The sequence below is a fragment of the Homalodisca vitripennis genome, chromosome 6, assembly GCF_021130785.1.
Source record: "Homalodisca vitripennis isolate AUS2020 chromosome 6, UT_GWSS_2.1, whole genome shotgun sequence".
NCBI lineage: Eukaryota > Metazoa > Arthropoda > Insecta > Hemiptera > Cicadellidae > Homalodisca > Homalodisca vitripennis.
Genome location: NC_060212.1, coordinates 123,601,331 through 123,723,226, shown reverse-complemented (window position 1 = coordinate 123,723,226; position 121,896 = coordinate 123,601,331). Strand labels below are relative to the sequence as shown.

Sequence of the window (121,896 nt, the reverse complement as noted above, 5' to 3'; positions counted from 1 at the left end):
GACTGTAAATCTCACAATGTAGTGTTGCTAATTTTTTGCATCACAGCGATGCCAATCCTGTGAACTTCACAAACCTTTCACCATCAAAAACAAACTTTAAAAAATTCCATTCTTATACAGCTATGCACCATTTTTGGTTCAAGCAGTTGTGAAACTGATTTGATAACCAACAAATTATTTTAAAGGGATGGTATGCTGTAATTAATAAATTATACCTGTTTGTTTTATCAGATATTACATTACTAATATTAACAAAAAAGATTGTCATATGGAATCAAGTTTAAACAGAGTATAAATATATAATGATCATTACAATGTTCATAGAATCGTATAAAAAATCAGTATTACATAGTAACATAAATTATTCGTTTGCTAACATGTATAATTTTGTAGAACAATAAAATGTAATACTTGATCGAAATAAATTTTTAATATTGTTTTGTAGTAGGTAATTATGGCAACAAAACTGACATGGTTGACCTGGTTTTCTTCTTTAGGGGGGGGGGGGGGTGGTGGTATTGCAGAACCAATTCACAACTAATTCTTGAATTAAACTATGTAATTATGATGGGACGGAGGCTATCTATAATCAATTGACTACATACAGTAAATAGACTTGTATATTTAGTAAAAACATACAGATGTAGCATATCATTCAACAATGTAGTCCAACTCAGATAAAGAGAAATAAAATAATTGTATAATGTGTCTCATTTGTCTTCCTCACCATCCTCTTGCACCTCATTCTATTGTAAACAAATTTACAAAGAAAGCCTGTACCCCCATAACAAACACCAATTCCCATATTATTCATTTAACTTTATTATATCGTTACTTAGGAAAAACAGTTACACTAAAAGCACCTGTATATTAAAATTCAATTTCAGTACCGGTACATTTTGGACATAAAGTGGTAGTGTTAAAATGGAATAGAATTTGTGTACAAGATAATTTTCCAGTTTTACAGCTGATAAGTAAGATGGTACTGATACACCATTCACAAACTGAATTGAAATGTGCTACTCACATCTTCCTGATTTTATTGACTTCGTCAAACCAAAACACACAGTATTTTCCCACAACCGCAATTATATATTTTAGAAACAACACTTTAGATATTTATGTCATATACTTAATAGTAAATAAACAGAATCAATCATATTAGATCCATGTTTACTTTCCTCCAGTTCAGTTCAGAATGGCACCATGCTTGATATGCTAGAAGTTGAGGTGAGGGGAATATTCATTCACATGCAGCATTATTTTCAACTTTTCACCTGGTAACTATGCGGCAAGATTCAATGTTGGAAAATCTAATGCCCTCCTAGATATGGTACATAGATTATGATCATCGCTAACTGCAGCTAAAGTAACTTCTTGACAATATAGATACGAACTACAGTCGTATTTAATAATTTGTAGTTATTTTATATGAACACTTAATTTAATTAATAAAATCTGTACACTTGCAATTACTAACGTCTGCTTGCACTATGCACTTAATCATGATTTTTTGTATTTGATTATTTATAATATTAAGTTTACATAACAAGGAGATACTATATTCAGTTAGAATGACTTGATAAGACACTGAAATTGGATATACTAGGTCTATTTAAAATACTATCAAATATTTACACCAATCGACAAATCCACAAATATGAATAGCAGGCAACCGAAATCAAGCCTGATCTAGCAATAATTCAGTAATATTTGGAGATTAAATTACTATTGCAATTTACCTGAAAACAGAATATAATTTTAGTCTACACAGTTTTAGGTAGATTTTGTGTACAAAATTGGCCTATTGCAAATGACTTCATGGCAGCACTTTTTCTAAATAATTTTTGTAAACATAACCCCCAAGGCCCAAAACCATTCCTAGTTCCAAAGTGTATATATTATATAGCATATCCATTTAACACAGCTTGTGGAAATGATAACTACCCACCAAAAAGTCCAACAAGTTGATACAGTAAAAAAACTGATCTTATAAATACAGTATCTTGGCTACGTTTGTTGACATCTGGCACTCCATTTTGTATCAATATAGTGATCATTCAATTTAAAACAAAATCACAACTCCATTATTTTTTGACATAGAAACAAAATAAAATTCTTTTGGAATGCATATTACAATTCCTAAATTTATTTATAAACATTATTTCTTTATCACACACTTTTTTTGGATATTAATTAGTTGTTAATCCCACTCCATTTTTTGATCAAGAACTGAAAAAAGAAATACTGAAAGCAGTTGATGATCAACTCAGTACAAAATTGATCATATAAATAACATCTCGGTCAATTCACTGACCAGGTTTTACACAATTTTGTTTCAACATGTCAGCCACAACTTAGTTCTTTATGGACCTAGAGCAAAATTATATCTTTACAAACGTAGTCAGAATCCTGTAATTATAAATTTAACTATAGTAATATTTTACCTGTCACAAAATCTACCTAATTCTTCAGATTGAGCTGGAATGTTTATTTCAATGGCTAACACGATGTTTGGTACAAAATATTTTCAAATTCAAGAGTATAGCTTTATTAAAATCGAATATGATTCAGAAAATAACAACACTCACATTCAACCTATTTATGTAGGCCTTTTTATTATTGTGTGATACACCATACACCTAGAAACTTCAATTACTATAAAACAGTATTCTTATTGATGTGGTAACTTCAGTATAAGAGAGAAGATATTCTCAACTACCAACATTATACACTAAATAAAGAGTGCAGTTAAAATTATTATTGCTAATTATTTTAATAGTTATTGGCGACAATTGCTCATTAAGACACTTGATAAATGTTATCAATAATAATGAACCTTATCCCTAAAATAATATCACTAGAAGAGTCAATAGTTAAAATGCTTAAAAATTTTGAGTATATAATATATTCTTTAGAGATCTAGTAAACTAGTTAGCCTATACAGAGTAATCTTATGCTTGAGAAATATTCACACACATTAATATTAATATTACTACAATAATATTGTAATATAAATTTGACAGAGCTGTTCTTTGCTAATACACAAGGAGCTTGGTGAAAGCAATGGCACTACCCCTCGGCTAAAAAGTTTGTATTTATGTACAAAAGTTTATATTTGTGTTTCTCTCTAGGAATTAATTTTCTGTTATGCAATATAAAATTTAGAAAATTCTTAAAAATGTGCTTTTTATTATATACTAGAGAATTGTAAAATTTGGATTTGAAACAACAAGACTAAAAGATTTATCAACCAACACAAATATAGCAACAGTGGATTAATATAAACAAATTAGAAATGTAACTTTCAAATGGAATCTTGACCTGTTTAGTAGTAGAAGTTTTAGTTTCAAAATTTTCCTTTGTTCAGCGGATCAATATTTTGAAGAGGAAGAGGGATAAGTGAGGTATGTTATCCTTTCTGTTCCCAGGAAATGTGATCAAATCAATGTTAATGAGTCACTCAAAAGTTATAAAATTTCCTCCATTCACTATGACTTTTTTAAACTCAATGAAAAATAACCATATTTTAGAAAGAAACATTGTTCAACTTTTTATATTCATATTTAATGTGTCAATAAGGAAACAGTCTGATTTGTAATATTTTCATCCAATATCATTTAGTTATTATACTTCAATTCTCCTTACTACCCACAAAAATGTTAAATTTGAAAATTTTTGTTTGAGTGTAGATGTTTACAAATTACACGAGAACCATCAAAATAGGTTTGCCAGTATTCTCTATTTACTAACAGCTGAAAGAGTAGTGGTGGTAGAGCAAGTCACAGTAGATAATGTTACTGCTTAAAGCATCTTGAGAAGTCCTAAATTAGGAAAGTCACAAACTGATTCCTCATAACCTGTCAATTTCCCCCTTTCCAAGAAAAAACAAATTATTTAATACTTATGTTAATAATATAATTTTTATTGATCACACTCAGTTTTACTTACAATATACAACTTACAATTAAACCTAGTTCCTTAAGAGCAATGCCAGAGAAGGTAATTTTACTGCTTAAAGAAATTTGCATCTTGAGAGTTTCTTAAGTCTTAAGTCTTTTTCCAAGAACAAGAGGATTTATCTGACTAATTGAAAAAGATAAGTTTGCTCTTCCATCTACTGAAATATTGCTCTGACTTCTTTAGTCAACAAATTTAATTCACTAAAGTACTTCACTAATAAATTACTTTACTTTTTGAGAAAGTTTTTCAACTCCTCTAGACATACTGTGGCTTCTTTCAGGCCCTCTTCGTTTTTGTGCCTCTTGGCATTTTTCAATCCCTCTTTGCAGCTCTTCTGAGCTTCCTCGTACATCTCCTTCTGCATGTAGATACTGCCCAGATTGACGTACACGGAGGAGAAGTCTTCCATGTTCGGCAAGTGCCTACCTGTCTCTACCGCTTTGGTCATATAGTAGATGGCACTGTCGTTGTCTCCTCTAAGAAAGCTGATGGTGCCCAAGTCGTTGAGCAGAATCACAGTCTGTTCGTGCACCTCACCGTTTAACCTAACACACATCTCATATGCCTTTTTGTAATTGGTGAATGCCTCCTCCAGTCGGTTCTGCTCGTGGAGGAATCTCGCGTACCAATCTAATGTCATGCCCCATAACATCAGCACGTCTTCATCCTCTGATCCCTGCACCTGCTTGTCCAAATGCTTCATGCAGAACTTGTAACCCTCCTCAGCCTTTCTGCAACAGAAGTGTAACAAAATCAAGATAAATATAGCTTGTTTTTCCATGCCATTCAATAGTATAAAGAATAACTTTTACATCATATGTGTGCTTAAATCCTCCCTTTTACTGATGAATGAGGTTGCAATGTTTCATTGCTGTGCAACCTCTGTTACTTAAATGTATGGATCACGATTATCTTCTGAGAAAAGTTGGTATTTATATAAAAACTCCTGGAATAGCCCCACTCAAAATTGACTGCACTCTTTGTGGGCAGCAGATGGATTCTTTTACAAACCCCACGGGTTGCTAAAAATATATTTAAATCAAAATTTTATGCTAGAGATTATTTACTTTGCATTAACAAAACAGACCAAACTGTGTTCTCATTTTTAAGGATATACCTATTGGAATTTTTAGGTGCCTGACTTTGGATCAGAGTTAGAGATAGCGCAGGTTCATATCTTGCCGTCGATTGTAGTACTTTTTATCAGTACTATCAATCTTGCACTGTATTGACTCTCCTCCTTATTCTGTTTGATAATAACCTTGCACAGGCCAGTGGCTCATGATTAAGTCTTAAAAGCAGAAAATAAAGTGGCAATTTGGGGGAAAATAGCCATACATTTCTAAAGAAAAAATATTTTAGAAATTTAATTCAATATACATATAAAATATTTAATTCTACTCCTATATAATTTTTCTGTTACATACTCATATGATTTTTTCAAAATACCATTACATTTTTGTCCAATAACCATAATTTGTAGAGAATCTTCATATTAACTGTAATATGTTATTTTATAGCTTAGTTATAGGCTTTTTTTTAGATATAAGTTCAATAATTGTTACATTAAGAGTGTGGGTATTTAAATCTACATATCACTATTTCTATTTATACTCAAACATACTGATTGCCATAGGACAATGAATTACAAAGCTACTGTCCATATGCTACCTAGGCATAATCCAAAATCATGCAATTTTTTACATGAACATAACATTTTAACAAACAATAAATAAGATACATCTATCTATATATCTATATATATATATATATATATATATATATATATATATATATATATATATATATATATATATATAATTTCAATAAACATTGAATCAAAAAAAGTACTTGCTCCGCCGGGACTCGAACCCAGATCTCTCACTTGCCGGGTGAATGTGCTACCATTACAACACAGAGCCCTCACTTTTTACGATTCAATTATTTTGTATTTGGCTGTTTCTTTCACATATGCGTTTTTAAATAACGAAACTAACATATGATCGGAAGACCAAATACCTGTCAAATTAACATTTATTAAATTTGTATAAGTGGCAATAGCCTAATTTAATTTCAATAAACATTGAATCACAAAAAGTACTTGCTCCGCCGGGACTCGAACCCGGATCTCTCACTTGCCGGGTGAATGTGCTACCATTACACCACAGAGCCTAATGTTTTCTGTATATCCTTTTTAGAATTATAAAATATATTTGACCGATCATTATGAAAATTTGTATGTATATGTATTTTTTCTCGGAGAAGGTTTATATGCTATGCCCATTGAAGTAACTCGCCAACAGGCGGCGTTGCAAAAGATAACAGTTTTAAAAGCACCTGCACATTATAAACTGCAATTACGAGACGGTTATATATATAGCCAAACAGTATAAGAAGGCACTAAGTTACAATTGTCTTTAAGACAAATTTCTAGTTGAACTTAAAGCTTGAGTTTAGACCACTTTATAATAAAGTACATGTACGTGTAAAATGGATATAAACATACACTTTTGATAGATTTTCTTGATCGTGGCAACAAGACAAACTCTACATCGGCAATGGAAATATAATTCACTTCAACCAGAAGTGCTCATATACGGGCAAGCTTACGAAAAGTGTGCGAAACCATGGAAAACAGCTTGATGCGTATAAAACTCTGTTTTCCAGAAAAATCAAGGGTGTTTCAGTTAACATTAAATTATTCTCTGATGAAAACCCAACAGAAAATAAGTCAGTTGATTTTGGACAACTAAACAGTCAAAACCATTCAATGTAGATTGTAGATTTTTAGCAACATCATGCCAGTGCTATTTCAGAAGAAAAAAATAACTACGCTGACAATAACAACAAACTAAATCAAGCTACGCTCTTGACAGTATTTCTGTTAAAGCAAATCAAGCTTTTACCTATAAGTCCACCCCATCTCATCGTAACTCTACCCCATTGCATCCCTTAAATATATTACACTGTTGATTTTCTAATTGACTATAATAGATAACAAGGGAGATCACACAGTGAAGTCTACAGGCTCTATCTTAGGAGTTGGGCAGTTTAAATGGCTTTTACTATGGAAGTATTGGAGTGGGGATAAAGATTACTTGTCACTTCACTCCTTACATAAGGCCATTTAAGTACCTTGGAGCAAAGCAGTGTAAAAACATTGAAAAAATCAAATGTTATACCAGCTTAATTTTACAAATAATGTACAATACGAAAATAAATAAATTATAGTTTGTATGGGTTGACTGTTTCAAAATATCCATCTTCATGTTTATTAAAACAGTCCAAAAATTAATAATGGAGATAGTGAAAGTTTAGTGAAGCAAAATTACAAACTGCAATACTTACGGCCAGTCATGTTTCTGTTCGTATATCTTAGCAAGTTTGAGACTCATGTGAATTATTTTGAGATCGTCCTGAGGAGTGCCCTGCGACAGGACTCGCTGCATCACGTCCTTGAACAAGACCTCAGCCTTGTCCAATTCTCCCTGTGCGAATGCCACGTTGGCCAGCAGGTCGTGTATATATGTGATTCCGTCACTGTTCTGAGTCTGCTGCGCCAGCCGGAGCGCAACGTGCAACATCTGCTCAGCACCCTTTGAACTCATCATGCTGGACACACAATCAGGTTAGTTCTATGGCATGTATTAATTGTTATGAATTTACCAAATAGTAATAAATTTGTCATGATCTCATGCAGAAGTTATAGTAAAAGACATATTATTTCAAACCTGGCTGTTTGGGCAGTTACTGCACCACATTTCCCCTCCCCCCTCACCTTGTTAAGTCGCCAAAGCTGATTCTCAGTAAAAGGCAACATCTCGCATCTTTCCAGCTGTTTACATCCGTTTTGTTCTTTGGTGTTAAATTATTCAGCATCTTTTTACTAGATTTCTATTTTGTTCACGTCCTGTGTTGTAGTATAAACACTTGTTAATTTAAATCTTGAAAGTAAATGATTCAGGAAGAAGCAGATAACAAGATACCCAGCAGGGATCACTTCTGGCTGGTTTATACCTTCCAGTTGAACCCACCACTGGGCACAGCAAAAAACCGATGTGGCACTTCAATTTAAGCAACCTAATGGATGTCCAGGAGCAGCACATCACTAACTGAAAATGTTAAGATTCTGGGGTTCATGGGCAATTCGATAGGTCTAGTCTACTGTGGGAGATGACTGTGGGGTTTGTTCCCTAACCTCAGAGGTTCTTGCTAGCCTCAACAAGGGTGTGACACCCCCTGCCTACTTTGACTGAAGAGGCTGGTTCAGAGCTGGCTTCCCCTTCTTTCGGGGAGACATGACTTTGAGATGTAGTGCCCTAATTCTTCCTCATGGACCTCGATAGGAGGTGGCCCCTACTCCCTAACCTTACCCATCCTGAAGATACTGTCACTCCGGAAGCAGCGCAAAGGTTCTTACAAGGGACTAAGCATAATTTATAAGCTTCTTGTCCTAAGAGAACAAAAAAAAGCAGATAATCAGTATATTTGGAAAACAATCCAATGATCGCTTGGTTGTTGTATTCAGTCGATTATCCCATCAGAAGTTATTCTTCCATTGCAGCTGGTAACACCATGCCACAGCCCAGGCTTGCATTAATATGTCTCATACTATAAAATTAATTAAATATTTACCTATTGCGTTGGTTCAATGGTTAAAATGTCAGATGGTAAACAGTTTGGTCCTGCTGCTATTTTGTTCTAACACATGCATGACTGGGATAGAAGGAGGGGAAGTTTACAAAAATAAATAGTACTATGGCACCAGATTTCTTCATCTACTAAGTAGGTATTTACTTTACAATTTACATACGGTACTACTAGTGGAGACTTCTAAAAAATCTATATTGGCTGAATACGTCATTTGTATAGTTTCAATTACATACATTTATATCAAATCAAAATTCAATATCTTGAGAAACAAGCTAAATATGTACAAAGATGTGATTTGGACCTTTTCTTCTTTGATTGTGTGACATTTATAGATTACCCAGAGCCAGGATAATGTATCTAAATGGATACATGGTAACTAAAGGGTCAAGAGTCACCTACTAACACAACCACAAACTAATTAATTTTTACCTGACACATATTCTCTTCCTTGGCTTATAACACCACAATGGCTGCTGTATATTAATTGAACCCTTATTAACTTAGGTAACAAATGATAACCATAAGGAGTTTTGTAGTAATGATTTAATATTAACAAGAACTTTTGTCTCAAGTGAACTTGAACGCTCATTTAATTCAAGGCTTTTAAGTTGATTCCTAATATTTTGGTATAGATATTAGGGTCATTCTGAAATTTATCCAAAATTATATCGGATTATTTCCAATTTGTATTTATTTAAAGTTAAGAAAAGAAGAAAGAATATAAAAAAATATTCTAGTAACTAACATTAGTTACACTTACAACTATAAACACTTACTTTTATTCTCAAATATTATGTCTTAATAAGCATTCAAAAATTAAGAAAAGAGGAAAGAGTAAAAAAGCAATCCTAATGGCTACTAGCTACACCACTAAACGCTTACCTGTATCATCAAAACCGCTCTCTTGATAGTCATGATAAGTTCAGATTCTTCTTCATCTTCTTTTGTTTGGAAAAAGCTGAATATCCCAGCAAGTGTCACAAATGTTAACTTTGAATTGATTGGATCACAGTGCTTTCTACTTTGGCCATAACTCCTATTATTATACTGATGCTGTTGTTCACAATTGAAACAAACTTTCTGACTGTGAAAACCATTGTTCAAGTTGGCACTGGCAGCCCTAAACCTCGTGTTGTACTTAAGAAAATTTATACTTTTAGAAGATGGTGTAAACTGTCTTTGGAAACCAGGAATAAAACATCTGAGGTACTGTGATACTCTTCTCAAGTTGGATGACATTCTGTAGCCAACAACAACCAAGTCAGTATCATATATATGATGGAAATAATTTACTTAATTACTGTCAACATTAATTTTATTCCGACACTACTAATCCTCAGCTTTAATTTCTTGATCAAGCAGAGGTGGTTCAACCTGCAAAAATTAAATTTATAGTTCAGAATATTGTTATATTATACACCAGAGTACTCAATATTGTAATTTCTAGGTTTTTAAGAATTTCACTAAAAGTTTTACAGGAAAGACTTATTGTAGACCATAAATAACATGTATTATAAAACTATATCTTGGCATTAACTAATCAGTTTTAAATCTGCAGTTAAAAAAAAATAATAATTTGGTAAAAAAAGTGTAGTAAGAATTAAACCAAGTGAATCATTAAAAAAAGTTGGAAGCTACAATAAAGTGATATAAACAGATTTCCTAGTTCATCCCTTTTCAATTTTCTTGTTTAAAAAAAGAAGTCTTTATGTGCATATAAAAAAGTAGAGTTTAAAATGGTTTTTAAACATCATTTAATTATTAGCAAAATAATATATAGAATAGGTGTTACTAACACCATCTTCCAAGCCACAAAAGATTTTCTGTCAATGAACTTCACCTGAACAAAGAAACAATGACACAAGACATAACTTTAATGATATTGTCAGGAGTACATCAATTCCATAAGTGAGAGAATTAAGGTTAGGTTTATTGTAGCCTTGACAACTTCAACTTAAATCTATATTTCACAACTTAGCATATCCAGATATGTTTACCATCTCAGTTCCCTTATATAACTGCTTATCAATGAAAAATTAATAGCGAAGTAGTCTTCAAACTTTGTGGTATTTTGGGGAAGTTCGGATCATTTTTACATTTTCTGCACTTATTCCCCTCAAGGTTAAATCTGGACAGATATAAAAATATATAATAAATACTATTGGATGGGCTATTAACATTCTATCAGAGAGAAGTATACAGTTAATTTAATCTTAATATAATGTATCTTTACCAATACCTTATCCCTCATTTTATTTTTAATTGTATTTACTTTTCATCGTGTATTTTATTTAATTTTTACCTTTACTCATTAAATATTCTCTTACAAGTATTATTTTATTTGTGGTCAAATGTATGTTGAAAGGAAAATTTAATTAGCTTATTTTAGAAATTATCAGATATTTGACCAAATACTATTTTTTATGGTATAACTTCTGTTGATTTGGGTCAAATCGACACAGGAGTTGGTAAATAACTGGGTTATAACTCAGCAAGATGGGTTGCCAACTTTCTGAAGCGCTCAGTAGCTGCTGGAATAGCCATGTACTACCCCCACGCCACACCGTTAGTCAGTTCGCGCATTGACCTTGAAACACTGTACCACTTGTGTTACCCGTAGGTTTTTGTATTGGTAAGTAGATCTGAACTCCGCGTGCCCACTCTGTTACTTGTTATTTATGCATTGTTGAGTCTACATGGCCTACATGCACTCTAGTGGGACTGTTTTATTTTTAGTGGGACGTTTTATTCTGAGCATTAGACCATTGTAAGTAGTGAATATGAAGGGTGAGGAACAGCAAGCACAGAGAATATGGCAATATTTATTGGAAGCTGAGGAAGACGAGGACATTTTCTTATGACAGTGGTGATGAGGACTAAATTAATCGTGTAAGTGAATCAAAAATATTGATAACATCATTGAACTTACTGCCATTAATCAAATACCAAACACATGATTTTACTTCAAATTCATTTGGAGCTATAATGTCGAACTGAATAACGTTTTAGGCTTTTAAAATTGTATTATAGTGAAGCTATACTTTTATATGTAAAAAAAAATATATTTTTTCAGATATATTTGCTTATGATTAGTTTTATTTGTTGTATAAAATAACAAAACTTTATTTCAACTATGTTTTCAGCAGTATAGTAGGCTACTTATAATTACTTTAGCCAATCTGAAATGATAGTTCTGCAGGTACTGATGTCATCAAAAATATAATTGTTAATTAAAAAGTCTTACATTGTTTATTCCAACTAATACAGTACATGATTTGCAATATATTCATAATACCAAAATCTGAATCTTCAAAAAAACTTTTCTCTAGGGTGTTTTTTTTTATGTTTGTTATGCCTTTCCTTGCATCGAAACATTATTTGATTTCCACCTTTAATTCTAGTTTTCATCTCTTGGGGGGGGGGGGTGGGGGGGGGGGGGGGTGGGGGGGGGGGGGGGTGGGGGGGGGGGGGGGTGGGGGGGGGGGGGGGTGGGGGGGGGGGGGGGTGGGGGGGGCATATTACATATATAGTTTTGACTTTTATCTGTTAATGATTTTGCTATTTTTATTTCAAAATCAAAAACAAAATCACTGAAGTGAACTGTAATTTATCCTATAAGATCAGTTCATTTTCTTCAAAACGCACTATCTGAAATAAAATAAAGACCATATTTTCGTGGTGTTAAAAAATATCTAACAAATTCAGCACTATTGTAATTTTGCCATTGTTTTTATGGTGATTCTGATTATATCATACCTCTGAGATTCTAACATACTGTAATTGATTTACACATTTCATAAACAACTTTCTCCGAGATTCTAAATACAGTCTAAAAAGAAGTAATAAATTATCTTAAAACATATGTCTAAAAAACTATAGTTAATACTTCAGAAGCTGCCATTATCTGACGAATTTTGATGTATAAATTAATTATTTATTATTTATGGTAATGAGTTTTTCAGGTAATGAGAGATAATAAGATAACTACTCCACTAAGGAACATTAATTTATCATAATTATAATAATGAATGACATTTTTTAAATTCCTATAAAAAAGTAAATGAGTTTACACATAAGTATAATTTACACATTTGCAATCGCATTGTTACTGAAATACTTTCAACATAACCGTAATACTATATGGCGAACAAAAGATGTTATTTTGGATAAACAACAATGATATATTTTGATATTTTATATTTTAAATAGGGCTGAGCAGGTACCAAAATCACTTATTATTATAGTTATCACAAATGCTGCATTGAGACAAGATTGGTTTTGAATTGAACGGTTCAGTACAGCATAAATGTGAAATACACAAATGGCGGCAATTATTGGTCTTGTCCAGTGAGGATAATCAGTCTCTCTAAAAAATATAATAATTTATCTGACAGGCTATGTGAGTTTAGTTTTCCTCCTGACCTTGACATTTTTCACCTAGAAGTCTGGTTTAAACTTATCATTTACTTTGAAGTATACATTATCTAGTTTTATTACACATTCTGTGAGAACAATAATTTATTGGTGCGTTTTCTATTGATAAATAAAAGTAAATATGTAAAATACTCTTGGAATGGGACATGGCAACAATAGAAAGAAGGTAATGTAAATTTTTATCCTTTCAAGCTGAAAATTGTATCCCATGTCAAATATGAAACTGTATTTATAATTTTGATTTATAAATATAATAATGCATATTTTTAAAGTTAAAGTTGTTTGGAATATAGTTTTGTTACCAGTTTTTATAAGTTTTCATCTTGATAAAATGTTCACTTTGATCACACTGCTAGTTAGCTGAAAAGATGTTTAACAGGATATTTAAATAACATTTACAGATAAAGATAAAACACATAGAAAATCTTTAAAACACAAAACGTTTTGACATGGCAACAATAAAACTTATGGAAAATTAATTTTTGGCATATCCAAACCCGATTTGACAAAATACCGGGACCCACCCAGCCCTTATACTGCACTGTACAAGACCTATTCTAGCATTTGCCACTTCTCAACAGTAGATATATAAATAACATGTGATTTGTATACAATATAAAAAATATATTCCTAACATAAATACTAAATGTATATAAGTTATCCAAAAGTATGTATACCAGAGCTGTGTTTTGAGTGTGAAGGCACAATAATCACTAGCAACAACCATAGTTATCAAGGCACAAGTTGAAAGAGAGAGAACTGCCACCGAGTTAGTAGTCCCAGTCCCCAACACAGTGAGTGAGTAGACCCGAGCCAAGCTGAGTGAGAGACTACTGACAAAGAGGTTAGCTCGGTACGCACGTGAGGCACAACCACTTTTAACACTCATCCCAATGTGTACAACAAAGGGAACAAAATAATCAAAAGAATTTGGTAGAGTGTTTGCAATGATAGAAGGCAACCCTCAATACTCCAAAACAGAATTTTGACATAAATTATTGATAGATGGCAGAAGCTGGGTGAAAATAAAAGATAAGAAATGCACAATATAAAATATTTAAAGTTTTTTTTTGATGGAGTAAAGGACTGTGAATGTAACAGGGGTTTTTTCTCAGCCATTTGACACCATTCAGTGATACTAAAACTTATCAACACTATGTTTCGAGACATACAATCTTATCTCTTTCTGAGGTGGATGACTAAACTAACCACTATAAGATCGTAGTCGTGTGTTAAGTTCATGATCAACATTCATTTATCTTTTAGTAAACAAGTTTCAATCGACATAGTCAAAAAAATTGCATTAGTTAGTTATCCACCTGAAGAAGAGATCAGATTGCAGATCTCAAATCGTAGTGTTACTGATTCATTCTATCACTGAACGATGGGAAAGGTCCGAAAAAACCATGTTACTTTCAAAAGTCTAAGTTATTATAAATTTGTTACCTCTATTGACATTTACAAAGAAAGATAGAGTAAAACTCTTAATATCAACTGCCAGTATTTTTTAACACCTCCAATTGTACGGTAGGTAACCTCTTTGAGAGTGTTTTACTGAAATGGAAAATCAGGAAGGCAACAGATTTGTTGACACGACAACTTGCCTCTTGGCTTGTACTTGAGGTGTTCCTCTATGAACTGACAACGGGCAGCGGGCGGAGATGCAGTGACGGGGGGGAGGGGAGGGGAGCCGTGCGATTGGTCGACACACAGGTCTAGCCGCTGGCGCACCAACAACTTCACCCAGCGCGTAGCTGAGGAGTAGCGCAAGAGAAGCAGGAGGGGCACGTTCCTACAACCCACCACCACCAACAGGCTGTTAGTCGTACAACACACCAACAGTACAGACATCAATTGTTTCAATTCCCGTCAATGTAACTTCATATAAATGTCCGGATTTCAATTCAGTTGATATTCACATTTAATCATGGATTATTGCCTACTTAATATAAATCTAGTTGAACGATTTAGTAAAGTTGGGATTTAAAATATTTCCAAGTTAATTTCAAAATATAAAAAATACAAATTTTGTAAACAGTTAAATTTATGTAGCATACAGAACCATATTTTCAATTTTGAAAATTTATTATTTTGTAGTTGAAGATTTGAAATACATCTTTAGAGATGGATCCAAAATAGTTTACATCTACAATAAAATGGACAATCATTGAGCCTTAGAATCACTCACAAAAGAAGCCTGAGACAAGACTAGACAGCTAAAGCTGAAGCAATCAAGGGGAAAGTAATTAGTGTACCGAGCCGAGGTCACGCAGCCATACAACAACCCATATGTGTACTCAGGCACTTCTGAGTTGGTACAAACAAATTACATTAACTGAGTGAAAATAAAAACAGTAATCAAGGCTTAACACTTGAAAATATTCATCAAATTGTATTGGTGAGATACAAACTGATGGATATGGAGAAATCTGAAACAGGGTGAAGCTTATATTCAAACTTCAACTACTCATGTTATTCTTTAATTCATTTATCGTTTTTGAATATGTTTTGATTGTTGACTGAATCCATGTCCCGCTGACAATATATAGTGATTTGAAATAGAAACAAACATAGGATATTGTTGGTGAGCAAACAGTTGAAACTCGTCTGACATTTTATACTGACAGAAGAAATCATTGAGGAGAGTTTTGTAAAACAGCTGTAACATCAAGATTACCTCAACCTATATTTGTGTGAGATCTGGAGATATAGAAATCTGTATGTATATAAATATATATTCAGAGTTTTGAAAAAACTTCAGTCTTTTACTGCTTGATTTTTGCTTTTCTTTGTTCTCGAGGCTGATCTCCTGTTTGGCCTTATTCTACCCAACGAGAAGGCCAATGACCTCTACAAAAACCTTGTAAAACATAATAAGGAAGAGAGTCAATATAGTTAAGAGGTGAACAATACTGATTAAGTGTGTTACAGAATTTGAATCCTGCACTATTTCTAACTTGAACAAGAAGTTCCACTGCCACAGACTATGCAAACACAGTACCTCCTCCTTGAGAAAAGTGATATTTAATAATTCTTGTTCACTACTATTTATTAGATGTAACAAAATCTCAAGAACTAATTAATTTCAAGTGTTAAATGTTAATTACTTGCGTGTTTAATTCTAAACAATTGTTTGTGGTCGTTGGCCATCCACTAACCCTTATAAACCTACTGATCATACTACTGCCTAACCAATTGAACTCTTGATGATTCAAGATCCCACAACAGCACTGTGCTCAAAAACACACATCTCTCTGAAGAAGTGGAAGTCTTAACCTTTTGGGGCCAATAGTCACATTAATTTTACAGAAGTTCTTTTGTGTCAGCAATAGATGGACAAGACATTGTTTCTAGGTGATTAATTTTTTTTTAGTAATAAACTGCAAAATAACAATGAGCAAATAAATACAACTTTGGAGCCAGTTTCAATGATTCCTCAAGGGATAAAACAAGTCAAGCATGATTTTAGTAGTAACAAATACTTCAATAAAACTTGCTAAAGCTTGCCAAAGTGGGTTCCTTAAAAGTTAATTCAAGAATTTAAGCAGCATTAGTATGTATGATGTTATTTAAATTAAATCTTATATTTTATATTGTTAGCAATGATAACCTTTTTGAGGATGAAAAAATAGTTATTTTGCTTAATAATGGATTTTTCAAAATACTGTAGAATGTTTTTGACATTTAGAATGAATCCCAGACGCTCACATGCAGCATTAATAGCATATTTATTCAAAGTATAGTAAAATTATCCAACTTTACTTGAATTTTCAATTTTATAAATATCCCAAAACAAGCAGACACCCACATCACATGCAACCAATACTACTTCAAGCAGAGATGACAGACAGGTTAAAATAAGCAACACTTACTAGCAAACACAATTTCTATAGCTATGAAATAAGATGTGACCAAATTTAAACACCAGCTTGGACTAAAACTAAACATGACAATTCCAAATACTCTCCAAGCAATGCTGTTTTTCTTGACAAATGCTGTATCACATTTTTTGTGATGTATTCACCCTGTATTGCTTGTAATTTTGTGTGATTCAATACAAAACATTTGTTGGATCTAAGTTTAAAAATACAACAATAAGGATTAATAAAAAGCCAGAGCAACTAATGTACACTTCATTTGATTTTAACCCTGTTTGGAGGTTTTGTTCATAACGTATGCCTGTCATGGCTGTAAAACTATGGTGTATGTGTTCTCCTGAAGTGAAACGTTCCTTAAACAAGAGTCACATGAATACCTATTTTGATCTGGTATATTTATAGAAGTTCCAACAATTACTTACAACTCAAGCCTCTTAATAATTAAACCCTCTTATTGCTTCCTATCCCATGTGATCTGACCAAAAAAAATATTTTTTACACAAGGGTGTATAATATCTCAAGTTTGAATGGAAGACAGAGTTAAAAGAGCCCTAACTCCACCTCAAAATAGTCATTTTTCATGTAATTTCAAAAACACATTTTTACTGCTCAGATTGGGATTTGAACACACTCTCTAACAAAACTTCTTAGCCAAAGAAGACAACACTTGGACCTCCAACAACCAAGCCACAAAATAAAATCTTGTTTAATTGAAATTTTAGACAATTACCAGGGTGATAAACTGATCCGAGTTCTTTGTATTCCTCAACTTGAGAGGAAGGCTAGGTAAACACAAAGTACTAAGTTGTCCACACCTAGCCTTCACTGACAGGATGTAGTGTCACAATGGACTGAACATGATGTCACACCTCTCTACAAGGTTATTTTTATAATCATACTAAATTATTACTTCAGAATAGTCATACTTCTCAAAGTCTAAGTCAGAACTGGGTGGATCTAAAAACAATAATACATTTTCATCATTATTTTATATCAGTCCCTGCTATAACAACCAGACCAAGAACACTAAATAAAACATCACCATAGACAATATGTCATGGATAGATTGGAGTGAATGGTCACAAACTAACATAGATGATGATCTCATCCTAATAAAACACGTGCATTTTATCAATTGTGGCACGATAACGGTCGATAGTTGGTTATAATATATATTGACATAAATAAAATATATTACTAGTCAATAAAAATGTCAATGCCTGTTAGATGCTTTTGTTCGTAAAGATGGCTAATTAATATCATTGTATTGAATTGTAGTGAATACGTATTGTAAATGTCAATTTGACACAATAACTACTAAATGATCTTAACACTAGTAATCTATGAGTGTTTTAACTAGGGCCAGGCAAAGATGGTGGTGGTGGACAGTCAATCGATGCCTCGTTCCTTTAGAAAGGCACTGAAAGAAGGACAACAAGCCCTGGGGTCCCGCCTAGGCTTATTCCTCAGGTGCTCCTCGATGTACTGACAGGGGCAGAGGGCAGAGGGTAGATGACGAGGGTTGGGAGGGTTACCACCCTCCTCGTCTATAGTCCAGTCGAGGCGCCGTCGCAGATAGTCTTTGCACCATCGTTGGAGATAACGACTCAATACTTGTTCTCCTCGCCCCTTCAACAATTCTATTTTAATGGTCTGCCCAAAAAGATCTGCCCCACTAAAAGATATTCTGAAAGTGTGGTTCTTGCAATTTGAAACAAAACACGATTTATTTTTTCAACTTACAAAAAAAACTATACGAGGGGGTACCAAAAAAAAACCGGAATTATTTTATAAAAATTATATGTTATCAAATATTTTACAATACGACCTTATCTCCTTCAAAATAATCTCCATTACAAACTAATACACTTGTCCCAACGGTATTTTCCATCGATCATAACATTTTTTTGTAGTCATCTTTAGAAATGGCTGCAAGCTCGAGCTTTGTTTTTTTCTTTTAAACCTCTTCAACGCTGTCAAATCGTTGACCTTTCAAGCCTCTTTTCATGTGTGGAAATAAAAAAAAGTCGCATGGAGCGAGGTCAGGCGAGTAAGGTGCGTGGGGCAGCGGAACCATGCCGTTTTTGGCTAAAAACTGCCTAACTGAGATGGCTGTGTGTGCTGGTGCGTTGTCGTGGTGGAAGAACCAGTCTCTAGTCTGCCACAAATCGGGTCTTTTCTTCTGGCGAACACTGTTGCGCAATCTTCTTAAAATCTCCAAATAAAATGTTTGGTTGACAGTCTGACCTGGAGGAACAAACTCAGAATGAACAATGCCTTTAGCATCCAAAAAAAGCAAATCAACATAGTTTTGATGTTTGATTTGACTTGCCGACATTTTTTTTGGACGAGGTGAAGATGGCGACTTCCATTGGCTTGACTGTTGCTTCGTTCGTTCTGGGTCATAACCATAGCACCATGACTCATCACCAGTAATTACCTTTTTCCAGAAAATCGGGATCATTTTCGAGATGTTTCTTTCAGAAGGCGGCAAGTTTCAACTCGATGCCTTTTGATGGTCAGTCAGAAGTCGAGGAACAAATTTTGGCAGCAACCCTTTTCAGTCCTAAATCTCCTGTTTAAAATTCGCTGAACCGAGCTCCAAGTTAACCCACTACTCTCTGATAGTTCCTCAATTGTCTGTCGACGGTCGGTGAGCACAAGTTCACAAATTTTCTCAACATTTTCGTCCGTTCGAGAGGTTGATGGGCGTCCAGAACGAGGTTTGTCTTCAATCGACATGTCGCCATTTTTAAATCGAGCGAACCACTCGTAGACCTGAGTTTTCCCCATAGCATCATCTTTGTAAGCTGTATTCAACATTAAAATAGTTTTCTGCAGCATTTTTACCAAGTAAAAAAACAAAATTTCACAGCTGCACGTTGTTCACTTAAAACTTGCCATGACAAAAAACTAAACAAGAACAAAACAGGGTTAGCGAAAAACAGTCACTACGAACGAACAGAATGCACTAGGACAACGGAACTGGGGTCACTGAGCTCACAATGGGTTGCGTGACACACGCCTAGCGGCAGGAATGTGTACTACACGCTGCCGGCTGCCAGCAATACAATTTCCAGTTTTTTTTGGGTACCCCTCGTAAATATATCAGAACTCAGACTTAAATTAAGAGTTTGAAACATCTAGTCACCTGTTTTTTCCTGGAGAGCCGTTTAGGGTTGCTGCCTTGTATGATGATGTCTTGATCTTCTATGTCCATCCTCTGAGCCGAACTGCCGCCTGTTTACGCTTCTCATCCGAGGTCTCCTCGCGGCCGATGGGCCTTCCTTCTGCCTCCTCTCTGTCTATCACTTCTTGCAATTTTTTCTAATTCAAAAAGAAACAAAAATCTTCAAGTAATACAGCTCAGTTACTGTGTGTAATTATATTCATAATGTAGTCAGTCCATAACAAATTGGTGTTGTGTAAATAAATTAGATTTACATGGTGACGAGGAGATCCAAGATCTAGGATTAAATGAGGATAATGCTTTGCTTTAATTCAGAGGAATCACACTACAACCTAATATTAAGTGGAATAATCATATTAACAGTGTTGCTGCTTGTTTAGCCAAGGGACTTTTTATCCTAAAAGATAATTATACTGCCTGATGTTATGTTGACAACGTACTATGATAATATTCGTACTGATTTGACTTATGGCGTTTCCTTGTGAGGTAATGTTGGATTACTGAGTAAAGTGTTTGTCCTACAGAAAAGAGCTGCAAATTTAACTTCTGGGGTTCCAGTAGATGCACATTGTAGGACAATTTTAATTAGTCTTAGGATTGTAAATCTGCAATCCTTATGTGTACTGTATACTGTTCTATACATCAAATGTAAGCTTCCTATATACACAAGGTCAGTTGATGCTCGTTATGATAAAACCAGTCACAGGCACAAGTTAGTACACTCAGGTGCATGTACAGTAACACCCAGTGTTATTTAATTCATAAACACAGAATAATACATTTATGACCTTAAATACGTTAAGATCAGTACTTAAAATTGTGTTAATATTCACGTGTCCCTACAATATTATTTGTAGTGTTTGTTTTAGTCAATTGTAATTATTTACTGATTTCTTAACCCTTTGCACTCGAAAGGCCAGCAGCACTGGCCACACCAAGGTTGTAGACAGTTCGCGTTAGTTAGGTGTAGTTTGTCCTCGCAACTCGTATGGACATATTTGTTGTTTGCCTTCCCAGATCAAAATTATTTTCCAATTTCCTCCGTGTTATTTGCATAGTAATTTAAAAAGTTAAAACAAGAAATGAAAACTAATTTAAAACTTATTTTTAATGAATATTCCTAATACAAAGATAAACATACATTTGGGAAATTTAACTTTTATACGTATATTGTTCAAATGATATGAAAATAAAATACTATAAAGTAGGCATTTACAGTTATATTATACTCAGACATGAACTATTTTACGTTTTTCTCAGTCTTTACATTATTTTAAGGAATAAAACTTTAAAAATACACAACTATGAGTAGTCAAGAATAGTTGGCACTTCTAGTAAAATTCTCTAGGTTTCTATTCCTTCAGTGTATAGGCCCACTACATGTCATTCGTCTTATTTGCACAGTTAATGTTTAGAGGATAATTATAGGCTAATTTAAAATTTACTGCTTTGCCTAAAAATTACTTTAAAGAACAGCTGCTCGATAGGTTTCAGCAATCACCATTCATTATAAAACAAAAAGAATATTAGAAAAAATTAATCCGCGCTACCGACAAAATGGCGGCAGCCAGAAGAGCTGTAGAGACTTTGAGACAACTACGTTTGTTGACACAGAACAAATCGTGCGTAGAACAATGCTAAAGCTGAATTAAAATTACTGAGGAATGATACTCACAATACAGTCAGTGGCATTGAAATAGATGAAGCACAAGTTGACTTTGTGACAGCTGATCTTTCCTCTGTCATCTAGCCCCAAGATAATATTATGTCTTAACAGATGTTTGTTCACATTTGCCATACATCTTTCCAAATTGTGATTGAGCTGAAACACAAATTTGTATTGTCCATTGACAACAATAGCAGGGAACAATGCCAGAGTACTACAATACACATACGCCAGTGCTTAAATTAAAATTAAGTTGTTGTTACCTGAAAAATATGATTAAAAAAAGCAGTAAATAAGCAAAACATTGTTTTAGGAACTAATATATTAAATCTCAAACAATTTAGCATTAGACACAATACATAACTAAATCACCATTAATACACAGAAGGAGGAGCTCTTCTTATTGGAAAAAACTATTTTATAAAAGAAAACTCACAATTATCCAATAATTTTTATATTTTCACAAGAGGCCTTTCGACACCAAAGATGCCATCATCAGGTGAATCTGTTAAAGTTATGAATTGTATTAACCTTTGGTAGACCTATCAAAAAATAAAACATTAACAAAATCCTTTACCCGTTTCAAAATAGCGTCTGTTTAAAATGTTTTAAGTCTAATAACAATTTAAATTAAAGTTATAAATTAACCCTTGGTAGACCTTTCTGAAAATAAAATATTAACATTTTTTTAAACTTCCATGGTCTGTATATATCAATTAGTTTACTAATATTTTGATGTTGTGACAACCGTTATATCCTAAAATATTGTTTGTATAAGAGAAAAATAAATAAACAATTATACATTGGAGTATTAAATTATTCTATATCCTCTATAAATATGTTTTGATTAACATGTCTTTTTACACTGCATTTAAACCTACTGTACAATAAATATTCAAAATGAGTTCTGCAGTAGGATCACAAAGACTGTGAAAATCCACACCACTAACACACGTTTGCAGCAAACACTTTATACAAACCTTAATCTTGATCCACATGCAGAGGAAGATGGCCGCAGCATTAAACACGAGCCACATAACTCCGAGCCCAAACAATGTGAGACCAGTGAGCCCTGAGAATAGCAGACCCAGCAGGATCACAAAGGCTGTGAAGATCCACACCACTAACACCCGCTTGTAGCAAACGTTGTATATGCTGAAGCGGACGTCATTGGTCAGAAGGTCCATGATATTCACATAGTCTTCCACTGTCAGCTGCAATTTCAGATAACTATTATAATACTTATGACATTTTATGACATCATAATACCGAAGGCCACTTTTTGGAAGTTATTCTTACTGCACACTATACAGGGTGGAAAAAAAAGTTATGGAAACGCTTTCACTAATTTTGTATGGCTTCACTTATACAAATTAATTTTGTACATCACCACTTGTATTAAGAACCTAGTTTTTGAGACCAGTGGGGACATTTTTTATCTTTTCAGGGGGGACGGCCCGTGAGGAGTCGGACGAAAAATCTTAAATGTAAGCATAGGCCGAGTTTGATATCAAATTAAAGGTCTAGTAAAGAGAAAACTCATTACCGCAAAACGCACTTAAAATGGTTGACCCTATCCAGAGTACGGGCTGTTTTGAATTTCAGAAGTAACGTTTGATTAATTATTATTTTTCCGCAATTTCACAGTCTCAAGTGAACTGTTCTGACTGAAAATGACACTTTATGGAACACAATTATCCAAAAGAATTAAATTAAAAAACAAAAAAATTATCTATGTATTACAAAAAATAACCATAACCTTTTAAATGAGGTGCTCAAAACTGCTCTCCCGAACACTTGTTGGCAATGAGCTAGTCTATTATAAAAACCTACTGTAGTCACATTTTTGAAGCATCTCGGGTGTAATTCTTCTTGCTTCTTCTAATAAACGAATTTGTCAGTTCCTCAATGTTGGCTGGTTTAGTTTTATACACATTATCTTTTAAGAAGCCCCACAAAAAGAAATCTAGTGGATTAAGATCCGGTGACCTAGCCGGCCACTCAACGGTATCCCCTCTATCGACCAATCCAACGGTTAGGTTAAAACACTTCATCTAACCAGATTGCGCACCCCGCAAATAGTAATGGGGCGGTGCTCCATCTTGCTGAAAACCATACTGCATTAAAATTTGCCCCCAAGAAGAGCACGCACTGCTGGCAAAATGTTATTTGTCAACATATTGAAATAATTTTCGCCTGTTAGATTTCCATCTATCACAAACGGTCCTACAATGTTATTGTTTATTATTCCAGCCACATATTCACTTTCTGAGGCCCTTTGTGTGTGGCCTTCTATCATCCAGTGTGGATTATGGTCGGCCAGTAACGGCAATTATGCCTATTAACTTGTCCATTAACAAAGAATGTAGCTTCATCTGAAAACAATATCGAACTTAAAAAATTTTTGAATTTTCGTCACACTTTCTCATCATTATTTCGCAAAATTCAGTCCTTCGATCAAAATCATCCTCTGCAAGTTCTTGGGTTAGGGTTACTTTAAAAGGGTGATACGTTGTTTTTGTGTAAAACATTCAACACTTGAGCTATGGCTCATATCAAGATCTTCTGCAGCCACTCTGGCCGAGGTGCTGGGATTTTCAATAAATGTTTGGAGTACATCCAAAAGATTTTTCTTCATTTGTTGCCGATTTAGGCCTGCCACTTTTTTCGCGATCTTTGACTGTTTCTAGTTTCTTCAAATCTTTTTACTGTCTTAAACACTGTTGACTTAATAATTGGGGGTCTATCAAGAAAAGTGTCATTAAACAAATGCGCTGTTTCTTCATAGGGACGAACTACGATTTCCATACCCACGCATCATAAGCAGCGTGATTCTCTCAAACTCACTAAGTGACATTGCTTTTAAAACTAGTAGAATAAAATGTAAATACTTAAGTAAAAAAATTTATAACTTATCGCAGTACCTTCTAGTGAAGAACTTTAAAACTTTAACTTACGTGGACGAAATTATAACGTAGACTAAAAACCAAGTTGATATTAAATAATACAAAACTGTGGAGTTTTGATGTGACAGTACTGTTTGTATTGCCTAAACCAGTTTATGTTTGCCTGACACAATAAGATAAAAGGGCTGGAGGGGACTGGACCTTGACCTCATTTTGATAAGGAGTTACGATGGTATTATTGAATACTCTCAGTTTCTTGAAGACAAGACAGGAAAACCCCTATTTAGTGCTATCCAACAAATGTAGAGGTAAAAAAAAATTATTTTTTGTTGGAAATTGTTTTTTTCAAATTTACATAATCGACATAAAACAGAATACTACTGAAAAGTAAATTAGTTACTTCACAAGACAAAATTACTCAATTTCTTTGTCATGAAATTCATACGGTCCGTAATCTGGATAGGGTCAACCATTTTAAGTGCGGTTTGCGGTAATGAGTTTCTCTTTACTAGACCTTTAATTTGATACCAAACTCGGCCTATGCTTACATTTAAGATTTTCGTCCGACTCCTCACGGGCCGTCCCCCTGAAAAGATAAAAATGTCCCCACTGGTCTCAAAAACTAGGTTCTTAATACAAGTGGTGATGTACAAAATTTAATTTGTATAAGTGAAGCCATACAAAATTAGTGAAAGCGTTGTTTCCATACTTTTTTTCCACCCTGTATATTATTTATATTCTTACCGCACTAGTTATATTAGACCTAACACACTACATTATTAAAAAGAACAGACTTTATTTGACTTACATTCTTGAAGCTCTTTTCTTATTGGAAATTAGATATTAATTTAAAACAAACACTCCAATAATATAGGTTTTTATTTTTTTGAGGCCTTTCGTACTCAATGAGCACATCATCAGACCCCCAATAAAAAATAATTATAGTGGTTATACAATGGGTCTGATGATGTGCTCATTGAGTACAAAAGGCCTCAAAAAAATAAAAACCTATATTATTGGAGTGTTTGTTTTAAATTAATATTTATTTGACTTACTGTGAGAATTACATGTTATTATGACGGTTTGATTTTGTTATCTGAACTTAACTTTACTTAATTTCAAAGTGCTGACATCGTGGCATTCAATGTCAAACAAGCCGTCCAGTAGTGCCAACATAACTAAGCGAGGTTAGGTCAACATTTACCACTATCAACTTAACATCCATAATTGATGATATTTTTCAATGTACCTTATATAGTAATAAACAATAAAAATGGCACTATTAGTTATTCACAAGCCGAATTTTTTATTTTCCTTTTGTGTTTTAGTTCGGATTTGTAGCTTCTTTAATCATAACACAAGTCAGAAATATGTAAAATACCAAAAAGGACTCACAGAATATTATTTCTTACAGGAATCACACTTTATACGAGTTGTTTTGTTAATGTTGATGACAAAAGTAGTTTTTACTTACGTGTTTTAGCACATTTTTGTTTCTGTGCATTTTTTCTAAAAAGTAAATGTCTAAGTTGTATACATTTCTTATTTTTTATTTTGTACATTTTGGATGTTTATTTGAGTGAGTTTAGTAAGGGCTATGCTATGCTAAATGTGATAAAAAAAAAATCTCAAAAACGATAATTAATCATTTTTTAATATATAATGGTAAGTAATTATAACTATTATTATCTTAGTTTGATCTAATTTTGTTTTACTGAAAAATATATAATATGTTGCACTTTGTTCATTTTTATGTAGAAGTGAATATAGTCAGCACTTGGAGAGATAACCAAGTGTTAACTGTGCTAAGTATATCATTGCTATATCAGTGATAAACCATTTTCAAGCATGACATGGGTTTTTTACATTTTACAAGTTTTACAAATACAAAAATCTGTTAAAGTACTGTATCATAAATGATTTTTTTTACAAGAATATGCCTAAAAGGTAATGAAAAACAAAAACAGATGTTTTACACTTTAAAAAATGCCCCTGTTGACTGGCAGATCAGAGTTTTTTTTCCTACTCTTTAAGGTATAAATATATTTTAAAATATATAACAAATATTAGAAAATAAACAAAATGTTTCAAATGTTGGACGTAAGCTTTTTTTAACCAAAATTACACAAACCAACTTAAAAAACAACAACTATGTTCAATAACTATGTAAACAATAATGTTAACTAAACCATAAGTACTTGGACAATGAATATGTATTCAAAACAAATATCAACTATTTGTAAGTTTGCTTCCACTTTCATTGTAGAGGAATCTTTCCTACGTTTTACTTTAAGAAGAACTAAAATATTGAATAAACCGTTTGTATGTAATACAACGAAACAAAAACATAACACAGTCAAAGTTCCAATTGACCCTTAACCATCAAAGTCATCACTTTGAGGGTTAAGGATTAAATTTGAAAAATACTTTTTTCAGGGTTCCCACTCAATCTAAATACTCAAATTCACGGTTTTCACGGTTAAAAAAATTAAAATTCAAGGTCGGAAAGTTTTCATAAACAACGTTACCGGTACAAACAAAATCGTGTTGGAGAGGGGGCGAAGTTGGGACGTAAACACTACAGACGCGGCGGAGCGGTAAAATACAATATAAAACTTCTTCCCATTTGACTAACGATGTCATTGGTCGTGCAGGAATTGACGGAAACGTCTAAAAGAACGAAATAACAATAGGCTTCGGTTACGATGCAAGCATATGAGCGGCGGCGAGCGCCCGATTTTATGTGCGATTTGCTACATAATGAATATAACAAGGCATATTATTTTTACAAAACATCATCATAACAGTCATCAAAGCAATGACAAAGACAAATTTCAATATAATTAGCATGCACATAGCTCATAATTTTCTTTAACTTACAAGTTTGTTGAAATCTGAAGAGAACTTTGTTGACACAGGTTAGACAAGATGCAGGGTGACAGGATTCGTACGTTGGCTAAGGCTAACTCGTTTGAGTCCATGAAGTACACTTGCGTGATTATTAAATTATTTTCTTGTTTAACACATTATTATTATTATTTCGATCGATTTCTTCCACAGGAAAATTTTCACATAATCACAGGTTCACATTTTAATTAGTACATAAGAAAAGGCAATTTTATTGAAATTAAAATAACATATAAACGTTAAATGTATAAAAATTATATACAACTTGTTATAAGAAAAGTTATTTGGTACCAGTTTATACAAAAAAAAATTATATTTGTACACATAAATAAAGAAATTGATAAAAATGTCTAGAATAAAAGTGAATTACGATTTGCACTTTTTGCTAAGTTCCTGTATCTTATCGTCTAACTCAGCTGCCCTTTTCCTGGCGTCGGACAAAACCTGGAATTTTTGTGCTTCCAATTCTTTTTTTCTATTGCAGCTTGCTTCCTCTCTTTCTCAGAATTAATTTTGTCTTTCATTTCTTCTCGTTGTTTTGCCAAGTGCTCCGAGTAGTGGGCGTGGGAATTTTTGGCAGCATGAACTAATTTATTAGTGATTTCCATTACCTCCAATCCTCCTGCTGCTGATACGCCGTCACAAACTGCGTTAATTGATATGTGTCGTGTAGGTTCTGCTCCGTCACATTATTATACTATTTATTTACGCAAGACCCTAAATTAATTCAATTTATTTTCCACCATAAATTAAAATTTTTTATAATTATTACATTGTGTTAACAGTCATTACACACAACGATATAGATATCGTACTGAATAGCATTTTTCTCATTAATATTTAAATAAAATAAGGGATTTAATAGAATGAAATTAAGTTAAAATGTAATTTAAATTCCTTACATTAGATTAAGGATTTGTATACTTTTTTTATTTTATGAAAACAATAATAGACTATATCTGATACAATAAAACTCCAATAAGAAAAGTGTTTACATTAAACGACAATCTATCAAGTAATTAAATTGTGTTATTAATCTCGCGTTCAATCAGAGAATGCCTTGTTTACAGCCGCGTAGCGTAGCCAAGGCCCGGAACCTGGCGACAGACAAAGACAGGCCTCACGTGATTTGAGCCGGAAGCGTCATCTCCCACCGGCCCTTCCTTTTCCTCATTTGTTTTATAAACCATATTATCAGTAAAATCGCTCAGATAGCAGCACCTGTCAAACTTCGCGGTCTATCCCCTACATTGCGTGCTACTTTTTACTTTGCAATAGCGAAGGTCAACTTTCCCATATGATCGTCTGACGACGACCCGTGTTGATTTTATTTATTCAAAAGTTGTAGAGATTTTCACGGTATGTAAACAAAATTCACGGCTTATTTAAGGTTTTTTCACGGTGAACGAAATTCACGGCTTATTCCCGGTTTCACGGTTTTCACGGTCGGGTGGGGACCCTGTTTTTTACAACTATGGAAAACATGCAAAGTTTTATTTAACCAATCTCACAGAGTATAAATAATGATAATTTAATTAAAATAGACATGAATGTAAAATTTATGAATATATTATACTATTTACGAGCTAAAAAAATGTAGTATTTGGAGTTTTATTCAATTCTTACATTTGATGAATCAAGACTGAAAATTAATTAAAGTTTGTGCAAAAAGAAAGAAAATTGACATATAATGACTAAATTGTAAACACAGTAAACTAAGGTTTCAGGAATGTTTGATGCACAGAACCTACCGTTAATCCTTGTGCCATAAGCTCTTCAGGCACCAACTCGGGGCGGAACTTGGCTGGTGTGATCCAAGGTAAACTGGAGTTAATAGGCAGAAGTGTGACTATAATGTCCCCATTAGCTGAAAAAGATCAAACCACCGTTATGTTGCGTAACAAGAAGATATATTGTGGCAAAACATTTCAAGGGTTAGGCACAGGTATATTGTTTCAGTTTATGCTTCCATTCTACTGTAAACTTTGAGACTCCCTTAATCATAGACAGATTCATGTTTATGTTCTGCAATTGTTTATACAAGGTGCTACTAGGTAACAATTAACTTCAGATATCACAACTACCATCAAACCTGAGTTCATGTCAAGGCAATACTTACAAGCCCTACTGTTTGTCAGCAAACCTGAGTTCATGTCAAGGCAATACTTACAAGCCCTACTGTTTGTCAGCAAACCTGAGTTCATGTCAAGGCAATACTTACAAGCCCTACTGTTTGTCAGCAAACCTGAGTTCATATCAAGGCAATACTTACAAGCCCTACTGTTTGTCAGCAGATTTCAATGTCCCCCTCTGATGTACAGGAAAAACAAGTATGTATTCCATCTATCCCCAGAGGCCAATATTAAGTCTTCTCTCTGCATTTCATTTGCAGGGGCAACCAAATCATTACATTACTAGAAATCCACTATCAGAGGGAACTGTCTGTTCCCTATGCCACTAGTCTTCCTCTGAAGAATTCCAAACCCCCTAAAAGAGATTCCTGTACATTCTGACTTGGCTGCCCCACATAAACTGTGCTATGGATACTGGATTTTTAACCTTTGTTAGCTGAAAAAACATCCTGTAAGCAAGACTAATCTACTATTGCCCATTTCAACCGAAACAGAGGGATTTCGCCTCATCCAGAATCTTGTTTGAATAAGGGGAAGCAAAATTAAAAACCTGTAGTTGACTAACCTTGTTTGGAAAGTTCAGAACTATCAAATACCTCATGTACAAATGGAAAGTGAGTGTCAGAATCATAAAAAATTATGGTATCAAAACAAAAAATGTGAATATTATACTGACCGAAGCCCTGTCGAATGATGCCAGTGGCGGGTGAGGCTGTGTCACCATTCTGTAAGTTGACGGTGCACATGTTGATGGTAGTATCGGGGGTATCAGTGGACGTATCGTGTGCAGATACGGACCGGTTCAAGTTCCCACGATCCAGGTTGATATGTACCGACTCAGTTGCTATCACTGCGCCACTGTACTGGGCAGCAGACATGGTGGGCACTGACAATGGCGTCTCTGCTGACTTCAATCCACTGCCATTACTGTCTGTTACAACTGCGACACAAGCATGACATGGAACAATAGGTTGTCAATCTGATATTAACTCTGTCAATGAAATTAGATTATCACCCTTATAAAGTGTATTTGGGTAAAAACCTGCAAACACCACTAGTTTTTTTTTTATTCTATTATAAAATTGAGGTTCAGCTTCAACTTTAAATTACACCAAAAAAATATCAATAATACTAAAAAAATAAAAGTAACGTAAAAATGCTGTTATTAACAAAAATGCAATAAAGTAAACTGTAACTGTTACTGTAAATATATAGCCCTACTATCCGCTTTTACTGAAAACATTTCTCAAACCTATTGATGAACATAAGTTCACATCCATGCGTACAATTTACAGTGTACTTACATCTGCTAACAATAGGAAATTGTGATGCTATTTACGACAATCTTGTGTACCATTATCTCTTGCAATGTCCTTGACGTATATGCTTGTTGCCTTTATTGTGTATGATTCATTACCACAGAGGAAAACCTCTAGCCATTCAAATATCAAACACACAAGGTCATTTAAAATTACCAAAATGTATTTATTTACTAGTAACAATATTGTAGAAGGTTGATTATGCTAGGTGAATAGCCCTAGTTCAAATTCTCAAAGCTATGACAATATTATTTTTAATATTTTACAATACATGACGATGATGTGTAATATCAATAGCATTGATTCATGAAATAAAAATTCCTAAAACAACTAGTCTCAGGAGTAAATGAGCATAACAAAAGGACCTCAAAAATAAAAAATAAATTACAAAATTGTGTGCTTTTATGATTTGAAATTAATAAAGCAGTATAATCCAATAGCCTAAAATGTAGTAATATTAGGTCTAACATAGAGATGTTAGAAGTGACATAATTCATTTTCTTTTAGTTATTTTCCCCAATAAAATTAGAAATTTTCGGTTAAATTTGCATGTTTTATTAATTTTTTTACTTTATTTATTCATTTTATTAGTTTAAAATTTTATTTTAACTGCGTTATCATATTTTTTCTTTATCTCTGATATGTTGCATGTTTATATTAACTAATGATGCCACTACTGGCAAAAGCATTTTTGAAATAAAATGTTGAAGCAATAAAAATGTCTTCATTACTAAAATAAACATTCAACTTAGTCTAAATGTTTTTATGCACAAACAGGTAGACTTGTTTGCTATCAGTTCCAAGTGTCCCATGTTCTGATATGGCTCTAAATGCCTTATCCCCTTCGAAGCCTAATTCTGCCTGCCCCATGGGTCACTGGACTGTGCAAGGATCTTATCAACAGAATAAGGGGAAGAGCCTATATAATACAAGGTTGATGTTAATAAAAAGTCTAACGGTCACATATAGAATTCACAAATGTAGTGACACAATTTAAAAAAATAATAGTGACTTAGCTGAAATAGGAGAATCAAGAATTATATTACCATTGATATTTTACAAGAAATAGACACTTTCAACTAATAAAATACTACAATTATACAACTAAGTAATTCAACAGTTAAATATTTTCATTACTTAAAACATGAACTAAACTAAACACAAAACCATTAACAAGAATACATCACATAATTGGAATATATTAATTTATTATAATTAAAATACAATACAGATATTGGCTTCTAGATACTCATTTATTGAATAATTAACCAGTCAACAATATTTTGTTTAAAATTATTGAAAGACATGAGCAGTATCAGGAGGTTTATTGAACAATTTGGAGATATTTATTTTGAAAGAAGTCCTAGTTCAGCTAGGTAGTGTTGCAGAATGTCACTCTTAGTATCAGGAGGTTTATTGAACAATTTGGAGATATTTATTTTGAAAGAAGTCCTAGTTCAGCTAGGTAGTGTTGCAGAATGTCACTCTTAGTATCAGGAGGTTTATTGAACAATTTGGAGATATTTATTTTGAAAGAAGTCCTAGTTCAGCTAGGTAGTGTTGCAGAATGTCACTCTTAGTATCAGGAGGTTTATTGAACAATTTGGAGATATTTATTTTGAAAGAAGTCCTAGTTCAGCTAGGTAGTGTTGCAGAATGTCACTCTTAGTATCAGGAGGTTTATTGAACAATTTGGAGATATTTATTTTGAAAGAAGTCCTAGTTCAGCTAGGTAGCGTTGCAGAATGTCACTCTTAGTATCAGGAGGTTTATTGAACAATTTGGAGATATTTATTTTGAAAGAAGTCCTAGTTCAGCTAGGTAGTGTTGCAGAATGTCACTCTTAGTATCAGGAGGTTTATTGAACAATTTGGAGATATTTATTTTTGAAAGAAGTCCTAGTTCAGCTAGGTAGTGTTGCAGAATGTCACTCTTAGTATCAGGAGGTTTATTGAACAATTTGGAGATATTTATTTTGAAAGAAGTCCTAGTTCAGCTAGGTAGTGTTGCAGAATGTCACTCTTAGTTTTTAAATCTGGTGTTGAGGGAATAAATATCCTGCCTGGTAAACAATTTGTGTATATTAGTTGTTATCACACTTAATACTCAACATTCAACTTTTTTCATAATTTAGATATAATATTTTAGTATTTAATATGTAATATTTAATTGCTAATTGTATGCTGTACTGTGTAAAACAAAATTGAGTATATTACTGATGATTGTCTGGGAACACTCAAATAACATACATAATACAATTTACATATATCTTTAATTATTTTTAAATAATTACAAAGAAGCTGAACCTAAGATCATAGCTATGTATGTATGTGTCAAGAAAAGCAGATACGTTTGTAAACAAGTCCAAAATATTCATTGGCCCGCTGTTAGCAGATCCTGTCAGATCCTGTCAGATTCCTGTCTGTCTGCAGGAACAAACTGAACTATAGACTTGAAAGTTTGCATGCATCTGAATCCGTGGTTCTACTAGGCAAGATCAATTTTGATGAGGTGCAGTTAACCTTGAAACTTAATTCAGCTATAAACTTGAAATTTTTCATATAACATCATTTCTAAATAGGCAAGATCGAATTGGATGATGATTCATGTTCCTCCATTGGTTGTCTCTCATTCTACAAGTAAACAAACCCGACTTCATAATTTTCTATTTTTTTAAGGGGAGTCGGAACGCCCATCTTCCCCATGTTAACAAAGGTACATTTTTCTCAGAAAGTACTTAGGCTACAGTCATAATTTTTTCAACATTTGTTTATTACCTTATTTTGTGTAATCAGACCCAACTTGGATAATTTTCAAAAAGTTTTTCCTAGTGAAAAAATTTTTTTTTCCAAATCAATTTAAAAAATCACGTAATCGTTTAGTAAAAGTTTTATAGCAGCAAAAACTAAGATTGCAAATTGCATGAAATTGGGTCTGATTGTTGGCAATAGCCTATAAATTATGTCCGAAAAATATCAGTACTGTATCTTGAATACTTCCTGAGAAAAATGTACCTTTATGAGAAAAAGGCTAACTTTCCGGAAATCGCATTTATTGTGAAAACAAGACAAAAATGAGGCTCTAGGTCTACGTTTGAAAAGTCCTGGGCCATACTGGGGGTCCATCTGCTTAATCATCCTTTTCATTTTGAACCATTCTTCTTTTTCTTCTTTCTTGTCTGGCTTCTTTCATTATTCCTTCCGCAGCTTTCTCACTTTTCCTCTGTCGCAATTCATCAATTCCGCGCAAAGCACTCACTGACCTATCACATAAACTTAGTCCAAGCTTCTGGAAAACTTCAAGTTTGCCACTATTTCCATCATTGAACGAAATAACAGCATCATATACACTAAGTTTCAACGTATCCAGCCTTACGAAGACCCGTTTTGGAATTTTGGCCCATACCACATTGTTGAAGCTCTCGTTTGGATTCTGCGTATGTCCGTGTAAACATTATTTTAACAACTCAGAATTTGTTAGTGCCCTGTAGATGTATTTTATTTCTAACATTATCTCTTGAGGTAGGCTATCTTTGTGGTCATAAAACTGTACCCTGAGCCTTAGCCTTCTCATAACCACACCACGAGTCTACGCCTTTCGGACACAAACAGTGTTGAGGATTTTCATTAGTGGAGAGTTTATGAAAGTAGGTGGCCCGAATATTTTTCTTCATTTCTTCTACATTCTTTACACCTCTTCTTATTGCAAGGCCATAATATGTTTGTAATTTTTCTATTTGGGCGTCTGTTAATCTTTTCTTTCCCCCAAGCACCTTACCGTCACCTAATTTTATTTTTATTTATTTATTTCACAACAAACATAGGCTAATAGGAAAATCAGATGTCAAGTAACATCAGAGGTAACACAGAGTAAGAATCAAGTCATAGAGGTCCAAACTTCTCTGTGTATAGAGAAGTGTGCACTATACAATGTGCTGAAAGAAGTGGTCAGCTTTCTCAACGCGTTTACCGACCAAAAACAGCTGACATACCTCTAGTTTTTATTTAATTTTGAAACTTAGGAATAAGATACAACTGTGAGAGTTATATTTTTTTAAAGGGAATAAAATAACAAATCAAAATAACAAATAAAAAAAAATTGTATAAATTTTATTTTTTTTGCGTTCCGACTCCCCTTAACGGTTAGTAGAGTACAAAGATAATGTAAGTGCCTTTACATAATCAAAACATTTGTTCTAAAACTTCCAAACTTAAACTTAAAATTGACTTAAATGTTAAAAATAAAAACAAATCAATTATATTAGTTTACTGTCTAGTTCACTTTCATATGATAAAAAAGGAAAAATCTAAAGTGCTAAAATCCAAACATAAGGTTTTTAGCTCCATGTGTTTAATAATTATTACACCAATAATGTATTAAAATTAACTGATTCTACATTTTAGCACTCATAGTTTACAGTAGTTAATAATTATGTTGTTAACAAGGATGTAACACAGACCTAATATCAAACACTTGATATGGTACCAACAACAGTTTATGTATTTAGGTGAGAAGATGGCCTTGGTGAGAGCAGAGCACCTGGGCGGAACAACATAATCAATCAGTTGTGTAAGTTTCATATTTTATAATAATATAACAATCCAACTGTAGAATATAACACTTGTCAATCTATTAACTTTAAAAGATTAGTTAAATACGTCCTTTTAATCTTTCAAGAAACAACAATTATGTTTAGAAGAATATTTTGAAATTACATGATTATAAAAAAAAATTATTTTTCAATTTATCCGTTTACATTTAATTTTTTTTTTATTGCCATGAAATGACTTTAATAATAAACAGATAGTAATATTTGTGGTCATATATTAAAAAATAAATGCTGTGCAAACAATAAAATATTTTGGAATTTTTGGACATTTAAAAAATAATACTTGTTTTTGTGCACAAATAACATAAAAGACCATGTACAATGTTGTTGCTTTTATTTTATTTCAACTTTATTTCTCTATATAGAAATACAATATAACATGTATATATATATATATATATATATATATATATATATATATATATGTACATGTATATGAGCAAGATTTCTCAGAATAAATATTCTTTCCAAAACATTAAACATTTGAAACATATTTTTTTCTCTTGTAATACACTATGATTGTTTTGGTAATTTATTAATTATTTATATTTAAATTAATTGCAGAATTGAATTTTTGCTTAAGTGTTATAACAATATTAGTCCAACCACTATAAACAAACTCCCACTTGAATAACGAATGTATAAAATCAGGGAGTGTTTGTTTGTATAAAAGTACGTAAAAACTTTGTTCTTACGTACTTTTTAATAATTGTAATTTTTAATTTATTTATTTATGGATAGCTGCCTTTGTCCCCCATACGATATATATAGGGAGTGTTTGTTTACAAACACAAATCAGAAGACAACAGTTGTGCGAAAGCTATAAGTCAGGCATTATAGATTATCTGGTGGCCAGACATTGCAATATAAAGCAAGGCTGTACAAAGCAACCATATTAGCAAGTTACAAAAATTCAACCTAAGAACAATAGAAAATATTAAAACATAAAAAGTTAGACCAAAATTGACATAATATTTTGGTATAATGCATTTTACTTTAACAGCTTGAAATATTTTTCCACATTTATTTCATAGTTTTCTCATTGATTTGATCAATATTTCAAAACATTCTGATGAAAATCGAGTTAACAAAAAACATTTAGATAGCACTGTACTTGTCTTGGAACAGATCTATAATAAAACTTTTAGGTCCAGACTAGCATTCACGGAACCATTACATGATACAAGGCTAATGGGTTAAATAATTCATACCCACAACTGTGCTTGCTACTTGCAAAATATATATATATATATATATATATATATATATATATATATATATATATATATATTATAGTAGCCCTATAAAGTGAATTTATAACTTGAATATATAATATATTCATTTACTCTTTAGTTTTTTGATTATGCGTGTGATCCTTCCATAAATTTTATTGATGTTTAAAATATACATAATGTAAATCACAATATCATTAGAAATTATTTTTTTAAAGATTGGGCTGATTTTATTACAATTTCTATTAATGACAGTACTGTGTAGATTGAAATTGTAATATTTGTAAGCAGTGAAGCTTTTAAGAACGTTTTACAGACTATTCAGTTTAATAATTTATTGTTTTACAGTATTAGTCAAAACCGAAAGAGTCCATGTTAATTTCTTCAATACATGACACGATTATATTCAGTACTGGATTTACCACCATACTGACTATGGCTCGGCTTAGGGCTGTGGGTTTAGAGAGACCGCACAAGGTATCATACATATACATGGAATTTGAATACATAGTCTATCAGGTGGTGACATATAGGTTCTCCCACAACTCTCTTCATGTCATCCTGTAACATGGCTTTAAAATTTTTAACAAGAAATTTTTGACAGTGAAAATACTATGGTCTCAAGTGCAAGAGCATTCAACCGGAAATTGAGAGATGTGAATTTAAACCCCACCTTGCACCATACTTTTCATTGCATATAATTTGTTTTCGATTCAATTTACAAATCCAAGGTTATCACAAGATATTTTTCCATATATAAGTCAATAAATCGTTAACAATCAAATGGACACAACACAGCTGAGGAATTTGATTATCATTGATTATTGTGCAGTACTAAAGAGATTATCCCATGGCAACACCACCCTAAGCAGTCCGCAGGGTCAAACATGCAGGTTCTGGTCTCAGTAAATGAATGAAACAAGTTCAATGAAATCTGTGCTAAAAATTAAATAGGGTTTTACAAAATTAGGTGCCTAAAAATATGATTTTAAGAGCTCCAAAACCGATACTGAAGCCAAATAAAGGTTAATTTGGCAATTTAATAGCAACTTTATTTCATACAATTTTAAAATAACATACTGAAAAACAGTACAATTAAAACTATCTTATATAAAAATTTGGTCTTTATCGGATCGCATTTGCTTCCAATGAATGTTAAAGACGTAGTTTGGTTGTAAAGCGCCAAAACCCGTACTCTTTCTCGTTGTTATCGATATAAAAAACTGGACGTTAATGTTTGTAAGTTATTTGCCTTATTTATTTATACTTCTAAAAATAAATAAATAAGCTAAATTTAATGTCCTATTAACTCCCGTTATTGTAGATCTACTAGTTAGCTTGTGGTTAACATTCAAACTTCAGGTATCTAAACTTAGGAGTGGTGTGAGGAAGTAACAAAATTGTAGCTTCGTCATACCACCACCCAATAAAAAATTACAAATAGAATTTGTTAGTTACACGTGCCCAATTGTCAGTTTTTTTTCACAGTTATAAGGCTCTAAGTAACATCACAAAGTCACATACAACCCTACTATTTTCATCAAATTAATTATAATGCATTGTGTTTTAACCCAAAGGGTTATAGGCTATGTAGGACACCTATTATATTTATTCTTCAGAATGATTAATGCTAAATATCTATGACTACTGTTTAATATATAGATACTCTACAAAACTATTTATTAAACCAAAGCAGTACAAAGAATTAGAGGTGTAAAATTTTAAACTTTGAATATCTCATTACAACAGAAAAGTCACTTGCTACATACTCTTTATTAACGTGAAACAGATAGAAGATATACTTATAGTTTTAGGTTCAAAATATATTTCAAAGACCTTACAAAATCACGCTGTTCATTCTATGAACTTTATATGAGAAATTAATCTAATAATATGTCATCACAAGTAAATTAACTTAACTAATCACAATTTAAAATTCATATAACACAAAGGGGAGAGCGGGCTACACAAAACACTTTGTTAGGGCATCATAATAATTATGTAAATCCCGCACTGCTTATGTTTCATAAACTTACTTATCTTTGTTTTATCGTTCTGTTCAGATAGCAGTGTTGTGTTAACATCAATTTTACACTTGATAATTGTGTGATAAAAGTCAAAACGCCTTACTGCACATAATACACATTCCAAACTGTCAATTAGGCAAGCATAAAAAATACAAGGTTACAAGTACTGTTTCATTCATTGTAGTAGTAAATTTTACTAAAGTTGAGATTCCAATGTTTGTTAATGATCTCAAAACAGATGAATATTATGCCATTAATTCGGCTTTTATCAAACAAAGTATAAAATCGGCGTAAACATTAAAAACATTTTTTAAGAGAAATGTAAGCCTATATAGAGGAATTTTTCTACACAGAAGACATATAGATTGTACAACAGGCAAACAAAAATATCATTCCATATACAAATTCTCCTAAATGCCAAAGTAAAATATTTAAAACTGCACAATATATTTTATTTATTTTATATTATATTTAGCCAGAACCAAGCAATTTTGTGAAGTGGAGTGTGGATTCTTCAGGCATATGTCATCATTACTTTGTGGACCACGCAACAATGCTTCACAATTTAGTTCACTGTCCAAAAGCTTTGGTTGAAAGTTAAGGATCGCGACACAACAAAACAATTTTTAATTCCTAGAAAAGCTTAAGTCTTAGAATTGCCAAAAGGAATCAAGAATCCACAGACAGTCCAGTAGGTGGTGTTTGTTAGACTAGATGACTTCATTCCAAACTTGCCTCTATATACATAAAATGTTCATTAGTGCCGTTTATTCTAAAACATAATTCAATACCTCACTATCATCATAATATATGTCGTACATGAACAAAAATGTTTAACCTTTTTATAAAAACCCATTTCATTTAATCCAAAACTTGTAACCAATGAATGTCATCTCTAGGCATGTCCTTCACTGTGCCATATCACGGTACACATGCAAAGTATGTGACATACAGCAATGGATGGCCAAACACGTACTTCTTGTAACTGCGGTACACACGCAGTTATTCAAGTTAAATCAATGGCGGCTCACCTATGCCACACTTGAGCTCACAATATACTCAAGGTCACTGAGATACTACAATGCTGGTTCATCGTGCAAGTCTTCAAAATACTGTAATTCCGGCCACCTCGACCGTACCATACTTAGTCTAACAGAACAAGAGTGGGTTTTCAGTGTTTAGCCATGTCGTCCCACACGTGACTCACTAGAAAGTGCTGATTGAGATCAGCGCCGGTTGGTTTGTACCGTGAGCGGTACAAGAGTTTTTAGAATTCAGTCATGGCTTCCCGACGTGCTAAACATATTTGATCCCATGATACAACCATGGGTCTGGAGATATCAGTCCCTGCACGTAATCCAATACGGTATTCACACTTTTTTCAAAGACTAACGGGGATTCAAATTCACATCCTATAATTGTGGAAATATTCCAATTTATTTGCATTTCCGAACCCGCCTTACCTTTCAAACGTCATCTTTTTTAGATACATTATTTAGATTTTATATGTGATATTTTTTTATTGTTTAAATTGTTTTTATATATCTCTAAAATTTTATTTACAGAACTTAAATGGTTTATATATATATAAAATATTGTGAAAAATTCAATACTTTAAGTTTTTCTGGTAAATCATATATATTTTTAGGGTAAATTGTTTAAACTCAATTTTAAGTTTTTTCACTAAAAATAAGATATTTTTCTTGTATTCTGATTCAATAACTTTAAATCAGAATATTAATGAATTAAGTCTATTTTAATCATCTAACTTGAGCCAACTTTAATTCAAATAAGTTTCACGATAAAGCAAATAAGTTCATTTCTATTGCACCTACATTTCCATCACAATAATTTTATAGATCACTTAATCTTGTTATAAATTTCATATTTTTATTGTAAAATATTGTATTAATTTATTACTTTTTTATTGTTATGAAATATAAGTAAACCGTTTAGCCCAAGGTAAATGGGATAGAGCACCTTCACTTATAAGATGGCAATACTATTGAAAGAATCTGCTCTGTATCTGTTGCAGTCCAACCGTGCCAGCTGACACACATTACCACGTTTGATAGCTCACATACAGATAACAGCTTGTGCTACTCACCAGAGTGGCATGTAATGACTACGAACACGACACTTCCACTTCGTCCACTGCCTATTACTGCTACATTATGTGTCCGGGAGTTCAAGTACAAAATCTTACAAAATTTCATATAACCGAGTTTAAATAAACATTTAATTTCTGTTGGTTTAGTTATTGACGAAGTATAAGTAAACATTAGATATTGATTTGTTACAAATCAATAACTCTTTGTTTGAAGTTTATTTTTTATGTGATTTTGATTTGTTTGAAATCAATAATATTTAGCTTGATTAGATTTTCTTTATGAAGCAGCTGTAAACTTTTTAAACAAACCGTTTAAACAATATTTTAGAAAGTATCATAATTATTACCCATTGAAACGAATAATAATATTAACAATTAAAAATTGTGTACTTGGTTATTTTAATGAAGCTGTTAGTAAGCATGTTAAAAGTTACCCGAGCAAAAGAAAGTTAATGGAATTTTCTTTCCTTCTTAAAACTGGAATATTTTTTTGTTTTGTTTTTTTTTTAATAAACCTTCTATGTTCAGTGCATTTATATTAAAAAACAATACAAATTATGTTATATGTATAAGAAAACGTTACTATAAGTAATGTGAATTTTTTATTTAATAAATTGCAATATGTAAACCACATCCACTTAGGCACAATTGAATTATAATAACTATAAAAATGAACTTGTTTTGTAAGAAAATATATTTAAGGTTGTAAGTACACATTGAAAATTGTTATTTTTATATAATTTTCACGTTGAAAGTTTTATTTCTGTACCATTATAAAAATTATACTGTATGTTTATTCTTCATGTTATAGTAAATAAATTGTATCTTCAAATTTGAATCTAAGAATTTGAAAAGAATATTTTACGCAGCTAAAGTGTACTCGTTAACATTTGTAAACCCAACAACAGCCACTACAAAACAACACTGCTACAGGCAATGAAACCAATGGCTGCTGGGTAGAAAGTTCCTGCTGCATTCCCTCCATGCCCAGCACAGGTCTATCCTCCTATCAGTTGATAAGAAGTATTACTATTATCTATCTTTTGCTCCGGCTAGATGGAATATTATTACAAAAGACAAGGGAGGGATATATAAAGACTGGCACAGTTGACATTCTGTCTCCATCCATAATGGAGGTAAAAAATTAAATGAGTTCAGCAGACACTAGGAGAATTTAACTTAATCTACAATAATCGGAAACCTTGGTCCTTACTTAGAAAGCACTTTTCTGATAAACCTTTGAAAGAGTGTAGCATAAATCGCTCAGATCCCTGTGACATACATACAGTTATCCAAGTCTGTCTGACAAAGTTAAAAACAACCAAGGGAGTAAAAATTACTATAAACAATCATTGAAGTCTTCAGACATCTTACAGCTGAGGAACTTGATGTGGCTACTTCCGCTTCACCAACCAGGAAAGTAGCCAGCTTGGATATCTTTCCTGAGCTAAATCGGTAGTAAAGTACAAAGATGACATCTTTCCTGAACTAAACTCATAGTAAAGTACAAAGATGACATCTTTCCTGAACTAAACTGGTAGTAAAGTACAAAGATGACATCTTTCCTGGACTAAACTGGTAGTAAAGTACAAAGATGACATCTTTCCTGAACTAAACTCATAGTAAAGTACAAAGATGACATCTTTCCTGAACTAAACTGGTAGTAAAGTACAAAGATGACATCTTTCCTGGACTAAACTGGTAGTAAAGTACAAAGATGACATCTTTCCTGGACTAAACTGGTAGTAAAGTACAAAGATGACATCTTTCCTGGACTAAACTGGTAGTAAAGTACAAAGATGACATCTTTCCTGGACTAAACTGGTAGTAAAGTACAAAGACGACATCTTTCCTGGACTAAACTGGTAGTAAAGTACAAAGACGACATCTTTCCTGAACTAAACTGGTAGTAAAGTACAAAGACGACATCTTTCCTGAACTAAACTGGTAGTAAAGTACAAAGACGACATCTTTCCTGAACTAAACTGGTAGTAAAGTACAAAAGACGACATCTTTCCTGAACTAAACTGGTAGTAAAGTACAAAGATGACATCTTTCCTGGACTAAACTGGTAGTAAAGTACAAAGATGACATCTTTCCTGGACTAAACTGGTATTAATGTACGAAGATGGCTACTCACCGTCTTTAATTCCGTACTGTCAAGTAGTGAATTACTTGCAGCTTTAAAAACGTCTCTCTAACAATTGTTGCAGTACCAGAGGCAGGAAAGAAACCAGTTCGTCAACAATATTTTTATTTAAATTACTCCAAAAAGCTTAGTCACAATAGCTACATAGTGCAGTCAGTACAGAGTCTGTAAAGAGAGCAGTGCTTAGAAGTTAGTCTTATGCGTGGAGTTTTACAAGAATATTTTAGTTGTTGAAATTTACCAGTAAAATCTAGAAGTGTTTAGATAAAAGAGCAATAACACATAATGATAGACAAAAATATAAATTTGATGGTGGACTAAATACCACTATTTCAGAATAAACCAGAACTAGTAATATAAAATATTTTTATTCTGCACAGCCATTGGTTGTCCTGTAAGACAGGCCACATGTACATGCTCAGCCTCTGTCATGCATTGAGCCCTAAGTACTGTGAGAAAGGCCATACAGAAATATCATGTCCTGATCCAGTTTGCAAGTTTAGTCCATCATAAAAAATCTCCTAATTGTGAATTACCAGACCTTAACTAGTTATATTTCGCTCACTACGCAATGGATTAAATTCTTTCACAATTGAGCTTTTAAAAATGTATTTCAATGGAAATAAAATAAATAAACAATGTCTTTTTTTAAGTTACAACAATAAAATTCAGTTACTGATTTCAAATACAATAATCAGTTGAATGGAATTATTCATCAGTATTGCAAATTGCAAACAACTAAGAAAGGGTCTCTAAAAATTGTATAATTAAATAGTAGAATTGTAATTTTCCAACAGTATGTACATAACTTAATCAGGGGTAAAAATGTTTATTCTCTCAAGAATCGGTTGATAATATTGATAAAATAAATACTAAAGGATCCTTATGTCAATGTATTAAAATTTAAAATCCAATTGGTCAAAAATTTACAGTAATATAAATAAATTAGTAATATTAAATATCAAAGGCTATTTTAATGAAAAACGTCTTTATTAGAGAGCCGAGATAGGACTTTCTATCCTCTTTGCCACTAAACCTATAAAAAAAATGTCACTGGTTAAAAAGGTTAATTGTAAGAACATCAGTACAACTGCACTTAAAATTTTAAACGGTGATACCAAGTTATTACCGTGGTTTTTTTGTCAAAAAATTTAAAATAGATTGTCGATTTTTAAATACATTTATGGAAAAATTTTTTTTATTTGGTGCCAACAAAAATTGTTGTCGCTGACCAAAAATGTGTAGTATTCTCTATTATTAGTCAAAAATGTATTATATTTGAATCTGTAGTAATTTTAGCATATTGAAAATTCAGTTTTTTTGGCGTGCTAAAACACTAATAAAACCAAAACCAAAACTTTATTTCTTAAAACAGGCCATGTTTATTGTAGATGAAAGATTATGGAGGAAGCACATTTTTAATACAAAAATAACAATACCAAATCCACTGTCACTGGCACTTGATAATATGAAAGAATCCACTTCACTAACCCAAGGAAGTGAAATCAATTTTACTTTTTGAAACAGTAATGCATAAAATGACTTCCTAATTAGAATTATGAATTTGACAATAAAATATTGGTAACTGTATTGTGATAAGAAAGTACATAAAATTAAACAGAAAATATTGTTTTCTGAGGAGTGTCAAATAAAAATATTTTTCTGATGTATAATAGTGATTTTTACTAGTCTTTTATAAAGGTGTACTTTAACTTCCTCAGATGAACCTCTATCCAGATTTTACAAATAAACTGAGGAAACAATTTTGGAACTTATAGTATACCAAGTATTGTGATACTATCCAGTTTCTTAGTAAAATATGAGATAGGAAATAAAAGATTATTACTTCCCGTACTTAATGCTTTGTATAACCCATGGTCTGGTTACAAATTATAATAAAATATTGCGATATTTGCCCCCAAGTATAAAAGTGGTAAATTTTAAATGATAAGCGCATTTTAAATAAAATTTAAGAACAAGGTTCTCACAATTTATGCATATTTTTATTTGTGTGCAATTATACTGAATATCTTATATGGCTACTCTAATTATTATAATGAAGGTGTTATTAATCAAAGATTTTTCAGACTTGAATGGATACCACCTTTACATTTTAAGATACTCTGCATTGATACAGAGATTGTCTGTTATTTGTGAATTCTAAGACAGTATTTACTTATAATCAGAAATATGTAAGTGGTTCACCTTTTAGAACGTTTTACACAGTTCGGCTCATGAACTTGTAAAAAGCATTAATGTGAGCATCATGTCCACTTTGGGTAGAATTAGTTAATCAATTAGCTTACTTGTTTATAAAACCTCTGAGCTTCACAGTAAACCTATCTTATTTTTGAGGCCAAAGAAAAATTTCAATTTGTCTGTCTGTCTGTCTCTGCATGATATCTAGAGAACAAACTGACCTATAAACAATTTTGCATTTAGGTCATTTTTATACAGGCAACTGACCTATAGACTTCAAATGTTCAATGAAGCTTCATTTAAGGAACATCAAGTTTGATAATGGTGCATATCACTTCATGGGATTAGGCTGAGCATTAGTTAACTTTTTCACATTGGTCTTATGGGTAAGCACGGTGGCAATGAGAAAATCAAGAAATCAAGAATCTTTATTGTTGTCCCACTTAAAAGTATTAACAATGTCAGAGCTGGTATGAGTTAGACCACATCAATTGTCACATTTCTTATAACTAATTAAAATTCCTTAAAACTAGTTTAAAATTCAACATTCAATGTTATTAAAATCACTTAAATAAACTTCCTCAACTGAATAAAAGGCTTTCACTTTTAGCCACTTAATTAACATATTCTTAAAGTTCTTAGTGCTCATTGTTTTGGCGTTGAGAGGTAACTTATTAAATAGTTTTGTACCAATGTAGATATAGCTATGTTGGGATTTGCTCAGCCTAGTATATTTCACATCAATTAAGTTTACAGATCTGGTATTATAAGAATGTACAGAGTTTCTTAGGCTAAACGAAGTCAGATTTTCTTTGATAAAAACCAGGCTTTGCAAAATGTAAATACTTGGCAGCGTTAGTATGCCTAGCTCTATAAAAAAAAGTTTACAAGAATCTGTTTCACTTATGTTCACAAGGCATCGAATAGCTTTTTTTTGACATTTAAATACTTCCTTTGCACCAGCAGAGCTGCCCCAAAGAATAGTGCCATACAAAAGGTGAGAGTGAAAAAGTGAAATGTAGAAATCGTAGAATATATGAATTTGCAAACAGACAGTACAATCATATGACAGGTGGATTAGTTGATAAGACTTTTGTTACATTCTATAAGGTCATTTGATATCCCAATGTATCAGTTTATTCGATATATAAGATAAAGTTCGATGATGGTGTATGACCCTCAATGGGATTTGGCTTGAACATTGATGAAGATAATATCTCAAGAATGAAGCTTTATGATATTTAAATATGTTTTGCCAGATTGTGTGTCGTCTGTGGGACATCTTAGGTATGAAATGAGCTGCACTGTAGATTTGAAACTTCGAAATGCAACTTCAGCGAAACCTGTTCATATGGTCTTGCGTACCTTGTTCATATGAAGAAGAAGCCAGATTTCAAGTTTGAAAAGTAGAGTGTATGTTTTTGTGTAAAACAATGATAACAAATGTCCATGAAAATTCTGGTTGTCACACATCCTCCAGTCTTCTCTAAAGACCAACACAATTAAATATAAATTTTAAATAAAGAATCCAAATGCTGTGTTATCCTAAAATATACAATTTGCTTAACTGATGACTAACTAATCAAAATATTCAGATGAGCATTTGATTATGCTGAGGTGAGAAAGCCACTAGACACGTCCCTGTGATTTCCATGCCATTAGATGACTGTGTGCACCATTGCTTTGGATTCAGTCAGGAACTGAAGGTCACTTGTGAATGAGACACGTGCAAAGTGTGCTAATTGGACAACTGCCATATACTTCGGTGTCCTAACCTTCTCTTCACGCATAAATATTCTTTTTAGACACCATAAAAACGGTATATAAAGTCCTAGACAGTATTTTACTAATCTTTGCTCTAGTGATGACTGATCATTAGTTGACATGTTTTATAATGTTTTGATGAGCTTCTTCCTTTTTCTACATGAACAATGTAGAATGAAAAGGATCTTAAGTTTAGTTTCCAAATTTTACCAACTTTAGCCTCTTATAAACAGAAATTGGAACACTTTTTTGTAAATGACATTTTACATCTTACGATATAATTAACAATTCCTGCACACCAAAAGTGAAATGTCTAGAACATCATCTTCTAATTCACTCCAAAATAGTAGTGACGTTACAAAATATCTTCTGTTTAGTATTTCCGTAATTATTTTTATAGTTCCATTTTAGTCCCATTTAAATAACAAGATTTTTATAAGAAAATTATTAGCATGAAACAAAACTGTATATTTTTTCATTATGAATAAAATAGAAAGAGAATAACCGAAACATGAAATCATTCTAACACTAGCACTTGTAATGTTCAGATACAGGTAGCATACAGGTTAAGACAACTATGCAGTTACCAATGTAAACTATCAGCTGATTCTAATCTTTAACAAACATGAAGTCTCTTACCCATGTAAACCATTGGTCAACCGAAACTGGCCAAAATAGCCTACTGTCTGTGTTCTGTAGTCACATTACTTTACTATGCTAGTCCTATAGTGTGCCATGGTCATGGTAAGGACAGAACTTATCTGTTTGAATAACTCTTTAACTCTACCTCAACTGTGTTTGCAAGTGTAATGCCCAGCATGCAGCATTATTCATGAAATTGTTTAGAGAATGATATCTGTACATTCAATCTTTTATTTTAATAAGAAAAATAACTATGCAACACTTAAACCAATAACAAACTTTTACCTGAAATATAACAATTCTAATTAAGTACTATTAAACAAAAATTAATTTTTAAGAAACTACGTTCGCAATTTTTTTTAAATACAGTCGACTCTCGATAACTCGAACCTCGATAAGTCGAATTCTTTGATAACTCGAATTTTTTTCCGTTCCCTTGAGAAAACCTGCCTAAGTCGAAAAAAAAAACCATGCGTAACTCGAATTAATTTTGCACCCGAATTTTACCTCAATAACTTGAAGTGATAGAAAATTTACCTCTATAACTCGAAGTTCAGTAGATAAGTCTAAGTCTTTAAATACACTACCTCTACAACTCGAAATTTTCAGATCAACCCTCGCTAACTCGAAGCTGAACTAGAACTAACCCATGAACTAGAACCAAGACTTCCTAACGCTGAAGCTGAGTGGATCGTCATGATAAATAACGAGCTCCCGAATTTAGACTTTGATGATTTTGCAAATGTCGACGAGGGTGTTTCAGTCTACAGATCATTATCGGACCAAGACATCATCGCAACTGTAACAAGTGAAGACGTCCTCTCTGATGATGACAATGACGACGGCATGGAGCAACCACCAGACATCACAACCAAGGAAAGCCAAGGCCGCAGTGAACACTTTACGTAGCTACTTAGAACAATCAAGTGATGTACCAGACAACGTGTTCTCTGCTGTTGTTGTTATTGAGAACATTATATACTTAAATTTTGAAAAAAGCCTTAGACAGACGAAGATTACGGATTATTTTCAAATTTGAATTTTAAGTACGTATGAATTGTAGGCATACATTGCAGTGTGACAGTAAGTCCAAATGCTGTATGTAGTTACAGTACATACATTAGTTTTGTAAAGGATGTAGGGAATAAAAAACATAGTTTATTTGTACCTCTATAACTCGAATTTTATTTTGTTTACCTCTGTAAGTCGAATTACCTCTGTAAGTCGAATTTAGTGAAATATTACCTCTATAACTCGAACTATTCTTAAGTCGAACTATACGTAACTCGAAGAAAGAAAACAGCCGTTCCCTTGAAATTCGAGTTATCGAGAGTCGACTGTATGTATATAACACTTTTATGAATAAAAATATTCTTATTTTTACTCTTATTTCTTAATTCTTTTAAACCCAAATATGCTACTTGGTTAGAAGAAAATGATGTATTACTAGAAAATCACTTACCAGGAGATTTTGGAGGGGGCATTGTAATTTCAGGAAGATTTTTCCGCTTTTCATCGTCCTCAAACTGAACCCACTTTTTTGTCGGTGATTTTCACACCTAAATCTCCGCTATTTTCTTTTTCTGAATTTGCAGAACTCATACCAATTCTATTAAATCTGAAAACAAACAAATAATATGAAACTTAAATGGTTTACAGATAAGAAAAAGTTTGAAATTGATAGCAAGCACTGGTGAGACATCATCTACATACAGTCAAATAACTTTCCTCACATATACATCTTCTCTTACTGCTATGTCTATTTCGGAAGTAGTATCATAATCAAGACTTTTCCATGAGTCAATGCTTAAAGTACCAGACCTTTATACTATAGGTGTATAGTATTATTAGTTATCGCCATAACTGAAACTGCTATTTATATATATATATAAATAAAGAGATATATAGTTTTAATTAATTGTATACTTAACTATTCGACCTGGTTCCAATTTGTTGGTAATGAGTCTGGAAGACTAACAGGCCTAATTGACTTGTTGAAATTAAACATTTTTTAACCAGCACTAAATTATTTTACATTTTTTACATAATTTAATTTTTGATCCAAAGTACTTACTAGAAATACACTTTCCTTTGGCCATAAATATTATATATTTTTTTATTAAATTAGTAATACAATTTTAATGAAACTGCCCAACACTTGCTCTTTGATTGCCCTTCAATAGCAAGGGAGGGGTTATGCCATCTTTGGTAGTTTGGACAAGGGTGGTGAATTTCCCCAGGAGGACCTGATAATTTTTTTCGGTGGTTTGTGGAACTGCTAAAATCATAGACTGGTAGGCTTTATGGTGTGGTTCTGGGGTGCGAAAAAGGCCCTTGAGGCTTAAGTGTATGGCAATTGGCCGCCCCATAGAAGAAGAAGAAGACTTGTGACGTTAATTGATAGAAATTAAACTAAATATTTTTGTATCCCAAGAAATAAACAAGTTATATTGTAAAAAAATGTAATATCCTTTTTTTAATTTATAAAACTTATTCATTACTTCATCAGTGTGTAAATAATCCCCTTAACTAATATTTTTACTTGTCCTCAATCAAGTTTATAAAAAATAATTCAGTAATACTTAAGTTCAAAAATGTATTAATTTGTTTTCAATTAAACTATTTTTAAAATGTTATAATTTTCTAAATGATTTTAAACTATTTTACCATTTAGATCCTCCTACACCATTAATAACTGACTCACAAATACACACTCAATACTTCTTATTAACAATGATTATACTATAAATAAAACATGCATACACATACATAATAAAATACATTAACATAGCAGGTATTTATTCTTTCTTTCTTTACAACATTGTGATGTTAGTCATGTAGGCTGCAGGATACAAACACATAAATATAGAAATACAATAAACATTGAGTTAAAATTTAAATAAATCATTATCAATCTTTCTTTCTATTCTAATATAATTTGATCAGGCTATTAATTTTGATTGAACTTCAAAATAATTTCTAAACTAATTGTTAGAGGGTGTACTGGGAACTTCACTATAATGTGTTTTGAGTTTAGCTCCAGTTCACCTTCCTCTTGATAAAGCGTGTGGAATCTGATGCTGTTACAGACTTGATTCCTGGAATCTGAAGATTCCATATTGATTTCCTGGAATCTGATCATCTGAAGAGATCGAAAAAAGTCAATCTCTTCAAACGAACATGGCTCCAGATTCCAGGAGTTAAATCTGTAACAGCATCAGATTCCAGACGCTTTATCAAGAGGAAGGTGAACTGGAGCTAAACTCAAAACTCACATTAAAGCAACCCTGTCCACCACGGCTACATTGTGTTCATAATAGTATTGTTTCTTAGATTAAAGCAAATAGAAAATAAAAATTTCTTCAAAACATAGTTAGTACACAAGTTTTTTTATTGTAATTTTAAAAGCAAATCAATTGACTTAATTTTTTTTCAAATAGTGGTTATTGAAAAAAAATCAAATAACTAAAAAAATTTAGTCTTTTTACAAAAAAAACTTTCTAACACAGTATCCAGTGTACTTAAAATTATGAAAATGATCAAAAACGAAGGAAGTTTTTTTAACAGTTTTTATCTAGAACTGGGCATATCCTATTATGCATGTTTTACAGGATAAGCTAACAATACAAAATTTTACAAATATCATAAGCTGTATTTTAAATTTCGTTATAATTTTTTAATAGATAAACTTATTACTTTGAGGGACAGTGATAAATATGCAGCAATACTAATAGCAACCACAATCAGAAACAAAATCAACACCACACTTGTCTAGTTTGAAAATGTCACATTCCAGCCAAATAACAACCTGGAACTTGTAATCATTGATTTTTCTAAAACTTGGAACACATGGGACTTATCTTTTATGGCAGTAACTGAGAAAGCAATCCTAACAATAGGATCTTAATCGTCCACTGTAGAACAACTCTTTCGAATCCAACTCCAAAAGAAAAAATCCAATAAAGTGATTAGAAGAGCAGTGTCTCACGAGTAAACCAACAAACTTCTCAAGTGGTTTTCTCTCATCAAAATAATGGAAAAAAAGTCATATAAACGTATCTCTGGAAACGCTTTGTTAGTGAGCTACGGCTAGCAAAAGATTTCGACCAATTTTATAGGAAAGGGATTGAAATAAAGCGAAACATGTTTTTTATGGCGTAAAAATAGTAGTTAAATTTATTGGATTTTAAGTCGAATGAACTGGAAAATTGAATAAAATACATCCCAGACCTGTAAGACCACCCATTTCTGAGATATTAAACAAAATATGCAAAATTCTGTCTCTAAAATTTATTCTAATTTCCATACCTTATAAATGGTGCTCAAAATTATTTCCTTGATAATTTGTGCACAATCTAGTGCCTTTAACAAAACCATGTGTAGCTTTTCTGATAGCATTCCTTTATAGACTGTAATTTGAAATACAACTTATAATTACAATATAAAGTAATTTTCTTTAAGTAGTTGTAGCAAGAATTCTTTACTCAACAATATCGACGATTCGATAATAAAGATCATTCGAGTGCTGGACACTTACTGCAGCCTCGCATAATAACATTGCATAGTGTAATAACAAGGCGTGTTCAGGAAGTGTAAGTACCGTTATAAAAAAAAACAACAAGTAAAACAATTTTTTCCAACTCAATTTTATTTCTACGTGAAAGTCCAAACCTTAAACTATTTTTCGAAATAGTTTTCCACACCGATGTTCAAACACTTGTCATAGCGGGTGATCAATTTGTCTATACCCTCTTCTTAGAAAATTTCTGCCAACGAATATAGCCACAACTCCACGGCAGTTTTCACTTCATTGTCGGGTTCAAAGCATTGGCCGCCTAGCTCGTGCTTCATGTGCTGCTCCCAATGAAATTGTCGAACCAATGTTTTGAATGACACCAGCCAGCGGTTATGGTGCCGAGCATTGTCACGGAGCAACTCAATTCTATTACTGAGCATTCCTCTCTGTTCGTTTTGAATTGCCGCCTTAGTTTTCTTTAGTTTTTCGCAATACCTTGCCGCATTATTAATGGTTTTCACTTCTTGGTAGAAAATCAATCAGCAAAACATCTTTTCGATCCCAAAAGACAGAGCAAACCCCTCCCCATCCTCAGACAGAAGTCAAAGTCGAGTGGTCTAGTAGATAACGTGATTGCAGAGTCTCGCCGCCCGTTCGCTTTGTTGTACTTTCGTATTTTACCCCTACATTTCTCCAAACACAAAAATTCAACAAAAACAAACATTACCAAACAAAAACTAAACTCTTTATTGAAAAAAAAACACACAAAACTTGTTATTATTCTTGATCAAACTCCGCCACCCAAAATGCGAGTGCCTCCGGCCAAAGGTGCTTCCGAAGCTCGCGCTGATGTCAACGAAAGAAAAAACATCCATCGAGATAGTATCTATCAGTAAATATTATTTTAGAGGGGCTGATCAGAAATATAAATTGAATTGTAATGGAAAGGCAATTATGTACCGTGCAAAAAACTTAAATAATCATGTGATGCCGCGCGGCCTGCCGTAATCGGGATTCTCGAGAAAGATAAGATAACAGCGACCACAATACCGATCACAATACCTGGAAATGCTTGTTGATTGATGGAATGTTAGTTCTGTTACTCAAATACATCGTTTTTATAACGTTCTAAGTTCATTGAAAAAAGTTTAAGCGAATCTAACCTCATCAACAATTGATAATCTTTGTAAGTTTGTAATTTTGTAATTAAACAGTTGTTTTTTCGTTCTATCATGTTTGCTTCTATAAATTTATATTTTTGTGTTCTTCATACTGGTGTGGTTGGTATAATCCCAAAGTACCGATTTGTATAGTCTCAAATATTGATTTGTGAATATAGTGTAACATTACATACAACGTCCACGCAAAATTACAAAAACTGTGCCCGTGTCACATTTAGTGAAAAAAATCATAACTGGACTTCTATATAAGGTAGGCTTTTGAAATTTTGTAATTAGGTTAAGGGTTAGATATAGTTTACTAGGATATAACAGGAAATCAGCATATATTTTTTTTTAAACCACTTATTTGTGCTAAAAAAATGTTTTTTTGGAAATTTTAAATTTTTTTTTTTAATTTTTAACTTTTTTATAAGTTTAAATTACATTTATGCAACTAAAATTTACCAACAGAACAAGGGCATTTTATAAGCACAATAATGGTAAAAAAATCATCAATATCTGTTAAAAAATAAAAAAGTTATGATACATTTAGTGAAAGCTTGCAAAACTGCTGAAAATGCCCTTGGCGTTTCTGGGTAGTACTTTTGGAAAATGGGCTGGCATGCAAAGGGTTAAATTATTTTGAGATAAAAAAAGACCATTTCTGAAAGTTTTTATAGATATATGTAAATCTACTTATAATTTTAATTTTAACCCTTTAAACCACAAGCAGTGATCAAATGGTTCGCTTTACAAAAAATAAAAACATTAGCTTTTAGAATTTATGAATATGAAAATTACAATATATTTATTCAGTTTTAGTTGCTCTTTTAAGAGGTGGTAATTGTTTTGAGTAATCATATTTTTTTTTCGTGCAATTTATATATCAGTGCCGAAAATGTTGTAACATATTTCTTTAAGTACCATTTTGTTTGTATAACAGTACATGTTTCATGTGTTTATAATTGATACTTTATACACAGTATAAAACCATCAAATGTATAGATTTAGTAAAAAGTTAATTGCTTAATTTTGTGATGTCTATGTAGCTACAAGCAAGCGCCATAGTGGGGAAACCCGAGCGACGACCAAACGTCGGACTTCCACCCGCTCTGTCTACCAGAGTACAGCTGCCCGCCAGGGCACCACTCAGACAGAGGTGCAGGTTTCTATGATGCCAGATCTTTCAGGTAAGTTTTGTTAACACTTGAACAATTTGATCTATTGTATAGGTTGTTTTAACACAGTTTAACAATATTTAAATACATAATGGCATAAATGAAGTTATAACATAAAAAAGGTATCTAGCATAACCAAAAGAGTTTTGTAATAGCAAAAAGACCTATTAGAAAATACAGTACAGTAGGATCTTGTTTATCCAGCCCTACATAGGTAGTTTTTAATGCATTTCTGTTTCTTTCAAAAACAAAGGAAAGTTTTTAAACAATTTCCTGGAGTCTCCTCAGTGTTAGAATGTCGGAAGTGGAAGCCCCGTTTTCCTCCACTCAAGTAACTAATAGAACTGGTGGAACTATTTCAACCGAGGCGTGTTAGCCATTGTAATTTGTGATGGGGCATTTAGAAAATGGCGGACCTGACACAAATTGTGACAGCCGACATTCGAAAAATTAAACCATTGTACAATAACTGTCTAGCTACAATACATGTAGTCAACACCTTCACTGCTGGCGTACCCTGTGTGGGACCTGCTATTTCTGGCTTTGTGCTGCAAGGCATCCGCCTCATTCAACATTTTAAGTGGTGGATACTAGAAATTAATAATTAAATTTGAGCTATTTGTATGTTGATTAATTCATTCAATGCTTAATGACAGTAAAATATTCTTCCTTCTTTTTTTTTTTTTTTTTTTTTTTTTTTTTTTTTTTTTTTCACTTATTAATTTGTTACTGTTTTCAGAAAACCTGTCAAATGAGGAAAGGACTTGGGAAGAAATGATGCTTATCAAAGCCATGCCTGTCAGTATGTCACAGAAAAAGGAGTTAAAAGCCAAACTTCAGGTAACAATGTAATATAGGTTTCAGCCGTTCTAATGGTTATAGTTATTTGTATGTTTATTAAAATTAAGTGTTACTGGAAGCAATGATAAATCAGTATTCTGTCCATCATTAGTTTTTGCAAAAACATGTTGCTTTTACTTAGTGTACTCAAAAGAGCCATCTAATTTACTAGTTTACTGTAAAGTCGATCAACCATATTATTGTTATAAGACTTTAATAAGTATTATTAACAATGTCAGTATTGTAGCACCACGCCTTATGCCTTATAATTAAACACTATGGCATAAAAACAGCTAAACTGTTTCATAATTTCACACATTTGAGTAAAATTTATGTTTTATTTTTAATTGATAAGTATACTGGAAACCAAATTCAATAAAAAGAAACCTTTAAATGTAATCACTCTAAAAAATAAAGCACATTTTATTTTATTTTAAGGAGGTAAAATGAATTCAAAACCATGCTTATTTATTTTATTTGCATAAACTTAAACAGTGACAGCCAGATATGTTTTTAACAGAGTTTTAAGTTTAGTCAGAAGTACACCAATGCTTGTAACCTTTTTGAAATGTTCAACTTTCCGAACACAAATATTTAACCTTACATAAGAAACGCATGGAATCACTTGAAATATATTTACATTATATCAAACAATGGTCTAGGACTAATGTGACTTTCATTATTATTGTCAACAATTGAATATTCAATAAATTAAACTTTACTGTCGCTAAGATATTATTTATTAATATAATCTCTTTAACGTCTTTTCCATTATAAGTTGTAATAATAAGGCAAAGCACAAATTACTAAATATTGACAACTAACCACTTGAACATAAATTACTAAAAGAATGTAAGCATTGAGTCTTAGAAAATGATTAAAAGTTCAAACTAAATTTGTGACAAAATCACAGTGATTTTCAAATACTAGGAATAAGACCCATTTGCAGTCATGGATCACTACATGACAGATCAACATGTAGTGATAACTAAAGTGCATTACAAATAATATGAAGAATGTTTTGCTGAATCAGTGCGTAAGCTCCATATGATTGTCGGCCGAGACAGGACATAAATCATGTCAGATGTCCAAAGATTGATTTTAAAATTCTGTCGAGGACAATCCAAACATTGATTTGTCAGTGTAGTCAGGTGTAGGCTACTTAAAGCAATTTTTAAAGAATTTTGTCAAAAAACATCCACTTGTTCCCTTACGAAATTCAATCTAAACAAGAGATCAAACCAAAGGTCATTTAAAACATCTTGATTTTGTAAATTGAATGCTTAAAAATCAGGGTGGAAATGATGTTTGAAAAAAACATTACTTTTTAATGTTGAAGCCCATTTTCACCTCAGTGGTTACGTAAATAAGCAAAACTGTAAAATTTGGGGAAATGTAAATCTTAGTCCCATTAAAGAAAACGGTTTTATCCAAAGCGAGTTACAGTTTGGTGTGGTTTTTGGGCCAATTGAGTCATTCTCTGTGAAACAATATGCCTTAACTGTAAATGATCAACATTAACGGCAAACGATAAGGGTTTCTTTGACCCCAACTTAAGGCATGGGAGCGGAAAACATCTGGTTTCAGCAGGAGGATGCGACCTGCCATACTGCTGGAGGCAATTATTTGCTTCACCAACAGTTCCCAGGACGTGTAGTAAAAAACAAATTATGATCGGAACTGGCCTGTGCAAGATCATGCGATTTAACACCTGGAGACTACTTTCTCTGGAGCTATTTGATTGATATATGTCTACAAACTTTTAAAGCCCTCCAGAAGGAGGTTCATCATGTTGTTAATGGTATTCAGCTGTAAATGCATGAGAATGTGACATAAAACTTTTTCAGGAGAGTTTGAACCTGCCAACAGGCTTATGAAAGAAATTGCTGTAACTAAGCAGAAATACAATACTTTATGATTCGTATTTTATTTTGCAAATTTGGCCTTGGAAGTATATGGTTTGTAAAATAAAAACATAAAGTAAAATAAATAAATAAAACATAAAACTGTAAAAAGTTTTATTCATGTAAAATCCAATATAGGTCTACAAAAAATGGACAAATTAAAAATGATTTAAATGTAAAATATTTTTAAAATAACCGAGAGTAGACATTAATTTTAATTAATTGCTGGCTTATTATTGGCATAATTACATATTGTTAAAACTAAATATTGTAAGATATGTAATAGTATTATTAAACATTATATGAGAAGTCTCCTTTTTGTCGATAACCAGTAAACAAATGTTGCAAATCAATGTCTCAATTAGGAATTTGACAGCATTCTCTGAAAATTGGCCAGTTGAACTCTGCTGTTTCGTGCACAACTTACATTTGATTCCAACTGTGTTCAGAACCTGACATCAGCAATTCTTACTTGATGCAGATAGTTGATATGGTTCATCTGTATGGTCTATATGCATGATGCATTCTTCATCTCTTGGACTATTTGAGTGAAGCATTGACTCTCACCACTGTTTACCTCACTTTATTTCCAAAGCCATCTATACCAGACCTGATATGTATCCACAGGAACAAGTCTCCTCCTAATTCTCCCTACTTCTAATTATATCCATATCAGATTTTACTTGGCTCTACCAACTCTGTCTGTGGATAAGCCAATTCAGGTTTTCTTTTTATTAGCTGTTTTATTCTATATTTCTCTCCTCTGAGTGTGTGTGTCCAACCCACCTGATTCTTCTGCACTCACTATGCCACTGATCTGGTAAGGACTCCAGCACTTTTGACCTGTTCTAGATAATTGGGGTGGCCTATTTAAGTTGTCAGGGAGACACTTACATTACTAGCATTTCTAACATTGACTAGAGAAGATTTTGTCGTTCATACATGGCAGGCCATTGGAGCTCCAAAGCACATTTGTGAACATTTTACCACAAAATGTTCAGATGACTGTTATTAATAAATGAACAACTGAAATAAGTTATATTTAGGAATAGCCTTCAAAGCAATCAGCTAGTAATTATAAAAAACGTATCTAGAAATATTTAATTTTATTTAAGTTAAAAATATCAATCTCAATAATTTAAAATTGAAATCTTTCTTATTTATTCTTGTTGATCAAATTGTATTGTTTTATAATCTTTTACTTTAGCAGAATTATACTCCTAGATTTACTTAGTTTGATGAAGTGTTTTATTCCTTAGAGTGCCGATACTTTCCGTCTCCAAGGACTAAAGCAGTTCAAATGGCAGAGGAGGAAAATGTGGGAACAGTTTAAAATCAAATGGAAAGAGAACTACTCCAAACTAGAACTTTGGAAGTATAGTTTGAAAAAGATAGAAGGTAATTTCGGAACTGGAGTTGTGGCATTTTTCCTGTTTGTAAAGTGGTTGATGTTTTTGAATTTAACGATAACATTGATGATAATGAGTTTTATCTTCTTACCTGCGATTGTGATGGAAGTGCCAGAACTGGGCCCTTGTTTGCCGGGCAATGTGACTACTATAGTGGAGTGCTGTGCGGAGGAGTACATCAAGAACAGAAGTATCAGCATCGCCTCCCTTCTGGATTTTGTACAGGGAACAGGATGGATGGAGAACACTTACCTGTTTTTCGGGATGTATCCAAGCATGGTATTCAGAGGTAGTTTTCAGTACAATCTAGCTCTCGCTTACATTTCTACAGCGGTTGGCTATTTTTTGTTGAGTTTTGTAGCAATTTTAAAGAGTGCCGCGCACGGGTTTAAGGAACGTCTGATTGAAGGAGAAGGACAATTCTACCACTATTGCAATATGGTGTTTGCCGGCTGGGATTTCTGTATTCACAATCAGCAGTCGGCAAGTATCAAACACAAGGCCCTGTATCATGAAATCAAAGCTTCATTGGAAGCAGAACGGCGTGAGGAAGAAAAACGTAACAGATCCAAAGAAGAACGAATAAAACTAGTCATGGTCCGTACTGTAGTGAACCTAACAGTATTGTTGATATTAATTTTAGCAGGGATAGTTATATATGTCACGTTTCAAATATCAGCAAACACTCAAAGGACCGGAGGCATTCAGACATTTATTGTGGAATTTGCTCCCTCAATGTGCATTGTAAGTTTGAACTTAGTCGTGCCGGTCGTCTTCAACTATCTTGTCACATTTGAACATTACAGTCCAATATTTGTCATCAGGTTTACCTTATTCCGTACCATCCTGCTGCGACTCTCATCGTTGAGTGTGTTGTTCGCTTCAATCCATGTACTCATCAAGTGTAAAGTTCAGCAGGACGAGTGTGTGAGCCCGGAGTGTCAAACCCCTCCTTGTTGGGAATCCTATGTTGGCCAGCAGCTGTACAAACTCTTGATCCTCGATCATTTCTCCAACATAATGGTGACACTCTTTGTCAATTTTCCGAGGATGCTAATCGGCAAACACATAAGGTGCCGTCTGGCTCGTTGGTTGGGGAATCAAGAATTTGATTTGCCTAAACACGTCTTGGATGTCGTCTATTGCCAAACTCTTTGCTGGTTCGGTAGTTTTTACGCTCCTCTGTTGCCTGCGATTGCTACTGTACTTTTCTTGAGCACTTTTTACATCAAAAAGTTTGCGTGCCTAGTAAATTGCTCCCCGTCTACTACCATCTATCGGGCATCTCGCTCCAACTCTATGTTCATGTCAGTCCTTCTCATTTCATTCACTGTTGCTGTCATACCTTGGGCGTACACAGTTGCAGAAACCACGCCTTCAAAATCTTGTGGGCCATTTAAGGGGATGGCAACGGTTTGGTCAGTAATGGAACACACCTTCAGCAACCTTCCAGGCTGGATCCGCAGTCTGGCAGACTTCTGCACGACTGCAGGTTTCGCCATTCCTGCATTTGTAATTCTGACTCTCTGCTTGTACTACTACTATGCGGTCGCAGCAGCTAACAAACACATGGTGGTTGTACTGAAAAAACAGCTGGTACTAGAAGGCCATGACAAACAATTTCTCTTGAACAGATTAAGCGCTTTCATAAAACAGCAGCAAGAACGTCACAAAGCAGTGCGTTCTATAGAGCCGACCAATTGAGTGCCAATTTAATGTAAATGTATTAAAGTGTCCATTATTAACTCTTTTTTTTAATTTAGTAAAAGCTGTATTGTATTTTGCTTGGATAGTGTGACATAAGCAGAGCTCAAAGAAGGCCAAAGACACAATGATATGGATAGTTAGCCAGTTTTCTAATGTGATATACATTTTATATCGTGTGTTGTTAGTCATTTAATGATCATTGTAAAATACTCTATAGATTTTGATATTTACAGAGGATTTTTATTTTACTTATGTATAAACGCACACTGCCAAAGAAAATTTCAAAAATGTGAATTTCATTTGGATCACATAACCATTTACCTTATATTATTAAGTGGACTTTATCTCTTTAATATATGTATGATTAGTAAATATAACTTAGTGCTTTTTATTACTATCTCAAAACAGTAAAGAACTTGTTAGTTTTAGGTGTGATAAAGTATCGGCTTAGAACATTAACATTATATAGTGTACAGACTAATAGAGCTTTAATTATATGTCTTAATTTTTCTATTTCTATCTGACAAGTTTGTGAGTGTGATGTTTGTAAGTTATTCTTTCCTATCCTGATTTAATTTGCAGCTACATTAGTATTATTGTTAGATTTAATTGTTCAATTTACCTTCATATCCATGAACCTTAGGTCTATATTAAAAATATTGTTTGTACCAGCATTGTATATTTTTACAGATTTTATGGAATTCATAATCAAATCAAGGCAGGTGCCCTACTTTAAATTTATCAAATGGTAAATTGTAATTATGACAAGTTTAGTTGTAACATAAAAAGGACTTTGAAGTCAGACCACTGTGCACTCTCTACATGACGCAAATAAAACAACCCACCCCTGTCACAACTCTAAATAATAAAGGTAACATTCAAAGCTTTTAAGGATATTAATTAGACTTTTTTGTTTTTACCTTTTGGACTATTGATTTTCGTTGGCCAGATAAAAACGTTTTGAATCAAAACTTTTTCAGTAACATTATTTAGGTCAAACATGGTAAGAAAAGTTATTTTTCAAAACTTCAAACAACCAAGTAACCTTCAGCGCTTTTTTTTAAAATGTGAGGACTATATTTATAATTTTTAATTAACTTTCTAAAAACCCTTATTTTTTTAGAGAAATTTGATATTTTCATAAAAGAATCAAATTCTGTTAAATATACATTTACTACTTCCAGTTAATAAGATTCAAAGTAGGTGTTGCAAACCACTTTGTTAAAAATATTACCAGTAATGTCATACAATAATTTTATAATTCTGATTTGGAGTGAAATTGCGTAACATTTTAATATAAATTAATTTAAAGAATCAGTTCTTTTATATCATTAATTTTAATACAGTAGAGTCCCGATAGTTCGAGTCTCGATAGTCCGAGGTTCCGTTAAATCCGAGCCAACACATGTACAAAAATAAAATGTGATATTGACATATTTGTACAACACACTCGAACGCATGTCTGTAAAACTGAGTGCTATAGGTAAACCGCTAACAAAAAAACCTTGGTTGATTTGAGTTCACGCAGGGTGGGGTAAATATCCCTCCGCCGCCCCTCCAAGCATCCCCACCACTGCTCGGCGCTCAACTCCATTTCAATCTAATTAAAGTCAACTGACTAATCCGGCTCAGTCGGTATCGTTCACTGCTGCGACCCGTTCAGTTGAACCGGTCAGTACAGAGTTACTAAGCCTTCCCGCTAGAGCGTGTTTTACCGGTCATCGTGTTGACTGAACAAAATGAACGAATGAACGACTGGATGTAATGACCCAAGTGAACGAAAGGATCTGCTTGCAAAAAATGTGTTCGGATTAGAGGAAGAAACAACATATTTTAGAGTGAATGGTTAGATATAACAATAAATGTATTGTTTCAGGAATCTAGTAAATGTAAATATATATTATTAATAGAAATGATTAACAAAAATTAACTGTATATTACTATATGCATTACTAAATATTTTAAACGTTAATATTTAAGAACAATGGACTTGGTTGATTAATATGCCTTTGATTTACAATAAGATTATTTCACATTTTAAACATTTAATCTATTAAGTTTACCATCACTTTTCATAATACCCAGGTTGAGTCATTAAAATAATATTACGCACACTACTACACAGAACGCTTCCTCTCAGATCGACCCTGCACATCGCACCTATATCGACCATGTGTTACCACATGATAACCTTTTAAATGCTAATTGGCAATCAATTTTTAACAGCACTAATGTTAATGTTTTTACGTTACAACTACAATTTCAATAGACAATCGAATAAATTTAAAACGAGGTCAAAAAAAGCTAAAACCATGGATTACTTCAGATTTAGTCCATGCTATAAGACAAAGAGATAAATTACGTAAATTAGTGAAAAAGCAACCATTTAATGTGGAGCTTAAAACCCGCTATGTCAATTGCAGGAACATTTTAAAGCAGAAATTTAAAGCAACTAAAAAATATTATTTTTGTGATAAATTCGACCAAGCTAATGGGGATTTAAATATGTTTTGGGGGGGGTTTAATTAAATTGGAGTGGTAGAGGGGTTAACAAAGTTTCTTCCCTAAATAAATATTTGCCAAATACCAAATTATTCAATGACAAAATTAAGCTTGAAGTAGCTAACGAATTTAATAAATTCTTTACTAATGTGGGTCAGAACTTGGCGAACTCTAATGGCTCAAATGTAACAATTTTTTTCAAAGACAGATCTTATAGGCTTCATTCGATCTTTAACTTACGGACTGTTACAAGAGGTTATACGTTACGTATCCAGTTTGAGAGGAAATTTCGCTCTTGGGCAATATTCAATACCTGCAAGTATATTAAAAAAAAATCACAACACATTCATTTTTTGACAAATAAAATCCGCAAGTACATTTTTGCCTTCAGACAATTACGAGAAGTACTCACAGATAAGGAAATTAAAGTGGTCTATTTTGCTTTCGTTCAATCCCAACTTTCATTTGGTATTATAGTCCATGGTGCTGCTTTCAAAACTATTCTTGAGCCCATTAATTTTTTGAACAAAACACAATACTAAAAATAATGTTCTTTTAGAGTACCTACAACATATTCTTTAGAATTAATTTTCTTCGAGGAAGAACTAATGACTATAAGAAATTTTGGTCATCAAAACCATTCTTATTTACTTATACATTAATTTTCATACTATTTTAGCGTTGAGAACTTATACTCATAATACACGGGTACTCGCAACAAGTCGTCATTACAGTTTCTATATTTAAAAAAAACATTCAGTGTAAAACAAATTTGTATTACATTTCTCAAGTTTGTACTGTAACGTGTGTTTGAGTTACAACTTCGCTTCTGTGTTGCAATTACCTAATCTTTACTGGTTTAAAAACGCGTGTGAAGGATGGGTTACTATTGTTAGATGGCGAAGAAGTATATATACTTATAGTCCCTTGTTATCGCTGAACTTCTAACCCTTCCTCGCTATTTATTGTATTCGGTCTGTCCTTTATTATAATTACCATAACTAATACTTCATACGACAGTGCAGCAAAACTAGATTTATACTCGGTTACGTATCATTATCAATGTGACTCATCAATTGCCTGCGTGGTCACTGTTGTCATTGCCATCCAGCCGGATTAAAAATAAATTCTAAAAACCATTAATAATATAAAAAATTACTAAACTACTATTTTTTACTTATATTATTTGTTCTATATTATTAGTTTTGAGTTCCAATATTCATGACCAGAGCCTACGCACAGGTCCTAGGCCCATATAGGCTCATCCCGGTTATACTACTCTTCTTATTTCAAATTTAATTGAATTAAATAGAATTAATGCAAGGTTTATTATAATAAGAAATAATTAACTACGTATAAGTACCGTATTGTTACACTCTGATACATGATTTCAGACATTGTATATATTTGCTTACGTTTGTTGCAAAACTTGTATAGGCTATGTGTTTTACTGTACTATTTTTAAGAAAATAAACCATTTTCATTTCATTTTTTCATTTCACCTGATTTGGAACAAGTATCAAATTTATTCAGTTGCCAGGCCAAATTGAACAAAACTTTCAAAGTGAACGGGTCTTTTGAAACACTCCGACCCGGATCACTCGTTCACCTGACTGACTCGTTCGAATTGAACGGTCCAAGTAAGTAACTGCAGTATAAACAATATGGCGCGAGCAAGACAAGATTTAAACAGCTGACAAGAAGATGCTCCGCCCACTCACCACTCCCCCCCCCCGCCGGAGGGGGGCCCCTTCTGCGCTGTGCTGCTCAAATATTTGCTTCTGCGCAGGTTTCTTTATTAGCGGTTCACCTATAGGCTACTTGGAGAAGCCGGCAGTCTGACTCATCAGTGCCACTTCATTTGCAGTGCCCCACCCCCACCCTATTGTCAAGGGCCACGGAACATCGCGCCCCGTATTGTCTAAAAATAAATCAGTCCGTTGCTCATCACGTTCGACTGCGGTACGGTTGTTTTAGATTACGATCGCAGTGCGCTTACCGTCTGTTATTTACAACGTACAGTACTTGTTGTCTAAATATTAAGTTTTAGTAAAAAAAAGTATTTTCTGAAGTGTTTATGTGTTCATTGTACAGTAAACTATGAGTTCAAAAAGTAAAAGAAAGTTTGTACCGATAAAAACAAAACTAGAAGCTCTTAAAAGACTTGATAAAGGTGAAACGTTTAAAAAATTAGCTGCCGAGTATGGAGTTGGTGAAGTGACAGTTGGTGACTGGCGAAGGAATCGCGATAAAATTGAAAAGTTTGCATCAGAAAAGTGCTCGGAAAAGTGTACTAATGAGCGGAAAGTCTATGAAGAAAGCAGAGTATGAAAAAAAATAGCGAAGCCCTATTTTTATGGTTTTGTCAACAAAGAAAAACAAAGGTGGTCCTATTCCGGACCTATTTTACAGGAAAAGGCATTGTACTTTCGCAATGAAATCATTGAAGGTGAGGAAGATTTTACGGCAAGTGTAGGATGGCTTGCCGTTGGAAAAAAACGTTATGGCGTGAGGCAGTTAGAAATTTGTGGGGAGAAGAAACTTTCGGCGGATTCCGAGGCAGTTGTTCAGTTCTGTGAAAAGTTAAAACATCATTTTAAAAGTGAAAAATTTAACACCTGATCAGATTTACAACTGTGATGAAACTGGTTTGAATTTTAAAACTTTGCCATAAAAAACTCTACCTTCACGGGAGGAAAAAGCTGCTACGGGTCAAAAAAAAAGCAAAGAGAGACTAACTGTGCTAGCCGCTTCAAACGCGTCGGGAAGCCATAAATTAAAACTAACTGTCATTGGCAAGTCTGCTAAGCCTCGTGCGTTTAAAAACGTCTATTTCAACGCTTTCCAGCAACTTATACAAACCAAAAAAACGCATGGATGGACAAACAAATTTTTAAAAACTGGTTTTTTTAGTGAATTTGTTCCTGAAACCAAAAAGTTTTTGAAGAAAAGCAAACCTACCCTCTAAAGCCATCTTAACACTTCATAACGCAGGATCACACCCAGATGAAGGGGAACTGCAATGCGATGGCATACGCACGATGTTTTTGCCACCGAACGTGACCAGCCTCATTCAGCCTATGGACCAAGGGCGTACTTGAAACTTTGAAAAAAAGTACAGACGCCGTTTATTGCAATCAATGTTTCAAACAATTGAAGGAGAGGGCAACCATAAAAGATTTTCCTGAAAAAAAGTCACAATCAAGGATGTAATTTATTGGTTGCTGAAGCTTGGAGCGAAATTAAACCAGAAAAACAATCCAGAAATCATGGAAGAAAATCGGAGTGTGTAAAATTGAAAATGATGATGAAGATGACGATCTACCGTTAATAAATGTAATAAACAGACTTCCTGGTTGCAATGGGACAAATCAAACTGATATTGGAGAGGGGACGAACAGTTAGAGACAACAGACGACACCATAGTTGAGATGGTCACAGACATGACAGCTGACGGGAGTGAGGAAGAAGAAAGTGTGCAGGAGACAGACCCGGAAATGACTCACAGCGACGGCTACGCGGCACTTGATGCGGCCCTGCGCTACGTACGTAGAGCAGCAAGCAGAGGCGACAGCGGCAGACACGTTATTGCTTCGGCGGTGGAGAGACATGGCTGCCCGCAAACGCTACAGTGTGGTGAAACAAAAAACTCAGTTTTTTTAAGTAAACATTGCATCTTTGGACCTCTGTAAGTAATTTCTTAATGCTGGTATTTGTAATAAAAGCATATTTCTTTTGTTTGCCTTCAGTTCTAATTATAACCCAATTTTTCTCAAAGTGTTCCGTATAATTCGAGAGTTCTTCACAATTCGAGGTACATTCGGTCCCATTCACCTCGGATTACCGGGACTCTACTGTACTACCATTTATTTAATTTGTCATTGTTGAAAATTAGGATTGGACAATGGTAATAAAAATATTTATATTTTTCAGTAAAAATGAATAGGCTCAACTAAAGAAATGTTTTATTTGAACAATAACACTCCTCGGTGGTCGATATCCTTCTTGAAACAGCTGGACTTTCACTTTCCTTAATAGTATTCCACTGTAGTTTTTGGGGCTGTAGTAACTTTTTTATTTCATTGAGATTGTCCTTCTCAAACAAAATTGCCATGCAGCAGAACTCCAATTGAGATATAATTTACAAATTTGGTCCAAAATATGGAACTGCTGGCAGATATACCAACCAATCAATGTTTATGAAAAACATTTGTTGTAATTCTCAAGTAACACTGTAGTACGAGAATACTTATCACATACCTCATTTTAAGGAATATTTTTAAATAAAGCATACAAAATAATATTGAAGTGATGTCAAAAACAATTTCCAGGAAAATTAGATCTTAGGTACCAGGTAGGTATATTATATATATATAATATATATATATATATATATATATATATATATATATATATATATATATATATACCATATATAAAAGCCTTGTAAAAAGGAGTTAAAGTATTTGTTTATATGAATATTATTTGTCTTGGCCCTTCCTTCCTGATATAGGAGGTAAACATATAAGAAAGGTGTTAAATATAACTAGATGTCACAGTGGGATGACTTTCACGTGGCCTAAATAATTCAGAAATGTGTAGCTTAATGTTTGTATATTACAAGAAATTGGTATGTATGGAAATGTATAGTAACTTGATTGAAATGTGATGAAGAAAGCTCTGGTACTGTTGTTCAATATATCAATCATTTAGATATAGCTCATGCTGAGTTCATCATGTTGTATTAAAGTTTTGGCAAATTTAAGTTACAATTCCCTGTCAAAAAAGATCAAAGCAACACACTGCAAGTTTTGTTTGGTTTGGATGTTAAGAAACGTTTTCATTACATATAAATTCTAATATTTTTTTAATTAGTTCTGTAAGTAATTTTATAGCCATTACAATAACAAAATTATTCAATTTAAAATAATTTTGAAACTACAAATGGAATCTCATTAAGATAGTAGTACATGTCAAATTAATTACACTAGTATAAAATCATATTTTGGATCTACTATATTGTAACTCTATGAGATCATCCAGAAAACAACAGATAATTGTAGTATTATACTGCTTAAAGTTCCTGCATTACCATGGCAGCGTGCTTGTGTCATCCTATTCTACTATTAGTTGAGAGTTATCACAGCAAAATCAGGTCTTGTCTTTCTATTCTTTCTTTATCACTAAATACAGAATTTCTAGGTCATGATATTAATTTTATTGGCAAATCAAAAAAGTTTAAACCAATTATAAGCCTTTGAAAAAAAGGTCTTGAAAAAATGCACAAAAGTATACCTCTGAAGATCACAAAGGTACAAGGGCTATCCAGAAAGTAGATTACGTTTCACTCTGTAGCCTCTAGGGGCAGGACTATTGCGGCCATTTTGATGTCAGGGCGTTTCTCCGTTCAATAGCTACACAGTCGTATTAGTGAGAAAGTACTGTCGTACAGCAGTTTAGAATGTGTGACACAATTTAAAATCCTGCAAGTTGTGAATTGCAGTCGGTAATACGTTTTTTTTTGGCTAAACATAATAAACCAATTGAGATTTATCTGTTAAGTTTATGAGAACAATGTGATTACTGAAGATAGAGTGCGTCAGTAGTGCATTAAGTTTTAAAATGGCCGAATTAATGTGCATGATGACAAACAGTTCCTTATTATAGTTAGTTTAGGATTTTCAAGACTAGAACATTGTTTTCACCATTATTTACAGACCTGCCTGCCTTGGAATCTGATTCTTTCATCTTATTCAGAACTAGAACTGACAATTCACTATACTTTCATTATTCAGAACTAGAACTGACAATTCACTATACTTTCATGTTTAGTTTCGAACTAACTTGGTGTGTGTCAGCATATTTCGCTAAAGAAATAAATATTAACCCTATTTATTTAGATAGTAGTTATTAAAATAGGAAAGACAAAAATGAAAACAGTTATTACATTTATTTAAATAAGAATACCAAATGAATCACTGTAATACAAACAATGAATACATTACAAATTGCTGTAATAACTTCATATATACAGTTTGCACTTAGGAATATTATACTGTTTTATGTTATATTCCAACTTCTTTTGGTAGGCTTATTAAAAATTTAAAAGCATATAAATAAGGAATAACGTCTGTTGTCAATTAGAAGTAAATTGAAATTGTTTAGGTTAATTAAAATTTACATTTTGTACAGATCACAATTTATCTTACCCCAAATTTCTTATTCACACTATCGATTTTCTACCTTGAAATTGGTAATATCTGTTATGCAAAGTTTAAGTCAGAATATTTGATCATAAAACATCAGAATATATAATTCAAGTTTTATTGTAATTAATATAAGTTTAAATTTGCCACATTTCATGTGAGTAGTGGCTATTGCTATCCATTCATATTTTCTATTATCATCAAAATATATAAACTGCTACCGTCCAAAAACTTTTTCAGTTAATAATTAAGCTTAAACATGGTTAATAAGAAACATTTGTAAATACTATGAGAAGTGAAATACAAATAAAACCAGTAAGAATTCATCAGTCCTGTTAGTGTTTGTAAAATACTGTAGATTAGCCAAACATTTATTTCTATTAACATATTCAAGTATTCCAGACCCTTTCAACTCCAAAAAATCAGGACTTGCAGACTTTTTTCCAGGAGTTGAAAAGCAAGTCCCTGTATATTCTGTAGATGTAGTATTTTATTTATTGGGAATGTTGAAAATGTGGAAAGGTCTGGCATCAAAATCATGATAAGACAGTCAAAGCTTTGAAATGGTTTACTTGTTCTAATGAGTACCTCATTTGAATTGTTGATTATTAAGATAACTAAGAGTTAATACGAAGAAAATTTTGTTTTAATTTAGTACATCAGGTCTAGCTTTCTGGATGATCTTGTACTAGAAATCGTAAGATACTGTAACATGTTACCTTTATAGTTATATCACTGCATTAGTTATTACCATTGTTAAAAGTAAATTCATTTGTAACATCATAAGTATAATTTGATCAGTATTTTAATGAAATTTAGCAAGGAGACCAGATTTATTAAAATTATTAACACATTTTATCCAAGTCAAATTCAAATCAATTCACACTTGTGCCAGTGTTTGTAACAGAAATTATCGACTATTGTTATTGGTTAGGAAAGTGCGGAATAATGGCCACCATAGCCGACGACCAAGTCAGGTTATATTAAAGGACTATTAAGAGAACACAATATCACAATTCCAAAATCAAATGATTCATACAAAATTTCAGCGATTTAAAACTAAAAATAGTAAAACCCTGACAATATACACTGAATATAAAGAACAATATAGGCTGCCATTTTGTTTAGTTTGAACTAGTGATGGGCAAATCCAGAATTTTTGAATCTCCAATCCAATTGCAAATCTGTCGATTCTCAAATTTAGAATCCAAATAGCTTATTTTTAACCTATGATCTAAACAAAATCACTACCAATCCAATTTTTGTCCTTCTGTCAAATTTTTGTTATTTAGGTTATTTATCTACGATTTTAGCGATCGGTAATTTGTGTAGAACAGATCAGCGGTCATCCGCAAATACTCGCAGCAGTTTTGCATCAATGCACAAAAATGAATACAAAGAATACTAACTCCAAGTAAAATATTATTATAATACAATAATTTGCTAATTAGATTATCAATTTATGGGTTTTTGAACACAAAGTAAGATTCAGCTTCACCGGTTTGAACCATTCAAGGTCTGCCACCATTTCCGGCCTCTGTGGCAAACACTAACTCATACACCAATTGTAACATAAACATGACTTTTGCCCTGTTCTCCAAGAATATGTGCAATAAAGAATATTCTATTCTATTCTATTTCTAAGCTTGTAGCAGTAAGCAGAATTAGTAACAGACTTACTGACTGTTGTTGACGAAAGGGACAAAACAATAGTTGCTAACTGAACTTAATAATTGCCTGCAGTAATTGTAGCACAGGTTGGATGATAATATTATTCTTCACAATAAAATATATTCTATTTGCTAAGCGCCTGTGGGTGTGTTGTCTCGAAATGTTTCAAATCTAGAAGTGGGAGATACGTGTGAATCCCATATATTGAAAATGTAAATGTGCTTACTTTTTTGTCTTGTTACACTTTGTGTATTGTTTGTCATATGGTCTGTAAGAGGATTCTACGTTTGTATAGCCATCTGACATTATTGAAAAATGAGTATCAGTTTTTACCAAGGGCATTGACAACCAAAATGATTTTCACAAAGAAAAATAATACTTTATGCACAAGCAAAAATAATTTAAAGCCTTGTTAACTTTTACTGGTTTAAGTCTTATCGGTCTTGGATAATGACATCATAAGAGAACCTTACTTATATCATTATTGAGAGAAATCAGCTATGGTGGCTTCTGAATGCATACTTAATCAATTGATTTTAGTTAACCTAGGAGAGAGAACAGTGTATGTAAATTAAGTATCATATATCACTTAGATACATACATTTTACAATGTAACATAGATTTTACAATAAATATGGAAACGCATCATCTAAATCATTAAAATGTGTTAATATAATAACCCTGGTGTAATGTTGGATTTAATCTGTGTGTCTGGTAATCACTAAATATTTCTCCATCTATAGCAACTTTAATGACTGAAATTGTTTCCAATGGTCTCCTTTTGTTATAAGTATTTACCTCATCTCATCTCTGCATTTGCACAGTATTTATTTTATAAGATTAGTTTATTTGTTTGGGTTTTACCAGCATTTTAGTTTATATAGCAATTTATCAGCTATTTGTATTGGACACTGATATTATAATTTACCGTTCTCTAACATGCTTTATTGAAGTGTCAGTTGTGTGAATTCTCTGAACTACAATAATGTACAGATTATAAAACGTAGCAAGGTTTATGAAACATACAGAGCCCATAGAAGGTTAACTTGACGGATTGTAATTATAATGTGTGGTTAGACATACAATGCTTGTACCATCAGTTCAATGAAGTACTTAAAATAGTTGAAATTATTTTTTATCCCAAAATGAATAGAGATAAATTGTCAGTTTCTGATATAATGGCATCATATATTGTGTATGCATTGTATTTGTGTATACAAGATGTTTGTGCTACAATATGCAAAACCTGATCCTATTATGTGGAATTTTATAGAGTATAAAATTGGTCAAAAACTTCTATTTGATTTTGTCTGCTTAGTGATAATCAACCATTTTGGCTAGGTAAACCCAGCCTTACCAAGTTTATCTCTGTTCTGTACTCTACTTTTAATTAAACATTTATATTTCAAAACTGCTTTAAGATAGTCTTTTTAATCTTGGCCAAAGGCCTTATATATACTTACACTTTTAAAATTTATACAATATTCAAAATTGCATTCATAAAACATCTTGTACTTTCAAAACATACAAAGTCTAGAAAAATAATAAATTGCCTCTAATAAAAAAAAGGTTTGTGCTATAACTCTTGATGAGAAGGTCCTAGAGACTTTAGGTCTCTCTTTGTCCATTGGAAAACTCCATTTATTTTGGGGTCATAAGGCAGCAAATTTGTCCTTGTAGTCATTATTTCGTTACATTCTTTGGTACTCCACTGTATCAGTTTATTTATTAAAATTGGGAAAAAATAACCAAGAAACAAAATTGCCTGTATAGGAGCAATAAATATTCAGTTCCTGTACTATATTTTATAAGAGTGATAACCATCTGGATACGTTTTGTGTCACAACATTTGTTAATTTTGTCTCAGGGTCGTGAAAAAAGTCATTGGATACTTGTTGTATGAGTTAATCTTTTATGGAACTCAATTATCATAAACTGCAAGAATGTTAAGATAAATATCTACTATGTTTAATGTTTTTTAGTTATAACTCAACAGCAGCTCATTTGTCTTTTGGCAGATAAAATTTAGTTTAAATCTTTATTTTTGAACTAACCATATACTAATAAGATATACATCAGAACCTTTCAATTGAGGTACGTTGTGCAGCTGGTATAATACAGAAATCTGCTATAGAATATTTGCTAAATAAGATGTACTGTATATACAGTTTTGTTAATACTCATGGTTCTTACATGTATAGCATGCTCAAAGTATTATTAGATTATTTATCTCAATATATTGGATCATACACTATGTGTGTTGTATGAGTTTGTCTTTTTTCTAGTCAGATTGTAAACCAGTTTCTAATCGTTTGTTTTATTATGATAAAGGTTGTGATTTATTATTTGTGATGAGTTCAGTGATAGTATGAAGAAATTATGTGTACCAAATTTTCGTTATGTATTTTTATACTTGTTTGCTTATTTTATTGTATGTTATTATTTGTGCCAAATAAATTTTCTAATGAAATTCACACTTGTATCTTAATACCTTTCTCAATACTCAAAAAGTATGATATATATGGCATGGTTGAGAAAACCAAGTATTATATTACATATGAAATTTTTCGTTTGTAGTAATATTCTTTGAAGTATATGACTGATGATGAATGAATTGAAAGAATAATTTGACTCAAGAGATTTTCTATAGTTATGTTATAAAGAAAATGATTCAATTACTATTATCTGCTCTCTTCTTTGTTATCTGTCAAACCCTAAAGGATACGGTTAAACATGTCTGATATTTAACAAATTAATTGTTATGCGATCGTCAAACTTATGAACAGAAATGTTGACTGCCAAAAAGTATAAACCTTTGATTGTATTAGTTACACAGGAAATAAATCGTTCATATGGACATGGTGTGCTGTGATCCAGGGGATTGTTGCAGTTAATTCCGAGGACTGACGCTATATCTGGGCCATGTAACTTTGATTGTTACAGTTCAAATATTTGCTACCTGACCTCTCACTCGACATATGGCAGTCTGGACACTCATTTTTGCCATAACTCAGTTTATAACATTAGGCGAGTTATCTCTTGTGTAACTAATGCAATCAAAGATAGAATTGATTATGAAGGAGAGTCATAAACGGAATACCACTTCACAGAACCAAGCATGTACTACTACAGCAAGTACATGGATGTAAGAGCTCAGTCTCCAGTTAATGAGATTTGACTTACAAATATTCTGTGGTTAAGTTTAATTCTAACTGTTGATGCAACTGATAATTTTTTTGATTTTTTTTTTTTTTTGAAAACGTAAGTTAAAATTACTTTTTATCACTATTTATCAATTAATCATAATATGAACTAATTTTATGTCATTGTACCAATTTTACTGACCATCACAATATTTTCTCTTAAACTATTAATGTGAAATAAATCCAAATTTGGTTGTTTCTTGCTTTTATCTAAGATCTATTCTGACGTATGAGGAGTGTGAACTCAAAATAAAAACATAGAAAACCTACAACCAACAAATTAACACTTCAAAAGATGATATTATGGAGATGCATATATTAAAGGCTATAATGACTAGCTATGACAGCCACATGAAGTTAGACATGAGAGACCGAGAGATGTTTATGATCTTGTGTTTAAGAATGCTAATACTCACATTAATGGGTTGTAATAACAGTAGACAACAGCTTTATACCACACAAACTTTAACAGTAGCAGTAAAATTTTAATGCTGAAAAGGGGTTTTTCGACAGAAGGAATCTTATTAAATTCAGACAAATCTAATTCTATTTCTTTTCCTACAAATCAATCTAGACCAAATTTAAACCTTGACATTTTTCTAGACAATGGCAGACTTAAACGAATAGACCACACAGTTTTGAGGACTTCTAATAGATAAGGATTTAGCTTAGAATAAACATGTAGATCATGTTACAAATCAAATGTCTACTGGTCTTGTGACAAATGGTAAAAAGTAGTAATTTAAATTCACTTAAATTGCTATATTTCTCATTGATACACTCACATTTAGCTCACGGAATAATCATTTATGGAGTAAATGATCATTAATAAGCAATTTAAATAGGTTATTGGTCCTAAATAAAAAATATTTGAGAATCAAACCTTTAAGGTGTACAGATTCTCAGATTCTGTTACACTTATATTTTTTCTGAACTTGGAATTCTGACAATATATGGATCACATATATTTGAATCAATAATTCATGTAAAAATATCTTTTTTATCCTATGCTAAAAAAAACATACTCGTACAGAGGTATGACATATTTATATAATTTACAAACAAAATTCATAAAGGAAACAGATCTGTTTATCTAAAAGAAGGTAATTTATCTATGTTGATTTAAAATTATTTTCATGGAATTAATTAATTTAAAGAATAACTTAAGACAAATTGTTAATATCTATCTAAGTTATTATAGTACATTGAAATAAAACTAATGTAACATTTTTTTCTATTTATATATTTAAATTAATATCAGTATTTAGTTTTGTTGAAGTGACGCTATTCTTTGTAACTTGTGCATATTAAGGAACATAGTGGTTTGACAATTAAAACATTATTTTGTATTAAAAATGTACTTTATTTACAAACATTTGGTATAATCTTGTCTAAAACAAGTGTGTTGAAGGTAATAACATCTTCAGATTATAATGAAATGAATATTTGAACTTCGGTTGACAGTTTTTGATCCAATGAATCTTTGATGTTCTAAAACTGTTATACTTCATCTACAGGTGAGTGTAACTGAAACAAGAAAAAAAAAACAAAATTAAAGCATAATCTGTTACAATCCATATAATAATATATCCAAATATCACATTTTTTTAATCTATTATTTTTTAAAATATTAATATTTGTTATAAAATACATATATAGACAGATATATAGGAAACTATGCTCTGGAGACCCATGTTCACTGAAACGTGTTTGTCTTGACCTGGGTAATAATGTGATATAGGCTACCTTTGTCCAGAGAGTTACAGGACACCCTGAATATGGTTTAGGTTGAATGTTTATTTTATTTCCTCATTAAAAGTATTAGGAATAAAAGAAAACATTTTAACTAACTATAGCCATTTGGCCACATTAAAATAATAAAATTGAACAGTGATGTTGAATATATACTTTTATGCTTTGTTCTGATTTTGTCACGTAAAAAAAAAAATATTAAAAACTGGTTTCGATTTATAATTATAAAACTAATTTTAGATAAGAAAGTTTAAAAAATACCAGATTTAGATTAGGCTGGATATTTTATAATCGTTTATTTATAATGTCATTATAAAAGATGTTTTAAAGATTGTTTAAAACTGAAAACAAGCGATCACATCTCATGTATACTGTATAATCGTTTATTTATAATGTCATTATAAAAGATGTTTTAAAGATTGTTTAAAACTGAAAACAAGCGATCACACCTCATGTATACTGCATAATCGTTTATTTATAATGTCATTATAAAAGATGTTAGACAATAGACAAACATCTTTATTTGTAATTTCATTAAGAAATACAATGGCGTCACAGTAGTAGAAAAGAATTTCTTGCTTTACAAACTTTTCAGATTTTGTTTCAGGTAGTGTTGCGTCCCAGTTGATCTAAAAAATTCCTGATTGAGTACACTGGTCGTTCCACTAGGAAGTCCCAGAGTGTTTTCTTTAGTTTGTTCACTGGTGTAGTCTTCAGGTAAAATGGAAGCGAGTTGATAATTTTGCGACCAATATATGAGGGTTTCTTGCTGTATTGGGTTGTGTGATGGGCAGGAAGACTGCAGTCGTTTGTTCTTCTAGTATAATAGGAGTGAAAATCCTCATTCCTAGGAAGGTCTAGTTCCTTTGCATACATGACTACGGCATGGATGTAGAGTGCTGTTTTCTGCTAAAATTTTATCTGTGTTGTTTTTAAGGGATTGATGGCCAAATCATTTTGAAGACAGTATTGAAGTGCTTTATCTGTTGATGATAGGATATCTGAGTGTAATCCTTGTGGAGTGTTATGTGTAAAACAGAAGAGTTGTATCATCTGCATACATTATAGGTTCCACATTTTCCTTACTGATGAAGCTGGAAAAGTCATTTGTAAAGAGAATGAATAAGAAGAGTCCCAGCACTGAGCCTTGGGGCACTCCTCTGGTGACTGGGAGCTGTTTGGATCGATATGTACATCTTTTTCCATTTATGTTTTGTTGAATTTCAACTAATTGACTGCGGCCTTTTCAAGTAACTGACCACCCACTCTTTAGCCATTCCCTCTACTCCCAGAGTTGACAGTTTTTTTCAGAAATAAGGTCATGACCTAGGCAGTCAAAAGCTTTGCTATAATCCAGCAGTACTGCTGAAACGTACCTGTGAGCCTCCAGATGGTCAATAGTGTGCTCAATTAAGGTGGATAGAGCTGTGTTCTGTTCGTAGAGCTGCCTTTGAGAAATCCATGCTGGTTTTTTCGCAATTAGATCATATCTTTCCAGGTGGGGCCATCATTCTTGAAAGTGTGATCTTCTCTATTATTTTTGAAAAGGTTGAGATTAATGAAATAGGTAGGTAGTTTTCCTGTTTAGTGTAAGAGCCTTTTTTGTGTTTTGGGTATATTTTAGCTATCTTTAGAGCAGAAGGAAAACTGACCTAAATTGAAAGATTTGTTTATTATACTGACCAGAGGAGCTGCTAGTTGTTTGGCACAGTGCTTTACAGCTTTTGATGGAATCTCATCCACTCCACTTGAGAACTTGGATTTTAATGAGGCTATTTGTTTTTAAAACTTCTTCAGTTGTTGTAGGTGTTAGAATTAAATGGCTGGATATTGCTAGGTGGTAGGATCATTGGATGTGTTATTGTTTTATTTTTAAATTGGTTTCTATTTCTTTCTAAAGTTGCATCTGCTATTTCAACAAAATATTTGTTTCAATTGTTCAACGATGTCCGTAGGGCTTTTGAACTACGAGGTTTCCGTCTATCTCTAGTTGCAGATTTGGTTCCTCCCTCTGTTTACATTGTTTTTCTGTATTAATTACTTCCCAGATAGCCTTAGACTTATTATCAGCACTTGTAATGTACTCTGCAACAGTGTTTCTCTTTAGATTTCTTAGCTTCAGATCATAGTTTTTCTTTCTGTCTACCATTGATATTTTGTCGTTTTCACTTCCAGTGATGTGGTATCTGTGTAGAGCGGCGAGAAAATCTTGTTTTAGTGTTTTGGCTTCTTCATCATATTGAATGGTTTTTCTGTCCTTTCCGTTTTGCTCTTACCTTTTTACAGGGGCATGTATGGTCCAATTTTAATCTTACAGTTGTAAGAAAGGCATTGTATGCTTCTTCAGCATCGGGAGCACTATGAACTCTGTTCCAGTTTTTTTTGGAGAGTTCATCTTTTTAGGCTGTCTAGGTTTTTTCTGGAAAAAAAATTCTTTTTTGTGTAGTTTCTTTTTATAAAAGGTACATCTTTTTCTATTGTGACAGTGCATGTTTTAAAGATTGTTTAAAACTGAAAACAAGCGATCACATCTCATGTATACTGTATAATCGTTTATTTATAATGTCATTATAAAAGATGTTTTAAAGATTGTTTAAAACTGAAAACAAGTGATCACACCTCATGTATACTGTATAATCGTTTATTTATAATGTCATTATAAAAGATGTTTTAAAGATTGTTTAAAACTGAAAACAAGCGATCACATCTCATGTATACTGTATAATCGTTTATTTATAATGTCATTATAAAAATGTTTTAAAGATTGTTTAAAACTGAAAACAAGCGATCACATCTCATGTATACTGTATGTACCACATAAGTTGTACCATTCACCTCAAATTTCAGTTTACAGAATTTTTGTCAAGTATTTTCGATTAGAACTTTTGTGTTTTATCAAGTACAGTATCTAAAAACTCACATAATTCTGCCACACTAAAGGCTCTTTACAGGATTTTCAAATTATTCATGTACTACAAGAAGCTTGCACAAATTTGATCTATAGGATTCTGAAATCTTTTTCCCTCTTTTTGTCTTATATCATATTTATAATATACCACTTTGTAACTGTTGTAATTCTGATTTAGAATGCCTTTTGATTTTGAAAAAAATTCCACCTATTATGATTGGAACCATGACATAACTTCTAAAAAACTTGATATCTTGATTTTTTAAGATGAACAAAATTGAAAAAGAAAAACCCTCTCACGTGAAATAGTATCTAAATTCAAGCTCAGATCACTTGAGCGCTTGTAAAGCGCCTCACATTATCTTTAACTTTGGTAATACTAGCAACATATTTATCACAACATAATCTAAACCTACTTATATAGTCTAATAGGAAATAGGGACGGAGTGGCCTCTTTCTCGCCTCATTTTGGGAGGCAGAAAACAAGAACCAATCATCATAATGACACGTAATTTTCACAGTAAGTCAAATAAAGTATGTTCTATATAATAATGCAGTTTCTTTAGGTCCCCGGTAAGAAAGTCTTTAAAAATTAGTGGCCTCCAGATAATACCAAATAGTTATAAGGAAGTACTTACAGCATCAGCTATATCTATCCAGTCCATTGCAGCTAAAAACATATCATTTTTTGTAGGCACTTTATCCCAATTCCAGTAGGTAAGTTCACTGAAAGTTTTTGTCACATGAAGTGTTCTTTCTTGATCCTCACTACGCTGTATTGTTTCTTCTAATATTAAGCCTTTATATCCTTTTGGAAGTTCTACAATTTTACCTTTTAATGGATGACCTCGAAATGATGCCTCAAGTTCACCTTTAACAGTCAATCAGAATAAATGGTGTAGTGTTAAAATAATGGGAAGAAGTAGAATTTCTTTTTGTAATAAAAGAAGTAAAGGCAGAGAGATCTTGGAAATAGAGACCTTTCTAGAGATCCTAGAAAATGTAATTATGCTGAGGCAATTGTGTTTTAAATTCTATCAAATTGAAAAAATTATTAACTCTGATAAAAATCAAGCACAATTTTTACAGAATGCTGAGTGAGAGGGATAATTGTAAATAAAACAAAAAATAGTCTTGGTTATTAGGTTTACATGGCCAGTGTCAATAATCCAAGTTTTCCGGTTCAAAATGTTGAAACATTACTTACACAATTTCTTTGTTTCAGGAATATTTTAGCCTCGCTTTGAAGAGTCATCTTTAGTTTAACAGATGTTAAACCAAAACTGCTAATAATAAGCATTCATCTGCAATTTTCACAAAACGTTATGTTTCATTTAAAAAACTTGATATAACTTCATGTGAAGGATTACTGGAAGCTACAGGAATTATAACCAAAATTAACAACTTGAATTACATAATTATTTGTACCTACAGGCCGCCCAATTCTGATATTGACAGTTTTATATGTAAATTATCCAGAATAGTTGACTTACTTGATTCTAGTTATAATTGTATTCTGATGGGAGATTTTAATATTGATATTTTAGTGCACTCTAACAATAAGTTTAAACTAATGACTTTTCTTAATGAATTCAATTTTAGATACAGTAGAGTCCCGTTAATCCGACCTAATTGGGACCGAGCCCTATTCGGATTATGTGATTGTTCGGATTAGCCAGAATTAGAGAAAAATACTGTTTTAAACTTGAGAATGGGACTATTTTGTTATAGAATTATCAACATTGTTTATTAAAACATATTTTATGACTGTTGCATTGTATTTCTTGACAAATAAACGTGTTTGCGAATACTAAGCACATTTAGCGTATTTAGTGTGAGATTTCTATTGTTAAGCAATGTGAGTCATCCAATAAACTCTCTTCAATGCGACAGAAGACAATAACTGAATTTATGTCTTTTAACAATTAATATTATACTCAATAATAATATCAGTACTGTACATCCAATTTTTGTTTGATTTCACTTCTTAATACAGTAATATAACTCATACTTAACCTATAAGTTTCAATTTGGTACTGTATTTAACTTCATTATTTATGCACTGTACCGTACACAATTTGTCTTAATAAAATACTGTATGTCTATTTAATTAAAGTTTTCTTTGTTTATGTACGAAATGATGCACCCATTTTCATTTTTTAAGTCATTAGTTCCTATAACTGTTCATTATCGTTATAAATAATTCCTCCTAGACCTGTTCGGATTAACCGATGTTCGGATTACACGTGTTCGGATTAGCGGGACTCCACTGTATCTGATAAACCAACAAACCAGAGTAACTCAGAATACACAGTCTGCTTTGGATAACATAGTAATCAATAAAGTTGGGCTTAAAAAAAGTAACTTCAAAAGTTATAATTACAGGATTATCAAATCACTTTGGTATCACACTTAATATTCCTATTAATAATGCAACAGAATATTTCTTAATACGAATACCAACAAAAGCAAGGTCTTTCAATGCAGAAAATTTACGCACACTAAATTATTTTCTTCAAAAAGAAAACTGGGATATAGTGACATCAAGTTGTGATGTTAATAAGCAATATTCTAGTTTTGTTGAAATATTAAATTATAATCTTGATATTTGTTGCCCAATAAAAAATAAAAATATTAAGAAACAGATTAAAGATAAAACTCCACGGATAACTAAAGAAATTACTGAGACAAAAAATGTTTTAATTTTCCTTTAATCACTCTGGGTTCGAAATCGTAATAAATTTGCAATTAAAAATCTTTTAAAAATGCAAAAGCAAAAATATGAAAAACAAAACAAGAATATATGATAAATAAAATTTTGAATTCAAAAAACTTAAATGCTGATACATGGAAAATCATAAACAGAGATTTAGGAAGAAATACAAAAAAAATAGAGTAGCTTGTTAATTGTTCACTAAGAAACAATGTTAATTTTATAACTGATCCCAATGTTATTGCCAATCAGTTTAATGAATATTTTAAGGGCATCCCTGAACAATTGGCTATTAATTTTAATAATCTGAATTACTCTTTCAAGGGTAAAAGAATTGAAAGCAGCATGTTTCTTCACCCAACCTCTGAAAAAGAGATTCTCAAAATAATAAAGAACTTGAGGAATAGTTTTGCAGTTGGTTGGGACTGCATAAGTACTAATTTATTAAATAATATTTCAGATGCTATAGCAGGACCTTTGTCATCTATAATTAGTACAAGTTTTGAATCAGGGATTTTCCCAGATAGTCTAAAAATTTTATAAAATTGTACCTATTTTTAAAAACAAGGAAAACTGCTAAGAAATTATTAACTATAGACCAGTTGCACTTCTGCCTGTTATTTCTAAAGTTTTTGAGAAAGCTATTTGTAATAGGTTAATTGATTTTTTTAGAAGCTAAAAGCATACTTTTTGTAAATCAGCATGAATTCACAAGGGGAAAATCCACTTTGTTAGCCATCAAATTTCTTAATGAAATGAATAATAAATGGTGATTTTATTTGTAGTGTGTTTTTGGATTTACAAAAAGCTTCTGACTGTGTAAATATAAATATTTTGCTTGATAAATTAGAAAACTATGGAATAAGAGGGACACCTCATGATTTACTGAAATCTTACTTGGTCTGTCGGAAACAGTTTGTCACTATAAAAAATGATCAGGCTGAAGTCACATCTAAAAGAGCAGACATTAAGTGGGGTGTTCCTCAGGGTTCCGTTCTTGGTCCATTGCTATTTTTAATATACTGTATATTAATGACATTGGAAATGTAAGTAATCCTAACCAGACAATTTTATTTGCAGATGACACATCTATACTATATAAACAAAAAAATTTGGAGGATTCAGAAATCATAGCAAATATACAAATTAATAATATAGTGCAATACTTTTTAACAGTAAATGCAAATAAATCAACAGCTGTAAATTTTGCTTCAAATAAAAAATCTTCCTTTGAAATTCAAATAACAGTTGACAATTTAGTAATACCAATGTATGATTCTACAAAATTTCTCGTATTGATTATCGACAAAAGTTTAAATTGGAATGACCATATAACTACTCTCTGTTTAAAGTTATCTAAAGCAATATTTATGATGAGAAAACTGTCTGAATTTTGCAACGAAAAAGCCCTTAAAATGGTATATTATGCATTTTTTTTACTCTCAATTGGTTTACGGTATTGAAATATGGGGAAATACATTTAAAAAGAACATTAATAAAATTTTATTAATACAAAAAAAGCAGTACGTTATATTTCTGGTATTGGCTATAAGGAATCATGTAAACAAAAATCTCAAGAACTTCATAATTATTATGACGGTCCCTTGTTTAGTTGTGTATAAATTGTTGCTTTATATGGCCAGAGGCATTTTTGATCAGTATTTTCCCGACTTCAGATCACATCCCAGACCGTCTAACTTCTCCGATGTCAGATCACGTTGTAAGATTTAGGACGTGATGTAAGACTGGGAAAATACTGATTAGAAATGTTTCTTCTGACCATCAGTGCGGGCTTTAGTGGTACTTTCCACTTCGCAGTGCTGGCAAAAAAAAGAAAAACATTTCTCGAGAAAGTACCCAAATTCAAGCATAATAAGAAATTATGTTATATTCTTGAAGCAAATTCAGTTTTGCATAAATAAATATTAATTGTATTGATATTCGTCAATAAATGGATGTATATATACTGTATGAAAATGTTTAGAGCCTAAATAAAGGCGCTTGAAGTCTGACATTGCCCAAGATGATAGGCTCTTAGGGTTTCACTACCAACCTAGCTTGAGCCTAAATACTGGCACTTGGCATTTTAAGACTTCACAGGTTGGGCCTATATAAAGGCTATTAGCGGTAAAAGGATTAAAGCGGCTACAGTATAATAAGCGGCCACCAACACAATCTGATTGATTATCGATACTACCGAATATGACATTTGACCTACAGATATTCATAAATAATCATTGCCAGCTTTCTTTATTTAGACTAGTGACATCATTACGAGCTGTTGTTATTTTGTTTATGTAGAGCTGAGAAGGTTGGTGATAACAAGAACAATAGCAATGAATATGCAGGCATTGACTCAAAATGTTTTTATATTCACTGAGCAATGTTTTAAATGGTTACAAGATCCTATCAATCAATGGATCAATGATCAATGGTCCTTGCTCCTTTAAATCCGAATTGTCTTGCGTTTTATTGATGAGATGAAAACTATAATTAAAGGTGAAAATCAAACAGTTTCACTGCAAGAAAAGTAAGAACAAACGTTTCTAAAAACAATCTTGAAAAGACTTATTTTGAACATTCTAAATTTGGTATTAAGAATATAATTAAGAATCTTGTACTATTTTAGTTGAAATAAAAAAAACTACTACTTAAAGCCTGAAACTTAATTCAGTTCGACATTATCACTCAAAATTAGTTCAAAGTAATATTGTGTTTGGAAATAAATTCTAAATTAAAATCATGCGTTTCATTATTGACTAATGGTGGCTAGAACAGTGACATACGTGCCTTCTTTGTTTTACATTATCGTTGAAAATACATAAAGTAAGTAAGTAAATGTTATGTTTTGTTGTGATTATAATATATTTTGTAAATTATATTAATATTTATACACTAATTTGTAAGATTGAAAACTAAAAAATACCATATTGTTCTTTGAAATATCTATTATGTTATTTGTTCCGACATTTTATTTTCAGTCTTTTGGATAGTCATGAATATCGATGATTCAAATCATTCGATAATCATAATCCGATTGTTTTGGTGGTCACTTATTATACTACAGCCAACAAGACTCTATGAAACACCTTTCTGTGAATGAAAGATTCCTACCATTTATATTTTAAATACAATAGAAGTATTGAAGTTTGTAACAAAAAACTCAAATGAATTCCTACGTTCTACACTTTTACAATAGGTAAAAAAATCACAACTGACAGGCACAATCTAAAATGAAAACAAGCTTTATTTAATTAGCTACCTAAAGAAATAAAAGTGACAAAGAAATAGTGTGTGTGTGTGTGTGTGCATATATACTAGTGTAGTAATGACACTATTCATATGCATTTTTGTATCCTTAATGGTGTGTATTAATAGGATAAAGATATTATCTCTCTCTAGTCTACACTGCTTCATTTAAACATTCAAATGTAAATATTTCGAAAAGAGGCCCTATACGTACCATCTTTATTTGTTGAAGACAAAAAATACTGGGAAACTTTAGCACTTCCATCCACGTGAATTTTACAAGGAATATAGTGAACTGATTTCTCAGAAATCTCCTGTATAGATTCAGAATTTTGTATATGGACTACCCCATTCATTTTTATACAATACACGATATAATGATATGGTTTTCTATTAATCAGATGAAACAACCAAGTGTCATAAAATAACTTTAATTTTTATGTAAAAAGGTTAGGATTTTAAGCTTGCTAGAAAATATTTAAAACGGAAGGAGGGAACTTGTGAAGAAAAAAGAAGCATTCCGATAAGTCAGTAAGTTTTTTTCTGTTTACTTTTAATCAGAGGTTTTTGAACACGAAGTGAAGCTTCTTGGTACACTGCCAAGTAATTGCTATTTTATATTTTTAACCATATGCATTCAAGGATTTAAGTTTCAAATTTTATATTCGTTCTTTACATTTGAAATGGTTACTAATTTAGTATAAAAAAGACGCTCGCTATTTTACTTAATTAAGGCAACTTATGCTAGAACGATATTTACAATTCAAAGCTGAAAATGCTAAAGGTACTAAGTGTCAAAACATAAATTTTCGGATAACAAAAGAAAACAGAAGTATTTTAAAAGTGCAGCATATATTTAAAAAAATGTCTGAACACATCTTTTTAGTATACAATGATTGAAAAAGTTTTATTGGTGTATTGTAGCTTAGCCTAAATGAATGCGATCATATTGCAGAAAGTCCAACAAATGTTTCAAGCTAATATACGAGGCACGTCCAGAAAGTAAGTGTACTGGCACTCTCACAGCTGTAGGGAATACTTTTTCCACATGTTGGCAACACTGCCGCGTAGCCTAAATCCTCCTCTTCAAAACGAGACCAATCTGAGGTTAGTGTGTTGAAAACTTTTGTAAGCTTGGCTCGTGTATGAGCACTTCTGGTTCAAGTGAATTATATTGTCAACGCCGATGTAGAGTTTACCTTGTTGACACTATCAAGAAAATCTACCGAAAGTGTATGTTTATAGCCATTGTACACGTACATGTACTTAATAATAATATAGTGGTCTAACATTCAAGCTGTAAGGCCAAACAGAAATTAATTAGAAAGACAAATATCCATAAAAACTTAGCGCCTTCACATAGTGTGTGGTTATTATACACAACTATCTCGTAATTGTAGTTTACAATGTGCAAGCGCTTTGATAACATATATTTTGCAGCGCCTCCTGGTGGTGAGTTACATCAATGGGCATAGCATATAAACCTTCTACGTGGAAAAATACATATACATACAAATTTTCATAATGATCGGTCAAATAGTTTCTGAGTCTATAAAGTGCAAACATTAATTTATATATATATATATATATATAGAGAGAGAGAGAGAGAGAGAGAGAGAGAGAGATTTAAAACTGTTAACGGTATTGGAGCTATGGATCGTACGAGCGTGTACAAGTGGTGACACGAGTATAAAAATGGCCGTACTTCCGTGCATGACGATCAGAGGAGCGGAAGATTTTCAATTGTGACTGACGAACTTGTGGAAAACATTGAGAATGCGGTCCGTGACGATCGCAGATTGACATTAGATGAACTTTCTGCGATGTTTCCGCAAATCTCCAGATCCTGATACACGAAACAATCAAAGAAACTCTCGAATATCGGAAATTGTCTGCGAGGTGGGTCCCAAAACAGCTGACAGAACAGCACAAGTTGAATTGAGTGCAGAGCTCCTATGAGTTTTCGGAACGCAACGAATTCGAAGACGATAATTTTCTCTACTCTATTGTTACTGGAGACGAAACTTGGGTTGCCCACTAGACGCCTGAAACTAAGAGGCAGTCTAAACGGTTTTCACCTAAAACTTTAACCGGAGCTTTTCCCTACACAACGAGATAGCGAAAGACGGCGCGAATTTTGCACTTGGCGGGAGATACGATCTACATTTTTCGCGAAAGATGCTACTGCGTCAATAGTTTTCAACACACTAACCTTAAACCTAACCTCGGATTGGTCTCGTTTTGAAGGGGAGGATTCAGGCTACGCGGCAGTGTTGCCAACATGTGGAAAAAGTGTTCCCTACAGCTGTGAGAGTTCCAGTACACTTACTTTCGGGACGTACCTCGTACCTAAATGTCATAAGACATGTTGCTTAAATGAAAGAGTTCATATAGAATACTTGCTTTTAGTTATTGGTACAGTTCACGATAAAAGTCTTTGTTGTTTTTATTGGCATAGTTAAGCATTTTACAGAGATCAGCCATCAATGTAACCGTCTCTTGTGATTTTTCTAGTTCCACCTTTGTAATATCCTCTATTGCCCTTTCTAAGAACATTGCACTTTTCCAAACTGCATATGTTGTTAAAATTCCTTTTGTACAACACTCTCTAGTCGAAGTCTAAGAACTGGTGTGACATGTTTAGCACAAGAAAAGGTTTGATAGGTCTTGTTTTAATAACCATCTTTTGAACACCTTCAATGAATTGCAATGAATCAACAATTTTAGTAAACACTAAATTTGAAAAACAACAGTTGAAGCAACTGTGACTAGTTACGTTAGCACTGTCAGACCCTCCGAAGATACAACCAGCGCATTCCGTTAGAAATTGTAGAGAACTAATTGGAACAATTTTGGCACATAGTTCGTTTAGCACTGCATTTGCACTGGGACTTAGAATATTTAGCAGAGAAAATTGTACAAAATGGCACTTAAGACCTTTAGATTCTCTAGCCATCAATTTAATAACAAGTCTTACGCATGTGAGAGTATAAACAAAAATAAAAATAACTTCCTTATTAACATAAATAATAATACTTACATATAACAGTATTTAAAAGATCGCTGGTTCTAAAACATTTATTTACATGCTGTTCTAGAGCATAAACAAAATATTATACATAAATAAAAAATAAAATCTATCCATTATATATTTGCTCTGTTATCAGAAACTATTCTTGTCCTATTATGTGAACATTTCAGAGCTATTGCGACTTATGGATATATTCCGCAATCTTGGAGTGTATGTAAAGAGGTCTTCATTCCGAAGAGGGGTCGTACTGATTACTCTAATCCAAATCTTTTCGCACCTTCAGTTTATCATCGTTTCTCTTGAAGTTTCTAGAAACACTGGTGTAGGGATATTTCAGAAAAGGTGTCTTTTAGCCACTCCTCTTCATCAAAACCAACATGCGTATCAGCCCGGCAAGATCTGTGATACTGCATTGGACCAGCTGCTGACCAGGATTGCGGACAATCTTGCTGCTGAAGAAATCGTACTATGCATATTATTTCTCGATATTGAAGGGGCATTTGACAATACGTCGTATAGAACAATGGTTCGTGGGGTAAATAGGCATAGTGTTGATTCAAGCGTTTGTAAAAGTTTAGCCAACGTGTAGCACATTCCAGACGTGTTGTAGGTCAAATACGCGAGTAATCTGTGTTTATGGAGCAATAAAAGTTAAGGGCTGTATACAAGGAGGTGCCTTGTCACCTTTACTCTGGAACTTTGTGGTCCATGGTCTCTTAGAAGACTTAACGCGAGCGAATATCTATGCCCAGCACTATGACGATGGCTCAGATAAGGTAGTACGAGGAAAATACCAGGAATTCTGGAGAAGGAAGAAGGGAATAAAATAAGATAAAAGTTATGTAGTTTGGTACTCAGATGGATCCTTGATGGAGAGTAGATCTGACTAAGAGGTGTGGAGTTCATCTCCCAGAAAAGCTCTCAAGGAAGTCTGGGAGAGCATTGCACAGTCTTTCAGGCTGAAATATAAGATATCCCAGCTTGCGCAAATATAGGATTAGGTTCTCTAAGAGTTTTATTTTATCATTAGCATACTTTATGATAGAAAATAAATTATTTTGGTTATTTTTAAGACTTAATGTATGATAGAAGTAAGATAGAAATTCAAAAGTGAGATGAGAAAGCCAGAACAAAAGGCTACAACGGAACGTTCTAATGGGGGCTCTTTCAAGCTTTTTCATAATGCGAGCTCCTTTATTACAAAAATGATCTAGAATAGAATAATCGTGATCCAGGATATGATTGTGTCTTAAATCTAGGTCTTAATATCAGGGTGATCATACTAAACTGCTTGAATACATAACCAAGCAACTAATATATCCCAGGCAAAATCTCAATATCGCAACGTAAATATATAATTTAAATTTTAAAATTCTGCCCACCCAGTTAACAATAGAAGAACGTTACAAAAACAAAACACGTCGTTAAAAGCATTAAAATATTAGTTCCAAGAACCATAACAGTAAACCTTAAAGGCTTGACACTTCCAATCTTAATGTACAAGAAAATTACAATAAAATAAACACTTTTCAGCCTGTCTAGATAGCAAGGAAAGGTTCTGTCTCTTGGCGGGTGACAGGTCCGACACAGAATGCCCGATTTTCAACACGCTCCACAGCGATTCACTGCAGTGTACAATTTTATGTTGGATCGCTCATGCTTTAGGTTTAATAATCTTTAAACTTTCGATGTAATAACTTTTCCGTTTAGTTCAAATAATAGATTCTACCGGTCAGAGCGGTCCAGGTCAGGTGACACAAACGATCTGAGTATCCAACTTTATTACTAAGCCCATTTAGGATTCGAAACAGAACAATTCAGGCTATCGGATACACCAGTACAGAGCGCTCGTTTGTGTGAATGTTTTACCTGTGTATACATTTACTGATTATATTAGGGTGGTCAACTAAATCGTAATTTAAAATACTAATACAATTAATTTTTTAATCCCGCACACACATAAACTCATCCTATTGTATAAACAACTCAGTGCTTTGTTGAGTGCTGAGCGCTTTGTGGGACTATGGAAGTGAAAATTCAACAAAGAGAAAAACCAAGGAAGAGCTGTAAATTATTGAAGAACAGGAACATATTTACCAATATTGAAACACACAGCAATCGTTTAGACAACACGGAGTGCTCTGTGAAACATAAAAATGAAAATAAACCAAAATGTCATAAGGGCATTCTAACTGATATCAGATTAAACTATTAAGAAGTTTATATAATTCTTACAACTTAAAGATGGGCGGCCGAGGCTCTACTAGTCATCCACGAAACATTGAAACACTTCTACTCGCTGTCATTCTTTGATTGATTTAAAAGAACCGAACTATCGGAAACACTTTTTATTTTAATTTAACCACGAGACAACTCAGTAAAAATTCCAGTTCTTGACTCTTGGGTCACGAGGATACCAAAGAATGGGCTGTAAGGGATAGCTCAATGTTCTTGGGAAAGACGAAGTTCCCTCCGCCCGGCCACCAGGTGGCAGCCAGATAGCGAACGCAGAACTCTTGGCCTATCTCTACTGTAGACTATCCTTCTTCGACGTGGCGGCTTCTGGACACGAGACTTCCGGACGGTAGGTGGGGCGAGAAAGTACGTGGTACGAAAGACGGTAACAGGATGGGAACTGATCGTCTTTATAAATAATTTTTGATTTTGACAATGTCTCATGTAATTTTATATTGTTAATGAACAATAAATATTTTATTTCATTTGAGATGACTGAAAGTTACGAAGCTCCAAGTTGTTAAGTATGGCTGGGGTGTACCTTAAATGTCAGGATAGCAAATAAAGGGCAACTTAAGTGCTTGAGTATTTGAATATAAGTTTATTGATCCAAAGCATCTTAGTAATAATTATACATTGAGCACAAGTTGTTCTTACAAGGCTGATTAATACCGGAGACTACCAGACATACTAAAGAGCTGAGGGCTAGCGTGACTTACCCAGCACCATGGACAATAGGGCCAACAAAGACATGGCAGCATGGAGAATGACACCGGGCAGAACTCGTACAGGACTGGGCCCCGACTTGACTGAGATGGCGATACAAGGGATGAGCAGACAAGAGCTGGGAGAACTAACCTACCAATTTTGGCTAAGTTTGGGTTTATATACTGAGGTGGTGGTTCCCTCTCCAGAGGAGGCGGAGCCTCCCCTACCGTGCCGCACCAAGGGGGTTCTGAGCCCTGATTGGCCAGTGGATATTTTGGGTCTACACGTGTGACCTCCAAGAGCGGAACTGGTTTCCCACAGCCGGGCCATTAGTGGTGAGCCGACATCCCGGACACTGGTTTTTCGAATGTTATTTTAAGCTGCATGTGGCCTTTCCTCATGTGGTGTCGTCCTCCCTGGGAATCTTGACTACATGAGTGTTTTTTTAAGTTGATGCCTAATCTAAAATAATCCCGTCTGCATTCCCAGACGCTCGTTAATACCCTGGGAAGAAATGTTAAGAGGGCCACTGTCCTAAAAGCCTCAGATATCTGTCTACTTTCCAAACTGACTTCCAATTTGGAGTAGAATGATTCATAACAAAGTCTACTAAATAAGTATTCTTAGATGGGGAAAAAGTTATAGCACAAAACATGAAAGGTCTTATTCGGGGATGTTCAATTGAACTGCTAAAGTAAACACGGTACAGTACGAGTGTCGTGCATCCCGCGCATACGAATACTTGCTCTCATGACATATATACAGTACTTAGATTCGTGCAATGTACTAGTTTTTACAAATTTTACAATTTCACTGTTGTTGAGTAAACTCTCCGAAGTAAAAATGTCTCATGCCGAATGAATATGCGTGTAGGAGCAAGCGGGTGAGAAGGAACATCTGAAATAGCTTTTGATTATTGGAGCAGAGTAGTCTCGCCTGTTTTCTAATCGGGCTGAAGTTTTCTGGAAAGGGACAGGACTTTAATGACAGAGATCACGTTGATTTTGTGACCTTTCAGATACAAGCGAAGTAGCTGAGTTTGAGCGCTGTATAAAGACAGGATAAATATCTTTCTGGGACTTACATATAAAGCCCTTCTCTTCTTTAATTCGTATAGGCACTTTATGATTAAAATTGCAAGTCTAACGTTCAAATGCATTCTTGTTATATCTTGCGGAAGAAAGACTGTTATACAGACAAGAGAAATTTTGCCAACACTTTGAGTGAAAGCAAAATTTCAAATCTATATAAACAGTGAGTTCATTATTGAGGAACATGCATCATATCGTCTCTTGTATATATAGAAATAAAGTATCATGAAAATCTTAACTACACAGAAAATAATTTTCTTCAGGTATCCTGTGCAAAGTTAGGCACCACTGTTAGGTAGAGCCAAATTTCACCGAGGGGTATAATCCATCGTCTAAAACAGAACTACACTATCTTGTAAAAATGGTGTTTGAAACAAAGTTTGATGTTCATAGTTCACTTCATTCTCGAGATATCCTTAGATCCATCTAATTAGTGGGATTTCTATTCTAATGAATAACTACACTGTGAACTGACCGTAATTAAAGTTTAGCAATGGTTACCACCAATGCCAACATACACTTTATGCTCCAACTAAAAAAGATGTAGAACTGCAAACATTTCGTATTGTAAGACATACGTAATTATTAGTAAAATAAAATTCATAGAATCGATGTACAGATAGTTACTGGAAAGGAAGTCGAGGACGGGAATTCGAAAAGCGACGTTCGGGAGTGCCAGTGCTTGTGTTTGTGTGCGGGAAAAATATCTTTCTACGAACATATCTTTCCACGGCTATATTTGGAAAACATGAAATCGTGCATTATTTTGCCGGATTTCAACCGACCTACATTTTCCAAGTAGTTTTAAGGCATTCCGGCAACCTCAGTAACCAAAATATTATTTTTTTAAATAAAATATTACCTAAGCTTTGTTGGGGTGTAAAGATAGGTACCCCTACTTGGCAGAGCCAAATAACACTGAGGGATCATTGTTGTTAATGATGTTGGTTTTGGAAAGCAAATAAGTTACTTGATGGACAGGTACATAAATATTATATCCCCGAGCTCTTATTTCGTGGCATTCATCCATTGCAGGATAAGATTGTCTGGCATCATGGTGTAAGGAGACAAGGGTGTGCTCATACGGTGGACGAAACTGTGTCGGCGGCGCGCATGACGTCACTCAGTCCGCAACGACGCGCTGGCTTCCTGCTCTATACCGTGCTCCGCAGTGTTTCTCACAGCTGTCAGTTAATACAAGATTGTATTCTTTTGTTATATTGAAATTTGTTTTTAATATTAAAATTTTGTTGAAGTTAGTCTTAGATAGAAAAGTTATGACATTTATTAATTAAACATTAAATCTACAATAAGTTAAGTTTAAACAATCCGATTCTTTAAAGGCCCCAAATAGTTCTTTATTTTAAATGTTTTGGTACTGTTCACTTAATTATAAAATAATTATATCCTCAAATTATCGTTATTTATTATTATTTCATAGTACAAATATTCGTATTATTACTAAAAACAGTTTGCTACGTAAGTGAAACGTTAAAATACAGCTATGAAAAAATGTGTAAATAATTTGTTTATACAATTTTTTAACATAATTAAGATTCTTAACATGTTAAGCTTTATTTTCATTATTCCTAATAAAATGTTCACAATATCTGTGTTCAAAAGCTGTTACACTTATCCCTATTTTCTATGAACTCAGATATTAAATCTTATAGTTTCAAATCAATGATGAAAATTTCGCTTTATATTGTTCTGATAGCTGACAGGTCTTTGAATGAACAATCCTTTTTACAGATACATAAATGTAATTGTTTTATTTTTATAAATTACATACTGAATATAAAAATACTTATGAAAAATAAGTGTTTATTGCAATAGAAAAACATGATACACGACAGAAAATATAACTGTCTAAAATGTTTGAATAATAAATCTCAGACTTTCAATTTTCATATTATCAGAGTCTTCATCCAATTTTATGGCGCTCTCGGACTCTACTTGGTCTGTAACGTATAAATCCCATGAGCCTTCTTTCTCTTCGTCATTTCGTTGTTGGATAAGCGGAGCAAGTAGTTTAGCTGATACACATTCTTCATCTGTCGCATATGTTGTGATGTCACTGCTGGCCAAACACTCTTCATTGTCGGGTTCAGTGTTATGTTTCACTGACATCACTGTTGTAGAATGCTTTCCCATAATAAACCACCGCATTCTATACATAAACTGAATAGCGTCAGGATGGTCATGTGTACGGCCCATACTTCGGATGAGTGAAAAGAAGTTTTCTAATACATCTTGATTAAGTTTCGAAGTCAACAAGTATTGAAAGTTGTGTGACTCACTTAAATAGCTCTACAAATCTATCAGGGATTTATTCGTTACTAAAATTCCTGTCTGAAAAGGTAGTTTCTTTTTATGACCGAACACAAGAGACTGCTCAATAAAATTGGACATGTCATCTAGAATCTTCTTTTGGTAAGGTAAATGTACACCAAAAGCGCACTTTTCTTTTAGCGATGTATATGGGATACTAGAGTTCATTACATCGAACCAATCATTGAACATCTGTAAAATATCGGCCGTATCCTTCCAGTTGCCGTTTAGTAGGCCTTTACAACCATAAAATCGTAAGACATTTGCATTTGCATTCGATAACAGTTGAGCAGCTAGTTCGACATTTTGTTTGTTCTTAGGAAATAAATGTTCACTTGTTAGTTTAAATGCTATTTTTAAATCGGTTTGTTGTTTATGTAGTAATTGTTCAAGACATGACTTAGTTATGTGTTCATTGCCACAAACTACAAAGCCCTTTTCCAATAAGTGATTCCTTGCCAATTTTAATAAATGTGGTACATCTGCAAAAACAAACACTTGACGCGAACCGTCGTATGGGTTTGAAAATGAGTTGCTTGTTGGGGATATTTGTAAATCTTTCCATAGAGATCGATTTTCACCGCCCAAATCAGACGTTACTGCAATGACTTTAAATCCAATCCTTTCAACGGATTCTATTATTTCGAACAAGACTGGTTTGGTCATGGGTTTGTCGAAATCGTAGTAAACAGGTAGTTTCCATTTTCCAGTCAACCCCCTCGCCATTACGACTTGAACGTGATTATAAGGTCCAAAAACACATTCGGTTTTCCGATCAAAACATACTTGTTTACTAATACTCATTTCATCATACGATAAAACAACAAACTGCTGTAGTTCACTTAAATTGCTTTTATTGTGTTCCATAACCAATAAAACTTCTTTCAAAATTCCTGGTTTACACTCAAATGACGAAACACATCTTCGTAAAGAACTCAGACCCGGCAAGGGATACTTTAATTTGTTCCTTAAGTACCGGTAGGCCTTTCCGCTAACGCTCCTTAATGCTATCGCACAACAAATATCTTCGTGGCTCCATTTTATTTTACTTTTTTTACTCGTTAAAACCTTTATTTGACCAGGCGAAAATACTTTACTCAAAATTTCTTTGGCACTGACATCAAAATTGTTGGATTTTTGAACATCCTTTAGTTGACAGTAGACAGAAGCCTTTTCAACTTCAAGCTCCTCGGTTTTAGTTTTTAATTTTAGAATTTCATCTTTAAGTTTACAGTTTTCTTCTTCAAGGATTTTAAATTTTTTTCAATATCAATACAGTTATGTGTGATCTCAACGGGACTATCAGGATCGACATCGACAGAACTACTCGTACCAAACGAATTTTTACTATTTTCGCATGGAGACTGATCATTTACATTAGAAACATTTTCCAAAACTTCATTGATTATTTGTTTCCTCTCTTTAACCTTGTATAGCTGCTGCCGAGCGGAAGTATCCTGAATTGTGTCAGTACTCGGCAGATGTAGTGTTGGTATGGCATCACTTCTCAAATTTCGAAAGTATTTAGGAGAATATTGCAACAACTTGTGTTGCAATGGTTGAAAAAACAGTCACCTCTAAAATGAACTGAACAAATTCTGGCTCATTCAATATTTACCTTATCTTTCCTCCGACAAGCCTGCATCCACTGCCTTGCCAAATCCTCATCTTTAGGGAACGTGTAATACTTCAAATCGGTTCCTTTTGTAGAGCGGTAGTAGTTATTGCAACCAAACACTGCACACCGAGGCATTATAAAGTTAATGTTTTAAAATTAAAATAACATAAACATTGAAGAACGAACCACTAAAACAATACACAAACACCAGTAAAGAACAACCACGTGGAACGGAGTAGGCCGGCGCGTGGCGGCTAGTGAGATCTGCGGACTGGCTGACGTCACCACGCCGCCCGTGGCTCCGCCCACATGCGCATGAGCACACCCTTGTCTTCTTACACCATGGTCTGGCGTGAATTATGCAAAAACATACGTTCCAGCATGGACATATTTAAGATTTCAGCCAAGCTATATTTTCAAAGTAGTATTAAGGTAGTTCAGCAACAGACATATTTAAAAATTAAATAACTTTTCTTTAAACAGTATGTAAGGTTTTATTATTATAAAAATAATAATAGTTAGTATTTGACGCAAGTATACTAGAAGAGACTACAAATTAGCGGTTTAATAATACTTATAACACAATAGTCTACATTTTTACTGTGTGTAATCTAAGTACTGTATTAAAACTTGAAATGTTGAAACAGTAATAAAGAACTAGGATATCTTGGTTATTATTTTAGCTTGCCTTATGCAACATATTTGTCTTTAAGTCTGTGAGGTCTTTATCCGTTATTTTCTATTTCCTAATTTTTTTCTTGACTTGTCACCTCACTATCTGAACGAGCTCCTCATGCAGCGGCTAAATGGGGTGATCGCAACCGGCGGAGAGAAAGAGTGGGGATGGAGGGGCCCCTCCTGCCAACTACAGATAGCCCGTGTATTGGAATAGTGGAATGAGCAGTCCGCGCGTTCTCGCTCCGTACTCCTCTGAATTTAATTTAGTTCGGTACCTGGCACAAACCTATTAAAATGTATCACTGTATTTTCAAACCGCTTTCCGTAGTTTAGTACAGCATACATATATTTAAATTACATTTTCAAAGCTGGATGTTGTAGAATGCAGCACAATTAAATTGCAAGCAATTAATCCGACAAACCTGTGTACCAATTAAAACAGGGTGAAGACTTCGGTGATCATCCCACACTAAGGTAACAAAATGTTTCTTTTTGTAATTATAAAATTGTTTGTCTGTTTAAATGATTGTGAGATGTAGCGTACGCTAACAACAAAAACCGTACTGTTCAACATAAGAATATTTCTTCTTTATATTAGGATTCATGTAGAAGGATTCGGAAAACCAGAACCGGCTACCGAAAGAAATCACAATATGTTGAAGAAGTCATTTCTCGAAAACTAGAACTGGTTTAATTGATATATAAAAAGGTCATTACCCCAACATAAAATTACAGCGATGAAAAAATACTACACTTACACACTAACAATATCATAATGAACATTAGGTGCACTCAAGTTAGCATAAAGCCATAGATCACATTTAACACTATGATACACTGCGTCGTTCCTGTCACCTGCGCTGCGATGTTGTCCTCTCCAGGTTGTACACTCAGCCTGGTCACCATTGCCTTGTGTCACTGCTGACTGCTAGATCTCCTGCTCCAAGCTTGGAACTGCTTCCTCTGTCTCCACTGCTTCGTCTGGCTCGTCCACCCGTAGTCTGGTCAACCTTACTGGAGGGGTATTCCTTTCCTTTGGCCTGCAACATCTGACTAGCAAACAGAATAATGCACACACACGGTGCCTCTGCCAAACTCCCACTACTAACAGGAGTAAGGCAATTAGTCCAAGCACTGACTGAATCCTGGCGAAAGTGTCCATTTCACCACGTCTTACTCGCACAACTTCAAGGTCAATTGTCTGCAATACCTTTTTCAAGTTTGCAAAGCTGTCCCCTGTTGTTGAACTATTTCTAATAATTTGATGTAATGTCACTAAATCACTACTCACAACAGATGTATTATGATATCGTTCCAACACTAGCTTCTCACTTGACGACAACAATGAAGGCACTTCCGGTATTAGTAAATTGTCCGTTAAGCTCCCATATGACATGGAACCTCTGTAATAAGGAAACACCACTACTTTACTAGAGTATATATAACAGTTCGATGTACCTGGCAAAATACCAGCACCAGAAATTGTGATTGTCGTTTTCCTTACTTCATTAACACAGTCTAATGTAATAAGCAACTCGCTTGGCACTGAATAAACCCAAAACCCTCCATTAAGAACTCGGTGGAATTCCGTTGGTATAGGTCCAGACAGCAGACGACGTTGACACACTTCCGGCACAGTGAGTCCCCTCTCCTGGAACAGCAAGGCTTCGCAGCTTTCCTCCCGCCGTACTCGAATAGGGAAGACTGGATCACACACTGCCAACCTCCCTTTGGTGCAGCTCTTCAAATCCCTCTCAGTTAGCGTTGCATACCTCTGTTGGTCATTGGCCACCGCCAAGTAATCACTCACACCCTCAAGGCTCACATACTTATCAATAGTCTCCATGTAAACGGGAAATGTTAAAATTTTGTACAACACAAAATGACGGTGTACTGACTGAATTGGAACTTGAAAAATGATTCGTATACCGTCACTATATGCAAATGCATAGCCTTTGCATATAGAATAGAATATATGTACCATGCTGATGTCAATAGGTGCTAAAAGTGAATAACCTTCAGGTAACCTACGTACCAATTCTGTTAGCAATTCCGTTAATTTAAAAGGTGATATCAGTACTGAACTAATATGACCTTGCGATACCTCATCTAATGCCCCTTGAATTTTGATCAATTCTGTATGTACATTTTGAATAATAAACTCCATACTCCTTATTACCGAATATAACATATGCTGATATACAATTGTTCGCTTTAAATCCACAATATTATTCCGAACTTCTCCCATAACTTTTGCAATTTTTTCGAAATTGTTATTCATTAATTTAGCAATGGTTTGAACATCCCCTTGTGTAACTCTCAACCCATCTTGTAATTCCTTCACGTAGGTTAGCTGATTTTTATTCATGTGAACTATGTCCTCGTCCACTTTGGCTAGAATACCAATCTTTGTATTTAATTCGTTAAAATCATCTACATCTAATGTTCCAAACAAATACTTTAATCCTGTTCCAACTGAATCTATTAACCCTCTTTTCTTACGAGCTCCGTTATCCGTGGTACTGACTGGCTCCCTAAATTCCAAAAGAACACTTATTTGATTTAACATGCTCCTTAATTGAGCTATTCCCTGTCTTACTCTAAGAATTTCACCTTTTGGTATTTCAAGTTTATGCTGCAATAAATTAATATCCAGATCCTGAACAAGTTTCGAGAGAGCTATGACCAAGTTATTGTAAGACTCAATGTCCAACGAGCTAGCTACTGTCCAATAATCCCCTGAAATCGTTATGTCCTTTTCCTTAACAAATAAAACACCCGTAGGTAGCAGACTACAATGCCTCTCTTTGCACTCCAACACATGGCCCCCATCTGCACACACTGCTCCTCCGGTTAATCCTGCAATATAGAAATAGTCCCTATTAACACGACGACAACGTAAAGCTCAACCCTACACCATGCGAATGTTAATTCCAATGTTAGTTTTTTTCAAGAAAAATACACTCTAAACTTCGCTGCTCAATGATACTCATTATAGTTTAACGACTTGTTATGGTAAACTATTAACACTTAAGTATATGACGTTTTATCCTACACGCTTACCCAGTTTTACAATTATGTACATATTTTTCCTCAATAATTCATTATTCCTATTCACACTTGAGAACCCTTAATCCTTAATAATACAAGTAATTTTTTTTTTCAACACACAGATTTACCTCTACAGTCAATAAAATATTTTCATCTTTACACTCTCCTACCAAGGACTGCTGAATACACAAGGAATTGTCATCATGAATTTATTTACCTTAATCGAATTAACTTTTACTTTTTGACCTGGTATTATAACCATGCTTTCCCGTTTGTCCTACATTCAATTGATCCTCCTCGGTCCCATCCATCTCTGGAATAACCGGTAACCTAACGGAAACATCTGGCCTCCAATCTAAATCTCGGGGATCATCAATCATTGTTAAATTACCTGAACTATCACTTGAAGGACTAGGTACTGACTCTGAGCACACGCTCATAGGTGACATTACCTCCTCCATGTCAGACACACTGGTCCCAGATTCATCTATGTCACTAAATGTAGGTTTCTTAATATTCAATCCATCTAACCTATCTTTTGCAAATATAGGCCTAGATCTCCACAATAATGCATTTGCGGCTTCCCGCTCAGATTGCGGTTCACCACAAACCACAGATTCACTAACCACGTCTCCTCTCTCCTCGTCCTCTGCGAGGAACTGTTCCTCTACCCACTTTGCCACTTGATCGTAATTCTTTATAATTTCATCCCTTAATTCATCCCTAGCTGGCTTCAACTTATTAACATTAATAATAATCTTCCTCGTAACCAATTGAACCTCATACACTACACTGGATATTTTACGTATTATTTCATGTGGACCTGACCAAAATCTACTAAATTTCGACCCTGGCGCATGTTTCAACGCCTCATGATAAACATAAACCTTATCACCTGGTTCAAATTCCACAGTCTTAGTATTCTTATCATAATACTGCTTACTCCGCGTACGACTCTTCTGAGTCAAATCCGTGGCTACTTTAAATGCCTCTTGTAATTTCTCTGCTAGATCTACACACGGTGAATCAGTTCGCAATGTACAATTATAGTCATCATCACTTGGAACGTTCATCTCCCTTCCATGCATCAGGTAGAAAGGAGTGGCGCCTGTGGCTACATTCTTTGTATTCCTCAACGCCATAAGAACATACGGTAAATGTTTATCCCAGTCAGTGCTGTGGTTATCCACATAGTGCGATAACATAGCAGCTATAACAGAATGTCTTCTTTCTAACAAACCATTAGTAGATGGTTTGAACGGTGTTGTCTGAAGTTTCTTAATTCCTAACAATTTACAAGTATTCTTAAACAAGCTACTCAAAAAATTTGTTCCCATGTCAGTAAGTAATTTTAATGGCACACCATGCCGTACAATTACTTGTGTGACAAAAGCATGAGCTACCGTCTCTGCTCTTTGATCTTTTAAAGGCACCGCTTCTATCCATCTAGAATGGTGATCAATAAATGTTAAAATGTACTTATTCCCTGATTTAGTTGGTGGTAATGGTCCGACAATATCTAATGCTACATAATCCAAGGGTTTATGAACAGGTTCAAAAATCTCCATCGGAGCTGTCTTCCTGTTCCCTGGCTTCCTCAACGCGCAAGACTGACAACTATTTACATAATTTTCCGTATCTTTTACCAGGTTCGGCCAAAAATACCGACTCTTAATACTTTCAACAGTTTTTTGTATTCCTAAATGACCACTAAAAACAGCATCATGACTCTTACGCAAAACTTCTAAAACCATTCCTTTTGGTACAACTAACTTATGCCCATCTTCTGCCTTTCTATATAACAACCCATCCTGGTCTATAATAAACAATGACTTTGAATTTGACTTTACTTCCTCTATTTTATTTCTACAAAATTCGTCTAGCTCTTGTGTTTGACGCACTAGATCTCGCGACCACAACGGATCACAGACCGCATGTATCCTTGATAAGCTATCTGCTTGTAAATTTTGACATCCTTTCCTGTGTACACCATCATAATCAAACTCGGATAGTAATAATCCCCAACGGCATAACCTTGACGATGGATCCCTCAAAGAGAAAATCCATTTCAAAGCAGCACAATCCGTGACTAAAGTAAACCTCCTCCCATATAAATATGGTCTCCAGGTCTTAACTAAATTTACTACTGCTAATAGTTCACGTTCTGTAGCACCGTAATTTTGCTCAGCTTTATTTAATGCACGAGAATAATAAGCAATCGGATGCTCCTCTCCATTAATTTTCTGAGATAGCAAACCCCCAATTCCTGTTTTAGACGCATCACTGGTAACAATAAATGGTTGATCAAATTGTGGATATTGCAAAACAGGTTCCGTAACTAACGCCTGCTTTAAAGTTTCAAAAGCTGCCTGTTGCTCAACCCCCCATTCAAAATCTACATCTTTACGGGTTAACTTACTCAGTGGTTTTGCTTTATCACTGAAATTTTGAATGAATCGCCTATAAAAATTCACAAGACCCAAGAAACTACGTACATCCTTTAATTTAGCTGGAATCGGATACTTAAGTACTGCATCAATCTTTTTAGCATCCGGTTTTACTCCGAATTCACCTATAGTATGTCCTAAAAATTCTACACTCCCTCTAGCAAACATACACTTTTCCGGTTGCATTACCAAATTTGCTTGTTTTAACCTTTCAAAAACCTCTCGCAATCTCTGTGCATGATCTACCATTGATCTTGTAGCAATTATTACATCATCTAAATACACTATTACTCCAGCTCCTTTTAATCCTCTCAGAACACTGTCCATTAACCTTGAGAAGGTTAACGGAGCAGACGTCAACCCAAATGGCATCCTTTTGAACTGCCATAACGAGTCTGGCAACACAAAAGCAGTTTTAGGACGATCCTCTTTCGACACATTTACCTGCATATAACCAGCAAACAAATCCAAAGTAGAAAATACCTTACATCCTCCTAACGAATCTAAAGTGGTCTGTATTAATGGCAAAGGATAACTATCCTTACGCGTCAGAGCATTTAGTGCTCTAAAATCACAACACAGTCGATACTGAGTTGGCTGATCAGGTGGCGCATCTACACTCCTTTTCTTCTTTACCAACACTATAGGACTACTCCATGGAGAATCTGACGGTTCAATAATGTCCCTAGCTAACAAATCAGCAACTTGCTCCTGAACTACCCCCTTTAACGCTTCTGGCAACCTATACGGTGCCATTTTGATTGGCGCAGCATCCCCTGTAGGAATCTTATGCTCAATCAAGCTGGTACATCCTAATGGTCCCTTTCCATCATAAAACAAAGACTTATACTCTAACAAAACGGGTTTTAAAATATTCTTATCTTCCTCACTCAAATGAGCTAACTTTTTGTCTATTAAGGTCAATACATCCATCTCTTTACTTGAACTAGTTCCCATTACTATATTATCCCATACTTCCTCTCCTGTATTATCTGTTTCTTCCTGTAACTGTGACCACACTTCATTATGCTCCCTTTTAACTACACTGGCTGTTAATTTACCCAAGGTTAATTCTGTTTCCTTACTAATTTCCGAACACACGGCTTCCCCGCCGCTATCACTACTTTGCCAGGCTTCCCCGCCTGCATCACTATTTACCAAGGCTAACCCGCCTTCACTTTTACTACCATTATTCAACAAGGCTAACCCGCCTACAATATCATTCCTATCACTTCCTAAGGCTACACCGCCTACACTTTCACTACTTTTACTCCACAAGGCTAACCCGCCTTCATTTTCATTACTAACACTTTCAGAGGCTATCCCGCCTACAAATACTTCCCTTTTCATTACTTTACCCACGGAACCATCCGCAATTACTTTACAACTCTGCTCTTTAACCGAGCTTTTAACACACTTTTTATTACTCTTTACAAACAACTCTTGATTCAACACAACACAAATGACATTATCTTCATCCTTACACAATTCTGCGGCAATACCCAGCCATTTCCCCTTTCTCAATACCACACTCGAACTATGGGGATTTAAAAGTCTACACTGCAGTAACGATACACCTGAATTCTTAAACACTTTGCTAACAACCCTAGCTACACAAATATCAACAACTTCATTACTACTTACTTGCAACTCATCAGAAACTGGCTCAACATACACTTCATCTACATCAATAAACCTCTGACCTTTCACTGTTGGCTTCAACACACATGCTATCAAAATTTCACTAAGTTCCGGAACTTCTACATCACAAGGCATGACCACTTTCCAGACATGAGCTCCAACTACTGGTTTCCCTTCCTGTTCTTCCACAACATTAAATGGTTCCTTTGAGTTCGCGACACGCATAGGCTCCATTACTCTCACACATCCGTCAATAGGATCCTTTATCGACGGCCTCAAAATCTGAATAGTATCAACCCTTAGGACTTCCTGTCCTCCACTAAAATCCAAAATTACACCCAATACCTTCAATGCATCAACTCCCAAAATACCATCGTAAGGAATGTTCATTTCACAAATAAAGAAATTAACCTTAAAGTATTCCCCTTTAGGCTATAACACACTAGCACAGTTTGTTCTCCATAAATAATTATATTTTCCCCTGTCACTCCTACCGCCTTAACACAGGTCTCTGTTGGACACACATGTATGCTCCCTTTCTTAACAATGAAATCTTAGCACCTGAGTCTAATAAAAATGTAAACACTTTACCTTGAATTTCAGCTTGAATGGTTAAATCTGTATTACCATCCACATAAATACTAGGTACAAAAGATTCCTTGTGTATTTCAGGTCCCTCAGCAGGGTGGCTTACACCGACGGACCTCTGGAGTTTAACGCCCCAGAATTTTGCGTTTGAACTCTGCAATCACTTGCGTAGTGTCCCATTCGTCTACAATTAAAACACTCCACCTGGGCTAACCTAAAGGAGTTAGGCGTAACATCAGTTTTCGGGTACAACAAATTTTGCGTACTACCCCTTTGATTTGGTTCTGATTGTGTTGTGGCTACTGGACCACGCCCTCTACTCTCTATTTCCGCTTGCAATTCCCTCAACATTTGTCCACGGCCCCTATACGTATTCTGAGACCGACCACCGCGACCTCTACCAAACTCCTGAGGCCTACCATTTCCTCTACCTCGGTTAGGTTGATAACCCATATACGCGCCTCTTCCTCTCGGCCCAAAGTTATTCCTCACGGGTTGCCTACACTCTGATTTAACGTGTCCTGGCTTATTACAGTTCCAGCACTGCACCGCAAATACCATAGCATCCTCTACTACGGGCTTACTCATTTCCTCCGCTTCTACCATGGTCGCTATCTTTACTGCTTCCTCCCAGTTTTCCGGAAATCTAAATCTAGTTACTTCACCAGGTTTACCCAATAAACCATGCAAAAACGACGCTAACATCCGACGTTCCGCCTCTTCATTCACTACTTTCTGTTCCTACTCGGCATCTTTATGCCTTATTGTTAGCGACCCCAGATGCCTAATTCTTTCCGCAAATTGTTCCACGCTTTCACCCCTCTTTTGAACAGCACTCTGCAAATTAGTATAGTGATATTGATCAGTTCGCTTTCCCACAAACCTCTCAATACAAGCTTTCCTGATATCCTCGTATTCCAATAACGAAAATCCACTCGAATCTACTTTCGAAAAATCAAATTTTGTCGTAATAAATACTTCAGCTGATCCCTTCACTTTTAATCGTACAATAGCAATCTTATCTTTCGGTCCCCATCTTCCTAATAATGCAGCTTGGTCAATTTGTGCGAAAAACTGACGTACCGAAGGACCTGTTCCATCCCCTTTAAATACATCAATTAACGCAGCTGGACCCGTATCCATAAACCTACCTGTTTCCAACATGCGTAAGCGATTGGCTAAGTCCTCTGTCTGTTGCGCAATTTGTTGTGTATGTGCATGCGGTGAAACGCCATCACCTCCTGCCTTACCCCCTGTTGAACCTCCAACCATGTTTATTTAAGTTATACAACTCGTAAAATTAACCCAGCGTACCGTTACTCGCTAAAAACATTTGAACCGACTTCGTATCGTGTCCCAACGAACCCAAAATAATCACTACTAAAACAATCAAACCTATTAAGCTGACAATACTACCTAATACAACCCCTTGTACAAATGAACATACATGAATATCACTCATTTAATTTAAATATTCAATTACTAGTTTAGACACTTTAACTCTCTTCACGCTTGGCTCAGTCGTATAATTAGAAAACCCATTTAACCTTTTCTCTATAATCCTAGTTACAAGTGACCGCAATAACGACTCACAACCTTCTATTAACAAATCCGGATCTACAATAGGTAAATAATAAGCTGGACTACTTTGGCCTGACATTGCATTTTGGCACGTCGTAAATTACCTCATTTCCCACAATCTCTGTCGAAACTGTCGCAAACCTTACCTTTGGAACCGGTGGTGGTGCGCAAGTAGGCGCGGCAGATAACTTCCTGACTTGCCCTGTTACTGTGTCTACAGGATCATAAAAAGCTGTTACTACTGCCGATCGAGTACCTAATCTTGTAAATAATTGAGCCTCCAATTGTTTCAGCTGCACTGCCTTACCATCTACAACGTGATCTGCTACTTTCTTATCCATAAAGCTATCACTCGATCTTTTCGAAAATTTACTACCCAGTTTTACTCCTAATAGATCCCAAATAATGGTAATAAAAATTAGTTTCTACTGGATCATTCAAAATATAGGCCACCAAATTATCAATAAAAATACCCCATTCATCAAATTTACCCTTAAAAACTGTAAACAATACTGGATAAAAGGCTAACGTTACATGAACCCTTAGTTTACGAGTAAATAAAGCATACTCCATCAACATACATGTGACCAATTAGCATCTACGATAATGATCACGACCCATGAAATAGTTAAAATACCATTCCCTGTTTTCCTGGGAAGACAAAACAAAATCAATAAACCGAACACGAAACGATTCCCAACTATCTTCCGTACCTCCCCAAGCTAAATACAAATTCTGAATCAATCGTGATGACAAAGTTCCTCGCAACCACACCTCAAAGACTTGTTCCAAATCCATCAATCAATTAAAATACAACAATAATATTCAGCTAATTTCTATAAACCAAAATTGCTCCAAATTTATCCCTTAAATCTACACAACGCAAGGAATTGTGAGGGCTCCGGCAAATTTGATTTACAAATACCCTCAACCACACATTTTTATTAAAATTCCCAGATAAAACTTTTTTGTGAAATTAGTTGGAATTGATCTAGAGAGCTCAGTACCTCTTCTAACCGAATGTCGTAAGTATCCTTACTCAACTCACAATAGGTGAACAACAATACTTTCTTAATAGATCCACCTAAAAACTCTAATAAATGATCAAAGTATATATTATTTTTAAAACATACAAAATCACTACTAGTTGACATTAATAACTATAAGCTAAACTCTCCAGCATGATACATTTATTCTAAAAATTCCTTTTTTTTCTCTTTTTCAAAATTTAATTTAATTTAATTCCAAACACTCAAGCTTTTACTTCTGACACCAATTGTTAAGTATGGCTGGGGTCTACCTTAAATGTCAGGATAGCAAATAAAGGGCAACATAAGTGCTTGAGTGTTTGAATATAAGTTTATTGATCCAAAGCATCTTAGTAATAATTATACATTGAGCACAAGTTGTTCTTACAAGGCTGATTAATACTGGAGACTACCAGACATACTAAAGAGCTGAGGGCTAGCGTGACTTACCCAGCACCATGGACAATAGGGCCAACAAAGACATGGCAGCACGGAGAATGACACCGGGCAGAACTCGTACAGGACTGGGCCCCGACTTGACTGAGATGGCGATACAAGGGATGAGCAGACAAGAGCTGGGAGAACTAACCTACCAATTTTGGCTAAGTTTGGGTTTATATACTGAGGTGGTGGTTCCCTCTCCAGAGGAGGCGGAGCCTCCCCTACCGTGCCGCACCCCGGGGGTTCTGAGCCCTGATTGGCCAGTGGATATTTTGGGTCTACACGTGTGACCTCCAAGAGCGGAACTGGTTTCCCACAGCCGGGCCATTAGTGGTGAGCCGACATCCCAGACACTGGTTTTTCGAATGTTATTTTAAGCTGCATGTGGCCTTTCCTCATGTGGTGTCGTCCTCCCTGGGAATCTTGACTACATGAGTGTTTTTTTAAGTTGATGCCTAATCTAAAATAATCCCGTCTGCATTCCCAGACGCTCGTTAATACCCTGGGAAGAAATGTTAAGAGGGCCACTGTCCTAAAAGCCTCAGATATCTGTCTACTTTCCAAACTGACTTCCAATTTGGAGTAGAATGATTCATAACAAAGTCTACTAAATAAGTATTCTTAGATGGGGAAAAAGTTATAGCACAAAACATGAAAGGTCTTGTTCGGGGATGTTCAATTGAACTGCTAAAGTAAACACGGTACAGTACGAGTGTCGTGCATCCCGCGCATACGAATACTTGCTCTCATGACATATATACAGTACTTAGATTCGTGCAATGTACTAGTTTTTACAAATTTTACAATTTCACTGTTGTTGAGTAAACTCTCCGAAGTAAAAATGTCTCATGCCGAATGAATATGCGTGTAGGAGCAAGCGGGTGAGAAGGAACATCTGAAATAGCTTTTGATTATTGGAGCAGAGTAGTCTCGCCTGTCTTCTAATCGGGCTGAAGTTTTCTGGAAAGGGACAGGACTTTAATGACAGAGATCACGTTGATTTTGTGACCTTTCAGATACAAGCGAAGTAGCTGAGTTTGAGCGCTGTATAAAGACAGGATAAATATCTTTCTGGGACTTACATATAAAGCCCTTCTCTTCTTTAATTCGTATAGGCACTTTATGATTAAAATTGCAAGTCTAACGTTCAAATGCATTCTTGTTATATCTTGCGGAAGAAAGACTGTTATACAGACAAGAGAAATTTTGCCAACACTTTGAGTGAAAGCAAAATTTCAAATCTATATAAACAGTGAGTTCATTATTGAGGAACATGCATCATATCGTCTCTTGTATATATAGAAATAAAGTATCATGAAAATCTTAACTACACAGAAAATAATTTTCTTCAGGTATCCTGTGCAAAGTTAGGCACCACTGTTAGGTAGAGCCAAATTTCACCGAGGGGTATAATCCATCGTCTAAAACAGAACTACACTATCTTGTAAAAATGGTGTTTGAAACAAAGTTTGATGTTCATAGTTCACTTCATTCTCGAGATATCCTTAGATCCATCTAATTAGTGGGATTTCTATTCTAATGAATAACTACACTGTGAACTGACCGTAATTAAAGTTTAGCAATGGTTACCACCAATGCCAACATACACTTTATGCTCCAACTAAAAAAGATGTAGAACTGCAAACATTTCGTATTGTAAGACATACGTAATTATTAGTAAAATAAAATTCATAGAATCGATGTACAGATAGTTACTGGAAAGGAAGTCGAGGACGGGAATTCGAAAAGCGACGTTCGGGAGTGCCAGTGCTTGTGTTTGTGTGCGGGAAAAATATCTTTCTACGAACATATCTTTCCACGGCTATATTTGGAAAACATGAAATCGTGCATTATTTTGCCGGATTTCAACCGACCTACATTTTCCAAGTAGTTTTAAGGCATTCCGGCAACCTCAGTAACCAAAATATTATTTTTTTAAATAAAATATTACCTAAGCTTTGTTGGGGTGTAAAGATAGGTACCCCTACTTGGCAGAGCCAAATAACACTGAGGGATCATTGTTGTTAATGATGTTGGTTTTGGAAAGCAAATAAGTTACTTGATGGACAGGTACATAAATATTATATCCCCGAGCTCTTATTTCGTGGCATTCATCCATTGCAGGATAAGATTGTCTGGCATGAATTATGCAAAAACATACGTTCCAGCATGGACATATTTAAGATTTCAGCCAAGCTATATTTTCAAAGTAGTATTAAGGTAGTTCAGCAACAGACATATTTAAAAATTAAATAACTTTTCTTTAAACAGTATGTAAGGTTTTATTATTATAAAAATAATAATAGTTGGTATTTGACGCAAGTATACTAGAAGAGACTACAAATTAGCGGTTTAATAATACTTATAACACAATAGTCTACATTTTTACTGTGTGTAATCTAAGTACTGTATTAAAACTTGAAATGTTGAAACAGTAATAAAGAACTAGGATATCTTGGTTATTATTTTAGCTTGCCTTATGCAACATATTTGTCTTTAAGTCTGTGAGGTCTTTATCCGTTATTTTCTATTTCCTAATTTTTTTCTTGACTTGTCACCTCACTATCTGAACGAGCTCCTCATGCAGCGGCTAAATGGGGTGATCGCAACCGGCGGAGAGAAAGAGTGGGGATGGAGGGGCCCCTCCTGCCAACTACAGATAGCCCGTGTATTGGAATAGTGGAATGAGCAGTCCGCGCGTTCTCGCTCCGTACTCCTCTGAATTTAATTTAGTTCGGTACCTGGCACAAACCTATTAAAATGTATCACTGTATTTTTCAAACCGCTTTCCGTAGTTTAGTACAGCATACATATATTTAAATTACATTTTCAAAGCTGGATGTTGTAGAATGCAGCACAATTAAATTGCAAGCAATTAATCCGACAAACCTGTGTACCAATTAAAACACCTTGTGTAACAATTAAAATGTACCACTGTGTTTTAGCTTCTACTCTGAGATAAACACCTTTCAGTAATTTGGTACAACATACATATAATTATATTACATTTTCAAAGCTGGATACTGCAGGATGCAGCGCAATTAAATTTATTTCATTAAACCTTGATTTTACAACGTAATTAATGACAGGCAATTAATCTTGTCTACATACAAATAAACCAATACAACGGAGTATCGAAAGACCCCAAAAGACGTAAGGAAGTCTAATGTAACAGAGTAACCTCGTTACAGTCAGTGGCGTAGCTAGAAAACATTCGAGGGTGGATTAAACATCCAGGAGGATTAAAAAGAGCCCTACTCGCAAAATTTAGAAATTTGTTTGTTTAAAAGTGAATTCTCAATTTAATTGTACTTTTTTAATTTTCTTAGTCACTCAAATGTGATTGTAAGCATTCATGCTTGCAAACATTTAAACTTTTCAAAAGATTCGACACTTGTGTTCTTAGCATAGTAGTTAAATAATGATCTTCAGGGTCTCCAAAATACAAAATCAACAATTAAGTTGAGTTTTTTAATTGCATCTTTTGTATCAAAATGTAAACCAATAAAATTGTTTTGTAACATTATATTTGGTTCATTGCATTTTCCAAGTGCCTTAATCAAATAAATATAATTTGTAGGTTACATTACTATTAGTTAGAAATTATTTGATAATTTCCATGTACTATAGATCAGGTCAGCATTATAATTGCGTACGCCAGACGACACATGACACATATCAGGCTTGGTCGAAGTTGCATGCACAATTTCAGGTCTATAGCTTATTTTTCATTCTCGATACATCCAACAAACAGACATAAAGAAAGTTCAATATTAATATAATTAATTCAATATAATTTCTATGTTTTGCAGATATGTTCGGATATAAAACGACTCATTATTTCGTAATAGATAATAGAAATCAGGACCTTTCCGACCTGAGGTCGCTATCAGCCGCATGTTCAGGGTTTTTCGGCACTGCTTAGCTCTGACAAGTCGACGAATTTTCGGGATTTATCGGTACTGGTCGGCTCTGCCCCCACTCTTTTCCTCCGCCGGTTGCGATCACACGAGCTCCTCCCGTTTGTGTTCAATGGGGTGATCGTGACAGGCGGAGAGAAAAAGTGGGGATGGAGGGGCCCCTCCTGCCAACTAGAGATAGCCCGCGTATTAGAATAGTGGAATAAGCAGTCCGCGCGTTCTCGCTCTGTACTCCTCTGAATTTAATAGAGCCTGGTGGTGTAATATGTATATGTATGTATATGTATAAATGTAATATATATATATATTACATTTTCAAAGCTGGATGCTGCAGGATGCAGCGCAATTAAATTTATTTCATTGAACCGTGATTTTACAACGTAATTAATGGCAGGCAATTACTCTTGTCTACATACAAATAAACCAATACAACGGAGTATCGAAATACCAAAAAAGACGTAAGGAAGTCTAATGTAACAAAGTAACTTCGTTACATTCAGTGGCGTAGCTATAAAACATTCGAGGGTGGATTAAACATCCAGGAGGATTAAAAAGAGCCCTACTTAGCATAGTAGTTAAAGAATTTATCTTCAGGGTCTCCAAACACAAAATCAACAATTATGTTGAGTTTTTTAATTGCATCTTTCGTATTAAAATGTAAACCAATAAAATTTTTTCGTAACATTATATTTGGTTCATTGCATTTTCCAACTGCCTTAATCAAATAAATATAATTTGTAGGTTACATTACTATTAGTTAGAAATTATTCGATAATTTCCATGTACTATAGATCAGATCAGCATTATAATCGCGTACGCCAGACGACACAAAATGACACTTATCAGGCTTGGTCGAAGTTGCATGCACAATTTCAAGTCTATAGCTTATTTCTCATTCTCTATATATCCAACAAACAGACAGAGAAATATATTGCTATTGCTATAAGTTAAAACTTGATCGTAATAATTTGAGGTTATTAAAATATGAATACTTAACAAAGTGTTTCAAATACTAAAGTTCTCAAAAGAAAATACGATAAGATATCAAAGGACATGCCACAGAAAGGAGATATGAGTCAACCAATACTGCAACCCTGCACCTGGCGTAGAAACGCTGGCTTGACTTATCACTAGTTTATCATATATATATATATATATATATATATATATATATATATATATATATATATAAACTAAATAATTTGAAGTGTTTCTCATTAAATGTAATGTTAATCTACGGCCAATCACTTCCAAAGGTAAGTTGGAGAAATTGATTTTGTAATGGGTACTGTAAAGATGAAATTGCTTTCAGATTAAAACGTATAAATACCAGAGTTTTAAATGACCACAGAGTAACCACTAGAGTTACAATAACAGGAACCACATTTTCATTTAGCTGGTTTATTTTGTAGTTTAGGCATATAGCTGGATGGACATATAGGCTTAAATGGCTATAGCCAATTTCAGCAAATTTCAGGGAGCGAAAACATTTTACAGAGAAATGTATATCATGTTTGTGGAATAGTTGATTTTAGTAAATTATGGAATTATATTAATAATCTATAGACAAATTTTGAATCTACAAAAATTACTAACAAAATTATCTTAAATTTAGTCCAAATAGAGGGGTGTTGGGGCTTGTAACACCCACAGTGGTAAAAACATTCGGGGCAAATTTCAACTTGAATGTGTTAAGCTGAAATCACATTCGTTGTCGACGCAAGCTCTTAGTTCAATTTCGTGTTTATTTGATTTTATATTTTATCTACAGCAGCTGACAGACAGACAACACAAAGCTTGCGCCTGGTATGAAGAGTCAATGCACAAACAAGTAAGGCTTGAGAAATACAATAAAAGCCCTTTCGCACACTCCCCTTGCTTCGAGCCTCGATTATAGATACTTCTTAATCAAGGCTTCGAGCGACAGAGACGGGCGAATAATGCCAATTTAGTTTGCCGATTATACTATTAAAAATATTTTGTTTCATTCGCTTTTATTGTTAAACTTTTCGATAAGTTTCTACAAAGATTGTCTAACTATGGTAGACAATTCTACCAAAAATCTAAGAGTGCATGGCATACAAAAAATTAAATGTTAATCAAAACGTGTTTTTATAGTTGACCACCTAAAGTGGTCTAGTAGTCATTAGTGACTACAATGTAGGTAAGCAAGTCGATCATTCGTTATTTAATTTAATTTCTATGTTTTGCAGATATGTTCGGATATAAAACGACTCATTAATTCGGATATAAAACGACTCATTAATTCGGATATAAAACGACTCATTAATTCGTAAGATAATAGAAATCAGAACCGTTCCGAACTGAGGTCGCTATCAGCCGCATGTACCGGGTTTGTCAGGAATGTTCGGGATTTATCGGTACTGCTCGGCTCTGCCCCCACTCTTTCTCTCCGCCTGTCACGATCACCCCATTGAACACAAACGGGAGGAGCTCGTTTGCGATCACGGATCAGGATCACCCCATTTACCCGCTGTATGAGGAGCTTGTTACTATCTGATCCATTTTGCGGTTCGAGTAGCGTTATAGTGTGGTTGATTTTTCCTGTTATAAAACTTGTATTATAAGCCTACTATTTGTGTTTTATGTTCACTATTTGTGTGGGTAAGGTAAGATAAGATGTAAAAATCTTCCTGATTCTGTCTCTAACCTAAAGTAACAACATAAATTTTGTTTCTTTTCAGTATAAATTTTATTTTATTTCATTTTACAACATAAATACCGAATAAGTAGTCTTCAATACAAACCTGTTCAGGCCGGGCCCGACATGTCGGAGGGTCTGGCCGTTGATGCCCTTGTGGCAGATTATGAAATAGAAACTCAAAAAGCCGTAGAAACCATTTTAGAACATAATTATAGTAACAACACTAATACCGAAATAAATGAAAATAAACGAAAACGAGATACAGATACAGATCACATACAACCTAATGAGAATAACAAGGAATATCAAAATACACATGATACAAAAAGAATGTTTACCAAAAGGTACTACAAACATGATAACAAAGGTCCCTTTGAAATTATAATACAGGACAAACAGAAACGTAAATTAAACCCCTTTTGTATAGGGAAAATAATTAAGACACATTACTCGGACATTGAATATATTGATCGGGCTGGTAAAAATCTATCAATTAAATGTAAAACATACGAGGCAGCAAATAATCTAGTTGATTCCCAATATCTTTCACAGTATAATGTATTTGTACCCTCTGTAAGAATTTACTCTGTAGGTGTAATTTTTGTAGAACGCGAGGTATCTGATGAAGAAATTCTCTCAGATACTGAAAGCCCATGTAGAATAATTCAAGCCCAAAGAATTAAAAGGCGAGTGAATAATGAACTCACATCCACACAATTCGTAAAACTAACATTTGATTCAGATAGTCTACCTGAATATGTTAAATTAAATTATGTTAGAATCAAAGTAGATACATTTATAATACCTGTAAAACAATGCTTTCGATGCTTTGCATATGGCCATGTTGCAAGTACCCCTTGTAACAACAATAGGCTATGCAGGACATGTGGGGAGGCCTATCACTCGGATGAATGTAATATGCCAGCAAAATGTATCCATTGTTCAGGAACACATAATAGTAACTCTAGAACATGCCCAGAATATACCCGCCAAAGAAATATAAAGGACAGGATGAGTAACATGAAGGAAGATTATTTTACAGCCAGTAAATATTTCCCTATGTCTTATAAAAAAAAAAATTATAAAGGTCGAAATCTAAATTACTATTCTTATTCAGAAGCTACTAGAAATGGCACATATGATTCAAACTTCCCGGACCTTCCCTCATATAAGAACCTAGAAACAAGCAACAGGTTTTCAACTCTAACCGATGAATACTACCCAGACCAAAATAGCCAAGGTAGTGAAAGTAACCTTAGTGTTAAAAATATTTCATCCAACTCAGTTGGCTTATATAGGACTCACTCTCACAATATAAATAAAAATAATACATATAGACACCTTAATATAAAAACTAAAAATAATAGGCCTACTAATATTGTAGCTTCTACGCAAAACCTAACACACAACAGTCGTCAAACATCTTCAGTGTCAGAATTAGAGGTCCGTCCACAAATTACTGCACAGGATAAAGAACATTTATTATGTTTATTAAATAAGAAAATTGAGGAAGCACGATCCAAAGTGCAAACTAATTCTCAATTTACAGGTACACAAAAAAAACAAATGGATGAATTTTTAACATCGTTTATGTTTGGTACAGGTGCCACAAAAACAAGTGTTGGTCCAAAAACACATAATATAAAACCAAATCAAAACAGAAGTACAGGTACAAAAAAAACATTACCACCAGATAAAAATGTTAAAAGAACTTAAACTTGTACAGTACAAATTTAGATTAATTTAGCTTAAGTGATCCAAAATCATATATCAATAAATGTCAACAAATAAATTAAATATAATGCAATGGAATGCTAGATCTCTAAAACCTAAATGGCCGGAGATCATGCATTTCTCTGTTATGTGGTGACTTTAATGCTCACCATCCCTTTTGGAATTCTAGCAAGGCGGATCATAGAGGTAATATAATATTTAAAGAATATAATGATTCTCAATTTATATTATTGAATAACAAAAAATGTACGACCTTACCTTCCCTGTATCACCAAGCATCGACCCTAGATCTTACCTTTGCCACGCCCAGTCTATACACTCTACTGGAGAAATGGGAGGTAGGTAATGACACATTAGGCAGTAACCACCTACCAATCTACATGCAATTTAAGACTAATTGTTTATCACAGAATTATAACACTAATGATAAGATTAACAATATAAGTAACAGGCCTACATGGAACTTCAAGAAAGCAGATTGGTCACTATTTACTAAAACTATTCACAAATATATCAATAATCTGCCTCATTTACCATTGGAGGAACAGTGGGAAAAGATACACAACATTATTATTCTAGCAGCTGATAAATCAATACCAAGGTATAAGTTAGCAAACAACTGTACAAAATTTACATCTAAAAAATGGTGGAATGAAGCATGCTCTCATGCGGTGGCTCTTAGAAGATTAGCATTTAGTAGATTTAAAAATAATATGACCGCACTTAACTATCAAAACTTTCAATTAGAACAAATTAAAACCAGAGAAGTAATTCGAGTTGCAAAAAAACAAGGATGGGAAAAGGTATGTCAGGAAATAAGTAACAAAAATAATTCTACATTTGCATGGAAGATAATTAAAAAACTTAAATCTAACACTAGAGTTAACACATCATCCACTATCTTAAATGATGAAGAATTATGCGAAAAATTCATGTGTCACATAATACCCGATCAAGTGCCAATGAAATGTGAGATTAATATTCCAACTAACATCTACTGTAACAATATAGTAGGCTCAACTATAGAAAATAATTATAGTATTAAAGAGTTAAATATAGCCATAGACAGTAAAAGTAAGGATACCACTCCAGGTTTGGATGGTATATCTTACAGCATGCTACGTCACCTACCAGAGAATGCACGGTTATGTATACTTAATATATATATAATAACATATGGAACGGGAACATAGATATACCAAGTAAGTGGAAAAAATTTAGAATAATAGCCTTATTAAAACCAGGAAAAGATAAATTGTTAGAAAGTTCATACAGACCTATAGCATTGATACCATGTATATTAAAAATATTCAATACTATGGTTAAAAATAGACTAGAATGGTTTATTGAAAAATCAAACCTGTTACCGAACACCCAATATGGGTTTAGGAAAGGAAGAGGCTGTAACGATTATTTAATAAACTTTATCGCAGACATTTATACATCATTAACATACAATGAAACAACTATTGCAACTTCCTTAGATTTATCCAATGCATATGACTTAGTCCAAGTACCGGAATTAATAGGTAAACTTAAATTTTACAATGTTCCAACTAAATTCATTAAATATATTAACTCATGGTTAATTAATAGACAGTTAACATTAGTTGGTTCTAAGTTCAACATAACCAGGCATACTAATAGAGGATTACCACAAGGAAGTGTGTTGAGCCCTTTATTATTTGCTCTATATATAGCACACATTAACTCTCTTATTCCAAATAATGTCAAATCTCTGCAGTTTGCTGATGATATTATGATATATGCATCAGGTAAGCATATCGAGACAACTCAATCCATTATACAGGAGACACTCAACAATGTATGCAATGATTTTACCAAACTCCACTTGATGTTCAACGCATCGAAAAGCAAGGTAATAATATTTTCACGAAAAAGGAACATTAACATTCAAAGACAAATAACCATTGATGATCAGCAGGTTCCTGTGGTAAGCTACATCAAACTATTAGGTGTAGTTGTAGACAGTAAGTTAGATTTCAAAAACCACATTAACAATATTAGCTTAAAATGTCAAAGAGACATAGGAATAATAAAAGCAATAGTTTGTGGGTCAAAGGGCCCTACTCCTGAATTTTGCACTCAAGATTTATAAAGTTTTAATAAGATCAAAACTGGATTATGGTTCCTTTTTATACGGACATGTCAGTAAAAAAGAACTAAAAAAATTAGACTCTATACAAAACCAAGCACTTAGATTATCATTGGGAGCTTTTAAAACTACTCCTATTATAGCTCTACAAACTGAAGCCAACATAATGCCCCTTAGTAGTAGAAGGCAGTTACTAACTGACAAGCTTATTTATAAAATTATCACAGATAAAGACCATCCAGCATTTCAAAGCTTGATATTCCTCAAAATGCTCACTGAATGTCATCCATACTGGACAAAAAAAAATCAATTAATATACATAAAATCATTGACAAAAATTAACAATTTGGATCCTAATATCTCAATAAAAGAAAATAATAAAACCTTTTGGGATTTTAATATACCAATACTAATGGCTGAAAATGACATAAATTTCAGTTACAATTTAGAGAGCCTAAGTTGTCCAAAAAGAGCATGCAATAATACAGTTATAAAGCAAAATTTTTTATATTTATTAAATACTAACTACAGTCACTCATTACACATCTATACAGATGGATCTAGATCCAGATCTGGAACAGGTGCTGCTTACTATATTCCAGAACTGAACATCACTGGTAAGTTTTCACTGGATAAACATTTCTCAAGCTACACAACAGAACTTCTGGCTATTTTAAAAGTAACACAAATATTTCATCTCATAAAACAACAAGATAGGCCTATAGTAATTTTTACGGACTCTCAATCAGCAATACAAGCACTCAGCAAGGTCTACAATAAATGCAGTGGTAACGGAATTCCTGTGAGTATTATCCATGAATTATTAAAAAGTGATACAAAGGTAACCTTTCAATGGATCCCAGGTCACACAAACATTAACTACAATGAATACGTGGATAACCTAGCAAAGGAAGCAGTAAACAACGGGAGTGAGGTAACAGATATTTATATCCCATCAGCTGATTTTAAAGCTCATCAACTCAAAGAAGCTACAGCTGCAAATGAACAGGTATACCAACGCACAGAGAAAGGTAAATGGTATAAACAAATTCAGACTACAAGCATCCACAACAGATGGTATGAAATGACAAACTTCAAGAGATGGGAAATAGTTAATATAATTAGATTAAGATTTGGACACGCCAGGGTGAACTCTAGACTATTTAATATTAAGCAGTATTTTACTCCACTATGTTTAAGTTGTACGCGAGCTCAGCAAGAGACGCTCGATCACGTTATCCTACATTGTCCAGCTTACGAATTCGCGAGAAATAAACACTTCAAAGTCATAAAAAACTTAATTACACCTACTCAGACGGTAAATTTAATAAAATTATTGAAACTTGAAGACATAGAAATATATAAAGAAATAAACAACTTTCTAATTAATATTAAGAAACACCTATAATAAAATAGAGCATCAACCAGCACATAAAACATATATGTAATCCTGGTGTTGGGCTGTATATCCGTGGTCCATATTTCGGATTAGGAATGCCTGACGGACCCCTGGCGGGAAGATCACCTGATACCCCTAAATTTCCATTATTAGAATCCTTGATCAATCATTCTGAAAACTAACCAACACAAACAGATTAGATTTTACAAACATATTTGTTTATCCCACTAATAAATATATCTTAAACAAAATAATTTACATAAATAGTATGGCTGAAGGTTAATTAAACCAGTGAACAATGAGGCTGCATAGGATTATACCTAAGCCTGTTTTTTAATAAACGAATAGATAAAAAAAAAAAAAAAAATACTATCTGATGGGTTCTGTCGGGTTGGGTTTATTGGGTTACTGTTATCCGTTAGTCAAGAGTCTTTTCAAAATTATAAAAGTCAACGCTTTTTGATGTTGGTAAACATTGAAGTTATTGAAATGATTTCGTTGCAGTGAAACCCTTTCAATAAACCTGTAGCCTATTAAGAAACACTGCCAAACCCAAATTAAAGCTATGGTAAGGTTATGTAAATCACCACTAAACATTTGAACAGTAATAGTGTTAACAGCATTAAGAGCAGATTGCTCCTGTTTATTAATTGTTTATATTACACAGTGCCTAATAATCCACAAATAGTGGAACATTTTAATTCTGTTATTCATGCAGGGGAGACTTTAATAGGTGGTCTACACTCTTTATTTGATTGTTATTATCAAACTATTCGATATATTATCCAAATTTGTTATTAGGCTATATATTAATCGTAAAAAACAAGAATTATAATATTAACAATAAGAATAGTATAATTTTTTTAAACAAACTTAAGAATAAGTTAACATTACAAAATAACAAATCCAACTATGGCCTAGACCCACACATCAGAAATATGTTACAGATTTTATGTTTATAGATAGTGCAGATAGCAGTGAGCAACCACTTTTGTGAAGGCACTAGCCAAACCCACATGTATATCTAGAAATTTATCATAATTACCTTATATTCATCAGCATTTTCAAATTCTCAACCAATTAGTCACTTCTTACCGTTTATTGTTTACACAACAAATGAAAGTGACTAATAAGTAGGAATAACACAATGTATTTAGTGTTTTGTTAAATAAATTGTATATGTAATATATTGAATTATTCATTCGTATAAAAACAACTGAATAAAGAGTGTAGGCTGCTTAGTCTACCTGCTATGCACAAAAGTAGATATTTATAAAAACCCAAATTTTATTTCCTAAAGGGCTGCAGCATAATAAGTGCCCAACACTTGAGTGATCAATAACATCGAAACATCAATTAGAAGTATTTAAATGCTGTCAGACATGTTTGTTTACCCTGTCAAGTAATTGTAACTGCCCAAACTATATAAAGCTTCACTATAATACAATCTTAAAAGTCTATAACGTAATCCAGTTTGACATTATTGTTCTAAAATAAGTTAAACCAAGTGTGTGTTATTTGAGTAATGGCCGCTAGAGACGGGATATACTGTTTTTTATCAATACCTATTACAAAATAAAGTGTTGAGTTATTACATTCCTGGGACCTGTTACTACAATAGCATGTTGGTACAAAATTTTAACTATCTCACTACAATGTAATGATAAACTATTAAATTTATAAACTGGTTAATTCAAATTTGATTATACAACATAATTATAGGGTACTAAGAAATCCTTATCTACTATTTGTTATTAGGCTATACATACGCACATATTATATAAATATAAAATGTTAAAGATAGCCTAACCTTAATAAACGCTCACGTGATCTGAGCTTGAATTAGGAAGTATCCAAATATCTCGAGGGATATTTTTTTCCTGAAGTGCAAGGTGAGGCGCCACTAAAGCCTGCACTGATGACTAGTTGCAATTCTGATCAGTATTTTCTCGACTTCAGATCACATCGGATTGTTTTTATTCACTATAAAATTATTACTTTTTATACTGTAATTTGTTATAAGTAGCTGTAGCTAAGATTTTTTATTACTCATGATATTGATGATATGATATTATTGATCACTTGTTTGTTGGGCGTTTATTATACTGCAGCCTTACATTGCGCTATGTCAGACTATTAACCCTTTGTGATCGGGAGGCCTCAAATGTGGCCAAAACATATCTGTCGCTCAGTTCGGATTTATTCTCAGGTGTTTGTCCTCTCAGCTCACCGGACTATGCATAGTGCACGGGTATGTTCTGCGTTCTACCTGTCAGTGCCGCATTTCCCTATAGGCCCACTAGGCCCAGGCCTAGGGCGCAAAATTTTAGGGGGCGCATAAATTTTATAGTACACAAAAGAAAAAAGTTGCGGCGGCGGGTGGTGTTGGCGCTCGGCGGGGCGGGTGGCCAAGGTCAACTAGGTCCGGGGTGCGACGTTGACTCATTCATTGGTTCATTGCTTTTATTTATTCAAAACACTCCTATATATATATATACTATTGTAATTATCTTTCATCAAAATTACGTAATTAAGAAATTTACTGGATTTCTACGTCAGTGTAATCAGAGTCCTCTGGGGGGGGGGGGGGGCGCTCTTTGGTCTGTAGGCCAAGGGGCGCCGAATTTGTAAATGCGGCCCTGCTACCTGTACATATAAGAGGTAATAAAACCAACAGTGCTTATACTGTTGCTGCAGATCAAAACCAACATCATAGCACACACCATTCACTCATAACAAACATACTGGACCATGCCCACTAATTACATCAACGTTAAAATACATTTTGTTCTTCAAAAGGTAAATTCTGACTAGAATGTTGATATTTTACTGATAGGTATATCGTGAGGGATGTTTTTCGTTTTCGAATAACAGCGCAGGGCAATGATGGTGTTG

At 33.6% G+C, this 121,896-nt stretch overlaps 4 protein-coding genes and 1 long non-coding RNA gene across 5 annotated transcripts in view; 2 read left to right on the top strand and 3 right to left on the bottom strand.

The window, feature by feature from the left end:
• Positions 1 to 602: 602 nt before the first annotated feature.
• Positions 603 to 10,011, bottom strand: LOC124364904 (tetratricopeptide repeat protein 19, mitochondrial). Its single transcript, XM_046820710.1, has 3 exons — positions 9,499 to 10,011; positions 7,312 to 7,575; positions 603 to 4,694 (listed from the first exon to the last, which is right to left on the bottom strand). The coding sequence occupies exons 2-3, from the start codon at positions 7,572 to 7,574 to the stop codon at positions 4,190 to 4,192; spliced, it is 768 nt and encodes a 255-aa protein (XP_046676666.1). The 5' UTR covers position 7,575; positions 9,499 to 10,011; the 3' UTR covers positions 603 to 4,189.
• A 7,112-nt stretch (positions 10,012 to 17,123) lies between these two features.
• Positions 17,124 to 49,424, bottom strand: LOC124364903 (transmembrane protein 268-like). Its single transcript, XM_046820709.1, is given in 8 exon segments — positions 17,124 to 18,557; positions 20,080 to 20,154; positions 20,157 to 20,255; positions 21,794 to 21,940; positions 22,765 to 22,998; positions 29,349 to 29,464; positions 30,406 to 30,669; positions 49,243 to 49,424. Coding segments are annotated over 8 exon segments (1,197 nt in total). The 5' UTR covers positions 49,265 to 49,424; the 3' UTR covers positions 17,124 to 18,317.
• A 5,014-nt stretch (positions 49,425 to 54,438) lies between these two features.
• LOC124364902 (transmembrane channel-like protein 7) lies at positions 54,439 to 61,298 on the top strand. The gene is made up of 3 exons (XM_046820708.1): positions 54,439 to 54,646; positions 55,374 to 55,474; positions 58,638 to 61,298. The coding sequence occupies exons 1-3, from the start codon at positions 54,628 to 54,630 to the stop codon at positions 60,489 to 60,491; spliced, it is 1,974 nt and encodes a 657-aa protein (XP_046676664.1). The 5' UTR covers positions 54,439 to 54,627; the 3' UTR covers positions 60,492 to 61,298.
• A 14,120-nt stretch (positions 61,299 to 75,418) lies between these two features.
• Positions 75,419 to 85,214, bottom strand: LOC124364900 (ribonuclease H2 subunit C-like). The gene is made up of 3 exons (XM_046820707.1): positions 84,913 to 85,214; positions 79,375 to 79,607; positions 75,419 to 75,603 (listed from the first exon to the last, which is right to left on the bottom strand). Exons 1-3 carry the CDS (start codon positions 85,052 to 85,054, stop codon positions 75,577 to 75,579), a joined length of 402 nt encoding a protein of 133 aa, XP_046676663.1. The 5' UTR covers positions 85,055 to 85,214; the 3' UTR covers positions 75,419 to 75,576.
• A 34,160-nt stretch (positions 85,215 to 119,374) lies between these two features.
• Positions 119,375 to 121,896, top strand: part of LOC124364899 — an 8,988-nt gene continuing 6,466 nt past the window's right edge. The window contains exon 1 of the long non-coding RNA XR_006922676.1: positions 119,375 to 119,569. This is a non-coding gene — a long non-coding RNA (uncharacterized LOC124364899). The remainder of the gene's footprint in view (positions 119,570 to 121,896) is intronic.

Bases quoted from the DNA above. Each gene is read 5' to 3' on its own strand.
- LOC124364904 (XM_046820710.1), bottom strand. From the start codon at position 7,574: ATGATGAGTTCAAAGGGTGCTGAGCAGATGTTGCACGTTGCGCTCCGG. The intron at 4,695-7,311 runs GTAAGTATTGCA...CTTCTGTTGCAG, and splicing joins GAACAGAAACATGACTGGCC to AAAGGCTGAGGAGGGTTACA.
- LOC124364902 (XM_046820708.1), top strand. The intron at 55,475-58,637 runs GTAACAATGTAA...TTTATTCCTTAG, and splicing joins AGTTAAAAGCCAAACTTCAG to AGTGCCGATACTTTCCGTCT.
- LOC124364900 (XM_046820707.1), bottom strand. From the start codon at position 85,054: ATGAATGGGGTAGTCCATATACAAAATTCTGAATCTATACAGGAGATT. The intron at 79,608-84,912 runs GTACGTATAGGG...TGACTGTTAAAG, and splicing joins GTCTTCAACAAATAAAGATG to GTGAACTTGAGGCATCATTT. The intron at 75,604-79,374 runs GTAAGTACTTCC...TTCTTGTTTCAG, and splicing joins GGATAGATATAGCTGATGCT to TTACACTCACCTGTAGATGA.